The following is a 144,179-nucleotide window of genomic DNA, read 5'->3' as shown; positions in this document are numbered from 1 at the left end:
AACAAAATCTTTAAGAATCTAATTTCATCATAAATTTAGGGCAAAATGTATTCTGTGACATGTCTTTGCTAAAAAAAATCCCAATACCTGTAAATTAGTTGGTTTACGCGAAAGTTATAGCGTTTACAAATGGCAGTATATATACTGGAATTTTTTTTTTTCTTAGTGGGACTGCAGCGGCATTCTGACATTGGGGAGGGGGGGTAACTGACTGACCAATACAGTGATCAGTGCTAATAAAAAGCACTGACACTGAACTAATGGGACTGGGCAGGAAGGGGTTAACATCTGGGACGATCAAAGGGTTAACTGCGTGCTGTTTCACAGTATGCTGTGTGTGTGCTTTCAACTGCAAGCACACTGCTTTGTATGGCTCTGCTAAACAGAGCCATACAAAGCAGTGTACAGGAGCTGACAGGGAGAGATCTGTATTGTTTGCATACAGGTCTCTCCCCTGTCGGTAATACTCGGAGATCACCAGGTGCCTGCGAGTAATCACTGGCCGGGACCTGGTGATTGACAGCCGAGGCCATGAATGGCGGTGCAGGTAGGGCGCGCGCCCCCTACCTGGAACTGCAAAATCACGTATATATACATGAGTTTGCATACCCGTGCCGCTCTGTAGCAGCATTTCTGCTATAGGGCGGTGGGAAAGCAGTTAACATATTGTACAGGGGTGATTTTAGTTTCTTAGTTTCTGAGGTATATAGTACCCATACTTATTCACCAAAAAAAGTGTAAAAAGTGAGTAAAAATGCAAAACGTTTTTGGCAAGTCCTTTATTAAAAAAGCAACCCCCCCAGTGATGTCACCAGGTGACCCCACCTCCTTGCAACATCATTGACTGGGGGCATCCCAGGGGCCGGGATCTGATAAGTCGCCCCGCACCCTCACAACCACCAGGACAGGGTTGTGGGGAAGAGGTCCTTGTCCTTATCAATATGGGAACAACGTGCTTTATGGGGGTTCCCCCTACCCCAAAGCACCCCCCATGTTGAGGGCATGCAGCCTGGTATGGTTCAGTAGGGGGGGCACTTGCCATTTGGCCTGGTATGGATTTTGGGGGGAACACCACACCATTTTTTTTTAAATGTTGGCATGGGGTTTACCTTAAAATCCATGTCAGATCTGAAGGGCCTGGTATGGAGTGGAGTGTCCCATCATTGGTATTAGTGAAAGGAATAGGGCATGTTGTTGGTTTCAGTGGGAGGAGTAGTGTTCTATAGTTGGTGTCTGTGGGAAAAGTAGCGGCACATCAATAGTTTTAGTGAGAGGAATATTGCTCCATCAGTGGTGTCAGGGAAAGGAATAGTGCTCCATTTTTGGTGCCAGTGGGAGGAATAGTGCCCCATGGTTGACGTCAGTGGAAGGAATAGTGCCCCATAATTTATTTCAATCAAAGGAATAGTGCCTCATTTCTGTGGGAGGGGTTGGAAAAGTGTCCCAGGGGCCAGATAAAGGCAAGCAATGGGCTGCATCTGGCTCACTGGCAACAGTTTGGAGACTTCGGGGTGAGAGATACACAATCTTAATCTCAATAACAGGGACACAGATAGAAAAATAGACCAGAGGCCTAGATCCCTCTTCATCAGAAAGTATCTAAGCAGGAAAGATCTGTCCAGACATTGGTTTAAGATTGTCCCTAGAAACAGGGAACCTTTTGAAAAAAATATTCTGCTTCTTTCAATAGTGCTACTAAAATTGCCTGAAATTAATTAATAGGCATAGCAATTGATATCTAAACAGATGGAACAAATGGTTCCTTAGAGAATAAGCTACACAAGTAGAATGTAGCTGCAATCAGTTTTGCATGATCGTACAAAGCTCCAATCTCATGTGATTGATCCCTAGGTAATACCCCTGCATGTCCTTGACCTAGCTCACTCCTTAGGGAGCCATTTGTTTCACCCATTTAGTAGTCAGTGCTATGCCTAGTGATTAAAACAAAGCCTAATGAGATGACTGCCAGCAAGTGATTAAATCTTTAATGGCCCATTTGGACCTATGAGTTCCATTGTAGTGCATTAGCTTTCATTATGTCGCATGCTAATGCCCATTGTGTTAAATTCCTTTGAGTGGGCTACCAATGCACCAAAACAGACCAGAAAGACATTTAAGCCTGGTACACATGGACCGAATATCAGTCAATATTATTATTATTATTATTATACAGTATTTATAAAGCGCCAATGGTTCACTAAGCGCTGTACATTACAAAGGGTGACACCCTGGAGAAGTCCTGGAGGCGGGCATGGGAGGAGGAGACCAGGGAACTAGAGAGAAGGAGGTCTTGTGAGGAGCGGAGTGTACGTGCTTGGCGGTACTTGGATATTAGGTCAGTGATGTAGTTCGGGGCAGTATGGTGGACGGCTTTGTACATCAGTGTTAGGATTTTGAATTTGATTCATTGCGCAATCGGAAGCCAGTGGAGGGATTGGCAGAGGGGGGTGGCGGAAATGGAGCGGTTGGAAAGGTGAATGAGTCTGGCAGCCGTATTCAGGATCGACTGAAGCGGGGATAGCCAGCGGCGAGGCAGGCCAGTGAGGTGGGAGTTGCAGTAGCCGAGTCATGATATGATGAGGGAGTGGATGAGCTGTTTAGTGGTTTCTGGGGTTAGGAACGTGCGTATTTTTGCGATGTTGCGGAGGTGGAGAAACCAGCTGACATTATGTCCATGTGTACAGCAGCCTGTTCAACAGATGCCGGACGTTCGGGAATGCTGGAAAAAAGAGCAGCCGATCATCATCTGATCAGTGCTTGCAGCCATTGTCTGCAAGTGCTGAATGGTGTGTTTTGGCGGGGGGCAGTCCACCTGTCAGTACACAATTGTTCAATTGGGAGATTGCTGTACTAACATCATATGTTAGTACAGCGAGCTCCCCGCTGGTTTAGATGGGAAAAAAACTGCCTGTGTGTACCAGGCTTTACAGTGTGCTTCTGTCTTCAATATTCAAACTTCATGTGAAAAAAACACACAAATCACCGTGCACAAATCCACCACCAGATAGATTGGGTAAACTCACCAGAGCAATATGCTGGTCAGATTATAAACCAGCACAAATGCTTCTGCTCTGGGAGCAACCATTTGCAAATGGATAGCCAGCATATGTGGGATAATTCAAATGCCACTAAATTCTTCTCAGTCTCGGAATGAACTCAGAATATAAGAGAGGAAAGACTCATAGCGTAATACTGTATCAAACATTTATTTGTAAAAACACACTTTATTCCACTCACATTTACTAGTGTCCGAGCCGACTCTAGCATAAATAGCATGCACAGCAAAAATCAAACAGCCTGCTCCAGTATACACAGATGCTGAACGCGGTGACATCACTTCCAAAAGCCCCATCCTACGCGTTTCGTCACTTGATGTCCTCACAGAGCGGAAACTCCACACACGCTGTTTATCCATCTGCAGATCATTGCTCCCAGAGCAGAAGTGTTTGTGCTGGTTTATAATCTGACCAGCATATTGTTCTGCTGAGTTTACCCAATCTATCTGGTGGTGGATTTGTGCACGGTGATTTGTGTGTTTTTTTTACATGAAGTTTGAATATTGAAGACAGGAGACACTTATACGCGTTTCGTCACTTGATGTCCTCACAGAGCGGAAACTCCACACACGCTGTTTATCCATCTGCAGATCATTGCTCCCAGAGCAGAAGTGTTTGTGCTGGTTTATAATCTGACCAGCATATTGTTCTGCTGAGTTTACCCAATCTATCTGGTGGTGGATTTGTGCACGGTGATTTGTGTGTTTTTTTTACATGAAGTTTGAATATTGAAGACAGGAGACACTTATACATACATTTTATTTTTATGGTGTTTGGACATTCTATATATATATATTTTTTTCTTTTTCTTTCACATTCTTGGCTTATTGAATAAGTTGTAAAAGGACACTTTTTGCTGCAGAGTATTTATTATTTTTGAGATAGATATGTAATATTGGTTTTTATACACTTTTGTTATAAGGATTAAATTAGATTTGTATCAGCACTTTGAGATTATACTAAGGAGGAGCGCTGCCTTTTTTGCTTTATAATTACCATCTTAAGCAGCCACAGAACCTGTGTCATTAATATGTGTTCGGTTTTAAACGAATAAGGTGGCAACCCTAGCTGCAGTGCACACTGGCCAAATGTCGGCCGGTTTCTGATGAACCAGCTGATAACTGGTCTATATTCAGCAAATGTGTACCAGCTTTTGGTGTACTGGGGTGCCATTTTAAATGCTTACAACCTAAAAGAGCATTTTGGCAGAAAAATAAAATGTGTTCTCTGTCAATAACTCAAAGCAAATGTTTGCTCTGACATTCCTACAGACAGGCATTTTCTACATTCTACAACACATGTACAAAGAGTTCTGATATAACCCATGTACATAGACTTGAATCCAAGTCTACAAAAGCATTTTAAGCCCACAGCTATGGGAGCTTAGCAGAAAAAACAGTCTATCTGTTCATCAGTCACAATGGGGGAAGGGGGGGGATTTATAAAAATTGTCTAAGAATTGTCTGAGATTTTGTACCAGCTGGAGTACAGCCAAACAGTTTTTACATTTTCATTTTCTAAGCTACATGGAATAAATGAAAGATATAAGCTGATAACTATTGGCAATAGCACCAGCTGAGATAGAACACCTTTTATTAATTCCCCATTGTGTCCTTCTATGTCTGTCTATCAATGCCCATCTATCCATCCATCCATCCATACATGCCTTTCTATGTGACCCAACCCTATCTATGTATCGTATCAGAGATCCACCATCTATATCATGTCCTTGTGCCAAATTGGAACTCCTGCAATATTTAAGATCCTTAAAAACTTCCTCAATGATGCATTATCTTCTATATATTTAATATCCCTAAAAACTTCCACAATGATGCATTATCTTCTATATATTTAATATCCCTAAAAACTTCCATAATGATGCATTATCTTCTATATATTTAATATCCATAAAAATGTCCGCAATGATACATTATCTTCTATATATTTAATATCCGTAAAAACTTCCACAATGATGCATTATCTTCTATATATTTAATATCCCTAAAAACTTCCACAATGATGCATCATCTTCTATATATTTAATATCCCTAAAAACTTCCATAATGATGCATTTTCTTCTATATATTTATTATTTAATATCCCTAAAAACTTCCATAATGATGCATTATCTTCTATATATTTAATATCCATAAAAATGTCCGCAATGATACATTATCTTCTATATATTTAATATCCATAAAAACTTCCACAATGATGCATTATCTTCTATATATTTAATATCCGTAAAAACTTCCACAATGATGCATTATCTTCTATATATTTAATATCCCTAAAAACTTCCACAATGATGCATCATCTTCTATATATTTAATATTTAATATCCCTAAAAACTTCCATAATGATGCATTTTCTTCTATATATTTAATATTTAATATCCCTAAAAACTTCCATAATGATGCATTTTCTTCTATATATTTAATATTTAATATCCCTAAAAACTTCCACAATAATGCATTATCTTCTATATATTTATTATCGCTAATAACTTCCACAATGATGCATTATCTTCTATATATTTAATATTTAATATCCGTAAAATCTTCCACAATGATGCATTATCCTCTATATATTTATTATCCGTAAAAACTTCCACAATGATGAATCATCCTCTATATATTTAATATCCCTAAAAACTTCCACAATGATGCATTATCTTCTATATATTTATTATCCCTAAAAACTTCCACAATGATGAATCATCTTCCATATATTTAATATCCCTAAAAACTTCCAGATTGATGCATTATCCTCTATATATTTATTATCCGTAAAAACTTCCACAATGATGCATTATCTTCTATATATTTATTATCCATAAAAACTTCCACAATGATGCATTATCTTCTATATATTTATTATCCCTAAAAACTTCCACAATGATGCATCATCTTCCATATATTTAATATCCCTAAAAACTTCCACAATGATGCATTATCTTCTATATATTTAATATCCCTAAAAACTTCCACAATGATGCATCATCTTCTATATATTTAATATCCGTAAAAACTTCCACAATGATGCATTATCTTCTATATATTTAATATCCCTAAAAACTTCCACAATGATGCATCATCTTCTATATATTTAATATCCGTAAAAACTTCCACAATGATGCATTATCTTCTATATATTTAATATCCATGAAAACTTCCACAATGATGCATTATCTTCTATATATTTAATATTTAATATCCGTAAAATCTTCCACAATGATGCATTATCCTCTATATATTTATTATCTGTAAAAACTTCCACAATGATGCATTATCTTCTATATATTTATTATCCATAAAAACTTCCACAGTGATGCATCATCTTCCATATATTTAATATCCCTAAAAACTTCCACAATGATGAATCATCTTCCATATATTTAATATCCCTAAAAACTTCCACAATGATGCATCATCTTCTATATATTTAATATCCCTAAAAACTTCCACAATGATGCATTATCTTCTGTATATTTAATATCCGTAAAATCTTCCATAATGATGCATTATCTTCTATATATTTAATATCCCTAAAAACGTCCACAATGATGCATTATCTTCTATATATTTAATATTTAATATCCGCAAAAACTTCCTCAATGATGCATTATCTCCTATATATTTAATATTTAATATCCGCAAAAACTTCCTCAATGATGCATTATCTCCTATATATTTAATATCCCTAAAAACTTCCACAATGATGCATTATCTTCTATATATTTAATATTTAATATCCGCAAAAACTTCCACAATGATGCATTATCTTCTATATATTTAATATCCGCAAAAACTTCCACAATGATGCATTATCCTCTATATATTTAATATCCCTAAAAACTTCCTCAATGATGCATTATCTTCTATATATTTAATATCCCTAAAAACTTCCACAATGATGCATTATCTTTTATATATTTCATATTGTGGGATTTATCACCGCTCCAAAGAAATTTTTTTTTTTAGTAATAGCTGGTTAATAGCACAGATCTTGTCAAATATGCAGAAGAGTGTCCCGTCTTTTGCAAATGGAAAAATAAATAATAGAAAGAAAGAAATAATAGAAATAAATAAATAATATTGTCTTCCTCCCTATGATGTTGATTTGCTAATAGTGGAGAGTGCAAAATCTGATGCAGCTGTGCATAGAAACCAATCAGCTTCCAGTTTTTTTTGTTTTTTTTTGCCAAAGCTTAATTGAACAAGCTGAAGTTAGAAGATGCATACCTGCACCAGATTTTGCACTCTCCAGTTTTAGTAAATCAACCTCGATGTGTTCTAGTGGAATGTCTTACCTGCTCATAAAAAGTAGTTTCCATTCTTGCTACTTGTCGGTTGTAAGTGGCCACTTCTCAAGGCATTCTCATATTTATAGGTGGACAATAAAAACTTTTTTTTTCCTGTACTCCATTTATTTACACAGGAAAATGGAATAATGGAGCCACAGTTCACTGACATTGATGTGGCTGTAAATGAATCTTAATGGACTGTTAAGAATGTGGTTATATAATAGGTCTTTTATAATTCATGCCATGCTAATTTACTAGAGTACCCCAAGAACTACAAATATTTCTGAAGGAAATGAATAAGGCAATGTAGTAAAATCAGAAATTTCTTACTTTTACAGCAATTCTTCCTCATCTTAATATTTTAGCTAATGATGCCTTTAGCTGTCCTGGTTCTTCTATGTCCCAGTGCTGATATTCATTGCCCTTTAAAAAGGCACCATTGATTTATTTAGTCAGGGCAAAGTGAGTGTGCCCCCTTATAGACTGCTCCTCCCCAGCAATGTGTAGTTACCGACCTGGGCTCCCTCGCTCTCACATGTCATCAGAGTTCTGTATTCCTTATTCCATAGTTTTACCACAGTGGTCTCCAAACTGTGACCTGGAGCTGGACGTGGCCCATTGCTAGCCTTTATCCAGCCCTTGGGGCAATATTACTGTCACTGGTGCCAACAATGAGGCATCCTCTCTCCCACTGACACCAACAGTGGGGCATAATGCCTTCCACTGACACCAAGGATGGAACATTATTCCTTCCACTGACACCAACAATGTGGCATAATTCCTCCCACAGATAAAAACAATGGAACACTATTCCTCCTACTGATACCAACAATATTGCACCATTCCTTCCACTGACACCAACAATGTGGCATAATTCCTCCCACAGATAAAAACAATTGAACACTATTCCTCCCACTGATACCAACAATAGGGCACCATTCCTTCCACTGCCACCAATCATGGGCCACTATTTCTCCCACTGACACCAACAATGTGGTGTAATTCCCCCCACAGATTTAAATGATGGAACACTATTCCTCCCAATTACACCAAAGATAGGGCACTATTCCTTCCATTGGCACCAGAGATACATTGTCTGTTTATAAACAAGAAGGACTTTAAGTGGTCAATACAAGCTAATCACTGCAGATCACTTAACTGCACTGTAACGATATGAATCATTTTTTGCGTGTTTTGTCACACTATTTTTGCACGTTCATGTGCATTTTCATACAGCATTTTCAGATGTTTTTGAGCTTGAGAAAAATATCATCTGTTGCATCATCCGTTGCTAGGTTTTTTACCATTTTTTAGCTTGTCCATCAGCTTTTATTTCTTTCTTTAGTTTTATTCACTTATTATCTTTTTTTTGTTGGGGTAAGGGGCTGGTTTTCGGGATTAATATTTTATTTATTGTCTTCTTATTTTTTTTTGTTAGGGTGTTAATAATAATACTAATACATTAATAAATAAATGTAAAATAAATACACAAATACATAAAAATAATCATAAATAAATAAAATAAACAAATAATATATAATAATAAATAATATTTTCCCCCAACCTTAACCCCCTAACCCTTAAATAATAATAATAATAATATTAATAATTAATTAATAACATTAACAGATTAACACAAAATAAATAGATTGTTGTTGTTATTATTATTATTATTATTATTATTATTAATAATAATAATCATAATTAAAAATGTGTCGGGTTTGGGTGTTTGTTATTATTATTATTATTAATAATAATAATAACAATAATTTTTTAGGGTTAAGGGGTTAAAGCTAGGGGCTAATTATTATTTATTTATTACATATTATTCATTTATTTTATTTAATTATAAAGTATTTATAATTATTTTTATTTATTTGTGTACTTATTTTGAATTTATTTATTTATATATTATTGCAAATTTTTTGTTACATTTTTTCATTTGAGCAGAAAAAAAAATCAAAAAGATGCGCAAATTGCATGTTTCCATTCATTTCTATGGAACTAAAAACATTCAAAAACTTGCATATCTGTCCGATTTGACTGACAAAATAAGCTCTGGAACTTGTGTGAGCTTCAGGCGTTTGGCTTCAGGCGACTTGGAGTGAAGATATGAACCATCTCTGTTGAAAATAATTTTTTCTTTCTCCTCAAGCGTATTGGAGCTTCGAGCTACAAATCGCTCAAGTGTGAATGGGGCCTCAAGGATAAAGAGCCACCACTCCCACAAGCAGTGGGAGAGGACGTTCCCGCTGCCTCTCGCCTGCTGACGGCTGAATAAAGCCAAAATTGTCCAAAATCACTTCCGGTTTACTCAGAAACTTTGGCGCAATTTTTAAAAATCTGAAAGCATTCAAAAACACAGATTATATTTTTTTTTTGTTTACAAACTTTTATTAAGTATAAATTGGTGGTACAAAGAAAGCACAGTTGAACAAATATATTAAATATGGTATTCCAATAAGAAAAAAAAACAAAGAGGTTCATTACATGTGAAGGCATATAACCAGGGAAAACAAGACAATATCAGTATATAAACAGAAAAGGCAAACATAGATAAATGATCCATTTAGGAAAGGATAACAATGGATCAATAAATATTCAGTAATTATAAAAAGAGATTTGAGTGTTCAAAACAAGGATCCCATTTATTGTTATAAAAACTCATAGAATGATATAACGTGTGAAATATTTTTTCCATATGGCAACTTGAGTCTACTCTCGTTTTTAATTGTGGAATGGGAGCTGAGGGGGACTTCCAGTTTCTAGCTGTAAGCCAGTATATAGAAACACAAATGGTATGAACGAGTCTCATCTGAGGGATAGAAAGTCCTGGGATAGTAGTGAAAAGTAAACAATTGGCTAGGGTAATGTGAATGGGAGTGCCAGATATAGCTGTAGAGAAAGCTTCAAATTTGCGCCAAACAGGGGCAATTTTCTCCCAATCCACAAAAATATGGGTAAATGAGCCTGGGGATTGACATCCTCTAAAACAATCCGGGGGCACTAATGGAAAGATAGAATGCAATTTTATATCTCTAAAATATCGTCTAGTTTAATTGCAGTTACATAAATTGTAAGTGATCTAGTGCATTTACGAAGGTTCACAATGCATTCTTCCCAATCATCTATAGAGTTACGTTACAGTCTGATTCCCATTTTTGCACATAAAGAAATTTAATTTGTGGGTCCATATTCACCAACCTGTTTTCACAGATAAGACCTCTTCCTCTTGTTTTTTTTAAAGTGAGTCATATAAAAGTGTCTGATTTGAAAAAACCTGAAGCGTTCAGTGTGGGGAATATGGTAGGAGGTTAGAAGGATATGAATGTTAAAAAACAGTAGGCTACTGTTAGTCCACCAGGTGAAATTTAATGGTTCTTGATACGCAGGAGGAAACGCTGGGTCTCCTAAGTATGACACTTGAGGTGGTGTTGCAGAAAAGAGTAAAAATTTGTGTTTGTATGTTTGCCAGAGTTGCAAGGATTGGGAAACTAAATTATTTAACCTCCTTGGCGGTATGATTTATTTCCGATTTTTTTTGTGCTGAAAGCGGTACAATTTTTTTGCATGGAAATATGTAGTTTTTTATTGTAGGCTGTAATTTTTAGGAATAACTCACTGAAATCTGTACGAACAAGAGTCTAGTAAACATTCCGGATATGATAAAACTTGAAACACGAAATCATAAATTATAATTTAATAAATAATCATAAAAAATAATAATAAGATATTTCATTCAATAATATAATCAAACCAAAAACACTGAAATTTGAAATACAGAGGCAAATTCGCACATCGCTGAGCAAATTCGCAAAATCGTTTTCAGTGTCTGATGACGAATTTCCCCACAAATCATTATCACTCAATTCTGCAAATGGTTCTGATTTACTATCGCTGTTCTCTAGCCGATCTAAAACCGCTTTTGACATAAAGGGACGCTTTTTGGACGCCATGGACTTTTCCAAGTTTCCAGGCAGAAAGAACAGTCAAAATGCAGGCAGGGCACAGGACAAAGCAGTAGGGACAAAATGTATGTGAAATGCATTGAAACAGCAATGTTTTACTATATAATAATCATTTTAAAAAAAATGACATTTTTAAAAAATTTCGAATTTCCCGCTGACGGTTCCGGCGCCCGTACGTCCCGATGTCAAAGGGACCGAAACACGGAAGCCGGATGCCGGCATCGGCCGGAGGAGATGGCCGGGGACACTGCAGGGGACACATCGCAGGACAAGGTAAGTGCTGCAGGGACTCCCTGAGCAACGCCGCAGGGTAAGCCCGAGTGTAGCTCGGGGTTACCGCTCTTGGAACTGAAATTTTACCCTGAGCTGCACTCGGAAATACCGCTAAGGAGGTTAAAGGTTTAAGCTTGTGTGGAGAGAACCCTGTGTCCCATAGTAATCCTGGGAAAAAATCCTGGGAAGAAAAATGCAATCACTTTCAAATTTAACCCAAGGGACTTTCGATTTGTAAATATGCCACTGAGCAAAGTGTAAAACGAAAAGCCAATTAGTAGAGCCAGAAGTTAGGTAAACCTAAACCTCCCTCGTGTTGTGATCTATACAGAATCTTTTTAGAAAAACGAGGACAGGAGTAGGCCCATATCAAGTTATCCACTTATCCACTTCCATTTGGAATTTAATGATATATTCTTTGGTCAATCTAATGGGAAGAGCTCTAAAAAGATACAACAATTTAGGGAGAATTGTCATTTTAATAGCCGTAACTCTTCCTAGAAAAGAAATATGATAAGAACTCCACAATTGAAGCATCTTTCGGAATTTTGATATCAACGGGAGAGACTCTTTAGACTAGGTAAAGTCAAACGAATCACGTAGGACTTTAAATTGGGATTCTGGAATATTTATTGGCATCCCTATTGATTTGGAAATATTGACAGATAGTCCGGAAAGTGATGAAAATTGTTGTAGGGTTTGAAATAAGTTAGGTAGTGAGACAGTAGGTTGAGTGAGGAATAAAAGTATGTCATCTGCATACATACTAAGCTTTATAGTGTATGGCACCAATCTGTTGTCTTCTATCAATAGGAGAAGGATGGGGAGTGTATATTTATAAAATGTGTTTTCCCGCAGCAACTAGTCCAACAGTTCTTTTCCAGAGAGATGCATTTAATCAGTTCAGGGACAGTTCATAAAACTTACTACTGTAAGGGAATTCCCGTGAGATGGCTGGTGAATAGACGTGCGCATGTGCACAGAAATGCATGATCACGCACACGCACGTGCACACGCACGGTGGAGATTGGCGCCAGACGGACTATTTAAAAGGTGCCTCTGCCAGTGCTGAGTGCTGACTGGTCTTCAGCTGTTCCCCGTTTCCTGCTCGTTCCTGTGTGATTTCCTTGTTGCTGACCCGGCTTGTTCCTGACCAGACTCTGATTACTCTCCTGCTTGATACTGGTTCCTGACTTCGGCTCTGCTCCTGACTTTGGCTTGCTTCTGATTTGGTACCTCGCTGTCCGCCCGTTGATGACCCCGGCTATTCCTATGACATTGCTCCTGTCTCCCATCCCAGCTTCCTGCCTTGCTCTGGTGCACACCTGGCGACCTACCATACCAGCTCTGCATATCACTACTGATCCTGAATTGGAGGTTCATCAGTCTTCCAAAGTCTCCAACAACAAGAGCTGCAAACAACATCTTGTCCCCCTGGTCCTTAGACACCCTCTGTTCCACTTCCAGTGGGGACAGGTCTAGTGACACAAGTGAGGCCGACCTCATCGTTTCAGTCTCCAGTCAGGTACATGACAGGTACAGACAAGGCAGATGACAGGATACTTACCCTAGGTTCACATGTATGTGGCCATGCGGGCCGCATTTTGCACGGGCACGAGAGCCCATTCATTTGAAAGGACTCTCGTGCCCGTGACACGCAGGAAAGAAGTCCCTGCACTTCTTTGGAAAACGCAACCCGCACGGGAACCTCGGTTCCCAGTATGGTTGCGTTTTCCTGTGCGAGCGGGTGCCATTAGAACTAATGGCACATGCCCGCAGGTCCGCAATTCTCTGTGTGGGTGGTACGGCTGCACGGATTTTCATGCGGATCTGCAGCGGCACCACCCGCACAGATGTGAACCTAGGGTGAGAGTATTCATGCAACCATCAGAAGCCCTAAGAGGACTCACTTTCTCCTGTCACACTTAACCAAAATAAAACTTCCCTAATATACACATTCTCCCAATTCAGTATAATGATAAGCACTCTGACTGGCCACTTTTAGGAGCCCCTTTAATCTTCTTGTTGACAGGTAATGCCTTTTGGGCTTGGACACTTGCAGTCATAATTATAATCAAAGTTGTCCAGATATTTCCTAAACTACATTCTTTTGCTATTAATTAGATAAACAAGTTACCCTTTGAAGAATGCATGTTATCAGATAGTAGATGTTGACCAAGTTCTTTTAAGTCTGACTGGGCTATCTGCATTTTATCACCCTTGCAAGTTTGCAAATTACCTCCTTTGAAATGTAACAAGTTGGCCTCCAAGTGCCAAGGTGATATTGCATAAAATTAACATAGCAAAGAATCCTTGCCTATGCTTTTTGTTGTGTAAAATACATCTAGCTCAGTGCTATGCTGGCCTGCTCAATAATGTGAGAATACACAACATACAGTATCTATATATCCCTACATATAGGAGGAGTTAGAGGAGGTATAACCTTTGATATCTGGGTGACTTAAATGGCTGTGTCCAGGGGTTCCATGTCTAATGTGAATAAGAGGTGACAGCCCTGACAAGTTCCCCTGTCCGCTCTGAAGAAGTCCGAGTTACACCTTGGTAAATGGATTCTCGTTCTAGGGGTAGTATAAAGAGCTTGAAAAGCATGGAGAAAGTCACCATGGAATCCATATCTTTTGCAGAAGGATGGATAAATATTCCCAGGTAACAGGATTACGTATCGCACAGAGTTCAGGGATCAGTGTTAGGTAATACAGAGAATTTAGGGGTCAGGATTAATTAACAAATTCAGTGGGTCAGGATTAAGTAACACACAGAGTTCAAGGGTCAGGATTAAGAGTTCAGGGTTCAGGTCAGCAGCAAGTTACTCACAGATTGCAGCTTGTGTCTGTCATTCCCATGGCCCAGCATTGTCCCAGGGAGTTGGGTAGTGTATTGTAAGATTGTTATTCTGCAGGCTTCAACTCATCACACTGTACACTCCAAAATAGCACAGCTGGAGCAGACTGCAGATGTGTGACAACATGAATCTCTGCACACATGCAGGGCGCTCCAGCAGTATCACTTGTGTAATATAATGAGTTAGAACCTGTATACTGAAAGCTTTATGATGCTTGGCTCCTGGAGACAAATCTTGGGACTCTTGGCCAAGGACAGATTCCTCATAAGAGGGACTGTCCCTGGGAAACGGAGGATTTTCAACCTTATAGTACATCCCCCTCCCTCCATGTACATTATAACCCTTTCCTCTTCTGAGAGTGTATAATTATTCTTTGTGCTGGTCTAACTCCTCCCCTCAAATTCCTCTTATGTAGCTACACAGGAGAGACTTTTACAGGTGAATACTATACACTTCCAATGGGTTAACAAAAGTTCAGCGAAAAAATATATCACCAATTAGAAACGGTGCACTATACAAATGTCAGGATAATTGACACCAACACATTGTATAAATAAATGGCACTTGCTGGCACTTGTTCGTAAGACGTCTATACATTTCTGGTTGAAGCAGACTCTTCACACACTTTAAAGTTTGCATATCATTTATTACACATATAGTCTGTTATAGTTGAGTTTGATGTTCTTTAAAGTTACAGTGGTCCCCCTTTTTTTTTTTACAAATACCATACAGTTGTGCTCAAAAAATTGCATACCTTTGGAGAATTGGTAATATATGGTATGAAAAGAGTGAGCAGGCAAAACACATTTCTGTTATTTCTTATGGGATTCATATTCAACTGCAGGTCATAACAAAATGGCACAATCATAAAACAAAACATGGCAACAAGTAAACAAATGAAATGCCCCCTGTTCAAAAGTCTGCATACTCTTAGTTCTTAGTACTGTGTTTAGCATCAATGACAGCATGCAGTTTCTTGTAACAGTTGTCTATGATGCCCTGAATTCTGGCTGATGGTATAGCTGCCAATTCGTCTTGGCAAAATGCCTCCAGATCATGCAAAGTTTTCGGTCGTCTTCCATGAACCCCACGTTTGAGATCTCCCCAGACTGGCTCGATGATATTAAGGTCAGGAGACTGTGATGGACACTCCAGAACCTTCACCTTTTTCTGCTGCAACCATTGGGTCAACTTGGCCTTGTGCATAGGGTCATTGTCGTGCTGGAAAGTCCAAGAGCATCCCATGTGCAGCTCTTGTGCAGAAGAAAGCAAATTGTCTGCCAATATTTTCTGTTAACGTGCTGCATTCATCTTGCCATCAATCTTCACAAGATTTCCTGTACTTTTAGAGCTCACAAACTCCCAAAATGTCAGTGAGCTGCAACCATGCTTCACAGGGGATGATATTCTTGTCACTGTAGGTCTTGTTGACCCCTCCAAACATAGCACTCATGGTTGTGACCATAAAGCTCTATTTTGGTCTCATTACTCCAGATTACAGTGTGCCAGAAGCTGTGAAGCATGTCAAGGTGTTGTGGGGCATATTGTAACCGGGCTTTTTTGTGGGATTAACACAGTAAAGGCTTTTTCTGGAAACTCAACCATGCAGCTCATTTTTGTTCAAGTATTATATTGTGCTTCTTAAAATAACCACACCGTCTTTTTTCCAGAGTAGCCTGTATTTCTTCTAATGTTGCCTGTGGGTTTTTCTTTGAATTCCAAACAATTCTTTTGGCAGTTTTCACTGCAATCTTTCTTGGTCTACCTAACCTTGGCTTGGTATCAAGAGATCCCCAAATTTTCCACTTCTTAATATGTGATTGAACAGTACTGGCTAGCATATTCAAGGCTTTGGATCTCTTTTAATATCCGTTTTCATCTGTTTTAAAGTTTCATTAGCTTGTTAAGCAAGATTTTTGACAGTTCTTTTCTGCTCCCCATGGCTTAGTATCTAGACTGCTCAGTGCATCCACATGAGAGCTAACAAACGCATTTACTATTTATACACAGGCACTAATTGCAGTTTAACCACTTCCATATACAGTGGGGATCGAAAGTTTGGGCACCCCAGCTACAAATTTGTATTAATGTGCATAAAGAAGCCAAGGAAAGATGGGAAAATCTCCAAAAGGCATCAAATTACAGATTAGACATTCTTATAATATGTCAACAAAAGTTAGATTTTATTTCCATCATTTACACTTTCAAAATAACAGAAAACAAAAAAATGGCATCTGCAAAAGTTTGGGCACCCTGCAGAATTTATAGCATGCACTGCCCCCTTTGCCAAGCGGAGACCTGCCAGTGTCATGGATTGTTCTCAATCATCGTCTGGGAAGACCGGGTGATGTCAATCTCAAAGGTTTTAAATGCCCAGACTCATCTGACCTTGCCCCAACAATCAGCACCATGGGTTCTTCTAAGCAGTTGTCTAGAAAACTGAAACTGAAAATAGTTGACGCTCACAAAGCTGGAGAAGGCTATAAGAAGATAGCAAAGCGTTTTCAGATGTCAATATCCTGTGTTCGGAATGTAATTAAGAAATGGCAGTCATCAGGAACAGTGGAAGTTAAAGCAAGATCTGGAAGACCAAGAAAAATATCAGACAGAACAGCTCGCAGGATTGTGAGAAAAACAATTCAAAACCCACGTTTGACTGCACGATCCCTCCAGAAAGATCTGGCAGACACTGGAGTTGTGGTACACTATTCCACTATAAAGAGATACTTGTACAAATATGGTCTTCATGGAAGAGTCCTCAGAAGAAAACCTCTTCTACGTCCTCACCACAAAAATCATCGTTTGAACTTTGCAAATAAACATATATACAAGCCTGATGCATTTTGGAAACAAGTTCTGTGGACCGATGAGGTTAAAATTGAACTTTTTGGCAGGAATGAGCAAAGGTACGTTTGGAGAAGAAGGGGCACAGAATTTAATGAAAAGAACCTCTGTCCAACTGTTAAGCATGGGGTTGGATCAATCATGCTTTGGGGTTGTGTTGCAGCCAGTGGCACAGAGAACATCCCACGAGTAGAAGGACAAATGGATTCAATAAAATTTCAGCAAATTTTGGATGGTAACTTGATGCCATCTGTGAAAAAGCTGAAGTTAAAGAGAGGATGGCTTCTACAAATGGATAATGATCCTAAACACTCCTCGAAATCCACGAGGGATTACATCAAGAGGCGTAAACTGAAGGTTTTGCCATGGCCTTCACAATCTCCTGACCTCAACATAATTGAAAATCTATGGATAGACCTTAAAAGAGCAGTGCGTGACAGACAGCCCAGAAATCTCAAAGAACTGGAAGACTTTTGTAAGGAAGAATGGGCAAAGATACCTCAAACAAGAATTGAAAGACTCTTGGCTGGCTACAAAAAGCATTTACAAGCTGTGATACTTGCCAAAGGGGGCAGTACAAGATATTAACTCTGCAGGGTGCCCAAACTTTTGCAGACGCCATTTTTTTGTTTTCTGTTATTTTGAAAGTGTAAATGATGGAAATAAAATCTAACTTTTGTTGACATATTATAAGAATGTCTAATCTGTAATTTGATGCCTTTTGGAGATTTTTCCATCTTTCCTTGGCTTCTTTATGCACATTAATACAAATTTTTAGCTGGGGTGCCCAAACTTTCGATCCCCACTGTATATATGTGATTTTGTATTTCCGGGTAGGGGGCGTGCGCCATTGGCAGCTACAGCTGCCGATCGGAGCTTCCCCACCAGCGATCGCTGAGGAACACTGTAAACAATACAGATCTCTCCTCTGTAAGCTCCAGCGTGCTGCTTTGTATTGCTCTGCATAGCAGAGCAATTCAAAACAGCATGCCTCACTAGTAAATCACAGCAGACAGTAAAACACACACATCACACAGCACACAATGTAAAACAGCAAACAGTTAACCCTTTGATTGCCTTAGATGTTAACCCCTTCCTGCCCAGTGTCATTAGTACAGTGTCAGTGCTTGCTATTAGCACTGATCACTGTATCAGTGTCACTTGGGATGCCAGTGACATTCAGTTCCCCCCAGTGTCAGAATGCCCACTGCAGTCCCGCTATAAGTCGCTGATCGCCACCATTGCTAGTATAAAGAATAAAATTCCAGTATATATACCACCATTTGTAAACACTCTAACCTTCACGTGAACCAATTAATTTACACGTATTGGGATTTTTTTAAGCAAAGACATGGAGCAGAATACACTTTGGCCTAAATTTATGAGGAAATTAGATTTTTTAAAAATTGTTACTGGATATATGTTTTATAGCAAAAAAGTCAAAAATATTGTTTTGGTTTTTTTTCTAAATTGTCGGTCTTTTTTTGTTTATAGCGCAAAAAATTAAACACACAGGCGATCAAATACCACCAAAAGAAAGCACCATTTGTGGGAAAAAAAGGAGATACATTTCATTTGGGTGCAGCATTGCATGACTGCACAATTGTCAGTTAAAGTAACGCAGCAAAAAAATTCGCAAAAAATGGCCTGGTCAGGAACGGGGTAAATCCTCTGGAGGGCAAGTGGTTTAAAAGCCACAGATGTGGGACATTAACCTTTAATTGCCATTTTAACCCGTGTGTGTGTCATCTTGTGTGTCTGTACCAAGGTATGTAAAGTTTTGATCGGGGCCATTTGGGTGGTTTCTGATATCATCATAATTAAAAAAGGAGCAAAAATAGTATGTGATATTAAATGGCTTCATATGGTCACTATCCTTACATTAAAATTTCACGATTTCTGCCAGGGTAGGCAAACTTTTGAGCACAACTGTACATACAATATAACAAATTCACATACTGTATAAATTTATGGGAAAATTTTTGTTGCAATTAAAGTTTTGTGCTATCCAGACTTAGTGATCTTCAGCTGAATTGTCAACTATATCATGAATATAAGGGTTACAGGAAAAAGTTGCGGTCTGTAAAAGGCTCTTTGCAAAGGAAGCAGCTGAAGAGCCACAATATAAAAGAGCAAGGAGGCTGGAGCCATGCCTTCTAATCTTGTGGTAGAAAGTAGCATCCAAGTATTCAACCACCAAATAAAACCTAATGAGGAGGTTAGAACGAACTTTGAGTGCTTCTCCGGTTTAGAGGACCAGTTCACCCAAACGTGATGTGTTAGTTATCAGTGGAGCCTGTTAGGCTGAGTTTAGCTTTTTTATGTGTCTTGAAAACTTCATCAGTAAGAACATTCTGCCTTAATTGCTGACTCCTGTTTGCCTCCAATTTTTGTGTGCTCCACCGACCTTCCTCAAGGTGATCTTTTCTTATGCATTTTCTGTTGTATGGAACTTAACCACTTCAAGTCCGGACACATTCACCCCCTTCCAGTCCAGGCCAATTTTCAGCTTTCAGTGCTATCACACTTTGAATGACAATTGCGCAGTCATGCAACACTGTACCCATATGAATTTGTTTTAGCATTTTTTTTGAGACAGATAAAACTTTATTTTGGTGGTATTTATTCGCCACTGGGATATTTATTTTTTTGCTATATAAATGAAAAAGTCCAAACATTTTGAAAAAAAAGGGTTTTTCTTATAAAATTTTGCAAATAGATAATATTTCTTCATAAATCTTGGCTAAAATGTATTCAGCTATATTTTAAGTAAAAAAAAAATAACCCAAATTAGTTTATAACCAAAAAATTATAATTTTTCAAAAACATTTTTTAAATTTTTTTTTTTATATTATTATTTATGGTTTTTTTTTTTTTTTTTTTTTAACATACTGTCACCCTAGCAGTACAGTGTCACAATAGTGATACTGTACTACTTGTAGGCGGTGATAAAACATTTTTTTTTTTTGTTACACTGATTGCTTTTACACTCATAAATCATCTCTCCTCTCTGGCTGCACTCTTGCAGCCATTAAGAAATACTGTGCGAGCTGTGATTGGTCGCAGCTTGTCACATGGTACAAGGCTGTTGTGAATAGCCTTGTACCATGTGACCTCTGTGATCATTCACAGATTTCACTAGTAGTAAGCAATGATGTCAGAAGTGACATCTTGCTTACTACTATTCATGTGATCACTGATTGGCTAATCAGCGATCACATGATTGGGACTTCACACAGAGGTCCCACATACCAGTGCCCATCAGTGCACATCAATGCCACATACCAGTGCCCATCAGTGCACATCAATGTCACCTACCAGTGCCCATCAGTGCACATCAATGCCACATATCAGTGCCCATCAGTGCACATCAATGCCACATATCAGTGCCTGATGCCTGTCAGTGCCCATCAGTGATGCCTGTCAATGCCCACCATTCATGCCTATCAATGTCCATTAGTGCCACCTACCTGTGCCTCCTCATCAGTGCTGCCTATCAGTGCCGCCTATCAGTGCCGTCTATCACTGTAGTCTCAGTCTCATTACTTACTCTCATTACTCTCATTACTTATTTACAAAATGTTATAACAGAAACTAAGTTAAAAAGTTTTTGTTCAAAATTTTCAGGCTTTTTTTAGTTTGTTTCCAAAAAATAGAAAAAAAAACAGCGGTAATTAAATACCATCAAAAGAAAGCTCTGTATGTTTAAAAAAAAAATTTAAAATGTTGTTTGGGTACAGTGTTGCATGACCGCGCAATTGTCATTCAAAGTGCGACAGCGCTGAAATCTGAAAATTGGCCTGGGCAGGAAGGAGGTAAAAGTGTTGGGTAGGCAAGTGGTTAATTTACTTCCTACCAAACTGACCTTTTGGGCTTATTTACACTCACAGTTGCAGGGTGGCAAAACTAGGCGGTCGAGCCACATTTTTCCTGCCCCTTACTCCCCCCTTAATGCGGAGTTCCACCCAAAAGGGAAAGGTCTGCTTTAAAGATTGGTCCCCCGCTCCCCATTAAGGATTGGCACCTTTGGGGAGCGGAGGGGGGGATGGGAACCCAAATTTGACTTGACAGATACCCGCTCCCGATTCCTCTGTGATCGCCTAGGCGATCGGAAACGGAAGTTGTCCCCCCCCTCCCTCCTCAAAGTCTTGTGGGACACATGTCAGGTCCCATCCCAGAAGACGACGGGGCCATTCAGGAAGCGCAGCACTACTCATGCATATGGGTAACAGGGTCCTTACAACAAAGGAAGTCATGAATAGGTGGCTGGTAGGCTCAGGTAGAGACTGCAGCACTGGATTACCAGTCATCACTCCCAGAAGTGGTACCAGCAAGGGACAATAATGATGGTGAATAAAAAAGGAGCTTGTGAAGTTCATTTTGTTTTAAAATGGTGAATGATAGGGTGAGATTTGCACAGACAACTGAATTTTACATTTCATTATCAATTTAAAGTAACGAAAACAGTGAAAAATGAAACTTGTGAAAGACACAAAGACAGTGAATGATGAACTTGTACTGGTTGGTTGCTATTATCACACTCTTCAATTATACTCCATGTGTAATCAGTTACTGTCTACAAAAATAAAATATAAAAAGGAAGTCATTTACAGCTCTTTTGTATTGTCAGTTATGCTTCAAATTAATCAGCAGGACTTCCCGCGAAATCTTTGACCACTTCCCCATACCATCTTCGAGTTTGAGAATTACATTCTAAGCTACCATGTCCATGGCAGTTGTTTGCGAAGAATTTAGAGAAGTTCCCACATGACATCTACAGAAGTTCCCAAAATGGTACACTATTAACAAACGATACCAGCCTTTTTGGAGTTGCTCAATAAAAACTATGTCGAAGGAGATTTTCCATTTCATTTTTCAGTGAACTGGTCACCTTATCTTTATGTATTGGGTGCACTCAGGGCCTGATTTCTGTATAGCCCATATAGGTCTTAGCCTAGGATGACAAAGTTGTCACCAACACACCGTATTGCTAATTGAGTCTAAACACCTAGAATCAAACATCCAAAGCAGCAAGATAACAATCTTCCTTATTTTCCTTCTTGGGTACTGCTCAAAAGTGTGCAAACTCTCTTTTTCAGTCCCTCCATTCCGGTATGCTTAGTGTGGATGGTATGACTCTTAGGGATATTCTTCCTCTAGCTTTGGGAGTGGAGATATGAGCTCCCTGCAGTCATTTTAAAATGGTTCTTAGAGATTATAGTGTCTCCACTCCAGCCCACCTCTAAATCTAAAAAGACCAATGACTCAAGATCCGCTACATGCGTGGAAGGAAAGCCCTAATTCATTGTCATTACAATGCATGACAAATGGTATAATCAAGGAAGAAGGGCCATGCCAAATGATCACTATGTCATCTATATGATGGCCAGAATAAACAATATGGGCTAAAAAGGAGTTCCAAATACTGTGGGACTCCCAATTTGCACGAAATTTGCACCCATAGCTGTGCCCTTTACCTGGACTAAAAATGGTCAGGGAATTCCAGTGAGACGTTCCTAAGGAATTCCATTATGGCAACTGGTGCATAGATATGCGCATGCACATAGGATCGCTCATAGAAATGAGTATTGGCACATCACTAACAGAAATGAGCATAGGCTCACGTATGCATGTAGGAATGAGCGTACACGTGTGCATGCACGCTGGAGCGTGCCCATAATTTCTTAATTTAAGGTATGCTCTTGCTTACTGTCAGTGCTGACTGGCCTTCAGCTGTTCCCTGTGTCCTGCGTTCTTCCAGTGTGTTCCCTTGTTATTGACCAGGCTTGTTCCTGACCTGATTTCGAATTCTGCCCTTGACTTGTCGCCAGTTCCTGACCCGGCTTGTTCCGACTTTGGCTCTGCTTATGATTTGGTACCTCGTTGCCCTCCTGTTGATGACTTTGGCTCTACTTATGATTTGGTACCTCGCTGCCCTCCTGTTGATGACCCTGGCTAATCCTGTGACCTTGCTTCTGTCTCCGATCTTGGCTCCCCAACCTGTTTGAGTGCCTGCCCGGCTGTCTGCTGTTGCAGCTCTGCACCTCGCTGAGTGTTCTGGCCGCCAGTCTGCTGAAAGCTCTGACAAGCAGCACAAGTGGAGTGGCTCTTTAACGTCCACTGGACTACTGAGAGTGGCTGCTGTTCCTGACCTGATTGCTCACCAGTCTCCGTGAGACTACATCTCCTGCTGCAGGATCTCCTATCAACATCTGCTGGCACTCGTGTTCCTCCTGTTCCTCTCAGTGGGGCCTGGGCTGGAGATACAAGAGAGGCCGACCTCATCATTCCAGTCTTCTCTCAGGTACATGACACCACCATAAAGAAGATAGTTGTGATGTAAACAGAATTTAATACAACCCAATATAAAGTTGGGTTGCCTGTGGTGTAAATTTGAATTGCTACTCAAGAAGTAGTTTAGTGCTTTCAACCCTATCTCATAGGGGATAGAAATGTATGATGAGCACACATCTAATAATAGTTATGTATAAGATGACTCCCATTTGTATTTACTCAAGATATCCAAAAGATTAGTGGAATTGTGAACATAAGACGGCAAAGCCTTCACAATGGGTTGTAAAAAGTGATCTATATACCACAAGAGCCAGGATTTGAAACAGATGTTAGTATTAAAAACCAAATTCTTTCTTGCTAATCACTCCCTTGGCAAGAGCCTTGTCTGTCAGCTGTTTAAGTTTAGCTTTGTACTCTGGCAATGGGTCAGTCTCTAGTCAATTTAACATAAGTTGATCTATCAGAAAATAGCCAATAGGAATCTTTCATATAATCCGTCCTGTCCTGCACCACCAAACTGCCTCCCTTATCAGCCTGTCTGATAATCAAGTTATGATTGCTACTAAGGGCTTGAAGTACCTTTTTGATTTGCTGAGATTTGTATTTTTAATCCTATTGGAATTGTTTGGAGTGCACATTTTTAATAATTCTGCATATGTGATGTGTTAAAAAGTGTCCACAAATGACCCTTTTCCATTTGTGAGCTAGAATGTTGAATTGTGGCCTGAACATGATATGTTGAATATTAGAAGTGTTCTCTAATAAAGAATCTAATGGCCCAACCTCTCCTATTGATAATTCTTCCAAACTGTCTAGTCCCACGGAAATTAATAAACCACATGACTATCAGTGGTATCAGTAGACTGAGTGGTGGGTAAAGGATTAATAGCATAAAACCTCTTGACAGTTAAATTCCGTATGAACCAGTGAAGGTCTTTAAAAATGGTGAAGGGCACGCAGGAAAGAGAAAAGTTTAAACCTTTATTAACAGTTCATATTGTATAGTGAAAGATTTAAAAAAATGTTTAACAGTCTCTAATGGACATTTGTCCACTCTTTTTTGTGAATTCTTAAATTTTCCTCCTCTCCTTCCTTTATGCTTAGCTTTCATTTTGCATTTTTGAGGCAGAAGTGGGGGACCTCTAAAAAAAAAGTCTCACCTTCCTCTAAGCATACATTGGTGTCTAATGAGGGCATAATGGTGCTAGAGGGATTATTACTATTGTCCTGTTCAATGGTTCAAACCTATTTGAAACTAGGATAGTATTGGATAAGGTTGGCTTAATTTTTTCCTGGGCATCTATAGAAGAAATAGAAGAGGGTGATGAGTTGGACAATACTATGTCCTTTGGGGGACTTATTATCAATGGTTGGATTGCTTGGGGTATTAAAATCCACAGAAACAATAGTAGCTTAGGTAGTATTGCAATCTGACCAAGCATGGTATTTTGAGATTGGTTTAGTACTATATTGAAACTGCCAACAGTTGTCCAAGGAGGGCCTAAATGATCATGTTTTGCCCCTATGCCCGGCACCTTTTTTCATCCAATGATCCATATGTGTATTACCTTATATGTCCAATTTCAAAATTGGAAATTGGCTTTGAACTCAATATTAAGTGCAGATGGCCTAGGGCATATGTTAGAATTAAACTGGGACTGTTTCCATGAGAAGACTCTCCCTTTTTGATAATCATCCAGATCTCTCCTTAGTTTCCCCTGGAATGCTCAAACCTTTTATCTACCTTTATTTTCCCTGTTTAAAATATGGAGCCATTTGTAAAAACAAATGAGCTGTTGCAAAGCTCTCTAAATCCTTTACAAGGGAGGAAAGTTTTATGTGGTGGAATTCTAATTTTTCCCCCTCTGCTGGATTATACATTGATTCCATTTTAAGGTACAGAACTCAGAGTTACTCCCATTACTTGTTAGGACTAGAATCTAAAAAATCACAATGTTTAGTTATTTTCAGATATTGAGGTATAAGTTCTACATATTGTGTTAAGAAAACAATGTCCCACCACTGCGTATTGGCAGCATTAGCATGATATTCTGTTTGGCCTAACAGTTTACATATATGTTGCACATAATCTTATTGTGTGGGGATATATCTGTAGCCAAGGCCGACTCATTGTGGTCAGCATTGGGATTATGATGTAATATTGGAAATGTAGAAAATGTATATCTTGTAAGGCAACTGTCATCAATATTTTGAAACAAATCCATATAGAATACTGCATGAAAAATGTATACAAATGCATTCTTGGTATTTTGGACAAATGAAGAACAGATACTTATACCAGCTAAACAAATGAAATTAAGTGCAGCAACACGTAAGTCCCAATCATAGGACGCACAATGAAGCAAAGGCAAAAAGTTTGGCGTTACTAATCTATAATCTGTAGCCGATCAATAGAGCATGATGGGGCTATTGATAAAAGGACAGTCATACAGTCTGTGTGAAAAGGCAATGGTAAGTCCAAAAGTAATAATGAATGCAAAAAAGTCCAAAAACATTATAGAGCTAGAAAAGTTTTCAGCAAGGATGCCACTGGTGTCTTGAGCTCAGGGGGTTAAATGTATTTTGCTGCTCCTTGAAAGTGATCAGGGAAGATCCCACTAAAACAGGCAATATGTAGATAGAAAAACAGGGTGCAGAGATGCATCAATAAAAAGGAACGTTAGAAGAGAAATAAAACAATATAGCCACTTACATGTGTAAACGGATGGTACGGCATGGAGCTGTTTGTAACACAGCACATTCCGCAGATCGAGTAAAAAAGCAAGCTGCCTGTTCAGTCCAAGCTGGCTCTGAGATGACAGGAGAGGAGAGCTGCACGGCATGCAGACTGAGCTGAAGCACTTGCAACACACACAGCTGTTAGTGAATGAGCAGGAAGGACAGCAGATGACACGTTTTTGGGCACACAGCCACTTTCTCCAGTTCAAATCTAATGGGAACTGTATACATAAACTATATATACACTACTGTATATAAAGCATAAAATGGTAATGTGGATGTCTAACTCAAATAGACCAGCACACTGTGGCAACATATATAAATAAATATTAAAAAATGAAAGTAAAGAACTACAAATACCAGTAATGAACCTTAATAAAAACCTGAAAATATACCAATATATGGGTAAAGGGCACAGCTATGGGCACAGATTTCACGCTAAATTATGCCAACCTCACAATGGGGTATTGGGAGTTCCACAGCATTTGGAATAACAACCCATTTTTAGCCCGTGTTGTTTATTTTGACCACTATATAGGTGACCTACTGATCACTTGGGATGCCCCAAACTACCTCACTGACCTGATACCCAAATACCACCCAACCCGTAATCTTCGCTCCTCACAAGACCTCCTACTTTCTAGCTCCCTGGTCTCCACCTCCCACGCCCGACTGCAGGACTTCTCCAGGACTTCCCCCATCCTCTGGAACTCACTACCCCAATCCATCAGACTGGCACCTACCCTCCTCACCTTTAGGCACACCCTGAAAACCCATCTCTTCAGGGAAGCCTACCCCACCCTCACCTAACTGCCGATCTCCTCCACTCCTCCTACCACTCCATCCCCCACAACCACTTCCTCCTGTGCCACTATCCCCTCCCTCCTAGATTGTAAGCTCAAAAGAGCAGGGCCCACGAACCCCTTGTGTATTGTTTTTTTACTGTATATAGATAAATATTGTGCTGCGCTCCTCTATTATTATCATCAAAGACACATTGATTACGTGTAAAAAATAAACTAAAATAAAATCTAATATAAATAAAGTGTGAAAAAAACAAAACAAAATGAGAAAAAAACAAATGTCCACTGTGCGTATACAATCCCTTTATACTATGGAAATAAATGTATCATTGTATATCCAGAGACTGATACATAAGAGTCCTCTTTCTTTTTTGAGAAATCTGTGCTAATTAGATGAATACACTCCAGGTTCCAAAAACGTTTGCAGCATAAATACAGCTCTATCATGCGCTCACCTCCGTCTCCAGCCTCAACAGGCTAAGTCACGCAGTTTATCCTATAAAAGGATGAAGTATGCTTGGCTGCTTATCACCTTCAAACAATCTCTCCAAACTTCAGTTTTCCTGGTTAACCTGGTGTCACTCCTCTCCTCATTATCTTGTATGGATATATGGGTGTGTGGATGGTTGGATGAATCTTCCCTCCTTCTCCCCTCCAGGGGAACAATCCTCCAGAATTACTCCAGCAAACTCCACATATATAATTGCAAAGAAAAACAGAAGATAGTGCTTTATCCTTATAAAACTCCTTTTATTGCCAAACTCTGTCTGTCACACTCACATTTTCATTAAAATAAACAAGCCTTTAAGAAGAAAAGGTAGCAATGTGTTAACACACACTGTGTCTGTACTCGCCAGAAAAGCCGACTGCACGCGGTGACGTCAGAGCCCCTCCCCTACGCGTTACGCCACCGGTCACGTGGCTTCATCAGGGGGAAATGATTGATCACCGCTAGTTCTATGGGCTTTTATATAGGACTCTCAGGTTCCATTTTCTCGAGGTCCGCATGTGCGCGGCCATTTTCCCAGGGTCTATTTGCAGCCATACAGGACTACACTCATGACTGTTCATCACGCTCCGTCGGCTTCACTGTACGATCACCGCTATACAAACAAACATTTCTATTATATTACAAATGTATATAAAACCCCAATACTTGCTTACAGCAACACAAGGAGTTATTTAAAGGCCCCTAAATACACTGGGAATCAAAAAGTAAATTTAAAATACACATTAAACATAACAAATAATAAAATATAAAATATAAAATACCAATGTCATACATCCATTATTATTATTATTATTATCACTACGAGTTTATATAGCGCCAAAGGGTTTGCTCAGCGCTGTACAATAGGGGGGGACAATACATGGCACAGTACAACAAAGACAGACAGCGTACGAGGGGTAAGAGGGCCCTACTCTTACGAGCTTACAATCTAGGAATGTGTCTTTGAATCCATCAACTAATGTGTATCAGTGTCCCTATATATGCATAAATAAGATGTCCCCCTACATTCTCTACACATCAAATACACAAGGACATCCCTATGTTATGTATCCATGGGTATAACAATTCTCTAAACACACTATAAAAATATAAAAGTGGTGCTAATATTTGCACCAATATACTACCCTTAAAAACGATCTCCTCCTCTTCCTCCTACCACTCCACCCCCCACAACCACTTCCTCCTGTGCCACTATCCCCTCCCTCCTAGATTGTAAGCTCGAAAGAGCAGGGCCCTCGAACCCCTCGTGTATTGTTTTGTTACTGTATTGTCTCATGTACTGTCCCCCACTATAATGTACAGCGCTGAGCAAACCTTTTGGCGCTATATAAATACTGTATATTAATAATAATACCATTTGCTTACATTGTAATGACAATGATTTATGGCTTTCCTTCACACACATAGCGGATCCTGAGTCATTGGTGTTTTTGGATTTTGAGCTGGGCAGATATGGAGACACTATAATCTCTAAGAACCATTTTAAACCAACTGCAGGGAACTTTTATCTCCAGAGTATCTGCAGAGTAATCACCCCCCCCCCCCCCCCAATGGAAGAGGAATATCTCGAAGGGCTTATTTACACTTGCTTGGACTGTAACACAAATTAAAGTGCCTATTGCTTCAACATGCTCTTAAGTTATGTAATGCCCTCCAGGTTTAGCTAGATAAGCTTTGTTGTTTTTTTAGATAGAGGCTGAGTAGCAGCCTGGGATGAGACATCCTGGGCTCCGTGTGGTGAGCTTTTCCCAATAGAGTATAGTTTCTGGTTAACGATCCTGCCCAGGCTGAGGAGTGCCCAGGGGATGCCCATGTTAACTGGAGTATCTATTTGGCTCCATACCTTTGTTTTTCCAGAGAGTGCATAATGGTAGAGGAGTTTCACTGAAGATTGATCACCAATATCGAATCACATTACTGCATTGCACTTACACTGGAGATTGCTGATCATTGGGAATTTTTATGAACTGTTATATATTGTTGCACTAGCACTTTTTTTACTTTAACGGTACAATATCTGAATGGTTATATATGATTACACTAGTACTTGTTCACTTTTAAAATATATACCATATTTTTCACTCCATAAGACGCACCTGACCATAAGACGCACCTAGGTTTTAGAGGCGGAAAACAAGAAAAAAAATATTCTGAACCAATGGACTGCAGACATAGTACAGGAGATGACCAGAGACTGCAGACACAGTACAGGAGATGACCAGAGACTGCAGACATAGTACAGGAGATGACCAGAGACTGCAGACATAGTACAGGAGATGACCAGAGACTGCGGACACAGTACAGGAGATGACCAGAGACTGCGGACATAGTACAGGAGATGACCAGAGACTGCAGACACAGTACAGGAGATGACCAGAGACTGCAGACATAGTACAGGAGATGACCAGAGACTGCAGACATAGTACAAGAGATGACCAGAGACTGCAGACACAGTACAGGAGATGACCGGAGACTGCAGACAGTACAGGAGATCAGGGGCGGACTGACAACTCATGGGGCCTCCGGGCAATAGGGGATCATGGGGCCACTCAAAGCACACCCAAAAAAGCCTATAAAAAAGGTACCAGGGGCATTTCATGGGGCCCCCTACTGACTCCGGGTCCTTGGGCAGCGCCGGAGTGCTCGAATGGTCAGTCCACCCCTGCAGGAGATGACCAGAGACTGCGGACTGTACAGGGGATGACCAAGAGACTGCCGACAGTATAGGGGATGACCAAGAGACTGCGGATAGTATAGGGGATGACCAGAGACTGCGAACAGTACAGGGGATGACCAGAGACTGCGAACAGTACAGGGGATGACCAAGAGACTGCGGACAGTGCAGGGGATGACCAAGAGGCTGCGGACAGTGCAGGGGATGACCAGAGACTGCGGACATGGTGCAGGAAATGACCAGAGACTGTGTACAGTGTAGGGGATGACTAGAGACTGCAGACAGTACAGGAAATAACCAGAGACTGCAGACAGTACAGGAGATGACAAGAGACTGCAAACAGTACAAGGGGTAACTAAAAGACTGCGGACCTTTGGGGAGGGAGGGGGAGTGATTACCTGAATTTGACAGGTACCCGCTCCTACTTCCGCGGAGTTATCCTCCCTTTACTGTGGGCACCCGGTTGACAGCCGGGTGCCCAGTGCGCATGCATGAGAAGCGCTGTGCTTTGTGATTGGTCCAGCGTCTTCTGGGACCTGTCATGTGTCTCAGAAGACGCCGTACCATTCACAAAGCGCAGCACTTCTCGCGCATGCGCACTGGGCACCCGGCTGTCACACTAAAGAAACTGGTGCGGGAAGACTGCACAGCGCTGGACCGAGGAACAAGTAAGGTCCTGCTGCAGAGAAGAGACAAGCGGCCGGCCCGGTATTCTGACACGGCGGCGGTGGAAATATCAGACCGGCCGCTCCATATTCGCTCCATAAGACGCACTGACTTTTCCCCCCTTTTTTGGGGGGAAAAAAGTGTGTCTTATGGAGCGAAAAATACGGTAATTAGAGATCTATTCATTTTTGGTTGATTCTTATGCTCTTTCATTACACGAGTTGCACTATTTATGGGCTTATCGATGTAATTTAATTTTAATTTGGCTTATATCTACAGATACATTATTAATGCTTCTGTAATGCTTCAGTGATGCTTTTTTGAAGCTTTAATGAAGCTTGGTAAATGCCCTGTGTGTGGTGATTTTAGATTTGTTTTAAAGGGGAATAGTAGAACACCAGCTCAGTAGTCCCCCCCACTCAGCAGATCCCCAACTCATTAGCACCCCTGTTCAGCAGATCCCCAGCTCATTGGTACCATCGTTCAGCAGATCCCCAGCTTATTAGTACCCTTGTACAGCATATACTGTATTCTGCTCAGCAGTACCCCCAGCTCTAGTGATACCCCACTCAGTAGTAACCCCCACCTCTACTGATCCCTCACTCAGTAGTAGCCCCCAGCTCTACTGATCCCTCACTCAGTAGTAGACCCCAGCTCTGCTGATCCCCCACTCAGTAGTAACCCCCAGCTCTGCGGATCACCTTCTCAGTAGTAAACACCAGCTTTGCTGATCCTCTGGTTTGCTGATCCTCCTATCTCTCTGATCCCCACTCACCTTCTGATGTATTGCTCCCATGCTGCGTACCATTGTGACATTGCTAGTTTCTGCTCCAGTCCCTCAGCTCTGCTGATCCTCTATCACTCAGTCCTCTCTCTCTCCTATACCTGCTCACCTTCCGCTGTAGTGTTCCCATGTTGCGCACCATGTGTGCCATCTGCTAGTTGCTACATTCCAGACTCTGCTCACCTTCCTGCTGCTCATCACTTCACACCAGATGTGACCTCTGCATCAGAAAATTCCAGAATATATACACATCAACTGAAAGTGACTGCTGATGACATCTTTCACTTGTTGGTTTCCCAGTGCATCCTGGGATGTTTTATACTTGCAATACTTCCAAAACAAAGTGAAGCTAAAGCTGAATAAAAGCTGTTAGCGAGCTTTGTCATATACTTCAATGGAGATTTTGGAGTTGCTTTGAAGCACCAAGAAAGCAATATGGAGTATAACTTTTGAAGTGAAGCGAAGCAAACACAACGTATAAACAGGACAGTCAGCCTACCATTTTATTTAGTGACGGGTGCTTTGATTAGAAAAGAGAGACAGCAGCGCCACTCTAAGTGTAGATGGTTAAAATCAGGCAGATTTAATGGTAAAATTGCACTCACATAGGTAGGTAACAGGTAGGCATTTCAAGTAATGGAGGTCCAGTGGCCGCATCAGGTCCTTGGGCCACGCTCTGGGTATTTTCCCACCACTCCGGTGGTGTCCAGGACTCGGGGAGTAGCAGACGGGCGCAGGGAGGCTCACAGGGATGATGTCACCGCATGGACTGGGTTTCCAAGATGGCGCGCGTTCAGAGCATGCTCACTCCTTCGTAAGGCTGGTTGCTTTGATTGTCTTACTGGAGTGTTTGTACAGCACAGACAGAAAACATTCTCCCATGGTACCACACCATATAACAGCTCCAGGTTCTATAACTGTTCAACATAATTTGTGGTATATTGTCTACGGTGCCCCTGTGATTTGCTTTATGTGGGTAGTACTACCTGGACACTAAGTGCCCTTTTTGGTGAACACTGTAGATTTATCAAGCAGGGCAACATAGAACATAGCATACCAAGAGGGTCCCAAAACTTGGTTCATTGTGGTGATTCCAGCAAATTTTTTTTCCTGCTGAGAGATTGAAAAGGTCATGTGAGAAAGAAACGTATTGAATCTTTACCCCTAATTCCTTATCACCTTTTGGTCTAAATGAGGAAATCGAAATTAATACCATAATATACCATTAGGATTACTAGAACCTGTATAGTCAATTCTTGGTACAGTTTACAGTTTTAATGGCTCATGATTTTATGGTGATTTTTTTTAAATTAAAGTTTTGTTTGTTTTTGCTTTAATTTAACCACTATATTCTTAAAAATAATTAATTACTTTTAAACTGTTTATATAAAATACAAAAATTTTTTTTAGTAGTTTCATAACTTGAAATTATATATTTCATGCAAATATGTCTTTATATATGTATTTTTTCAAGCTTTTATTAAGGTACATTATGATTGCTGATGTTTGTAGTTCTGTACTTTAATTTTGTATATTTATTTATACTATATATGTTGTATATGTTGTCACAGAGTGCTGGGCTATTCCAGTTATACATTGTTACCGCTTTTTACTTTTGTATGTGTCTGTACAGTAGGATATATATATATATATATATATATATATATATATATATATATATAATTTAGTGTATGGAGCTCCCATTAGACTTGAGAAAGGGGCTGTGTACCCAGAAATGCATCGTCTGCTGTCCCTCCAGCTAATCCACTGATAGCTGAGTAGGTGCTTCAGCTCAATGTGTACGCTGTGCGGCTCTCCTCTCCTGTTATCTCAGGGCTGGATTGTACTGCAAAGGCACCTTGCTGATTCAGTCAATCTGTGGAATACATTGTTTTATTGCTCTTTTAAGCCCTGGTTCACACTGATGCAGTGTGGCTTGGTATCAAGAGAACTTTCCACTTCTTAATAGGTGATTTAACAGTACTGATTGACACATTCAAGGCTTTAGACATCTTTTTTTATGGCCTTTTCCATCTTTATAATGTTCCATTACCTTGTTACGCAGGACTTTTGACAGTTCTTTTCTGATCGCCATGGCTCAGTATGTAGCCTAGTTAGTGATTCCACATAAGAGCTAACAAACTCATTAACTATTTATATACTGATACTAATTGCAATTTAAAAAGCCACAGATGTGGGACATTAACCTCTAATTGGCATTTTAACCTGTGTGTGTCACCTTGTGTGTCTGTACCAAGGCCAAACATTCCAGGGTATGTAAACTTTTGATCATGACTATTTGGGTGATTTCTGTTATCATTATGATTTAAAATGGAACCAAACAACTATTTGATAATAAATGGCTTCATATGATTATAATCCTTCAATAAAAGAGCATTTTGTGGCATGATCAGTCATATTTACAATATCAATGCCAAAATGTCACAATTTCTGCCAGGGTATGCAAACTTTTGAGAACAACTGTATTGCTTGTGTTTGTGAGATCTTCCGTGTTTGCTTATAAGGAGCAGCAGGATGCACTTTGTTACAAATAACTACATGCCATACCATCTGTTTACATTCTAGACATACTAAATAGAGGAAATGAAATCTGGAAGCTTTGCCAGAAAAAAAGACAGGCAGAGGGCAAAGGACTGGTCACCCGTATTGTCTGTGGTCTCCTGACAGCTGATCATTTCCCTATAACTGCTTTAAAGTATGTATGTAAACCCTCACCTTGTAAAACAACCCATTCCATTTAAAATAGAAATGAAAGGCAAATAATTTGTGTATAGATATAAAAACATTATAAATACCTTTTTCTCTTTTTATAACTGATCACATATCCTCTGTCCTCAGCTGCATAAGAGCTAGAGTAGGATAAACAGTAGCACACTGATCTTCCCAGTGAATGGCTCTGCAGGGAGGAGGCATGTCAGGACAAGTCGGATCATTGGAGAAGAGCAGCTTAGCTGTAGAGAACAGCATAGCTAGAGAACTGACCACGCTGTGCTCTCCAGCTCAGTGTGGTCAGTTTTTGATAGGAAAGCAGAGGGACTAGCAGAAACACCAGGGATTTCACACAAATGAAGCAATACAAAGAGAGCAGGATAGTTTTTCATACAAATACATGGTACAGCAGGCACATATCAAATATTTGAAACGTTTGGTTTACATTTTATTATTATTATTATTTTATTTATTTATTACAGGTATGTATATAGCACAGTCAATTTACGCAGCGCTTTACATTTATATTGTACATTCACATCAGTGAATTATTATTATTATTATTATACAGGATTTATATAGCGCCAACAGTTTCTCAGCATTGTACCACATGAGGGCAGACAGTACAATTACAATACAATTCACTACAGGAGGAATCAGACGGCTCTACTCATTAGAGCTTACAATTAGAGGTGAGCGAATTATTCAAAAATTGGATTCGGCTGATTCGCCGAATTCGCGGAATAAATTTGATTCGAGTCGAATATATTCGCCGCGAATTTAACTTATAAAAAGGGTGTTTCTAGGCTTCAGAGAGCCTTTATATTAGTGCAGAACACTGTACCTTTAATTTAAATGCCCTTGGAGTCTGCTGGGGAAGAGAAATAATACTGTCAGTCAGTATGACATGCAGATGAGTGCCGTCGATCTTAGAATCACCGCACACTTCACTCATTTGGGCAGTCACGGGGCCAAAACCAGAGTGTGGAGCCACAGTGTGGCGGTGGAGGCAGCAGCAATGGGAGGCCATACAGCACCCTATGACAAAATGGAACCCACCAGCAGTGTGAGGAGACCGGAAAGTGGCACATGGCAGAGTGTGGCGATGGAGACAGCAGCAATGGGAGGCCGTACAGGGACCCATGACACACTCTGGACCTGGCAGCAGCATGAGGAGGCGGTACAGGGGCCCATGACAGATTACGGGCCTGGCAGCAGCATGAGGAGTCGGTACGGGGGCCCATGGCAGATTACGGGCCTGGCAGCAGCATGAGGAGGCGGTACAGGGGCCCATGGCAGAGTGGCGGAGCGTAAGCAGCTAAAATTGAAGGCCATACAGAGGCCTATGTTAAAAAGTCCCCCCAGCAGCAGCGTGGGGAGACGACTAATAGCCTCCCATTGCTGCTGATTTCATCGCCAGACTCTGCCATGTGCCACTTTCAGGTCTCCTTACACTGTTGGTGGGTTCCATTTTGTGATAGGGTGCTGTATGGCCTTCCATTGCTGCTGCCTCCACCGCCACCCTGCGCCATGTGCCTCTGTCGTCTGCTCACGCTGCTGACGGCTTCCGCTTTTTAACCGAGGCCTGTGTTTGGCTTCCGAATACTGCTGCATCCACCGCCACCCTGCGCCATGTGTCTCTGTCGTCTGCTCACGCTGCTGAAGGCTTCCGCTTTTTAACCTAGGCCTGTGTATGGCTTCAGAATAATGCTGCCTACACCGCCACCCTGCGCCATGTGCCTCTGTCGTCTGCTCACGCTGCTGCCAGGTCCATACTGATTCATGGCCCCCTGTACCGGCTCCTCATGAACGTGGTTCAGCGGGTTTGCATCACTTAACGGCAAATCGTTGACAAACGCTGGGACGTTCAGTGTTGTGCGCATTAAGCCAGACACCAAAGGGCAGCACAGACCTGTTATTACTCGCTCAAGCATGGCTGAACAAAACCAGTCTCTACCACAAATTGGACCCAGACCTGCCCAGGGTCTCGTAAGTAGATTGCACGGAGGAGTAGAGTTCGTTATTGGAATTAACTGTGAGGGACTTTTAAACCTAGGCCTGTGTATGGCCTTCAATTGAAGCTGCTTCTGCTCCGCCACTCTGCCATTGGACTCTTGATAGTCGACGACGCCATGCTTGAGCGAGTAATAACAGGTGGTCTGTGCTGCCCTTTGGTGTCTGGCTTAATGCGCACAACACTGAACGTCCCAGCGTTTGTCAACGATTTGCCGTTAAGTGATGCAAACCCGCTGAACCACGTTCATGAGGAGCCGGTACAGGGGGCCATGAATCAGTATGGACCTGGCAGCAGCGTGAGCAGACGACAGAGGCACATGGCGCAGGGTGGCGGTGTAGGCAGCATTATTCTGTGTAAAATAAAGAAAAGTGAGCGCACTTCAGTGAGCGGCAAATGCACAAAAGGAACCACAAGCCCTTCCAACCAGAATAGAAACAATAAAGTGCAGCGCTACAAAAATAATATCCAAGTGACAATTATATATGCGGTCATCAAATATAGGAATATTGAAGATGATAAACAGTTCAGTGATGGGGGTTCTCAGGGAGTATAGGTGCAATCCAATCCCAGGAATAGATAAATTGCCTGCTTACCAGAAGCGCAATATCAATACGCATGTACAGGTTATATGTAGCCGGGGTCCCATGTAGGCGCTGCTTTATAGTACCCAGATGGTCCGTCGGTGGTAAGACGATGCTGGCCTGGTCGGATCACACTGCTCCTTGGATCCACGCAGAGAACCTGAAAATGCTGGGGCTGAGGTATGGGAACTCAGTGCCAGATGTAAGGAGTAAAAATACTCATAGTGTAGTGTTTTAAAATTATTTATTAAATCCAATAACGTAAGCCATAAAAGTTACAAAACGCATGCCTGCAGCCTGTAGCCAGTATAAGCAGCTTGAAAAAAAGATTCTATACACTGACCAGTGAATACCAAAGGTGGGCCGCCGGACCTCCTGACCCGGCGGCGTAACGTCAAGGCGTGCGAAGGCTCCTCCTAGACGCGTTTCGTGTCAATACACGTCTACCGTAGGGGTGATGCCATTATTCTGAAGCCATACACAGGCCTAGGTTAAAAAGCGGAAGCCGTCAGCAGCGTGAGCAGACGACAGAGACACATGGCGCAGGGTGGCGGTGGATGCAGCAGTATTCGGAAGCCAAACACAGGCCTCGGTTAAAAAGCGGAAGCCGTCAGCAGCGTGAGCAGACGACAGAGGCACATGGCGCAGGGTGGCGGTGGAGGCAGCAGCAATGGAAGGCCATACAGCACGCTATCACAAAATGGAACCCACCAACAGTGTAAGGAGACCTGAAAGTGGCACATGGCAGAGTCTGGCGATGAAGTCAGCAGCAATGGGAGGCCGTACAGGGACCCATGACACACTCTGGACCTGGCAGCAGCAAGAGGAGGCGGTACAGGGGCCCATGGCAGAGTGGCGGAGCGGAAGCAGCTTCAATTGAAGGCCATACGAGCGCACAGGGCCCACAGTGTCTGAGGATGGACGTTGGCGCAGAAAGGCAGAGACCAACTGACTACATAGGTGGTTTTTATAGTACTTTATTTTGGCCTCCCTCTCAGCAGGTGTGAAAAAGGCCACCATTTTTGAACGGTAGCGAGGGTCCAACAAGGTGGACAGCCAAAAGTCATCCCTCTGTCTGATGGTTATTATTCGGCTGTCGCTACGCAAGCAACCGAGCATGCTATGGGCCATTTGTGCCAAGGAATGCGAGGGACTCCCTGCCTCCATCTCCACAGCATACTGCCACGGTGCGTCTGGGTCCTCTGTCTCCTCCTCCTCCTCTACCAGATGCTCCTGCTCCTCCACTCCTGTCCGCTGAGTGGAAAAACCACCCATTTCACTCAATAATTCCTGAGCACCAATGTCCTCCTCTACCTCCTCCTCTTCTTCCTGTCCTGCCCCCACAGGGGTCATGTGGCGTTGAGATCTGTGCGCCACGTCTACCGCACCCTGACCAGCCATTGTTAACAGCATTTGTTCCAGGACGTGCAACAGAGGAATGACGTCGTTCATCCCATAGTCCTGCCGACTCACGAATAGCGTGGCCTCCTCAAAGGGCCTGAGCAAGCGGCAGGTGTCACGCATGAGCTGCCAATGGCTGACATCTAAGTTACACAGGGGAGTACCTTTATCCGCTTGTAACATCAGGAAATCGGTGATGGCCTTTCGCTGTTCGTAAAGGCGGTCTAACATATGTAGGGTTGAATTCCACCTTGTTGCAACGTCGCAGATCAGGCGATGCTGTGGAATTCCGTTCTGCCGCTGCAGCTCAAGGAGGGTGTGCTTTGCGGTGTAGGAATGGCTGAAATGCATGCAAAGTTTACGTGACATTTTAAGGATGTCTTGCAGTGGGATAGTGGATTTTAGGAACCGCTTGACAACCAGATTGAACACGTGAGCCATGCATGGCGCATGGCACAACCTTCCTTGACGCAGAGCAGACACCATGTTCTTTCCGTTGTCGGTCAACATGGTTCCGATTTTCAGTTTGCGCGGAGACAGCCATCTGTCGATTTCTCTGTTCATTACACTCAGAAGTTCCTCCCCTGTGTGACTACGTTCGCCAAGGCATACCAGGTGCAGCACAGCGTGACACCGTTGCGCCCTGCACATGTGATATGCCGGTCGGGTAATGGGACTTGGCACGGGGGTGGCGGCTGAGGACACGGCGGAAGAAGAGGTGGTAGAGGCGGACATCTTTGCTGGACCAAGGACGTGCAAACGTGGAGGCAAAAGCGGCGTGACCTGTCCAAGTTGCTGGTGCGGCTGTGCCGGCACCACGTTCACCCAGTGGGCCGTAAATGACATGTACTGTCCCTGACCGTAGTTACAGCTCCACACGTCGGCGCTGCCGTGCACTTTGGCAGAGACCGACATGCTCAAAGACTGGCCCACCATCTCTTCTACATGTGAATGCAGGGCTGGCACTGCCTTTTTGGCGAAGAAATGCCGGCTTGGCACTCTCCACCGCGGCTCGGCACAAGCCATCATTTCTCGGAAAGGTGCTGAGTCCACCACTTGGAAAGGGAGGGACTGCAGCACCAGCAACTTGGACAGGAGGACGTTCAGCTTCTGCACCGTCGGGTGCGTGCTCGCAAACTGTTGTCTCTTGGAAACGGATTCCAAGAAAGACTGCTGACGGAATCTGTGAAGAGGAGTAGCAGGAGAAGGAGCATCTGAACGAGCGGAAGATGCCAACGAGCGACAACTCCCCTCAGCAGAGGTGTTGGAGCCTTGACTGGCTGATAGAGGGCGATTGACGTCGGGTGACGGAGCAAGTAAAAGTAACGGAGCGGGTGATGGAGCGGGGGCTGGGGCAGGCAGAACCGCCGTATCTTTATCACGGTTTTCCCAGGCCACCGAATGGCAACGCTGCATATGCTGACGCAACGCTGTAGTCCCAACATGGGCCCCCTGGCCACGCTTGACTTTCTGGCCACATAGTCGACATACGGCTACGTTTACTTCCTCGGGCGGCTTGACGAAAAATTGCCACACCGCCGAGTAGGAAACTTTGCCCCCGCTACTCCTCACTGGCTGACTGCTACTTCCTCCGTGCACACCGGCACCACTACTGGCCGTGGTGGTAGGCTGCAGTGGAGCTGGTGCTCTACTCCGTGGCCGTTTGGCTCCACTGACACTGCTGCGACCCTGCTGCCTCCTGGGCAACCCACCGACTGTTTTGCTCACTGGCAAGCTGGCACCCTCTTCTCCTGATGATGCGGAAGCAATAGCCTGATGACGACGAGGCTGGCAAGTGCGATCAGCCTCTTCATCATCAATTAGGGTCTGCGCGTCACTACTAGCCCCCTCTAATGCGTGTGGGTCAGGAGACAGACCTGTCTCTAGACCGGCTACCGAGCCACTCTCCTCGCCAGTACTTCTTCGCCTGGCTGCTGAAGAGGAGGATGTCTCGCCCCGTTCCTGACCGCCCTCTGTTAGCTCTTCCTCACTGTACAGTGGGGCTGAGCCCACAGCATGCGATACTTCGCTTGGTGAGGGAACACCAAAGGACAGGGGCAGGTCGAGGACACGTGATTTCAGTGGGCTTGCTCCCGGGCCATGCCAACTAACGGTTGTGTCTGACGTACCCACCGACCGTTGGCTGTAGGTGTCAGAGGTGACCTGGGAAGAGGAAGACGACTGAGTCAACCAATCGATGACGGCAGGGTTGTCGGTGGAGACACGACCGCTGGATGACACCGGGAGCACTGGCCTCTGGCTGCGACTAGTGCTGCCTCGACCCCTTCCTCTGCTGCCACGTCTGCTCGCTCCTGAAACATTGCCTCCTCTGCCACTCCTCTGCGTGTTGTCTGACATACTCTTTAATTCAATAAGCACCCCAAAAATAAAACCGGATTTAACTCTTTGAACGTACAATAGTGGTTGTGAAGCAGAAAGTCAGTTTATTTAGCACAATCGGTCAATTGCAGCTTGCCGTTGGCTGTAAACTGTACGTTTATGTCACTGGAATGCACTAATCACCCAAAAAATATTACCGCCACCCGGCGTGTAAATGGATCTAACTCTTTGAACGTACAATAGTGGTTGTGAAGCAGAAAGTCAGTTTATTTAGCACAATCGGTCAATTGCAGCTTGCCGTTGGCTGGAAACTGTACATTTGTGTCACTGGAATGCACTAATCACCCAAAAAATATTACCGCCAGCCGGCGTGTAAATGGATTTAACTCTTTGAACGTACAATAGTGGTTGTGAAGCAGAAAGTCAGTTTATTTTGCACAATCGGCAAACTGCAGCACCAACTGTGCACGACAGCCACCAAAAAAAAAAAGGGTGTATGTCACTTTAAATTTTTGATTCTTTGATAGCTGTGGCCCTAAGTAACGATTCTGTGTCCCTGAGTAACGATTCTGTGTCCCTGAGTAATGATTCTGTGTCCCTGAGTAACGATTCTGTGTCCCTGAGTAACAATTCTGTGTCCCTGAGTAACAATTCTGTGTCCCTGAGTAACAATTCTGTGTCCCTGAGTAACGATTCTGTGTCCCTGAGTAACGATTCTGTGTCCCTGAGTAACGATTCTGTGGCCCTAAAGTCTCTGTGGCCCTAACTCTGTCCCTTCATACACACAGGTCTGTCTCTCTTGAATGACCGGAGGCTAATGGAGAATTCTAAGATGGCCGCGATTTATAGCTCCACCATTACACAGTGCTGGCTGGCTGGCTGCTGATTGGCTAATGCGATCACATGTCATGAATGAATGCATTATGGGTCAGCGCGCCTTGTCTGCGCGCCTTCCCAGAGATCCCCGCTCCGTCGCCACACATGTCGCCGCCATTTTTGGGAAAATTCGATTCGTGCATCCGAAGTTTGCTAATCTTCGGATTCGTCGCGAATCGAATTTTTCCCAATCTTTGAAACGAATTCCACTTCATCATGTTCGATTCGCTCATCTCTACTTACAATCTAAGAGGGATGGTCATGAGATGCAAAAGGAAATAACTGCAGGGGATGCGCTGATGGAGGAAATAAGCCTTATGGTGTCATGGTTTAGTAAGGGATGTATTTTGGAGATGTTACAAGCTTTGGACAGCAATTGGATATGAGGCTGAAAGGATAGTTCAGAATTACACCTAGCACCTTGGTATGTAGGGACAGGTTGATAGTTGTGCCATTGATCTTGACAGAGATCATGTCAGGGAAAAGTGCACGTGAGGGAGGAAATATTATGAGCTCAGTTGTTGGTAGATTGAGTTTGAGGAAGTGGTGTGACATCCAGACTGATATGTCTGTTAGTGAAATTAGTGATGTGTGTGGAGACTAATGGAGTGAGCTGAGGTGTAGAAAGATAGATTTGGGTGTTATTAGCATAGAAATGTTGTTGGAAACCATGGGAGGCTATCAACTGACCCAGGGAAAAGGTGTAGATCAAGCGGTCCAAGAACAGAACCTTGGGGGGTAGATGAGGAAATAGAATTGTAAGTGACGCTTTCAGGGTGCAATGGGAGAGGTAGGATGAGAACCAGAGAAGAGTCCTGGAGACCGAAGACAGAAAGGTCCAGGAGTACAAAATAGTGTCCATTGGTTTTATCTGTAAGTAGATTTTTTTTGAGAGTTTTAGGAGAGCAGTTTGTGTGGAGTGTTGAGGGCAAAATCCAGACTGAAATGGATCAAGAAGGTTGTTCTCAATGAGATGGTCACTCAGTTGGTTGTAGACCAGACTTTCAAAGTGTTTGAAGGAAAAACGAGAAAGGAGATGAGGGAGCAGGTTAAGACTGGTGGGGTCCAGTGAGGGCTTTTTAAGTATGGGGGTGACTAGTGCATGTTTTAGAGAGTTGGGGAAGTTGCCAGAAGAGATGGAGAGATTGAAGATGTTAGTTAGAGAATGTAGGATGGAGCCAGAGGGTGACCGTAGCATTTTCTTTAACCTGACTTGTGTTTATGTGTGGAGGTGACCATTTTGGTGAAAGCAAGGCGTTTACTTCCTCATGTCAACTATCCTGATATTGATTAGGCAAACAAAATTGCACACTCAGCTAAGTCTAGTCACTTCTTGAACATATTGCAGAACAATTTTATAGATTAAATGGTGGAAGCCCCAACTAGAAATAGTGCTCTGTTGGACCTTTTAATTTCATATAACACAGAGCTGATTGCAGATGTGGAAGTTAAGGATAATGTTGGTGATTACAGAGCAATCATGTGTGCTACGAATTAAAGGAAAGAAAGACATTAGATTAAGACAAGAGCAGTGCCAGGACAAGAACATTCAGCACCCAGGGTAAAACTGCCAAACTGCACCCCCCATCATCTAACCACCACTGCCATGTGTGAGCTAAGGGGATCCCTCGTCTAGCAGCCACCTGCTTGTCTCACCATCACTGCACAGCTTCAGACCTGCCATTCAGCTTTCATGTGGACCCAGTTGCATTGTGGGACCTTCCTACTGTGTGATCTTTGTATCTGCTTGTCTCTTTGCACTAATTATGAATAGCACTGGACCAGCCAGAGGCAAAAACAAAAGACAGAGTATGCATGTCAGTCAATGTGGGGTATGTAGATGCACAGTTTAGGGAGAGGTGACAGTTTGTTTAATTGAAATCCCCTGGCTTTGATTTAATTTTGTAGTGATCTGCTGCCCTCAACTGCTAGTTGCTGATATCACCATGTTATGTATAAAAATATATTAATGCTTGATGTCCCAGGGAGGGGCTTTGAAACCCCAGAAGGAGGAAGTGAAGAGAGGAAGAGATCTGAGCCACATACTTATACACACATGCTGCTGTAGGCTGATTCTGTGTACCAGTACCACTTCCAGGGCTTGGCTGTGCAGACTGTTTTTTCTCTCTCTCTCCCTTCAGCTCCTGCATCCTACAAGTAGAGTGCACTGGCAGGAGTAAGGAGGGAGACAACACAACCCACACAACTGAGTGCTAGAAGTGGGAAGAGAGAAGGAGAGAGTCTGTAGGAGGTGCAGGCTGTGCTCTCTCTTCCCAGCTTTTTAATCCTCACTGTGATAGAGCTGTCACTATTCTTGTCAGCCTGTAGCAGAAGGAACTCACCACTTTGAACTCCCCTCACCCCCACAATAAACTGCTGCACCTGCCCAACCACCCCCATCTTGTCTTCGCTATGGAGAAGAACACTAAATTTGAAAAGAGACAACTTTACTAAGCTTGGCTCTATACTACATGAGACTTAATCGGATCAAATGCTTGCTACAAACACAACTGAAGAAAGGTGGGAGTGTATTAAGGAAATATGGCAATTGTTGAAAAAATATGGTTTCGATGAGTCACAGAATACAATAGATGTCCTCAGTTAGGTGGGAGATGGTAATATTTAACATAGTTCAGACTTTGAGACTTTCTGTACAGAATTTATTAGAGAAGAAGATAACAATACAAGCAAAGTATATTGACGGAATACAAACAGAAAATCAAAACACACTGGTATAAGTTAAGGTTATGATTTATGCTACTGCACACCATAGTTCAGGCCTCATTGTTTATTTCTGAGTTCATAGATCCATTCATGTTAAAATCTTCTATTGTCCTCCATTTTCCATCAGAGGTACCATTCAAAGAACGGTGAATGAGGGTTAGATAGATGTAGCTACAGTATATCTATTGTACTACACATGCACTAATTGGAGTGTTTCCACAATACTATGTATATAGACTATGTTACTGTGAGATGGCAATCCGTTCATCATTGTTCTCTATTGACTTATGTGTTTGGATATATATACCACAATAAAAACCTTTAAAAAGGCATTGGACAGCGCATTCCAATGATGAAAAAATATAAACAAACAAATGTTAATGTAATGTAAAACTACATATAAACAGCAGAAAAAAAATAAACTGGTCAACCACTTGCCCTCCTGAGGATTTACCCCCCTTTCTGACCAGGCCATTTTTTTGGTTACGGCTTAATTTAACTGGCAATTGCGCAGTCATAAAACGCTGCACCCAAATAAATTTACTTCCTTTTTTTTCCCCATGAATTGAGCTTTCTTTCAGTGGTATTTGATCACCTGTGTGTTTTAAATTTTTTGTGCTATAAAAAAAGACCGGCAATTTTGAAAACAAAAAAACAATATTTTTGACATTTTGCTATTAAACATGTCCAGTAAAAAAAATTTAAAATATCAAATTTCATCATAAATTTAGGCCAAAATGTATTCTGCTACATATCTTTGCTAAAGAAAAATCCAAATACATGTAAATTAATTGGTTTATGTTAAAGTTATGGCGTTTACAAACGGCTGTATATATACTGGGATTTTTAATTTTTTTTTACTAGTAATGGCGATGATCAGCGACTTATAGCGGGACTGCGGTGGGCATTCTGACACTGGGGGGAACTGACTTGGTGTCACTGACATCCCCAGTGACACCAATACAGTGATCAGTGCTAATAAAAAGCACTGACACTGTACTAATGGCACTGGGGAGGAAGGGGTTAACATGTGGGGCAATCAAAGGGTTAACTGTGTGCCATTTATAACTGTGTGCTGTGTTTGTGCTTTACTGTAAGCACACTGCTTTGCATGGCTGTGCCAAGCACAGCCATGCAAAGCAGTGTGCTGGAGCTGACATGGGAGAGAACTGTAATTACCAGTCGGGACCCGGTGATTGACAGCCACGGCTATGAATGGCCACGCGGGTAGGGCGCGTGTGCCCCCTGCCCGGAAATATAAAATCACGCATATATACGTGATTTTGCGCACCTGTGCTGCCTTGTAGTAATACTTCTGCTATAGGGCGGACTGGAAGCAGTTAAAAAATATAATGCCTAATGCACACTGGCCATAAACAATTGACACTTTTAAGGGTGTTTCATTGTTTTGTTTTGTTTTTTTTGGGGGGGGGTTGTCACTAAATGTGCCCATGACCACATAGGCCTTTATAGGCATTTAGAGGCAGGAGAGGCAGAAAAAAAAAACAAGATCAGCATGTTCGGGAGTGGAGTGTTTTGTCCAAAAAAACGCCCAGCACACCTAAGCATGTGTAAACCCATCCAAACCTGCCTAAGAGCTAGTGCTTGAGCATTCATTCATTTCAATAGCTAGAATAAGTAATTAAACACTTGATGCATCTAAACACATTTGCAAAACACAGCTAATTGCATTTTTTACGCTGTTTTTCTCCTGATACGAGAAAAGCCATTCAGAAGAGCTGGGCAAATACCAGTAAGCATGAGGTCTAAGACCAAAGGGTTACCATCAGCATTCCAAACGTACCAAGAATACAGTAAGACATGCAAGAGACCCAACAGGGCAGTTAAAATAGATTATGAGAAACATTGCTTAAAAAAGTTAAAAAAAAAAACTTTTGAAATTGAAAGCGAGCCGTAAAGTGATTAGAATTTTGTTAGAAGTTAGAGGAAGGCCCTCCATTGAACTTTCTGGTGGAGGAGAGGGAAGGAGGGGGCATGTCATTGTTGGATCACCAGCTGAGCCTGAAAACCAAAAGCTATTAACCCCAACAGCACTGGAAGTTTAGCAGCAGGAAGAGGACAGGGCAATATTGCAGTGAAGATTTCTACAGAATCCACAAGCTTGAACTTTGTGGGACATACTTCATTACAGTTGAATCTGTAGAGAAAAATTTTTTTTTTTAAGCTACACAGAGACAACCTTTAGATTAGATTCGTAGGAGAGGAGGAGTGGTGAAAAAACAATCCCAGTGTCAGTGAAACTGAATGAATGGATCTGCACCTGTTGATTCATTCATTCGTTTCTCCATTTACAAACTGCTATGGTCCTTCTATGACAAAGGAAGGGGAGAGACCAAACATTTAAACAAAAAGCATGTGATCCCTGTGATCAGCCCCTCAGATCAGCTTGGTACACTGTCTCTGTGTATAGAGAAGTCTAATTAAGGATTGTTACTCAGTGATTAGCAGAACAGCCACATATCCCTCATTTATGCAATGCAGTTTATAAATGACACTGGGTAAATAATGGTCCACCAATCTGCTCTTTTAAAATGAACGCTCATCGAAGGGGGGATAAACAATTTATGTGTTTTTGAGAGAATTTATATGTTTGCTGATGTTCTGAAAACCTGTTGAAACTGTTTTCTTTATGCTGGACAGAGAAGGAGATAATGTAGCTCTGGCATTACTACCTACTAGCACATACAATACTGGATTAAGGCAACTACATAGATTTGTTATTACAAACAAAATGACCATTAAGCCACGCATCCATAACATACGTGAGAAATTCAATTTTCGTAGCTCTTCCAGGTAAACAATATTAGCTACAGCAAATGGGGTTTTAGTTAGCACAAAAACCCCAATAAGTATAGCAATAATCCTATATATTTTTTGGGAATTTACATGTTGCGATTTTCTTACTTGCAGAACAATAATTAAATTGGAAAAGGTCATGACAAAAAGCGGTATAAAATACCCAATAACTATTATTGGAATATAAAGTATTATACAAAAATGATGTCCTTCTTTATATATGGCTAGTGATGTGTCATCAGCACAACACATACTGTCTTTACATCCTTGTCTGTGATATGGAAACTTCACAAATCCTGGTGACTCCCATGTGTCATTTACTTGGGTAGCCATTTTCAAGGCGTTCAAAACAAGACTTAGAAAATATATTTTGTGACCTAAGCTATCATTTCCAGTAGTATGGTAGCGAAAGGGAACATATGTACAATGAGTTGTTACTCCATCCTTGTGTGCATCGTTAAAATACATTGCTGGTGTGCCAAGAGGCAATACCACGGCCCAAACTGCAATACAGACGAAGGAACAAATGCGCTGGGAGAAGATCTTACGGTGCCACAATGGTTTGGCCACTGACAAGACACGATCGATGGATAAAGCTGTGATAAAGAAAGAACTAGAGTACATATAACATACAAATGCAGACTGAATCAGCTTACATACAATAGATCCGAATGACCAGTACTTTCCAAGTACTATATTTACTCTCATAGGAGTGGTCAGCAGGAATAAAAAATCTGACACTGCCAAGTTCAGGAACCAGAGTCTTGACTTTTGTTCCTTCATTTTGAATCCAGTGATGTAGATGACTATAGCGTTGGTCAAAACCCCAAGTACACAGGTAATAGCCGACAGCGCTATCACCAGCTGGCTGGCTTCTGTTGATAAGTAATTAAACTTGTTTGTCGTAGTCTGATTTCTCAAGTCCCAGTAGTAGAAGCATATATTTTCAGAAAGTATCTCTGTCTCTGTTCTTGAAACCTTAAAGTAATCACAAGGGTTTAATTGAGCTATCTTCTTTAACACACAAGTGACAAATACAAACAGAACCTGGATGGAATAGAGTGCACCTTTCTTTTTTAATATAAAGAACTATCATTATTTTTTTCCTGCTCTGTTCCTTATGGTATTACTTTGTCCCATGTTGCTAGTAACTTTCTAACCCTAGCTAAGAGGTCCAAATGGCACCTCCTCTGTTTCTGCCACAGTGAATATGACAACAGCTAGGAAGGAGAAGGATGCTTTATAATATATAAAGCATCCATCTCCTTTCTAGCTGTTGTCAGATCTGCCATGAACCTCATAGCTAGGTTAAGAAAGTACTTAGCAATATGAGACAAAGTACATTGTTCCATAGGGGACAAAACAGTAAAAAATAATGATAGTTCTTTAAAGTGTATGTACACCACAACGTTGGACCTCTCTTATTTATTCCCTTTTTATTCTGTTAAATATACCATTTAAAGCATTTTGTTGTATCTGTTCAGTAAGGGCAAACAAATACCTCTTGATCATGTCAGAAATTCATAGCTACCTCCTATTTTAGCTCAAGGAGTCTAGCCCTCCTAGTTGTTATCTTGGGACTACAGAATGATTGGTCTCTGCTGTGGAGAATAGGATGGAGTGGCTTTGAGTAGTGCAGCGTTACCCCCGCAGGAGTCGCTTGTATTTTTGCCTGGGTCTTCTCTTACTTCGCCCCACAGCCAGACACAAGGTATTTTCTATAGCCAGGTGCATACACACTTTCGCTCTCTGTCTTCAATGACCAGTCCACGGGATGTTGTTTTTGTAGTTTTATTGTAGAACTGGGGATAGGGATGGTGATCTTTAGTAGGATACTCCAAGATTAGGACTATTCACATCAGAAAACATCTAACTCATCTCTTAGTTATGCACAGTTGAAGTCCTTGCTGAAAGCAGATAGCAGACTTCCCTTTAGACTGTAGTAACAAGCAGGTTAGTGTTGAGCAAAGTCTCTTAGCAGTAGTAACAACTGGACAATCTCATCAGAACACTAGCCAGTGTTCCCTTTTCTCAGACTCACACTATCAAGCACCAAAGGGGTAGCAAAGCACACAGAGTCCCCAAGATCTGTACTCACAATGCCCAAGGACAGAACGGTAGCCTCCTTTCAATCTTCCCAGCGACACCCTTCTGTGATACTAGACAGATCCTTGGCAGACAGTTCCCCCAGTCAGCTTACTGAAGAACCAGGGTCATTCCTTCTAGCTTCCGGCCCTCAGGTTGCCCACCTGAGGCCACATGGCAGCAAGTACCAGGTGAGGCAAGCCTGCCTCCAGCCTGGCTTGGTGCAATCCTCTCCATGGAGAGACGCTGAATCCATGTGCTCATAGAACATAAATAGCTCTCCCAGCATGCAATGGGGCCACACTTCCCTGAAATTGGCCAGGGCTGCAACCATATTCATGCTGCCTGTTTGCCTAGCTCCCAGGTTCTGGAAGGCTCTAACTGCTTTCAGAAAGCGGGGAGAACTCAAGACAAACTGGAACAGCACCAGAGTATCATGAGCAGACCTTACTAATCCATCTCAGCTCTCTGTTAAGCAGAGAGTCCAATTAGGTTTTCCTGACAGCTTATCTGATAAGCATAGAAACAGCTCTACTATCCTAACTGTACAAAGCCTAGCACCTATCTAGGAGGGCGCTACAGTAGTTAAACAAAAAATAACTGGGCAGGGTTTACACCATTCAGTCCAAAATAATGCTGTGTGTTGTAGGGTATACAAATGATCAGAACTACACGATTGAATACATCCTGTATAAGGTTTCTTTATTACTCTTGCAGAGTAAATGTATGGCTGCTGCATTGGCCTCTGATCTGTATGGTGTTAGCGTAAGTCTGTACTTTACCTCTGTTTACAGAGAAGAGTATCCCAGTCACTCTACTTTTTTGTGTCCAGTATATCCCTGTAATATTCTCTAAATAAAGGCCAGAGGTAATGAGAGATCTGAGCCCCCAAACTGCATTGGGTACCCACTTTTGTATTGTGTTTAGTAAACCTTCTACTGGATGTATTCAATTGTTGTGGTGTTATGCCTATACCTTATAGACGTCTTACACAGTTTCACAGAAATATCCCCAGTGGAGGATTTTCCTTCAACTTTAAGCTACATAGTTACATTTATTCTGGCTGAAAAAAGACAAAAGTCCATCCAGTTCAACCATTAAAAAAAAAAGTTATAATCCTATACCCACAGTTTGGATTTTCCCTTATTTTCTGTCTCAGTAACAATGATCACCAAGTCAAACAGGGGGTGGAATCCCCCCAGTGGTGAAACAGACCTCATTAAAACCTGGCAGATGGTTTAGCCCTATCACACTCTATTCAAAACTAAAAATGTTGTGCTTTCAATTACACTTTAACTCTCCAGCATCTCCTAAATGGGAAATATCAGGTTCTTTACTAGCACAGGCCCTGTCAAATATGTAGAACCATATGTCCAATTTATAGATTTCAGGAGTGGGAGGATAGCGAGCTGGCCTCCAAGCTAGGTGGTGGTTCCAACTTAATCAAATAATTGTTCAAAATGTGGCAGCTCTCTTTTGTCCCATGGAGTTCCTGTGTGAAGTCACCTTGTACGAAGTAAACAGATAAGTGTGCCAAGCCATAGGGATTGTTCCAGGTACAAATTTTTAATTGTCATTTTATTTCAAATAAACTTTCACATCTGGAACAATCGCTATGACTTGGTTTTTCCATCCTTTAACTCTAATTCATACATTTTACAGACGCTACAAAGAGTATAACCATACAGGTTATAGTGAGAAGGGGCTAAAAGATTCAAAAAGCCTATGCACTGGCTGGAGGGTACTCTAATTCCATTAGTCACTTCTCACCATAACCTGTATGGTTATATTCTTTCATTGGATCCAAAGCCCTTCTCCACAGAAGCAATGGTTTCCATACACTGTACTGATGATAGCCAAAAAGCCCAAAACAGCTGTAATCAATCTAGACTAAATAGCTCTATAATACTAATACTCATTTTTACACTATACCCCAGCAATTCTGACTGTTCATTTGGCTGTTTGGGGAATAAAGAAAATTATTGGAATGGCTGCACCCACTATCCTAAAATGAGAAATATTCCTCTTATTTTCAGGATATGTGATGGAATGAGACAGATGCTACATATACACTGCTTAAAAAATTAAAGGAATACTTTGAAAACACATCAGATCTCAATGGGGAAAAATATCATGCTGGATATCTATAAAAAATCACAGTGAAAAATTGATGCAGCATGCTAGTACATTTTGCTGAAATTTCATTGCAGCAACTCAAAATGGTACTCAGTAGTTTGTATGGCCCCCATGTGCTTGTATGCATGCATGACAACGTCAGTGCATGCTCCTAATGAGACAACGGATGATGTCCTGGGGTATTTCCTCCCAGATCTGGACCAGTTCATCACTGAGCTCCTGGACAGTGCAACCTGGCAGCGCGGATGGACCAAAACATGATATCCCAGAGACGTTCTATTGCATTTAGGTCAGGCGAGAGTGGGGGCCATTCAGTGGTATCGATTCCTTCATCCTCCAGGATTGTCATGCGCCAGGAGGAACCAAGGACCCACTGCACCAGCGTAGGGTCTGACAATGGATCCAATGATTTCATTCTGATACCTAAAGGCAGTCAGGGTTCTATTGTCTAGCCTGTAGATGTCTGTGCGTCCCTCCATGGATATGCCTCCCCAGACCATCACTGACCCACCACCAAAACAATCATGATGAATGATGTTACAGGCACCATAACGTTCTTCATGGCTTCTCCAGACCCTTTCTTTATTTTCACTTGTGCTCAGGGTGAACCTGCTCTCATCTGTGAAAAGCACAGGGCACCAGTGGTGGACCTGCCAATTATGGTGTTCAATGGCAAATGCCAATCAAGCTCTATGTTGCCAGGCAGTGAGCACAGGGCCCACTAAAGAATGCCGGGGCCTCAGGCTCAGGCCACCCTCATGAAGTCTGTTTCTGACTGTTTGGTCAGAGACACTCTCACCAGTGGCCTGTTGGAAGTAATTTTGTAGGGCTCTGGCAGTGCTCATCCTGTTCCTCCTTGCACAAACGAGCAGATACTAGTCCTGCTGATGGGTTAAGGACCTTCTATGGCCCTGTCCAGCTCTCCTAGAGTAACTGCCTGTCTCCTGGAATCTCCTCCATGCTCTTGAGACTGTGCTGGGAGACACAGCAAACCTTCTGGCAATGGCACATATTGATGTGCCATCCTGAAGGAGTTGGACTGCCTGTGCAACCACTGTAGGGTCCAGGTATCGCCTCATGCTACCAGTAGTGACACTAGCCCTAGCCAAACGCAAAACTAGTGAAAAACAGTCAGAAAAGATGAGTAGGGAAAAATTGTCAGTGGCCTCCACCTGTAAAACCATTCCTGTTTTGGGGGTTGTCTCATTGCTGCCCATCTAGTGCACCTGTTGTTCATTTCATTAATACTAAAGCAGCTGAAACTGATTAACAACCTCCTCTGCTACTTAACAGACAAGATCAATATCCCAGGAGTTTAATTGACTTGATGCTATACTCTGATTAAAAAGTGTTCTTTTAATTGTTTTTGAGTAGTGTATTATTATATCTATTTTGCCAATAATGAAATGTCTTACCTGTGTCTGAACAGCAGTGTCCATGCTTTCTCATCTGCCACTGTAAATAACTATTTCTCTAGATTCTCATATTTATAAGAAAATCATTACCCCGTCCATTTGTATGCATCTGAATAATAGATAAAGGAATCTCACTTCAATTACCCTTGTCTTGGTAAAAATCAGGCCTAAACACTATTAAATTTATGCTTGATATGTTAGGTATTATATCGTTAAGGTTTTCACATTCTGCTAAAGTGCTTCGTGATTACAGAATAATTTATTTGAAATGGAGAAATAAACATTATAAGACTGATAAAGTAAACTTGCATTATACAACTGTTCATTAATAGAAAAGAGGGAAACAAATTCACTTTGCCTGTGATTTGAGTGGATTCAGACCTAATTGTATACCCAAAAAAAGGTGGGATGTACAGTAAATACAGAAAGCACCAACCTAGCTCCCGACTGTCCCTAATTTTGAGGGACTGTCACCCATTTAAATTAAATCCTTCTGTCCCTCTGTCCTCATTTGTCCCCCTTTTGTGGTCTAGAGCAGTGGTTCTCAAGCTTCCTAATGCCGTGACCCTTTAATACAGTTCCTCATGTTGTGGTGACCCCCAACCATAACATTATTTACCCAGTAATTATAATTCATGAGTGTCGTTTTACCTCCAATACTGCTGCTTTCAGCACAGTAGCTGCTTTTAACAGAGTAGCTGCTTTCAACACAGCAGCTGCTTTCTACACAGTAGCTGCTCTTTACACATCAGAAATATGTTTTTTCCAATGGTCTTAGGCGACCCCTGTGAAAGGGTCGTTCGACCCCCAAAGGGGTCGCGACCCACAGGTTGAGAACCACTGGTCTAGAGGTAAAGACCTCATTAAATTTATAACTGAACTAATAAAAATATTCTACAGTGCTAAACCTTTTACCATCCCCAAATTCTTACATTTATTGTTCTGAACAGCCAGTAGGAAGGAAAATTATAGGTAAAAAGAACTTGTGGGTTTACTCAATAATTTCCTGTGTTTCCTTATGATCTGCATAATTAGGGGCATGGCAGGGGTTTGTACACTGCATACAAAAGTGTCCCTCTTTCCCATTTCAGAAAGTTGGGAGCTATGCTATGAGCTAAATAATGATTCATGGCTCTGTCTTTCTAGCAGTTCATCAGACATTGAGCAAAGCTCGGCAGAAACAGTTCCTCAATCTTGCTGAAGTCAACCAATGCTCATGGGGACTATGGTACATGAGAATCTCACTTGTAATTGGAATGACACCCATGCCAATTTTTTAAAGGTTTGGGATCCATGGATCACTAACAACGATAGCTTGAACCTTAACAGCACCCTGCTTTTAACCTGATGGATTCTTCCGTAGCCCCCGTTAATTTGTATTTGGCTGAACCCTAGCGGAATCACCCCTGCCTCTTCCTCCTGCCTCCCCTTCCTTACCAATCCCCCTCTTCTTCTTTTCTCTCCATTCTTTTTGTTTCCTTGGCTCCCCCACCTTTTTTTTGCTTTTCCTCTTTTGTGATTGTTTAACCGGTGGCATTGAGGCCACTTCTCCCACTTTGTTAAAGGTCACAGATGTCGCTCAAAAAGAGCAGGCCCTGATGAGAAGAGCTACTATCTTACTGTTGGAAAATCTGATGGTTTGTTTTACCATATATCCCTGTTGCTGCCATTGTACTGACCTCTTCCCTTTACTTGTTTAGTGTGAGCATTTGGCCCGCTTGTTCATCCTTTGACAAAGTCTTTATACCTTGTGTTATGCTATTTTGCTGTATAAAAAACAAAATGAATTAATAAATTTCTTTGTAAAACAAAATTGTTTCATGGAGTTTATATATATATACTTTCCTTCCTCTAATCTTTCCACTAGAACCAAAGAGATGAATTCTTGTGTAAGGTCCAAGTGGCTCTATTGACATTTACACATGGCTAGGGGCTCTTTCCCCCAACCCAATATGACAGCCCTGGTGACTGGTGATTTGTCACTCAGGTAGCCAGCTCTGCAGTGTTGGAAAAAGGGAGTTAGTCGCATGCTTTCAATATTCAACCTTCCTTACACTACACCATTGCTCCATTCGGCTACCATACGTAAGAATAAGGAGATTATGTAACTCACTTCCCTTCCTCCCACAATTCAGCACTGGGCACCTTGGCAACCAATCACAAGCCACTGTTATTATCACATGGAGATAAGGAAAAGAGCCCCTAACCCTGTGTAGGCTGTGACCACAGTAACTTGGGGCTAATGCAGAGTTTTCTGTTGTTACTCCTGGTGGCTGAATAGAGCAACAGGAGAGCAAAATAAAAAGCTGGCTATACATCAGTAGAGTTTTGTTAAAAAAATTGTCTTCAAAATATTCATTTGATTCTCTAATAATTAGAAGGACAAAATCAACATTTGTTTTCAACCAAAGTGACAAGAAAATTCAGGATAAAAAATGTTTGCAAAAGAATGTAACATGGTTTTTATCCCTGTGAAATCAAACCTGTTTAATAATGCCTGGGATTTCATTTTGGGGCTTTTGAATGAAATTGGTTGATTCAATGATAGCAAGAAAGAATTATCAAACCATACTTCCCTATTGTGCACATGGCACTGATGCATTTCACCTTGTAAAGGGCTTAGTCATAAAGAAAATTACAAATTAAACTCAGCCCAAGAACTATATTACAAGTCTGATCAGTCATTTGGAGAAAGGGATAAGAATAAGGATAATGTTTTTTAGTGATACTGAGGAACATAGAAGAGGAAAAAAGGCTCATGCCAGGGTCCAGAACTCAGCATCCATAAACATAATCCAAGGCAGCCACTTGTTTCAAAACTATTTTGAATGTATCATGATAGTGAATGCTTAGTTCTTCCATTCTCAACAATCAACAAATGTCATCAACCTATCTGAGATGGTTGAGAATCAATGTAGTATTCCAATGTCTTGGAGAAACAAATGTGGAGTAGTAATTTTTTTTTAGCTGAAGACAGTGGCAACAATAACAGCTTTAATCAGCTGAACTCTAGGCTGGAGAGAAAGTTACCCCTGAAGTTACTCCCCTGTTCACTTCAAGAGTTTACTACTCACTGAGTCTATAGGATGATATCTTGTTCCTTGGGCTACAAGCAGCCAGTACTCTCTTCCACTGACCGATGTGCCTATGATGTAGACAGGCCCTCGGGTTCCTCACATAAAATGCAGGACCACTGTTCCTGCATTGTATGTGATGATGTCAGAGAGCTGCAACATGTTGGGCAGCAAAAACAAAATGGCAATAGGGAACCAGGCATGAAGGAAGCCTTCAAGAGCAAGATATAAGGTAAGTATAGCACCTTATTTAAGTCCCCCTACAAGCAGTTGATTCCAGTGCCAAGAAGGACCCATTACAAGGTTAACATTTTTCCACCAGCCCAGACTTTAATTTATCAGTTTACACCAGCATCCAAGGTTCTATGGATAGCTAGGGTTCTTCCAGAGGTTGCTAGGAATTCCTTGGGCTGTGGCTGATTGTCTTCCCATCTAATGATGCCTGCATGATTCCAGGTCCAACATCACTAGGCAGAGCCAGCAGCATGGCAATAATGATCTTTTTAGCTGTCTGTAAGAAGAGCATTTTCCAACTGAACATCATTGTAGGAGACATTTTTTTCTGCTGATTCCAAATAAACAATCTTAGCTGGGGTTTCCCAAGACCAGTAAATTATTCCAAGGGTTCCTCTGTGAAAAAGACTGAGAAAGGCTGGCATACACGAACAGAACAATGAAAGAACTTTGATTAGTTACTACAGATTACTGCATTCTTCATTCAGATCAATTAATCAAAGATCAGTCTTTGTATAAAAAATAAGACAAAACAAAGAACTGAACACTTAGGTAAAGTATGTAAAATGCACACATATTGTATAACTAGTTAGTCTTCAGAATTCTCCATGGGAAAGCCCATGTAAATCTGACACTATTTCCTCATACTGTCTTCCTTTTCAGTTTCACATTGTCAGGGCTTAAAAACCTTTAGCTGACAAAGTTGTCTTTGTAACAGCACCAAGCTCTGTCAAGATGACCTTTTCCTGCACATTAATCCTGGTGTCCTGTCTGGTTGTGTTAGGAAGAACGGACACTGGGAACCCAGGAGCAGTAGTGAGAATCACACAAAAGGGACTGGATTATGGTATGTTGTCTTGATGGCTTACGTATTTGTACTGGAAGTTCTTTCACTCTGTACCTAGATTTTCATTATGGGGGTTGGGAGGAATATGGCTTCCCTAGTTGATTTTCCTCTAAAAATTGGTTGTCTTTCTGATCCTCTGGCTTCAGTGTATTTTGCAATGGCACTTGAAGACTTCAACAATTCTTACTATACTTTGGCTTGGCTTTATTTACTGTATGTTTGTTATGGGTGACTCACAACATGCTGAAGTCAGAAACAGACAGGAAACTGGCATTTTCAGAAGGAGATTAGCAATGCCAAATCACTTATTTGTCTAATAACAGGTTTCCTTTAAAGCTAAAGCTGAAATCTTCTCCCCTGAATTCTCCAGGGTGCCAGGTTTCTGGCTTTTCCTTCAACCCAGCATGCTGGCACTGTATTGAGAATGTATGCTGAGCTACACATGCCCAGCTCGGTGTGCATTAATAGAAGATTGTAAACAGGCAGATTGTATTAAGTCAGTTTTATATATATATATCTGCGCTAATGGAAGTAAATGTTCAATAATTAAAAATAAAGTGTATAATATATAGCAGCTGAACACAAAACCCTGATACTAGGCAATAAACAATAAATACATAAAAATGCAGTGCTTAAAGTGACAAATAGTCATAGGAAAACCGGGAAAGAATGTGTAAAAAAATAGTCCATCTAAAATTAAATAAACCCACAAGCCACTAAGAGCAAGAATAGATTGTAAGCTCGAAAGAGCAGGGCCCTCAGACCCCTCGTGTAGTGTATTGTTACTGTCTTGTCTCATGTTATGTCCCCCTGCTACTGTACAGCGCTGAGCATACCCTTTGGCGCTATATAAATACTGTATAATAATAATAATAATAGAAAACCCTGGGCACATTTTGTTTAGTTCACCACCTGGACTGACTGACTGAACCAGGATTGACTGACTCCATGGCAGCACTAGCCATTCACCAAACCAAAGTACCACCACATTGAGTCATTCACACGTTCCTCCCTAGTAGTAGAAGTAGCAGATATTTTTTTTTTACTCTCAGTGGCAGAATGGAGCAAAAAAACAGTATGTGCTTGCTTTATCCTTCATAGGACAAGCACAAGTTAGTTTTTAAAACTATTTATTAAGATGTGATTTCAAAACCCACATGCATTAGAACCATAGGAAGTGGGCTTTAGACATGCAGCATTCAAATAAATCTAAAGGCTTGAAGAAATTATCAATATAATAACCTAAATGTGCATAAACAACAGCATTCCACTAATTGGCTGGCGTTTATCCAGTCAAGCATTCACACTTACACAATTATTATACAGCATACATAGCATAACCTAAAGTGGACCTGAACTTAAAAAAGTGCAGATTTGCTGTGTTATAGGAAACAGACAGTTAATTGCTCTAAAGCAGTACCCTGAGTGCACTTTCAGGTATGTGAGTGCACCTAGGCACTCCTGCATCTACAGCATCATAGCTGTATATCCACAGTGTGATATCTAAGGTACTGCTGCCAGATCTGAGTGAAATTTGGTGACTTCACTACCATGATGCTCACTGTTCTCCTTGCTACAGACTGACATGAGGAAGCAAAGCCCTGCCTCTACCAAGATGGTCACCTCCACACAGAGACTCACAGAACAGTAATGAGGACAGCTTCAGAAAGACCACAGGCGATACTGGTGATGTGATTGGGTCTTTGCCCTCTGCCTGCCTTTTTTAAAGCACAGCTTCCGTAGCTTATTTTCTCTTTAATATATTGGTAATCTTAGGTCTCCCATCAAGCACTTTCACCAACTCTTCATATGTGACATTACGTAAGGGGACTGGACCTACACTTGCTCTTGCCTGCTGTCTCAGTTGCTGTTTCATTTTACCTAGTTGGTGACTGAGAGCTGGCTTGTGCCAGTCCTCCAAGAGTTTATCATTATTGTCTTGCCAACCTAGTATTGCTGGATGTAACCTAGGTTATTTTGATATAGTTTATGATTCATTCTGTCGTATGATGATGATGCTTTATGCACATTTTTGCTGTAGTGCCACAAAACTAATATACATTGATTCTAAAATATACTTGGAATTTTAAGCTGTCACATTCGTAGGTGTCCACAATTGATCATTCTTCTAGTTAAGACTTACCTATTACCAGGGGCGGACTGACAACTCATGGGGCCCCTGGGCAATAGGGGATCACGGGGCCCCTGTGTCCTTGCCCAAACTCAAAAAAGCCTATAAAAAATGTACCAGGGGCATCTCATGGGGCCCCCTACTGACCCCGTGCCCTCGGCAGTGCCCTAGTTTCCAAATGGTCAGTCCGCCCCTGCCTATTACAATAGTACTCCACCAAAACCAGAAATACAATATAAAATATAGCAGCAGACAGAATCTATAACTACAGTACCTTTACAAGGAAATCCTCTACTGATCTTTGCTGCTCTCAGAGTTCTCTCTTCCTATCACAAAGTGGAGTCTGTTCCCACTAGAGGGTGAAATGGCTAACCTGAAACTAGCTACTGTACCTAGGGCTAGGCAGTGGTGATGGCCACGTAGGTGACACAGAGAAATGCAAGAATTCTTGGAGAAGCAGGACACCTATTGGAACCAGAGGGTAAGCCTAGTGTGCCCGACCATACAGCGATGGTGAGAGCCCTTAGTGGGGCCAAAGCGCAGAATCTAAGGAACCTTCATTTCATCTCCAGAGCTCCTAAAGGTGGTTATGGGTTCTGCAGGCAACATCCAGGTTGCGGCTCTCTGACCAAGTAGACAGCTGCTGAGGACTGAGAACAGATACTCAGGGAAGAGTACTTGCGTCTCTGAAATGCAGTTATTTTCCATTATTTATTAAGAACAAGAAAGGTGGTTAGTATGAACTATTGCATATGAATATTAATATCTCCATTTCCAGCCAACAAGTGGAGACCTAGGTGTCTTTTAATGTTTAAGTTTAACTGCTATGCAGAAATATGTTGTTTACAGAGTTCAGTTGCTCAAACTCACATTTGCACACAAAGCTGAAAGAGTCAGAGGACTAAAGTAACCTCCTCGCTCCCCCCCCCCCCCCCCCCCACCTGTTCTGTACAGCTCCAAACAGAATTTGTTTTACAGAGGTAACACTCCTGTGTGCTATCCCTTTAAAAACTCCTAATGCTTGGTTCTGCCAGTGTCATGGGTAAAACAACCACAGGTTGATTTACTACTTGCAAATAGACTGTTCACTTTGCAAGAGAGAAACTGTATAGCACAAGAAGGAACTGAAACCTACAGGTTTTGTGCTGATTTCCCCTTTCATATTTCTTTCTGTTTTGCACTTTGTAAAGCTGCACCCAGGGAGATAATAAAAGACACAGATAATGCAGCTCTGTCTACATTACTACATAATTGAATCTAAGGATTTATCTGAACGATGCCAAAATATTTAAAAAAATAACAGAAAGATGAAAATCTGATAAAAACTATTTGGCTGATAAATAGCTTGATATTTCTCAATAAATAAGGACCACCCTTTATTTATTAATTCACATAGGCTCTTATAGTCACCACAATTTTGTATATAGGCCACAACACATTTCAGTATTAACAAATCTTCATCAGGGACAGTTGGTGGTCAGTCTGAAATATAACTCTTACATCTTTACAGTATCATCACATATACATACAAAACATATAAAATAATATGATACATACAAAACCTATATAATTACATACATAATTAAATTTATTTTAAGCAGTGTTCTTTTCTGAATTTATCTTGGTGTAGCACCCTCCTAGGTAGCTAGGGGGAACTCTAGTTCAAAATGTTAGCTAGGAGAGCTGAGTAGCAGCCTGGGTGTGAAAGCTAGCAGGGTCAAATTCAGGCCAGAGCTGAGAGGCTCTGCAGACTAGCTCTCTGGTATTTTCCCCTGCTCTATTTGTTTGAGAAAGATCTAGAAGCAGTGGGCAGAGATGAGGAGTGGTTGGTCTGTACTCTTGGAGGATCCTGGCCAATCCCCAACAGGAGGCTTGGCAAGGGGGCCAGGACAGCCTTTAAGAGTAACTGAGCCTGCACAGTAGCAGGAGAGTGGAAGAGGAGTTTGGGTGAAATAGGAGGATGTGAGGCAGAGGAGCAGGAGCCTGGGAAGGAGCCCAGATAGAGAGGGGCTCACCTACAGGCAGAAGACCTTGGCAGGAGGAAAACTCAGGACTTCACCATTCCCCTGAGAGCGGACCACCTGTGAGGCAGGGAAGGAGCAGCCCAGCTAAAAGACCTGGTAGCAGCCACCGACCCACCAGCAGCACAGGAGAAGGACTGAGTGAATAGACCTGCACCCCCTGGGCCAGATAGGGGAAGGAGGCACTCTAGTGGGAAACTGGATTAGCCTGCCACCCTGGACTGTTTCACAAATTATATGGCAGACACTGGATCCCCTGCTCAGGGATTCACCCAGAACAACTGGATAAGGAGTATCTGGGATCTGGGATGGCACTACAGGAGATGCTGGCTAGTTCTTCGAAAGAGACTGTTTGCTGTAAACACTTGTACCTAGTTCAGGGAGTTGTCCTCGGTTTTTCAGTTCCATTGGGCATCCCATACCCTCCTTACCCTCTCCAACTTACAATCCCCTAATAAAATCACCAAAACAAAGCTCAAGGACTGGTTACTGACTCCTGGATGCAAGTCTATGTGAAATTCGTGTTGCCTGACTGTGAAAAACTATAGGGTAACACAAGACTTCAGCAACTCCTAAGGGGGTACTGCTACATTGCTTTCATCCCTTTGCCACCCCTGTAAACCAATGCTCAGATTGGGATAGGGAGAAGGAGCAAAATTAGCTGTAATGCAGTGCTCATGTACTAACAAGGAATATGCTGCTATACGACGAGAGGATAAGGACAGAGAGGTGAGTTCATCTGTCTGCTGCTTCTCCTTTCACTGTCCAGTCACAGGGTGTGTGGGGGACAAAACCTTAGTGTTACTTAACTACAGCAGATCAAAATCAGGCCTCCCCCCTGCCAGACAGGGTTGTGTTGTATGACAGAGCTGTAGTAATCTCAGAAATGGATAGCCAGAAATGCATCCTTTGGCAGATAAAAACAACTCCTTTTACATATTTCATATTTATTTAGTTGTTTGTCTGGAGGTCAGCTGTAAAAGATATAAATTGATCAAAAAAGTTTTACTTTCATTTACAGCCCGCCAGATAGGAATCAATGTCCTGCAACAGAAGTTGTCAAGTATTCGACTACCAAATTATTCAGGGTCCTATGATGTGGGAATCCTGGGAAGTGTGGATTATCAAATCTCTGGGTGAATATTAACTTTTTGTGATCAGTGTAAATAAAGAATTGCTGTTGAGCTATGTTGAAAGGTTGTACATGCCCAGTGAATAGCACATTGCTCCACATGCTCACACTAGTTATGCTGGACTGTGTTGATCAATGCAGGTTCAGCACAAGGACACAGAGGGAACAATTGTTTTTTATGTGCCCTCTTCACACCATACAGGTACATTGCAAAAAATGTAGCATGTCTGCTTTTTTATGCACCACAATGTACAACAACACGTTAAAACACATGGCAGTCACTCGACATAGGTATTGCTATGAATTATGGCTGCCATAACCTTGACCTAACCAAACTAAACTGTAATCCATCAAATATAGACAACTACAGACTTCCTTTTTGGAGTTTAAAGTCCATAGCAGCCATTTATTCAATACCTATAATCTACGACTTTATAACAAACAATATCAGTACAGTAACAGACCTCCTTAAAAGTCTAGGGCCTTTGAAGGCACCTGTATTCAATCGACCTGCTTTATCTGCCACCAAAATCCACTTCAAGGCCCCCAGCCTCAAGTACACCAACTTGGGGACAATTTACCATCAAGATACTCTTGATACAGCCAAATAACTCTTAATTTATTACAGCCTTAACATAAATCAGAAAGATACACCCATACCTGAGATGGGCCCAACCCATCATTCTCAAAAATTGTTAACCATCACTGCTTAAGACTCCTGAAAGTTGCTACGACACACCCCAGAGCAAAACTTGACAATCCTCAGGAATACATAGCAATGCCTACTAATTTGCCCAACCCCTGAAGTAACTGCTCAAGCAAAAGTAAGAGAATAAAATACAAACCAAAAGACAAAGTAACCATGGTAAAAATTCTAGGGGAAAGAGGGGGGTGGAGAAGCTTGTTCTTCGTTGTACCAGCAACAACTGACTTTGAGGAAAAGGCACCACCCAACATCACCACACCAAGGTCAAACCCTGCCCCATCCTTGTTCCCTCCAATCAGGTAAGATCGTTTATTTTTTAAACAAAAGTAAAATTTTTCACCCTGTTTTAACCCCAGCCTGTCCTGCAAACCTAGTCATGTCAGGTCTTCCACCTCTGCTGCCCATCTAGCTCCAGCCAAATAAGGCCTCATGCACACAGGACTTTTGCTTTGCTCCTCTGAATGCCTTTTCTCCTGGCAAGAAAAAAACTGCTTTAAAATGCACCTAATGCCGTGTTTTTAAACTGTCTGCATAAGGCTTAAAGTTTGAAAAAGGCAAAAAAATGTAAACACTGCAATCTGTTGTAACAACACATTGCAGGGAGAGTGCACAGCAGCACGTGTGCATTATTCACACCCTAAAACAGGACTGCTGGTGTGAACACTCAATTGCTATATGCCCAGCACACCTCCATTCATCCCTTAATGCATAGGACCCTAACCATGTAAACAGCCACGTCCAGCTGCAGCCTTCCATAGACTTTGATGGGATGCAGGCAGCAGGACTGGACTCTGCACCTGTACCTCCCAGGTGCACTAAAATGCCAGGAGGGATGCACAGCAGCTAGATGCCCCTATTAAGGGGCCTAAAATTCTCATAAATGTGAACGCTTGTCCATAAAACTCCCTGGCGGTAAACCTTGGGGTTCATTTTCAGTACCAAAAACGGGAATCCTAAACCACACTCGGGATTACAGTATAGTGCTTCTCCAGCGATCCCCCGATCCTTACCTTGTCCTGTGATCCTGCGATGTCCTCCCGCTGTGTCCTCCGGCCATGTCCTCCAGGCCGATACCGGCATCCGTCTTCCGGGTTCCGTTCCCTGCTCGCAGGGGGGCGGAACTGGCGGAAGATTCAAAAAAGTAAAAAACATGACATACACACAATACATTGTAATCTGTTAGTATTACATTACTGTACAGGGGTGGACTGAGAACTCATGGGGCCCTCGGGCAATAGGGGATCATGATGCCCCTGTGTCCTTGCCAAAACTCAAAAATGCCTATCAAAAAGGTACCAGGGGCATCTCATGGGGCCCCCTACTGACCCCGGGCCCTCAGGCAGTGCCCGAGTTTCCAAATGGTCAGTCCGCCCCTGTTACTGTATCAAACCATTTCACCTAAATTATATCCCAAGTGCTTTGTCCTGTGCCCTGCCTGCACTTTTACTGTTCTTTCTGCTTGGAAACTTGAGAACGTCCATGGCATCCAAAAAGCGTCCCTTTAGGTCAAAAGCGGTTTTAGACCAGCTAGAAGACAGAGATAGTGATTTCGAATCACTTGCAGAATTGAGTGATAATGATTCGTGGGGAAATTCGTCATCAGACACTGAAAACGATTTTGCGACTTTGCTCAGTGATGTGAGAACTTGGTGCTATATTTCAAATTTCAGTGTTTTCGGTTTGATTACATTATTGAATTCAATTTATTATTATATTATTATAATTATTTATTATATTATAAGTTATGATTTCGTGTTTCAAACTTTATAATACCCGGGATGTTTATTAGACACTTGCTTGGACAGATTTAGGTGAGTTATTCCTAAGAATTACAGGCCTACAATATAAAACAACAAATTTCCATGCAAAACAATGTACCGCTTTGACATTCAAAAATATTGATTAGTTAGGCCACCAGGGAGGTTAAAGATTTATATCTGTTATTTATTTAGCTTTACTTTCTCATTATAAGGATGAATCTACATCCCAGAAGTTAGAGGTAACCTTCACTGACAACTGCTAGACCCCAAACAGATCATGAATGCTGCTGCAAGACCAATCCACCTAACCAACCATTCGGTGACTGCTGCTCTTGTCTGCCAATACCTTAGCTGACTTCTGCTCAACCAATGAAAAATATTCAAAATTCTAACAAAAGTTTATAAAACCATCCACAACTTTGCCCCCAGCTATATAACCAATCTTGTCTCAAAATACCAACCAAATCGTTCTTTTCGCTCCTCCAATGACATTCTGCTTATAAGCTCCCTTGTCACCTCCTCCCATTTCAAGATGTCATTTGTTATATTACAAATATTATATATTTCCTTCAGAAGGAAGGTCTTTTCAAGGTTGAGTATATGCCTGTATTAACTGTCTGTATTATTTTTCAGCATGGTTATAACCAACGTCCAGCTGTCCAGCTCACAAATTGTGTGTGTTCCTAATGTGGGCCTGAAGGTTTCGATTATTCAGGCTTTTATCGAAATACACGGATATTGGGGAGTAGAGTACCTGTTCGTGTAAGAAATGATACTATTAATTATAAATGTTTTATCTTTTCTGAGTTACAGCATTAGATTTAAGAGCAATGTTAGATAAAGCAATTCACTGTTTGAAAAAAAAATGCACATTTTCTTTATAGGTTAAAAATATGTGCATTTATTATTTTCTTCCAAAGGAGCCTGCAGAGATCAGCAGACCATTGGTGCAATGCAAGGCTCCTGCAGACTCTCAGGATAGCTGTCTGCCTATGCCTCCGATAAGGGCAGGCAGTTACCTGAAAGCAGGATAATCAATGAACTACTAGAGCACTCACCAGCAACTTCATAGTTAAGTGAGAACTTCAAGCTGTCAGTTGCAATGGCTAGTGGTACTTGTAGTCTATTCATTCACAAAAAACTGAATAAATAATGTGGATGTGTGGAGCCCACATTATGACAGTGGGTGCGGGGAGAAGAATTGCGGCTCACTGTCACAGAATGGGGAGCACTGGTAGCAGGAGGTGGGTACATAGGAGCATGTTACATGTTATACCCTAAATATATATGTATCATGCAACATGCTCCTAAAGGAGAACTTATCATTCAAAGCAACTAAAATATAAAGTTTAAAAAACATGTCTCCTACAAAGAAAGTGTTTAAAACTCCCCAATCCTGCAATTCATACCACCAATTACTCCTGTATTGCCAAGAAATCTTTTCTTGAAGAATCAACTAAATCTGACACTTCTGGGAGTGTCAAATTTTTGGTCCCCCTGCTGCCCACAGTGGTTCTTGTCACTGGCACTGGCAAACCATAGCTCATGATCGAGGACCAGGAAGATTCAGGATGTTCTTTCAGTGGCTTCTCCACAATACTGAAGCTTGCAGGGACAATGTTTTAAAATTTTTTCATTTCAGTAATAGAGTCACTATAACACCCCCTTAATATAACATAGCTAATTTTTTGGGGGGTTTTTTTTTCTTCAGTTGAAAATATGTCTTCCTTTATCCCTATTAAAGTGGAACTCATTACAACAACCTTTTCTCTTTTTCTTCTTACCCCCTCCCTCTTACAAAAATTGAATTATGATTTGTACCCTTTTCTGCTGGAAGGCACCACTTCCTACTTTTTGGCCTAGTACAGGCATTTGGGATTGCTATGTCACAGCCATTACTAGACGCAGTGGGGTTTATTTACTAAAGCTGGAGAGTCCAAAATCAGACTCCCTTCTGCATAGAAACCAATCAGCTTCTAACCTCAGCTTGTTCATTGAAGCTTTGGCAATGAAACCTGGAAGCTGATTGGTTTCTATGCAGAAGGGAGTCTGATTTTGGACTCTCCAGCTTTAGTAAATAAATCCCAGTGTGTCACCAAGGGCGCATTCTCAGACTCGCCGCAACTGTGCTGTGCATGTGCACAAAATTTACAGGCCAATATACTGCATATATACCAAAAACTGGTGAGGTTTGTGCACATGCGCAGGAACACCCTCCCCCCCCCCACACACACACACACACACTTTGTTCATAGATGCTCCACCATTTTTTGCCAGGTCCCAATTATTATTAATATTATTTTTCTAGTTTTGTACAGAGTGAGAGTTAAACTTTTTTTATGTTTCTCCTTCACTTCCAGTAAGCTGCCAAAACAGGAAATGAGGGCAAATCTCCCCAATGTGAATTCTCAGCTTTGACAATTGTCAGTGAAAGTGATGTGTTGATGGGGGATTTGGGGATTTCCATATTCCTGACAATGGGTAAAATTTGGATTCCCCTCATTGTGGGCAGACAGAAAGTGAGGAGAAACCTCGGGGACACAGAGATTAGTAAAAGTTTTAGACTAAGTTCAAAACTATGCAGTTTGCGGTTGCTCTGTTTCTGCAGTGCATTTTGCATTTTTGCACATGTGTTTTTGATGAGTTTTTGATACTTTTGAGGTTTTTTTCAGAGGCAGATTTAAAACGCAGCACTACATGCTTTTCTGCAGCATTTTCATTGAAGTCTATTGAGTACTGTCCGTGATACTTTTTTTATTTGCACTAACATACAATTTTGAGGACAAGCTTTCAGGGAATGTCCCCTTCTTCAAAGTCCAAACAGTACTATTACAAATCACAAAGTTTAAGCAGAATGTTAAACTGAGGAAAAAAAAAAAAAAGGCTACAGATAAGATACATCAAAAGCAAGGGGGGGGGGGATACTACACTCACTCAGAGGGGGTCAAGCTTCTGTGTGAGTGTAGTATCCCCCCCCCTCGCTTTTGATGTATCTTATCTGTAGCCTTTTTTTTTTTTTTTTTTCAATCCCTTCTAACATTCTGCTTAAACTTTGTGATTTGTATAGTACTGCTTGGACCTTGAAGAAGGGGACATACCCCGAAAGCTTGTCCTCAAAATTGTATGTTAGTGCAAATAAAAAAAGTATCACGGACAGTACTCAATTGTTTCTGTCGCAAATGCACTAATACGGCTACAATCACCTCATTGAAGTCTATAGAACCAAAAACACAACTTTTTGCATTTAAAAAAGTCCCTGACCCTTTCCAAAAAACGCACTGGGTGAAAATCTGATGTGAACGTGTCCCATAGGAAATGATGTTAAATGAACTGTAGTGCGTGTCTGCAAAACGCTACAAAAAACGCTTAGGTGTGAACCTAGGGTAACAGGTTTTTATTGCTATCTACCCATGACTAATAAAAAAAAAAAAAGGTTGGCTGGAAATTCACTTCTGTATTAGAATCATGAGAAAATGTTAATTACAGATATACAAAGATATATCTAATACCAATGGTGGGGCAGATTTTAGCATTTTCCCATCCCTACCATACAAATCTATTATGTAGAAGAGATTAGTTTACTGTAATTGCAATTCAAGCCCACTAACCTAACAGGAATATCCAGTTTTAGTGTAAATTCCTGCCCTAGTTCTGAACTGAAACTGAACTGTATAGTAACACCAAGCACACTACTCTCATAAACAAGGGGAGTTCAGCTTGTCATCTGATATGATCAATTACAGCGGTCATATCAGTGCGGTTCCGACTTGGTTGGCGCCACACCAATTTCTAAAGTAGTACATGCACTACTTTTGGTGCGATTTGCATAGACATCTATGTCAGATGTCTTGCAAATCACACCTCAAATCGGCATATCATCCGACTTTGAAATCGAGCGACTTCACTGTAAGTCGCATGCAGGGGCGGACTGACCATTTGGAAACTTGGGCACTGCCTGAGGGCCTGGGGTCAATAGGGGGCCCCATGAGATGCCTCTGGTACCTTTTTCATAGGCTTTTTTGAGTTTGGGCAAGGACACAGGGGCCCCATGATCCCCTATTGCCCGAGGGCCCCATGAGTTGTCAGTCCGCCCCTCGTCTCATGATTTCAAAGTCGGGATCTGTGTGACCAGGGTGTAAGTTTGCAGTCCCTCACTGCTCTGCCTAACAGTTGTTTAGGAATATTTAAACCCAAAGGCACAAATGTAATATATACAGTAGCTACTTACAAGTCCTTAGATGTCGTGCCATAATCCCAGTGTCCTTAAAACTTCTTGTGCACTGAACTGAAATCTCAAACAAATCTCAAACTACAGAATGCCACCCCTATTGTAATGGAGGTAAGGAGAGGGGAGGTGTTCAGATGTTCTGTAAGGACTTTGTAAGAAAGAGCAGTAAAGCACAACCCTTGTGTAGCAGTGCACATATAATGAATATATATGTCCATTCCCATGTAGATAGATAATTATTACAAACTACATACAGAAACAAAATTTTTAGAAAATTAACAAATGATAATATTATTTATAACAAGCTGCTCTTCTTTACATTTATAACTAACCGGATCAACTGTGGGTATAGGATTATAATTTTTTTTTTTTTTAATAGTTGAACTGGATGGACTTTTGTCTTTTTTCAGCCAGACTAACTATGTAACTAGAAATGATTGAATAAAGACTATGCATTTTCTTTAAACAGAAGGTTTATCCATATCTTACTGTTTTCTTCCAATAGATCAGACAGTGGTGACTTCACTTTACAGGTCCTGGGAATATCCATTTCTGTTGGGCTGAGTTTAGGAACTGATGGATCTGGTAGACCAACAGTGTCCACCTCCGACTGTAGTGCAAACATTGGAGACATGAATGTACACTTCACAGACACCTTTGAGTAAGTTAATTCTCTGTATTTCCAATAAAAGCTTGTTCTAATGTAGAGCACACAGCAAGGATTACTGTAGTACATCTTGAAATGGATATGCATTGCAGTTTCAAAGGATCACATTCAAAACATTTAGATGGGTCCTGTAATATGGGGGAATCCAGGATCACCAAACCAAAACAGTCGTTTTATTTTATCCTCGGCATGGAAAAAATAAAATAATTCATCAACTTCTGATGCCCAAAATAAAGCTTTCAACTCACCACCATCATATGCTTGTCCCACCACTGGGTTTTAAAGTCCCCAACTTTTCAGAGGTTCGGAAATGTCACACGAATTTAGACCTCCTTCCTCCTGATGGCGACCACTCTAGTGACGCATTCCAGAATTTTATTCGCTATTCCCACCGCCAGGCCGAACTACTTGCTAATTTTGTAATCATCTGAAATAAGTACCCCAAATCTTTTTCCTCTGTAGTGCTGGACAACACTGTACCCCCAATGTTGTGTATTTTTTTCCCCTAGGTCCGTTATTTTACCTTTTTAAACACTGAACTGAAAAACCGCACATTTGGCTGCAGTTGGTGTGTGTTCTTTGAAAAGGTATGGATGTGAGACCAACTCCAACCCTGGGCCAATCACTTTGGGTACCGTATTTTTCGCCGTATAAGACGCACCTGACCATAAGACGCACCTAGGTTTTAGAGGCAGAAAACAGGAAAAAAAAAATTCTGAACTAATGGACTGCAGACACAGTACAGGAGATGACCAAAGACTGCGGACAGCACAGGGATGACCAGAGACTGCGGACAGCACAGGGATGACCAGAGACTGCGGCAGCACAGGGATGACCAGAGACTGCGGACAGTACAGATGACTGCTGACCTTTGGGGAGGTGGGGAGCAGGTACCTGAATTTGACAGGTACCCGCTCTTACTTCCGCAGAGTTTTTGTTTGAGCTTACCTGTTCCTCGATCCAGCCGCGCGCTGTCTTCCCAGCTTCTGTAATGGCGCTCGGCATGACAGCCGGGTGCCCAGTGCGCATGAGCAAGAAGCACTTGCGCTTTGTGATTGGTCCGGTGGCTTCTGGGATCTGTCATGTGTCCCAGGTACCGCCTTACCATTCACAAAAAGCACCGCTTCTTGCGCATGCGCACTTGGCACCCGGCTGTCATGCCCAGTGCCCACACTACAGAAGCCGGGAAGACAGCACGCCGCTGGATAGAGGAACAGGTAAGGTCCCGCTGCAGAGCTGAGCGGCCGGCCCGGTATTCTGACACGGCCGCGGTGGAAATACCGGACAGGCCGCTCCATATTCGCTCTATAAGACGCACTGACATTTCCCCCCCAGTTTTGAGGAAGAAAAAGTGCGTCTTATACGGCGAAAAATACGGTATATGGCTGCACCAAGCAGGCCCTATATAACTGTCTTGTTGGTCCATGGGTGGTTTTGTACAACCTGGACATATAAATTGGCAACTGTACATTGTTAAAAACATGTACTATCAGAAGGCATCAGTTTCAGCTCCTTCCAACTTTACAGTCTTTTCACTAAGAATTAAATAGACGGAGCTCTTCAGGACACCTGGCACAATCACCCACTTACACACACCTAACTCTATAGCACCGAGATGTGGCAACAGGACACAGTCTAAGGATCTCTCATACCAGTCTGTACTCACTAATGTCTTCAGATAATGAGTTTCCTCCTACCTATGCCTTCCAGATATTTTCTCCCAGTGATACCAGACTAGATCCTCATACAAAAAGCCCCTCAGTCAGCTCCAACAACTTTTAGCAAACTAGGCCCTCTAGCTAGCCCAACTGAGACTTCAATGAGCCGGAAGCACATGGCAGAATTTCCTAGGGGCAATCAGCCCCTGAGGCTGTGATGTCCTCCTAAGGAACAAGACACTAAGCCCTCATGCACATTTGATGTTTTTACAGCTGCTGTTTTTGGCTTTTGACATTTTTTTCTACAGCTAGTAAACCCCCCAGCATGTTATCCTATGTGTCCATACACACATAGACTGTTATCAACGTTTTTTGGCTGGAAAAAAACCCAGGACTAGTGGGTTTCTAGAGGAGTTTTTTTAGCTGTAAAAACGCTCTAATACTGAAAAACACGCTAAAACGCCGCAAACCGGCATTTTTGGACTTTTTTTGACCAAAGGTAAAAAAAAAAAAGCAAATAAAATGAAAACGTGGAAAATCGCCGCTAAACGCTAATGCAAAAATGCTAAAAAAGCTGAAAAACTCACGTTTTTAATGTGACTTTACACAGTACCTTTACCAGCGTTATCAAAACGCCCAGTGTGCATGGAGCCTTTTGTTCCAGGTCTCACAGTATGTATACACGCTCTCAACTACCATCTGGGCAAATTTTCCCAGGGACCGGTCAGGGCTGCATAAATATTCAGCTGCCAATTTTCCAGCCCACTATCTTTTTAGAACAATCCAGCCAGACAGGGGGAAACGGTCAACTCTGCAGCCAGTGTAACACAAAACAGACCTAACTAATCAAACACAGCTGTTCTGATAACAGTGAGCCAAGAACTAAATTTGCCTAGCCTATCACCTGACTAGGAGGGTGCTATGCTAGCTCTGAATTAAGAAAATATCTGTGCTATCATCTTACCCCTATAGATATCCCCTGCAGAAACTAAACTATATGATGGTTAAGTAGTAGTTTGTTTGTGCTTTGCCCAAATGATGTAAGCTTTCAAGCTGCACCAAGGATCTTTGTGTGTATTAAAAATGTGCACGACGGAAACATTTCTTTCAATTTGGATTTGTTTGTTAAGTTAATAATTTAGTTTCATCATATTTGTTGTGTTAGAATGAATTATTTTCGGAATTCATTTTGTATGTTCGGATTCGTTTTGTATATCCGTTATTTTAAAATCGATTTGAATTTCAAAATTAAAATTTCGGAAAACGGTTATATTCATTCTAGTTTATTCTATTCTAATCTATTCTTCTGTTTTTCTATGCTATTCTATATTCTTCTCTATTCTATTCTAATCTATTCTATTCAATTATTTGGTATTCTATTCTTTTATTTTCTATTCTGTTTTATTGTATTTTATTTTTTTTCTATTTCGTTCTTTTCTGTTCTATTCTATAAAGCAGCCTAAGTAGGAATCATCATCTTATTTCACTTTTATATCTTACTGCAATATTGCAATATGTTTCCATTTAGAATTCAAATTCACGTTCTAATTTGAATTAATCTTCCAATTTAGATAGTTGGTTTTGTTATAATTTATTTTGGATTTGTTGAAATGCATTACTTTTGGGATTTGGAAAATTCAGATACAGCCGAATCTCCAAAAACCAAAAATTTAGTCTGAATTTCAATTCTTAATGAAACAAATCAAACAAGTCTAATGTGTATTGGGTCCTAAACTAGTCTCCAGACAAGTTGCAGCAAAATGATAATGTCACTGGCTCCATTCACACTGGTCGAGTGCTTTTTTTCCCGCAACGGTTTGCGTGTGGGTCACCTGACTTTGCCATAGACTTCTATTGGATTGGTCATCTTTGGTGTGCTTTCAGAAAATGCACCAAAAACTCCAGATCTGGTAGAAGTTTACGGCAAGGTGTAGATAGCCTGCACAAAACACTGCGTTGTACCTGAGCTGCGGGAAAACCGCACCAGATCAGTATGAAGGGCCTGAAATGTCATTACCTACTACTGGTTCCACATCACACCGATATATGCTAAATCAAATTGTTATCAATGGAAGAAAAAGACTATATATTACTTCTATATTTACATACACTTTGTTCATTGAAGCCCAACTCTAGGCACAAATTATTATTATTATCTTATTATTTAAATGTATTCCTCAATAGCAACACAGGCTATAAATCCACTTTTGTACACCAAATGCCTTTGCGTAGAGAGATGTAACCCTGTAGAAGTAGCAGCGACACCATCAATGTGCTGTGAGATAGCTGAGCTGTGGGAGGGAGGGACCCACCCGGGAGGGACCCACCCACTACAGGCTGCCTGCAGAACACTACAGGAGGGGGTGGAGATAAGACCAGTCACTGCACATAGAGGGTGAGCAGCAGTGACGGGTCTTTACAGGAAACTGGCAGAGATAAAGTGCAGGATTTGATTACTGCTGGATTAGTGCACAAATCTGGAGGAAATACACAAAGTACACCATGATTCAAGAATACACGTTTCTTCCCACATGGAATAAAAATATATCTGAAATATATTTAAAACATATTCTTTCCAAATATATTGCCATATACTTGAAATACTACAATTCTGGCCATATTCAATATATTTCAAAATATATTTCAATAAATATATATATATATATATATATATATATATATATACTGCATTTTGAAACGCGTTTTTATTACAAAATATATGACTGTATGTCTTTAAAAATACAAATCTACATTTTTGGAATGCATTTACAAATGTATGTAAAATATATGTTAAAATTACTTTTTTATATGTTAAAAATCTGAAGAATATATTTTAAAAATATATTTTTTACAAATATATTTTTCAGATTTTTTGTATAAATACTTATCTGGATTTGACCTTAATGTATGAAATCTATCTGCCTTCAGCTGGTTATAGAAATAACTCACATAACAGTCCTTTTCACTTTTGTTTTTTCTGTGATATTCTAGCTGGCTTGTTAACCTCTTTGATGACTCCATTGAATCATCTCTAAGGAATACTATGCAAAATCAGGTATTTAAATCATTGCCACTTACAGCCTTTTCTGCTTCTAAGATATGCAGTATGTAAGTTTATTATTTGGATCTACAAATCATCTTAACAAGTGGTCTCTTCTTTTTTTTTTACATAATTTGAATTTTGTGACAGATTCACTTTACAGGTTTAAATTCAGTTGTTCTGACATGTATCTTCTTTTAGCTATGTCCACAGGTTGTTGATGCAGTAAATCAATATCTGAAGCCTGTTTTGCAGAGCCTTCCAGGTGGGTAGACTGTCACTTGAAGTCATTGTTATTAAAGAGTATGTAAGGTAAAATAAGATGTACAGAAGTGCTGCAACCAGGAGCATATTTACTGCGAGGCAAACAAGGCACTTGCCTAGGGTGGCTTTTTTCAGGAGGGCAGCGCTGCCCCCCGAAAAAGTGACACAGGACGTGGCAGTGCACACAGGAGCCGTTGTCTGCAGGGTACACACAGTCAGGTCAGAGGCGATAGAGAGGAGGAGCGGAGTGGCCGGAAGAGGAAGGAGCAGGGGCGGACTGACCATTCGAGCACTCGGGCACTGCCCGAGGGCCGGGGGTCATTATGGGGCCCCATGAAATGCCTCTGGTACTTTTTATAGGCTTTTTAAGTGTGCTTTGAGGGTGGGCAAGGACACAGGGCTCCATGATCCCCTATTGCCTGGGGGCCCCATGAGTTGTCAGTCCGCCCCTGGGAAGGAGCCTCCACTGATCAGAGTGATCTGAGTGCTGGGACTGGGTGCGGGTGGTGCTCAGCTCTGCTCATTGTCTGTGTGTGCAGTGACATTGCTATGGGGTGGGCGGACTGAAGTAGGGTCCATCAGCAGGGGCATCAGAGCCGACACCGCACCAGCGACACTGATCCGCAGCTCTGTCCCCGGCTGGCTCCCAGCAGAGCACACCGAAGCCACCTCCTTCTCCTCCACTGTCTACATGTACACAGGAGGAGGAGAGACACCGCTGTGCATGTCTGTGCTGACCTGAGGTCTTATATTGGTCCTGGGCAGAGGAGTGGGACAGAGTGACCAGGAAGAGGGGAGGGGTTAAAAAAATTAGTGATTGGGGGGGTTAAGAGGATATGTGCTGGGTGGGGCACCTTTGGAGGAGAGAGGATCTATGCTAGAAGATGGTTTTTGATTTGAAATCTGACCCGACACAAGAGCACAAGCCTTCCCCCCCCCCCCTGCACATATCCGACAACCCCACCTCCCTACTAGCACAAGTGGAAGGGGGGGTCTGTACTGAGAGAGGGGGGTCTATAATGATGGAGAAGGGTCTATATTTAGTGGGAATGGGGTCTATACTGAGGGAGGGGGATCTATATTTAGTGGGGAATGAGGTCTGTACTCAGGGAGGGGGGGTCTGTACTGAGTGGGGACTATACTTGGTTGAGAGGGGTCTGTACTGAGGGAAGGAGGGTCTATACTTGGTGGAGAGCAGGGGCGTATTTACCGCAAGGCAGCATTTTTCAGCGGCGGTACCACTGGGGCAGGGAAGTGTAGGGGGGGGGAGTTGGCACCAGTCGATTTTGTTGTTGCTTAGGGCAGCACAAAACCTAAATACATCACTGGCTGCAAATGCAGTAAAATACTAGTTGATCTGTCGGAAATCCAGTGAACATCTAACGTACTGTTTTGGATTGACAACACAGTGCTTTTGTTGTACTAAAATCCCAGTCCGTATCAGCCCTGCCTGCTGGACTACAAATATCCATTTATATCTCTACATACAGTATGTTTATTTATTTATTGTGCCATCAATTTACACAGCACTTTACAGATGTTGTACATTTACACCAGTCCCCACCCTCAAGGAGCTTACAATCTAAGGTCCATAGCTCACATTCATATATACTAGGGTCAATTTGCCTACCAGCATGTCTTTGGAGTGTGGGAGGAAACCCACACAAGTACAGGGACATGCAAACTCCAGGCAGGTAGTGCTGTGGTTGGGATTCGGACCGACAACCCTAATGCTGCTAGGCAGAAGTGCTAACCACTTAGCCACTGTGCTGCCTGTACATTGATTGCTTTACCAGACAAGTGGTGCTGCTGCCTCGATTTTGAAAAACCTGCCCATACACTATGTATAGGGAAAAGACTTTTGGGAGATGTAGTTCTGGGGGAATGTCTACATCAGTAAGAACTTACCTTCCAGCATCCCCTGCAAGATTTCTACAAGTCTGATGATGGCATCACAGGAAGTAATAAAAGCTGTTTCTACATGCTCTAGATCAGCGTTTTTCAACCACTGTGCCGCGGCACACTAGTGTGCCGTGAGATATTGTCTGGTGTGCCGTGGGAAAAATTCCAATTTCATCTGTAACATGTGGCTTCGGCTCACAAATAGACCAATCATTAGAATCTAATGATTGGTCTATTTGTGAGCCGAAGCACATGTTACGGACTATAAATAGCTCCGGTGTCACTGTTACACTGACAGGAGAAGACATCGCAGTAGATCGCCGATGCGCAGAAGAGCACCGAAGGATCTGGACTCTGGAGGATTATCGCGGACGCAGCACAGAAGAGCGCTGAGTGATGGATCTGGAGGAGACAGGAGAAGAAGAGCACTGACTGATGGATCTGGATGGAGTGCTGAGTGTGACGGACAGCGGCTATCTGGAGGAGACAAGCGCAGTAAGTACTGAGTGACAGTGAGACAGGAACAGATACTGCAGTGATGGACAAATTTTTGAAAAGGAAAGAACTGGACTCTGAACAAAATTCGGAGCCAGATAAGAGCCCAAGTATGAGTGGGGATCAAAAGAAAGCAAAGATGGTTAGCTCAAGGAAATTCTTTGGCACAAGGCAATATAGCGAAAGCTATATTTCATTTGGATTTACTTTCACCGGAGATGCAAAGAAACCAACTCCACTGTGTGTGGTGTGTGGTGAAAAGCTATCTAACAGTGCTATGGTCCCAAGTAAACTTAAACGCCATCTCCAAACGAAACACCCTTCGCTTCAAAACAAGAATGCGGACTTTTTTGTTCACCTGCGTGAAAACACGGAGAAACAGGCAACTTTCATGAGAAAAACCACAAAGGTAAATGAAAGAGCTCTTAAAGCTAGCTATCAAGTTGCTGAACTTATAGCCAAGTCAAAAAAGTCGCACACTGTGGCAGAGACATTAATACTTCCCGCCTGCAAAGCTATTGTAGAGGAGATGCTCGGACCTGAAGCAGCTAAGGAAATAGACAAAGTCCCTCTCTCAGACAACACAATTTCCAGACGTATTAATGACATGTCTGCAGACATAGAAAGTGTGGTTTTGGAAAAGATCCGTATCAGTGAGAAATTTGCATTGCAACTTGACGAGTCTACTGATATCAGTGGACATGCTCAACTCTTGGCCAATGTGCGTTTTGTGGATGGTGATGCAATTAGAGAAAACTTCTTTTTTTGCAAGGCATTGCCAGAAAAAACAACAGGAGAAGAAATTTTTAGGGTCACATCAGAATACCTTGAACAAGGAGGACTTAAGTGGGAAAACTGCACAAGTGTCTGCACCGATGGAGCTGCAGCCATGGTCGGGCGCACCAAAGGCTTTGTAAGCAGAGTGAAGGAAAGAAATCCAGATGTGATTCTTACGCATTGTTTTTTACACCGTGAGGCCCTCGTAGCCAAGACTTTACCAGCAGACCTAGTTCCTGTGTTGGATGATGTTGTGCGCATGGTAAACTTTGTAAAGTCACGACCCGTGAAAAGTCGCATGTTTGCAGCTTTGTGTGAGGAGATGGGAGCGAAGCATAAAACCTTGCTGTTTCATACGGAGGTCCGGTGGTTGTCGCGTGGCAAGGTCTTGGTTCGTGTGTATGAGCTGCGGGAGGAACTTAAAGTGTTTCTGACAAATGAGAGGTCAGATTACGCAAAGCTGCTTGCAAGTGATGAGTGGTGTGCAAGGCTGGCATACCTGGCAGATATTTTTCATCATCTGAATGAGCTGAACACACGAATGCAAGGCCGAAATGAAAATCTGCTTACAAGTACAGATAAAATAAATGGATTCCGTTCAAAGGTGCAACTCTGGCATCAACACGTGGAAAGTGGCAATCTTGAAATGTTCACACTCACCAAGCAATGGCAAGGTGTTCACACTGCTGCACTGGGTGAGATAATAGTTAAACATTTAAAAACTCTCGAGGAGAAGTTGTCATTTTATTTCTCTTCAGTCTCCACTGAATGCCTTGACTGGGTTAGGGACCCTTATAGCTCAGCATCAGTTGGTGGAAAGGACATGACTTTACAGGAGCAGGAGGAACTAACTGAACTGAGACAAAATCGTAGTTTCAAGCTAAGATTTGCTGATCTACCTTTGGACAGTTTTTGGTTGGATACTGCCAAGGAGTTCCCCGTTCTGGCAAACAAAGCTATTTTGACATTGCTCCCATTTTCCACTACATATCTGTGTGAGATGAGCTTTTCAAGCCTGATTGCTATAAAAACTAAAGACAGAGAGAGACTGAGAGCTGTTGACGAAGAGCTACGTGTGTGTCTTTCTTCGATTCCTGCCAGAATATCAGCTTTGTGTTCAGCCAAACAGGCCCAGGTTTCGCACTGAGTAAGTCAACAGAAATATGAACAATTATGAGAATACTTTATTATTTCATAATAAAGTAATTATAAAATAATTTCTTTGTGTTTGATTACTATTCAAGAGAATTACTTTATATATAGTCAATATAGGCACAGAGGTAATTTTTTTTAACATTTTCTAATGGTGGTGTGCCTCGTGATTTTTTTCATGAAAAAAGTGTGCCTTTGCACAAAAAAGGTTGAAAAACACTGCTCTAGATCACAGGTGTCAAACTGGTGACCCTCCAGCTGTTGCCAAAGTCCCATGAGGCATTGCAAGATTGACAGTTACAAGCATGACTCCCAAGATGGGACTTGTAGTTTTGCAGCAGCTGGAGGGCCACGAGTTTGACACCTCTACTTTAGAGGGTAAGAGGGAGGTTTGGGAGTAAATGTGGGTACTGTTTGGACATACGCTTCAGATGCCATAATTAATTGATTTACCTTGCATTCACTGCCTGGTGGATTATTCTTGAAATAATAGTAATGAGCCCTAATTTGTTTTCTTTTGTAAACTTTCCCAGAAAACTCCCACGGTGTCCAGTATACTTCAACTAAAGGCCGCTACACTCTATATGGAGAAATGGCGGGGATGGACCTTTAATTCATCTGTCCATCCTCCATTCGTAGATCTCTTTTAATTCATGGAAACTATAGTACAGCTTCTATGAATGGAGGAGAGGGGTGGAAAGGCTAGGCATGCTCAGCACTCTTGTATTAACCCCCACAGCACTGGCAGATTACTGCTGTAGGTTTATGGGGGGCAGAGGACTTTGGATTTCAAGTGCCATCCCTTGTGCTGATTTATTTTTTTAAATCACCTCAACTTAGATTTTAAAGCAGGGGTGTCCAACCAAGACAGCTATGAATGCGGCCCAACACAAAATCCTAAATTTACTTGTTAAAATGTTCATTTTTTTTAGGGAATTTTTAGGGAATTTGTAAGTTAAAAATGTGTTTACACTTGCAGCAGAAGAAAAATTTGACAGTGTCTCTTTTCCGGACTTTTATAAGTTTTATCCCACTCTTCACAATCACTCCTTATTCTTGTCATCAGTTTTCGGCAGCACCTATATTTCTGAGCGACTAATTTGAAGGATGAAGCACACGAAGGGCAAAGTTAGAACCAAAATATCTTGAAAATTAAAAATTGCTACTACAGCCATCAAACCAGATATTGATGTTTATCAAAAACAGTGTCAAATATTGCACTTTTATGTTGCCCTTTTTAACATTTATAAAAAAAAATATTACAGAAAATGAAGTTTTACTGCTCAGATAGGTACATTATACATATCAGTGACCATTAACTTGTGTTCTACCCAACTTTTTCTGTTCATCAGCTATCTTTATGGTTAGTGCATTTTATGTGACAATTCCTCTTCTTCCAATGTGGCCCAGGAAAGTTGAAAGGTTGGACACCCCTGGTTTAAAGTTAGAATCAGCATCTACTGACACTTGTGGCTGATCCTTGAGTTCAGATGCTTGTGTTTACAGTAAAGTTGTTTGATTGTCTGTTGAGAAATATGTTCACAAGGTACTATAATGGAATATCAGGAATGGAATGTTTTAGTGGCTTAGGGAATACAGCCCCTGGAGCACTAAGAAAAGCCCCAGCAGAGACAAAGACATCAGTTAAAACATAAGTGTAATAGGTCAAAGAGAGCACCAAAGGAAAAATCCTTAGGGGTCCAAAGTCTTTATTGTCCAACTGGTTACAACAAGCAGACCAAGGGACAGTTCACACATTTTGGGGGGCCACATAATCCCTTTCATCAAGGTTGGGTGAAATGGCAGAATGTTAAACGGACTCAAAACTACTCCTAAGCAGACTGGAAGAGGATGTTATAAACAACAGTCAGTGCTGGTATTTACAGTAAATGTAGCACACTTTAGGTTCCTCATTCTCATCTGTTACACCCATCCCCACTGCATCCACTTTAAAAATTCTGGTGTTTCCAGGTATCCGTGATCTGTACTTGGATGGCCACTTACCAGGCCCAGGAACTGTCACAATGATGAGTAGAGGGCTTGCATAGCTGTGTGTAGTCCTTAACCATCAGAGATTAATAGTTACTTGCTTGGTATCTTTGTGAAGATTGTAGTGAAGATCATAGTGGTGGATAGTATTTGTAATGTTAAGCCAAGACACTGGAAAATGTCTTCTTTATACTAGTGGGATTCATCGGGGTTTGTCTAAAATAGCTTCAGTTTAGGCCCTTTGTAGAAATATGGTGCTCAATTGAAGTACCAAGGGATGGGTTCTCTAAAGTGTGCTCTTATACAATAACAAAAATAAAGATGAAAAGTAATGGCGCCTAAGGAAAGAGTATGAATGAAATATAACCTAATCTACCAGCTGCAAAATCCACCCTAACAATAGTGTGTAACCCAAAAAAAAAGAATATAAATTTGCGCTAGTAAATAAAACAACATTTAACCAAAATAAACAACTCAAATAAACAAATAAATGACTACAAATAACAATAAAAATATATGAAAGAAAATATATATTAAAATGTCCCAAAAAAAATTAAAATGTCCAAAAATAGTGTCCTAAAATTCAAAAAATATATATATGTGATAGTCCACCACCAATTTTGATATGAACAAACTCACCAAAATGTAAAAAATAAATAAGCAAAAAAACACACTATCTTCCCTGGGAGTAATAATCTGCAGGATGATAAGCCGTTTCCAGAGAGTGATATTCAGCAGAAGCCACCAGCAATGATCTGTGCTGAAAGGTAGGGAAATTCACTTCTCTCAAAATCCACCGATATTCATATCCAAAGGGTATCAGACCAGACACTCGAAAAAGAACAATGACAACTTCATAGTGCAGTACCTTAAAAACAACTTCATTTAGTGTGCTCATTGCACTTAACTCAAAGGGTGTCCCAGCCGACACCAGCGTTATCAGCATGTAAAACGATACAAAAAACAAACCCAGCCACTTGGCATATGCGCAGTAGGTCTCTGGGAAACGTAATGACGTCGCATCAATCTGACTCCGCCCTACGCGTTTCGTCATCGACGTCCTCACGGAGCGGATTATACAATAACAACTTGCTTATCTATGAGACAATTATCACTTAGATGTAATAGAAGAATCACATCCATGTATATAGATTTTGACAAGTATCGAGGATAGTAGGACTTTTGAGGCACTGCATAGCGACAGGTATTTTTAAAAACCTTATTACTTTTTTTTACAATCCCTTCTTTAAAACCAGTACTTATTAAAATAAAAATAAAATGATAACCGCATAATGGTTTAGTGCTCCATTGTCTGTTTCAAGTAACTTAATAATGATATATTAAGGGCAATGCCCAATGCACAATTTCTACAGTTCCTTTTGGCGGTTTGCGATACACAATTTAAGGCTGAAGGAGTCTCTGAGACTTCAATATCCTCTTCATCAGGAGAAACAAGGGTCAATTACTTTAAGAACATCAAAAAGATCTATATAGCTATAATACCATATCAGCCATACCAGCCACAGTTTTCTGTAACGGACTACAGAGGGGTCAATACTTAATCTTTCTTTTAATCTGAACTATTTCTAATGAAGGAATTGTAATAATAAAAGTAGAGTGGTAAAAGTAGAGTGGTTTTAAAAATAGCTGTTGCTGTATAGAACTTAAAAGTTCTACCATCCTTGTACTTGTCTGATAGACTATTTCTTTCTTTTTTAATTATGCTAGATATTATATACATTATATAGGAGACTTCCCAGGCATCCCAATTATGGAGCAAGCAAACTTTTCCATGGACACTACTGCCTGAAATTACTTAGCTAAGGTTCAGATGTTTTGGTACCTTTGTACTAAGACCGAGCCTTTAGTTTCTTCACATTTCACACTGGACCAGTACCCTTCTGATCCACTCAGGATATATTGATATTCTAAAGCAAAGTTTTACCTTCACTTGTGTTACTGTTTACTTATTTGGATGTGCAAGATCAAAAACTGAACTCTATTACTGACTTGTTTGTCCGTGATCTATATTAAATTTCTAGTCGTTTATCTTTTATATGGCTTTTGATGGAATTTTGTATTTTCTGGCTATTCATCATTGACTGGTTTCAAATAGATATTATTCTGCTGACAATTTTGAAGTCTCTCATACTTATATAGAAACATTTTTGTTTTTAGTTTCAGTAAAAATTGACAATGTGGCGGCTATTGATTCCTCACTGATGGGGCCTCCAACTGTGATGCCTGGAAATTTGGATGTGCATATGAAGGTACAGTATCATTTGACACTTATGTTTATATTACCATCTGAGATCGGCTCATAATTAACTACTGATGAGCAGTAATCCTCCTGGAAACGCTAGACAGATCCCTTCCTGAGATTCTCCTACAGGCTTGAAGTTGAAGGTTTCTTCAACCTATTCTTGCCTCAGCTTAGTTTATTTTCCTAGACTCACTTGGATACCATTGACACGGGAACCCCAAGGTACTGAACCTCACCACTCTAAAGTCAAAGCCTGGAAGATTCAAGGCTTAGCTTCACTGCTATTCTCTGCTGTACACATACCTGCTTTAGATCTTATGACAAATGATCCCAGTTGCACCCTCAACCAGTACAGTCCATTCCCAGGGGACGTTACCACCTTAAGATTAAGAGAGGAAGAGTCCACTGAAAAAACTTTTAATTATTCACTAGAACAATGAAGAATGACATATATACAGCTGCAATCGGGTGATGGCACATTCCTTGTTGTTGCAAATGATACAGACATTTTATCGAGAGCAGAGTCAAAAAGTATCCCATATCTGTAGGAAGGGTTGCTCTGAATCCAGCATCCCATGTAAAGGGATACTAGTAGTCCCAAAAAAGCCTGCATCTTCCTTCCTTATTAAAATGGAACTAAAGTCTCTCAATCAACATTAACCATTTTTAATCCTTATGCAAATAGCATTAGTAAATAGTTACTAAGGCATATTAGATTCACTTGTGTCAAACTTTTTTTTTTACAATTCTTCAGTTGCTTTATGGTTTCTGGCTTCAGCCAAAACGATGTCATACATCCCAGGATTCATCATGGGCATTTTTTTTCTTTCATCTGAAGACAGGGAGCAGGGGTTTTCTCAGCTAAGCGCGCCCTCCTTCCTAAATGCCTGAGCTAAGGACAGATAGATTCCAGGAAATAGATTTTGCATAAATTATCTGCCTTTACTCAAGATGGCTGCAGCTAGCAATGCTGGGGGGTGTTTTTCAAAGTAATTTCTCAATTAAAAAAAGTATTGTGACATAGATGGATGGGTAAGTTTGCTTTGAAAATTGAAAATAAATTAAACAGCGTTTTCAGTTTGTGGTGCTCAGTTTAAGGGGAAAGTGAATGGATAAGCCTTTCTGACTACTGGCTTAGTACTCCATTACTTCCCACCAAGACCCTGCACCTGGCAGAGCCTAGATGGCATTAACCTCTGATGACATCTAAAGTAATCATTCACTCCCAGGCTGGGGACCTTCACTGGCCATCTCAGTAACCACATCAGCCACACAACCAAAGCCAACCCCAGAATTTCTTTCACTCTCAGCTAAGAGCTAATGGCTAAACCTGGGAATTAAACTGGGGATATCCATGCCTTTCCCTACAGTATCATCTTACCAGAGATGATAAATAAATATGAAAATTATCCTACCATAGGCAAAGACAACCTTTAAACCAGTGCTAAAAACCTCTGTTCTGATACAGCTTCCTAGCAGCATGCAAGTTCTGGATAACTAGTAGTCTACCTGCGCTGCCGTTCCATTGAGGGAGGACTGATGTCATTAAGCAGAAACTGGTGCAGTGGATACAAGTTCTGACCACCCAGCACTCCGGTCTGCATAACTCCACCCTCTGTGATGCTTCTCTGTAAAAGGTCTTCCCTCCCACCTCTGTGCCTGTGGACCCCAGGCTGCCAAAATGGGGGTACAGCCAGTCCTCCCATACTGGGCACCAGCCTCCATCAGTTCAGCAGGAGAGCCTGGCAATGGCCACACTGGAGGTGGGGGATTATGCTCTGGTTTATGGCATAAAGAGACATTTTGCTTATCTTTGGTCTGTAGGCTAATCCCTCTGATCCTGACAATTAAAATATAGCTCTGTACTGCTGGCACAGGGCTGTCCCTGGTATATTGATATAGCGAAACAGAGTGAGTTGCTCCTCTTTCTCTATATCAGTCTGCTGGGAACAGCCCTGGCAGAATTATATTTTAAATTGTTGGGAGCTTTGGGACTACTCCATTGACAGAAGATAATCAATTTCACTGCCATATGCCAATGCATACACTCTGGAATGAGCGGCCTGCTGGTGGTTGGCACGCTGACCCTGCTGAATATAGAACAGGAGTTGATTTGCACAGAGTAAGTAATGTGGCCCTAACTGCTACTCTTTCAGTTAAGGCCCTATTCATACTTGAAAATGGGGCCATATGTGAACTTGTGCGTGAACCCCAGATGCGTGCTTGTAATCGATAAAGCAGTGTTTACCTGTAAATGATTGGCCCTGGACGCAAACTGGTCAGGAAATTGCTCCATGACTGATTACATGTGACCGACTATGATTAGCTGCAGGAGCTGTCAGTCTCCCATTGCTTTCAATGGGGCTTCCTCCCATGGATAATACCCAGGAACCCCCACTGGGTTCCCGCACATGATTGCACATGGCCACATTTGCTAGTGTCAGGACAGTACTGTATATTACTGTTTTAAAGCTCATAGCTGCACTGTCTACAGTTACAAGGAAAGCTGTGAGAATTTCCTTTTTAATAAAAGAAAAGTGAAAAACCCGAGTCTCTGCACATGGAGAGAAATATGAATGTTTCATTTTCCAAAGCATAAAAGATTACATCTAATTGGTGACTATGGGTAACAACTCTTTGTAGTGATATCTTTTAGTTATCTTTTTTTTGGTAAAAATAACATATAGAGCAGTCTCTCTTTTTAGTATGACCTAGCTCTTTGTTTTTTATTTGATATTTGATGAAAAGAAGCAGTACAAAACAGAAAGTCTTATGTATTATAGTGTAATTAGCCTTCGAATCCTATTGCCGTAAGCCTATCCATAAACCTATCCATCTCCGTTGCAAAAAAACTTGTGCAACCTATTCATTTCACTACTCAGTTCCACGCACAATATAAGAAAATGGAAAACATCTTGCGAAAGCATTGGTCTATGCTTTTAGAAGACCCTTTCCTCCAAACATCCCTTACCCAAAACCCAAAAGTCTGATACCAGAAAGCCAAAAGCAAAAGTGATAAAAAAAACTTTATAAAGATGGAACTGCAACCATCAAACAGAGACGTACTGTCAAAGTTAGAACTTCAACAGGAGCATCTTCTGATGAGAAGGGCTGAAGAAAATCGCCATGCAAGTTCACTGTAGTTAGCTAAAGAAGTAGAAAGCCAAACTGGGTTGATTGTTTCCCGTGACACAATACAGCCTACACTGCAGAGGAATGGCATGCATAGGTGTTGTCCATGAAGGAAGCCTCTCCTAAAACCCATGCACAAAAAAGCCTGCCTAGAATTTGCCAGGGCCCATGCTGAAAAAGAAGAAGACTACTGGGACTCTACTCTGGAGTGATGAGACCAAGATAAATGTTTTCAAAACTGTCGCAAAGGTGAGGAGTACAAAGAAAAATGCTTGGTGCCTACTGTCACGTACCTGGATAGTGAGTCTGACGTGAAAAGGCAGGCCTCCCGTACAACTCCGGCTCAAGGACCGCTGATGGTGAGACAGCGGTCGCAGGGGCACAGTGGGGTATGAGTGCCTAAGATCAGTCCGATAATAGCTGGTGGGCTGATGAGTTGCAGGCCAGAGCAGGGTGCAGATGTAGCCGTGCGGGATGGATGGATGCTGGAGCACAGCGTGCTGAGGATGCAGAGTCAGACAAGCCGGGTTCAATATTGGCGAGGCAGATCAGGCTTATAGCGGCAGGAGGAAGAGTAGTCGGGTCACAGGCCAGGTTCAGTAACAGAAGATCAATCAGACAGGAGCAGGCAGAAGAATAATCCGAGGACAAGCCAGAGGTCAGGGCAGGAGGCAATCAAGCAGAAGTCAGGAACAGGCTGGTTTGGCAACAGGAATCAATCACGGAAGCCAGGAACACAAGCAGGGTAAAATACCATAGGGCAATGAGATAACCACAGCAGACAGTTTAAATAGCCCTCTTGGCGCCAGCATTAGTGACAGGTGCGTGCCCGCATGCACGAGTGTGCATGCGTGCGCACAAGTGCGTGCGGCTATGCCCAAGTGCCTGCACATCTGCTCGGCTTGCAAGGACTCTGCACATGCGCATATTTATGCGCCGCGGAGCTTTACCTGCACTATGGGCAGGCCTTTCCTGACACCTACATTGAAAATGTGGTGGTGGCAGTGTCCTTCTGTGGGGCTGCATGAGTGCTGCTGGTGTCAGGGAGCTGCGTTTCATCAATGGTATCATGATTTCACAATTGTACTGCTCTATATTGAAAGAGGAGATGCTACCATCACTCCGTGCCCTTGGTCATTATGCACTTTTCCAACATGACAATGATCCAAAACACACATCTAAGGCCACTTGCATTTCTGAAGAACAGGGTGAAAGTGATTCAGTGGCCAAGTATGTCTCCTGATCTGAACCCAATCGAACACCTATGGGGAATTCTGAAGAGGCAAGTTGAGCATTACTCTCCATCCAGCATTCAGGCTCTAAAAGAGGTCGTTCTTGAAGGATGGAAAAAGATAGATGTTGCAATATGTCGCCAAAGTGTTCATTCCGTGCCTAGAAGACTTGGTACTGTCCTTACAAATCATGGAGGTCATACAAAATACTAGATGTAGTAGTTTTTGTTGTGGGGTGTATTCATTCTTACATCAACTAATTTGACTAAAACTGAAGATTTTGTAACTTATATTATTAACCTTACTTTCATGTAATGAGCTAAACAAATATTCTAAAAAACACAGTTTTGTCCAAATTTTGGAAATTGTTCTTTTGTTCACTGAGATTTTGATTAAAATCTTACTTTTCAAAAGGGTGTAATCATTTATGCTGAGCACTGTATAACAGCTCCAGGAGTGTCCTGTAGAAGGAGCAAGAGGCTCTGAGCGCGTAGCCAGTAATCTCTACAATCCTCTTCCAGTCCTCCTTGTTCCTCCGGTGACGTCATATCTGTCCGTCCGGAGGGTGCTGGGGTGGGCTATCCCCCAAAGCCAACCCTAACCTGCCACTACACTACTCTAAGCTGCCGCAATGCTGCCCTAAATTGACACAATATCACCCTAATCTGATACTTTACCGCCCTAGCTTGACACTATACTGTCATTGACTGACACTATACTTATCTCCGTTATGCATTGGGTGAGGTGGAGGAGCTGTGCCCCTGTTCTCTGCCCTGCTGACCTCCCATCCTTTGCCCCCCTGATATTTTTTACTGCACCCCCACATTGGACAAGCTCGATCCGGCCCTGTCGTGTGTTCCATGTTCTGCATTAGACATTCTGCCTTGCTTCCGTCTCTAGCACTACCATCGGAAACTGGGGACGGAGATGAGAGATCCCTCATGGACATGCAGATGTTCTTGTTATCTACTTATCTCTGTGAGTGCTTTTAATCATGTGATAATAAGGTTTACAAAATACTGCACTTAGTGGTGCCTCCTTTTCTCTCTCATACAACACCCATATATCGATGGAATGACTGTAATATGGTCCGATATTACCAACCACTGAACATGTTTATATGTGGCAAACACTTTTTCAAGTTTAAGACCAGGACTGTCAACGGTAAAGCATGGTGGTGGCGCAATCATGGTTTGGGCAGCCACATCTTGATGTTCTGCAGGCCCCATCATCACCTTGAAAAATAGAGTCCCTGCCAGCAACTATATACAAATATGGAAACCCTTAGGATCAGTAGTTACATTTTATATATATATATATATATATATATATACATATACATATACATACATACACACACTTTAAGGGCACCCCAGTCTTAATCCGTACGGTTCAATATTGAGTTGGCCCACCCTTTGCAGCTATAACAGATTCACCTCTTCTGGGAAGGCCATCCACAAGGTTTAGGAGTGTGTCTATGGGAATATTTGACCATTCTTCCAGAAGCACATTTGTGAGGCCAGGCACTGATGTCGGATGAGAAGTCCTGGCTCGCAGTCTCCGCTCTAATTCATCCCAAAGGTGTTCTATTGGGTTGAGGTCAGGACTCTGTGCAGGCCAGTCAAGTTCCTCCACCCCAAACTGGCTCATTCATGTCTTTATGGACCTTGCTTTGTGCACTGGTGTGCAGTCTTGTTGTAACAGGAAGTGGCCATCCCCAAACTGTTCCCACAAAACTGGGAGAATGAAATTGTCCAAAATGTCTTGGTATGCTGGTGCCTTAAAAGCTCCCTTCACTGGAACTAAGGGGCCAAGCCCAACCCCTGAAAAACAACCCCACACTATAATCCCCCCTCCACCAAACTTTACACTTGGCACAATGCAGTAAGGCAAGTACCGTTCTCCTGGCAACCGTCAAGCCCAGATACATCCATCGGATTGCCAGACAGAGAAGCGTGATTCATCACTCCAGAGAACACATCTCCACTGCTCCAGAGTCCAGTGGCGGCGTGCTTTACACCTTGGCATCCGACGCTTTGCATTGCACTTGGTGATGTAAGACTTGGATGCAGCTGCTCCGCCATGGAAACCCATTCCATGAAGCTCTCTATGCAGTGTTGTGCTAATCTGAAGGCCACACGAAGTTTGGAGCTCTTTAGCTACTGACTCTGCAGACATTTGGCGACTTCTGCACACTGTAGGCTTCAGCGTGCGCTGACCCCGCTCTGTCATTTTACATGGCCTACCATGTAGCTGAGTTGCTGTTGTTCCCAGTTGCTTCCACTTTGTTATAATAACACTAACAGTTGACCGTGGAATATTTAGTAGCAAGAAAATTTCATGGATGGACTTATTGCACAGATGGCAGCCTATAACAGTAGCATGCTTGAATTCACTGAGCTTCTGAGAGCGATCCATTCTTTCACAAATGTTTACAGTCTGCATGCCGAGGGGCTTGATTTTATACATCTGTGGCCATGGGGGTGATTGGAACACCCAAATCCAATACTTTTGGCAATATGGTGTTGTCAAATTGTGATTTGATGAGTATGCAGACAAAGCCTTGCACCTTCCCTGGGTCCTGCAGTCACCAGACCTGAATATCATAGAGCAACTATGGTCAATTTTGGAGAACAAGCTTTGGGCTAGTTTTCTGCCTCTGGTATCTCTGTGAGAACTGGAATGATTTTTGCATGAAGTGATATCAGATGCCATTATCCACCACTCAAGACTTATATTCGTCAATTCCCTGGAGAATTTAGGCCTCCAAAGGCAGTCCAACACTATGTTTGGTAACGATTTTGTTCTTTTATCTGGTGTTTCCATAATTCCATATATTATGTCTACAGCTCAAGGCACATTGGCATGAGTGGGCCCCATGGGGTCCACAGGGAAGCCCAGGCCCAGCGGTGGATGCCTGTAGGTGGCCCCAGTGCAGCATTACTCCAGCAGAGTGCAAGAGCACATAGCTCTGCCTCTCTCCATGATCAACTGGGGGGAGGGCCCTAGAGTTGCAACCTCATCCCTTTAAAACCGAACATGTATTAATTACACAGGTTCTGTGGCTGATTAAGGTGGTAATTAAACTCACTTAGTGCCTTATCTGCATTAAATTAGCCTCATAACCTGTGTAATTAATATGTATTTGGTTTTAAAAGGATGAGGTGGCAACCCTAGAGGGACCTGTCAAGTAGGATGTACTGGGCCCCATGATTTTTAATGGCAGCCCTGTGTGGACCCCTCCTTCCAAATATGGCAGCTGAAATATCGATTATGCCCCTGTGATGACCTCACGGGGGCTAAGAAGGGGAATAAAACAACGTTGGAACAAGGTAGGTCAAACATTTTAAAAGAAGGATGCTAAGCAAGCATTTTTTTTTTACTGTTGTCCCAAGATGGCATTTAAATTAGTGAGGAACGTATGAAATTGTGATTGTCTTTTTGCAGATGTCTTTGTCACTAACATATTTGTTCAAAACTTGTATCCACAGGGTGAAGTTTTTGAAACTGCACACCGTGCTACACCACCATTTTCCCCACCATCACTGTCTCTACCAGATGATCACAACCTGATGGTCTACATTGCTGTCTCTGATTACTTATTTAATACAGCTGGGTTTGTGTATCAGTCAGCTGGAAAGCTTGTCTTCAATGTGACTGATGACATGGTAAGAAAGCCAATTATAAAAATACTGCATACACCATTTACCGAACAGTGATTTTGTGTAATAGGCCAGTAAAATCAGCAAGAGTATTTTATGCCTGAATCAACCTGTTCTGAAATCTGGAAAATGTATTGTTACACCATGCTTTCAGTAATTACTTGGATCGTGGAAACACATTATGATCGTAAAGGATTACTGGTAGCCATTGTTCAATGCATAAAATAGAAAGCCACATGTGTTTAAAGCCCAATAGCATTTTTTTTCTATAAACGAGACAACATAAAAAATAAACGTAACCACTTCAAGTCTGGGCACTTTCACCCCCTATCTGTCCAGGCCAATTTTCAGCTTTCAGTGCTGTCACACTTTGAATGACAATTGCACGGTCATGCAACACTGTACCCATATGACTTTTTTTAGCATTTTTTTAGACAGATAAAACTGTATTTTGTTGGTACTTATTCACCACGGGGATTTTTATTTTTTTGCTATATAAATGAAAAAGTCCAAACATTTTGAAAAAAAAGTGTTTTTCCTATAAACTTTTGCAAATAAATAATCTTTCTTCATAAATCTTGGCCAAAATGTATTCAGCTATCTTTTTAGAAAAAAAAAATAACCCAAATTAGTTTATAACCAAAAAGTATAATTTTTAAAACATTTTTTTTTACATTTTTATTTTATTTTTGTATATTATTATTTATGTTTTTTTTTAACATACTGTCACCCTAGCAGTACAGTGTCACCATAGTGACACTGTACTACTTGTGGAGGGTGATGATGATTTTTTTTATTTTTTACACTGATTGCTTTTACACACATAAAGGCTGTAAAAGCAATCATTTCTCCTTCTCTCTGGCTGCATTCTTGCAGCCATTGAGAAATACTGTGAGAGCTGTGATTGGTCACAGCTTATCACATGGTACAATGCTGTTGTGAATAGCCTTGTACCATGTGACCTCTGTGATCATTCACAGATTTTACTAGGAGTAAGCACAGGGGCGGACTGACAACTCATGGGGCCCCCGGGCAACAGTGGATCATGGGGCTCCTGTGTCCTTGCCCAAACTCAAAAAAGCCTATGAAAAAGGTACCAGAGGCATCTCATGGGGCCCCCTACTGACCCCGGGCCCTCGGGCAGTGCCCGAGTTTCCAAATGGTCAGTCCGCCCCTGAGTAAGCAATGATATCAGAAAGTGACATCTTGCTTACTACTATTCATGTGATCAGTGATTGGCCAATCAGTGATCACATGATCAAGACCTCACATGGATCACGGTGCCACGCGTTCCCAGGGAGCAGGCAGGGAAGCGGGAGGACATTTACAAACGACCACCCGCTCCTGCACTGCTCCCGTCCAGCTGTTTATGTACATGGGCCAGAGGGGAAGTGGTTAAATAAATGTAATATTGCTCCAAACTAATACCTAGCAGCTGCTGCAGTGGTAGCATGCTGAATATCCAGAACATAATTAAAGCAGTCTGGATCTAAGAAGTCCCATGTACCCCTGCAGAGTCATAACTGCTGTGCTCCAATCAACAGCAATCATAGGGGTTGATTTATTAAAGGCAAATAGACTGTGCACTTTGCAAAGTGCAGTTGCCCTATGCAAGTGCAGTTGCTCCAGAGCTTAGTAAATGAGGTAAAGCTTCAAAGAATAAATAAATATGCAAAGAATACCCAATCATGTGCAAGGAACAAAAAACCATTTTGCTTGCACATGATTGGATGATGGACCTCAGAAGAGCTTCTGCTCATTTACTAGACTCTGGAGCAACTGCACTTGCAAAGTGCACAGTCTATTTGCCTTTAGTAAATGAACCCCTTGCTGTCTGAGAAGTGTTGTTGATTGGAGCACTGTGCGGGAAGACGTGTCTGACTACTGAAATCAGAAGCGCTGCTCTCACATTTCTCTCTCTGCTTTCATCACAGATTGCATCAATCCATGTATCTAGCATGCTGCCAGGGGAGGGCTGCTAAGCATTAGTTATGAGCATTTTTGCATTTATTAAAAGAAAGAAGAAAAAAAACACAACAAATAGTTTATTTATATACAGCCTCATTTCATAGGTACATTAAAAAATACAGCTTCAACTAGGCTTTAAAGTGGTTGTAAAGGCTCAAGGCCTTCATGCCATCTATGCATGAAGGTAAAAAACCTTCTCTGTGCAGCAGCCCCCCCAATCACCTCAGCCCCTTCTTGATGCAGCAAAATGCACTGGAGTTTCGGCTATCCCAGGACTCCCTCTCCTCATTGGCTGAGACAAAGTGGGAGCCAATGACTCCCACTGCTGTCAATCACAGCAATAAACCAATGAGAAGAGAGAGAGGGCAGGGCCGAGCCACGGCTGTGTGTGTGAATGGACACACGGAGCAGCGGGTGCCCCCATAGCAAGCTGCTTGCTGTGGGGGCACCTGACAGGAGGGAGGGGCCAGGGCCACCGGCGGGGGACCTGAGAAGAGGAGGATCTGGGCTGCTCTGTGTAAAACCACTGCACACATCAGGCAAGTATGACATGTTTGTTATTAAAAAATAAATAAAAAATAAGCCTTTAGAATCACTTTAAGGCACAGAGTTGCAAATTAACCCAGAATATATGTTAAAAATATGTGGATTACCTTTTATAAAGATAGAGAACAATCATAAACAATGTGTTGTTTATTCTTTTATTAAGAATAAAAGAAAAGGCATCTCAACCTATATTTGTAAATGCAAGAATAGGCAAAATCAACTTAAAGCTAGGTTCACACCTATGCAGTTTGCGTTTGATCCGTTTCTGCAGTACGTTTTGCGTTGTGTTTTGCATTTTTGCACTTGCGTTTTTGCTGCGCTTTGCTTTTTTTTTATTTTTCTTGCTAGGCAGATTTAAAATTCAAAACACATCAAAAACTCAGCAAAAATGCACTACATGCATTTCTGCAGCATTTCCATTGAAGTCTATAGAACCAAAAATGCAACTTTGTGCGTTCAAAAAAGTCCCTGACCCTTTCCAAAACACACCGGGTGAAAACAGGGAGATGTGAACATGTCCCATTGGAAATCATGTTAAATGGACTGTACTGCGTTTCTTCAAAACGCTGCGGAAAACGCTTAGGTGTGAACCTGGGGTAAAGCTGAACTCCAAGAATTAGTTAAACTCTGTCCTTGACGTTGACTTATGTGTTGTTATTTCTTCATATACTGTAGGTTCCAAAAAGTTCTCCAATGAGACTGAACACCTCGGCTATTGGAGTATTTATACCACAGGTAACGTATGATAGCCTGATTTGGGGCATAGTGGAATTTTAGCTCCTTGTGATGGCTAAAAATGTGTAATATATTTGGGTAGATATTTGGAACTATTGGTGACCTTTTCTTTTAATTTGAGGATCACAGTAGCATCTGTATTTGTCCTATTCTATTGGTCACAGCTATGTGGTACCTCTTAGCCCTCATGCACACGGGGCGTTTTGATAATGCTGGTAATGTTAGCTGTGTAAAGTCATGTTAAAAACAAGTTTTTCAGCTTTTTTTAGCAATTTTGCATTAGCGTATAGCTGCGTTTTGCTGCAATTAGCGGCGTTTTCCCGCATTTGCTTTTTTAGCTATTTTTACCAAAAAAAATATTTTTTTTTGGTCAAAAAAACTCCGAAAAGCTGGTTTTCGGTGTTTTGGTGTTTTGCTGCATTTTTCAGCGTTAGAGCATTTTTACAGCTAAAAAACACCTCTAGAAACCCACTAGTCCTGGGGTTTTTTTCCAGCCAAAAAAGATTGATTAGTCTATCTGTGAATGGACACATAGGATAACATGCCGAGGGGTTTACTAGCTGTAGAAAAAAATGTCAAAGCCCAAAACAGCAGTTGTAAAAAGATCAAGTCTGCATGAGGACTTAGGCTAGGTCAGTGTTTCTCAACTCCAGTCCTCATGGACCCCCAACAGGTCATGTTTTCAGGATTTCCATTATTTTGCACAGGTGATTTGATCAGTTTCACTGCCTTATTAATTACCACAGCTGTTTCATCTGAGGGAAATCCTGAAAACATGACCTGTTGGGGGTCCATGAGGACTGGAGTTGAGAAACACTGGGCTAGGTTCACATATGTGTGGGTGGTGCCGCTGCGGATACACACAAAGATCCGTGCAGCTGCACCACCCACACAGAAGAATGCGGACCTGCGGGCGGGTGCCATTATTTCTAATGGCACGCCGCCCGCAATGGATATCGCAACCCGACTGGGAACTGAGGTTCCTGTGTGGGCTGCATTTTCAGAAGAAGTGCAGGGACTTCTTCCCTGCGTGTCCAGGGCGCGGGAGTCCATTCAAATGAATGGGCTCTCATGCCCGCACAAAACGCGGCCCGCAGGAACGCGGATATGTGTACCAGGGCTAATAGTCTAATCTACTTCAGAGATCTGGCAACCACTCTTATTGTAGGCCCCAGTATTCTCCGAAAGGCACATGGGAACTTTACATAGCACAGCTGAAATGCTCCCTTGCATTATGAACAGCTATGCCTTTCTGATAAGTACCTTCTTCAAATTCAGATAGCAGGCATGGTGTTAAAGTAGAACTATGCTCTCCCATTAAATAAATGCAACACTTAAAATGTATCTGCACTTACAATTTTCTTTTGGTCCCCCTGCAAAGTCCCACAGATACCTGATAACTTTACCAGTGCAAGTCCACCTGTGGCTCCATTCACATTTGTGCAACCAGTCATATGACTCTAAACACTAAAGTTGCATGATAAGTCGTTCCCCATGTTTTCAATGACAACCATTCAAATATGTACGACTTAAAGTTGCAGCGACTTCAAAGTAGTCCATGCACTACTTTGGCGTGACTTTCATGCAACTTGAGTGCCATAGGCTGCAATGTAAACCCTCAAAGGTCCTATGAAAGTTGTGGCTGAATGTTGTACATGCAACAGTTGTCCATTATCATTAATGAAAGCCAAAGTCGTATCCAAGTTGCACCCATCCAAGGTTGCATCAAACTTGCATCAAAGCCGTAAGTCGTACGAATTTGGAGTCGTACAAGTGTCAATGGAACCTAATACAGATTCATGTTATGGTGTGACAACATTGCTGCACTGTCCCTGAGATGGGGGTGGGGGGTAAAGAAAATGTTGCAGGGGGTGTGGCTATCAACATTGTCACTGCAGTCAATAACTAGCCACACCTAGTCCACATTAAACCAACCTGCAATTTTTTACATGTATCAGGGGCTGTATTTATTAAAGTGTTACTAAACCCACAATAGCAAAATCAGTCTGTATATGCAGTAAAGCATGCTTGTTATACTCACTGTGGAACCTAAGGGGTTAATCCTCTGTATTGTGTAAAAATGCTGTTTGATCCCGACTCTGATCCTCACCTTCTTCCAGTAACCCCCTCTTATCTCCTGATAAGACATTTCGTGTGGAGTCACTCTGCACATGCATAGTTTGGTGTGTATTGCTAGAGAGGTTTTTTTTTTTTTTCTTGTGATCAGCACAGGGCCAATCAGCACTGTCCAGACAGAGGTCAGGGCTCCTGCAGCCTCCTAGAGAAGAAAAAAACTCCTCCTACAAGCTTTACCATGTGCTCTGCTGGACAATGAGAGCAGCCATAAGACTGCTCTAACTGCTGAAAAGATATTTAACAGTTTATATTTACTAAAATACTGGAGTGTGGGGTCTTGTGAGGTACTATGGTTTATACAAAGTGCTAGTGAATATTTAAATAATTAAATATTTGAAATATTAAATAATACTAAACTTAATGTGAAACCAAAGCAATCGTGAAAATAAAATAAAATTGTGTGTAAAAATTGTGAAGAAATGTGGTTCGCTTATACTCTACACATACTCATACCATTGTGTTATAGAGAATACAGTCAAAAATACCACTACCAATTGCAATAATAAAATTTTGAATTAATATAAAGTAAAAAATAAATAAATAAAAGTCCAGCATCAAAAAATATATATCAATATCACTGCAATTATATTACTGCTGCAAACATGTCCTTATTAAGTCCATGACTTTGATACTTCTGTGATACAAAAAAAATAACCCTCCCCTACATGTTACGTCATCAGGTCACGTGGCTTCATCAGGGGGTAGTGGAGCGCGACACTATTTTTGGCTATATTATATTTACTAAAATAATTGCACTTCCATGTCCTGTGTACTGTGGGAGACCAGATATTGTGAACACAGGGTCCTGGGTTAGTAACACTTTAAATGTCTGCCTTGATGCATCTTTTTGCAAAATTCTATTTAAAAAGACAGTGTTATTTATCTTTCAGTCACACTCATGAAGAACTTTCTTATGTTTTTTTTCCAGTTGGCAAAGATGTACCCAGATATGCTCATGAAGCTTATGATTACCTCACATTCTGCCCCATCTCTGAATATCAACCCAGGAAGTGTGAGCATGGCACCACTGCTGGACATTCAGGCCTATGCAATACTGCCAAATTCTTCCCTGGCTCCTCTGTTCCTTTTAAGCCTGGTCAGTAATTTCCTTTATGAATATTAATTCATGCTAAGGTGATGTTAATATGTTTTCCCCTGTTCTTTCCATACTCTTGGATATAGCAGGAAATAGTTGAAACTCCAGATATAACTATTTTTTGTGTCTTTGTCCCAACTGGGGGGTGGTCCTTTTAGAGGAAATTTCTCCAAAATTCCCACTTTCACACCATTTATTTGCAATAACATGCATGCTACTGTGCTTGCTACCGCAGTGGATGGCGATGCACATTCAGTGCACTGGTGTGATGCATTGTTAATAACTGTGAATGGCACCCTACACCTGCCAATGGGCATGCACTGGGCACAGCCACCAGCAAGGCTGCTTTTAGAAATCACGGGGCCCCATACAGCCTACCTGACAGGGTCCCCTCCAAACATTTTCAAATTATTTTTTCGCTAAAATACCATGACGTTATGCTTCACAGCCATGGTAGAAATTATACCTCCATCAAACAAGGCCCATTCCGGTGAATGGCACTGCCCTTCAAGCGACCCGTTGCACTAGTGCGCGGTTAAAGTAGGCGGTGAGGAGGTAATATGGGTCGGGGAACAGATACTGATCTCCCTTGCAGCAAAACTGGAAGGAGAAGAAGGAGGTGAAGCCGGCAGTGCTGCAGGGGGAACCACAAGAGTCAGCAGTACAGCTGGCCCTCCACCTTGGTAGGTGCCCGGACCTCCCTTTGAGAACTGAGGGGGCCCAGTCCCCATACAGGAGGGCCAGCTGTACTGCCTTATTAACTGCCGGATTGCTTCCATCTGACAGCCAGCAATCAGCTTGTCAGATTTACACAAACTTCCGGAAGCTGCTGCTGCCAAGAGTGTATGTAAAACTCTCTGCTGGCACTGACATACAATACACTGGTTGCAGTAATTTAGTCCCAGAGATCAACAGAAAAAATAGAAATGTTGACTCTCCCTAACGGGGAATGGGGACGCAGACAGCAGACCCCAAAGGACTAATTTACACCAGATACAGCTGAATACGGTTTTAAATGTAGAACAAACGCATATGCATGAAATATTAATGTATTTCAATGAGCCTACTTTACAACATTGTGGTCCTTTCATATGCATTTAAAAATGTACGCCATGCTGTGTATTTTTGCTTGTAGACACTGCAATGTATGTTATCGCACTGCAAATGCATGGAAATTCAACTCAAATGTCACTCAGGTGCAAAATGTAAATGTGTATGTGGAACTGCACGCTGCAGGTGGGGATTGTGGACTAACACCCCGGTCACACTGGATGTGAATTGGCATGCGAATTGCATGCCATGAGATTTGCAAACAGAATGCCAAGTCACACGCTATTGTCCACATTTCCAGAGGTCATATCGGTGCGGTTCCGACTTCGTCGGAGCCGCACCAATTTCAAAAGTAGTACATGCACTACTTTTGGTGCGATTTGCATAGACATCTGTATCAGATGTCTTGCAAATCACACTTGAAATCGGCAGGTCCCCCGACTTTGAAATTGTGTGACTTCAATGTAAGTCGCACAATTTCAAAGTCGGGTTTGATGTGACCGGGGTGTAAGTGTAGTTCCCACCACTTCCCACTCTATTAAAAAAAAAAAATACTTTGGCTTTAACTAAACTTTTAGCTGTCTTGGCTGAGTGCATTTTCACATGTCACTTTACCAGAAAAAAAACCTGTGCTGAAAGGAATATCTTTTGTTAATTGAGTGGGCACCGAGCCATGTAATTAGAGCCATTAAGGAAATGTGCTGAGAAAAATACATTGCTATAATTGCTGACATTGCTAACCGTTTTTTTCTGAAAATGCAAGTTGACTGACTACAATGCTGTTCCAAGGGCTTCCTAGAACAAAAACATACTGATGATTGATATTATCACTGAACATCACTGGCTGCATTCTTGTTCCCAGTTAGCAACAAAAGGTAAAAAAAAACCCCAAAAACACCCAGATATTAGCATTTCCAAAAAGTGGTCAGCAATGACAGCCACCAGCTTAGCATAGGTTTCTTTACATTGCTTTTTTTGATTTGCTATTACCTTGTTTGCTGACATGTAAATCTCATTAACAGAAAACCGATGTGTTGGCAAATGTTGCAGTAAACTCTAGCAGGATTGTGGGAAAACTGAAACTTAGCAGGTAAATAGTAAATATATTATTAACAAAAAATGAGCTGCGCTTCACTCAATAATACTAAATTCAAATAATAAATACATCCATGTACTTCTATTAATAATAAGTGTCAAAATAATATATTAAATAAATAAACCAATATTAGTAAACAAAAGCAATGTCCATATACATGTCAAAAAAAGTCCATATATACTTCTTCAGAAATACGTGTTCCCTTAAAATGAAATGAATATCCAGTGTTTCTTAATTGATCTCCTGTGTGAAAATAACAAATTTGTGTGCTCCTCCACCAGTTGTGCTGTCACCTCATAAATATGACCAAACTGTTAAGTGAGGTCATATAATTATTATTATACAGGATTTATATAGCGCCAAGAGTTTGCTCAGCGCTTTACAATATAAATATGCTTGTGTCCCTTTAAATGGGCCAAATTGTGGATGGGATGGTACCCTGCTGTTTGGGATCCCACTTCACTCGATCGATAGGCTCTCCTTCCATGGTGGTTTATTTAGAGGAATAATCAAATCATAGTGTTTTATCCTTTTATAAACATTTTATTATTAAAAGTGATGCACTCACATAATATCTGTATATAAACCACTTTGTGCACAAAATGTATCCTCCAGAGTTTTTGGTAGTAGTGAAAATCCTAAAATTACCAGCTGGTGTCAGTATGGAACCATCGAGCATAGTGAGATCAAAGTCCTTCCCCTACGCGTTACGCCACCGGTCATGTTGCTTTAGTAGGGGGAATCAAATAAGCACTCTGGGCTATTCATTACTTATATAGCAGCTCACAAACCTTCACTTTTATACTTTTTTTAAATAGTAAATATATACTGTATATGTATGTGTGTGTGTGTACATATATACAGTATATATATATATATATATATATATATATTTGTATTTACATATGTAAATATATTAAATATATATATATTATACAAAATATATAAATGTATCAATACATTTTAAAAATGTGATACATTTATACATTTACAAATAGTTTTTCTTATACTGCAAGAAAAGAATATTAAAAAAAAAAAACGTGCCTCTCCATCTTTCAGAACTAGTCAGCTAACCAACCCATCCTGCCAAACATGTAAGCTGTTTTCCCCATAATAAGGAAGTGGCGCGCATGCAGCCCCCCTGCTATTTGGATACCACTTTAGCTTTGAGAAGGTCTTTGAGAAAGGTTTCCCTAAAACTTATGTCTCATGCTGCAATGGGAGATTAAATAAACAGGGGAGAAAAGGAATACAGCTTTTGACTTTATACCATATTCCAAATGGTGGGAATTTACTAAAACTGGATCAAGAATCTGGAACAACTGTACATAGCAACCAATGAGCTTCTAACTTCAGCATGTTCATTTAAGCTTTGAAAATGAAAGCTAGAAGCTGATTGGTTGCCATGCACAGCTGCTCCAGGTTCTGACTGCTCTAGTCTTAGGAAATTCCCCCTAATGTGCTCAGCAGAACCAATTAAAAAAGATATCTTGTAATTGAGAACACTGCAGAAAAGTCAGGCTGCATCTTATGTGCATTGTCCTATATTTTGCCATTAACGTCAATCCATATGGAGTGTTTATAAAATGCCAGGCAGCTAACACCCTTTCTGTCTGCTCAAATTTGCAATAGCTCTTGGTAACTGAGGTTTGAGATAGGGTTACCCAAAAGACCTGAACATTAGTCTCAAAATGTTCCCTGTGAGATTAGGTACTTATATTCACATTCCATAGGGCCTTATAGTTAACACCTGCAGTTCGGGATGTATCACTTTATACACACTGCCTATAGTATCCTCACCCTTAAATAAAATAAATATGGATGGGAGACTGAATACTCTATACCTAGATAATACTCTACAGTATATCTATAATGCAGGAATAACCAAGTACGTATATAAGGTAATGTGTTTCTTTTATTATCAGACAAGGGGACATTATTTATAAAGCTTCCAGATCATGCTGTTTTTTTTTGTTTTTTTTTTAATTTAGGGTAGTTATTGAGCTGAAACAATCTGATGTAGGACCTTTCCCGGTGAGTATACATTGACCAGGTGGTATAACTTGAGTCAATAAATTGGTATCATTGTGTTTAACCAAAAAAAGCTCTTCTCACCAGTTAGGATACTTATTTTTACCAGCAAATTCAGCTGTTTCAAAGTGAGGTTATGTGCAGGTACATGTAATGCTGGCCATATTTGAATTACTGTTGCCTTTCTATGCAAAGTTTTACCAGATTTTGCATGCTCCAGTTTTAGTAAATCTCTACCATTAGCTTGTTGCATTGATTATTTGTTCTGATAAAATAAACATCTGAATAATTTATGCCTCGCACTTGTTACTTTAAACCTCTGGATCTCTCTCACCACGCTCTCCATGTTTAAGAGCAATTTAACCATTAGCATTGTTTCTAGAACATAAACCCATCTCCGCTCTATATAAATGAACCAACATTGGACTCAGTGCCTCTTAGACGCTTTACTGACCAAGAGGAATGTTTGGGAGAAGGGAGGGGGCAGGCAACTCCAGAAACACTTGGCATTTGCCTTAGAAAGCTGCTGCAGGTATGCGCTTAGTACCTTCACTTTATACCTGGGTAGTGCTACTCCTGAAGGGGCCACTGGAAATAACCCAGGTCTCCCTTACTGGTTCAGAGACTGCCATCCCAGGGAACTAGTTCCAGAGCACACCAACAAAATTCAGGTTCAGTCTATAGGTATCTTTTTCAAGATTTACTGCAGTACTTGAACACAAGCAGGTAGAAGATGAGGTTGCAGGGTGCTCCAAAACATGCATGTGCAGGAGGACAAATTCTCAGGCAAAGTCCTTCAGTAGCAGCCTTAGGTAATATTGGAGGTAAAGAAGACAGCCAGCTAGTCTGAGAATGTGTAAGAACAGTCACAGTCCTTGTAGCAACCTCTTGCATCTATCCCTCAAAGAACAATCATTCCTGAAGCTCTAGACAGAAGGTCCTATTCACAATGTCCAGAGACAGCTCCCCAACCAGTTTCCCTGTGATACTCTTCAGTGAAACTTCAGTGGAATTTTTCTCCAGCCCAGCTTCCTAAAGCATTGTCCTCCAGAAGATTTCTTTCAGGCCCTCAGCCAAGCACATGTTGAGTCCTAACAGCAATAGCTCCTCCCAGGAGGCCCTAGGAAAACAGACCTCTGAATATACCCTCCCAAACATTTATCTTCTCCCCAGCCATACCTTGTGGGTGCTCCTTCCCAGGGATTGGCTGAGGTCAGATAAATATTCATAATCCAGTGGCTGATCTTCCTACTCTATCTCTGGAAGCTTCTTCCAGAGGCAGCCAGGATCAATCAACCACCAGGATTAAGGATAGACCTGACCAGACCTAAAATATAAATTTGCTGCTCAACTGAGAACAGTAGAGCCAAAAACTAAATTTTTTGAAGGTTAGAGGTCATGGCTCCATGTTGAACACCATGAGCGTTGGCTTCACCATTCCATAGATTAATCTACCACTAATAACGAGTCTGTGTCTGAAAAATTATATTGCAGGTGCTGCTTATAGAGACTGCTGTGAATATTTACCTCTCGAACTTCCTTCTTCCTAAAGTCAATGGTATGTACAAGAGCATTACATATCTTTGGAATGTTTCTGTGTGTTAGCATGCCACTGTGCACTTTGTTTTTTTTCCCAGAAAATATAGAATGACAATCTTTCTTCTTCCTGATCATTTAGAAATGCTTAATAAGGGCTATCCCTTACCTTTACTGGACCATGTGCAGTTTGAAAACATTATTCTGAAGCAAAATGAAGTAAGTTAATACAATTTTACTACTTGAAGTACACATGACTCCAGTGTTTATAATTTTAAATAATATTGTACAGGGTGTCCCTAAAGTCTGGAAAAAACATATAGTTACTGATATATTCTGTGTCCAGACTTTACATTATAAAGACTTTGTGCCCACCCTGTACATTACAAGCTAATGTTGATTGCAAGTATATAGATTTTTTATTTTATTCTGTCTGTTATGCTTTTAATCCACTGTATCATGTATTGACTGAAAGTTGAAATTAAGCATGGTTTTACAAGCTGTAAGGCCATCAAGTTGAGGTTGAGCTCAATAACTGCTATTCTATTTACTACATACACTCCACAACAGTGTATTAATTTGACTTAAAATGTAAGTTCTCCTTCTGGAAGATTTTAAAAATCCCCCTATGCAGTTCTTTTGTATATCCAATTATTAGTACATACCCAATAAACAGTACATACCAGGGCTTCTATTTTAAATGCTGAAGGTCCTCCATTACATGGGGAGCCCATTAGTGAAAAAAGAGGCCAGAGTTTTTTCCTGAGAGGCCCCAAGACCTGCATTTGTAATGGAGGACCTTCACCATTTACAACAGAAGGAGCTCTGGTATGTACTATTCTTTGGATATAGAACTGCATTGGAGGATTTTTGGGGACTTGTTCTGAAGGTGCATTTACACTTCAAACGCTTTTTTATGTATGTCGTATTCTTCACCATATCCTCAGCCTAAATTGCTCAACTTTGTGATAGGTTTACACAAAAGTCTTGTTCATGGAAATAACAGAGAAAAAACACCACAAAAGACATATGGTGTAGTATATTTTAAAACAAAGACTTTATTGTAAAAACAATTAAAATGTACTCTCAAACTGTCAGAGGGCAAGGCTTATAATAACTGAGACAGAGGGACAACACAGGTGTAGCTGGAGCTGGTCTTCAGAAGTTCTCGCACGGATGGAGCAGGATGGACACTCTGCAAGTGCCAGGCCTGCCGGACCGCACAAGGAAGGAAGCCCGCCTAGGAGAGGCGCTTGTGGAGTGATGTCGTGGATAGAGACGCATCTCTAAGTGATTTCCTCTTTCTTCAGCCACCTGTGTGGCTCCTCTGCCTCATTGAAGATGATGACATTGCCAATGAATCCTTAGAGCAGTGACCTCATTCCACTGATGTCCACAGGTCTTTGGCTCTAAAAGAGTTAACGCCCACCAGCTGTGCAGAGAGAAGCACATGCTGCACCTTTGTGGTCACATGACTGCTTGCAATAAGATTATGTAGCACTGCCCTCTTAGGATTCTCCAGGTTTTTGGGTCCCCCTATAGTCCTGCACAGCCAGGCAACTCGCATTTTCTTCAGACCTTGCACACAGGAGACAGTAAACAGTCCTTGAGCTTGTTTTTTTGGATTTTATTAAGAGATATTGACCTTGGATAGGGTTGAGGGGTGTATGGGATGCCCAGGGAAACTGGCAACTGAGGACAAACTCCTTAGCAACTATGCAACTAAGTCCAATAGACAACAAAGTCTCTTGGTTAGAGGAGCTCTCTAGCCCCCCAGGTGTACCACCTCAGACCCCAGATGAAATCTCCTTTTCACCCAGCTGCCTGAGGGAATCCTTGGGCAAGAGGGCCCAGAATCTGCCACTTTTGAGTCAGCAGTCCCAGATGGGGGTTAGTCAGGTTTCCCAACAGAATGCCCTCTTCGCTTATCCAGCCCAGGGGGTGTTGGATTGCTCACTCAGTCCTCTCCTGCAAACGTGGGTTGGTGGCTGCCTTCAGGCCTTACGCTGGGATGGCTCCTTCCCTGCTTCCCCGGCTGTCCTCTTGCAAGGGACGGTTGAGGCTGAGCTCCTGCCTGCAGGTGGACCCCTCTCCTGGGCCCCCTCCCAGGCTCCACACTCCAGCCTTCTCCCTAATCTTCCACCTGAACTCTCCTGCCACTGGAGGCTCTATCACTTGTAAGGGCTGTCCTGACCCCATGCCAAGCCTCCTGCTTGGGGATTGGTCAGGATCCCTCAAGAGTGCAGACCAGCTCCTCCTCACCCCCGCCCCCTGAGTTCTAGAGACTTTTGCAATATTTCTAGATCAGGGAGAGGTATCAGTGAGATGATCTGCAGAGCCTCTCAACCCTAACCCAAATGTGACCCTCTGACTGTCACTCAGGCTGCTCCCCCTAGGTATCTTGGAGGGTGCTACGACTGAAAAAGGTTTTAATATTTCAAAATGTAAAATTCCCATTTCATTAATTTAAAATTTACACTTAATTTTATTAGAAACTGTATGCAGCAAATACTGTATACGAACCACATGGGGCAACATTTAAAAAGTGGGTGCTATAAAAACCTCATGGGTGGCTATGGCAATAGCTTAGCCCAGCCTTTCTCAACCTTTTCAACGCAGAGGAACCCTTGATGTAACTTTACGGTCTCAGGGAACCTGTGGTAAAAATGGCTTTATCTACAATTCATGATACATTAGTGTGATAGTGAGAGGTAAGAATGCTCCTTACACTTGTGGTCATTGGGAAGAATTACCAGCTTACAGATTGCTAAGTAAGAACTTACCTGAGAGGTAAAAATTGCTAATTTCTCAAGGAACCCCTGGCAATCTCCTGGAGGAACCTAATTGAGAAACCCTGGTTTAGCCACTTGGCCCCATGTTACCTCCTACAGTGCATTCTAGCATTAGTTTTTACTAAAATAATCACATGACACAAGGGTCAGAGCTTATACAATAGGGTGTCATCATTCATATGTTCCTAGAGCTGTTTCCTAGATACAGTCATGTGCATCAGGTTGGTTTTGTTCACCCTGAAGCAAATGGCAGCTAAGAAACTAGAATGCACTGAAAAAACACCCATGTACACAATGTCCTGTTGGTTCACTTTAACAAATGACTGCATTTTTTTAATTTCTATTTTTGCAGCACTACCTGTTGTTGGGAGCTGATGTTCTCTATGGATGATCGATGGGTAATGACCAGTTTATCCAGAGAGTGTTATCAAGGTCCCATGAGTTCATCTATTTTTCTTCTATGGTCTGATGCTACAACACAAGACTGCTACATTTCTTGATCAAATTACCATGTGTGTCATTATACTATATGTGTATAGCATTATTCTTTTTCTAAAAGGAGGCAACGCAGAGAAATTGAGATCCACCATAAAAACACTGAAGAAACCAAAGATCCCTGGTGAGGGCACATTTTAAAGCTGGTGTGGCCAAATGAAAGTGGGTGTAGAAAGTGCATCGTGCATCCCCAGTAACATTCCCTCTTACACTGGTAGTCATGGGCCCCCCTCCACCTTATTATTATAGTGCCCAATTAACCTGCTTCCCGTTATAGTTCTTCTCATTATTATAGAATAAGTACTCCCAGCACCACCAATATGTCCCCAGAGTTCCACCTTGTCACCCCACCATGTCACCCCAGGGCCACCATTAAGTCCATCCCAGTGCCACCACATATATCCAGTAACAGCATTAAGTCCCCCCAGTGAAACCATGATGTCCCACATCAGAATTGCTTTCCTCCTGTTCCTCCCCCTCATATGCCGTGCAGTACAGGAAAGCGAAAGAGTGACACACATAGTTACCTGTTCTGCCACACTGGTCCCTTCTGATTTACCGCTCACATCCATCCTAAGAAGCTCATATATGACATCACATACAAGCCTCTAGGATAGGCACAAGAGAAAGATTTCTGGAACCAACATGGAACAACTAAAAACTCTTGAAACTGCTTCTTTGCTCAGCTCTGCATGTAGGATAGAAAGCAAATCTAAGAGAAGGTCATAAGGGTGGCAGTGAGATCACATGGCTGTGTTGAACGGGTAGATCGAGACCAGGGGCGGACTGACCATTTGGAAACTCAGGCACTGCCCTAGGGCCCGGGGTCAGTAGGGGGCCCCATGAGATGCCCCTGGTACCTTTTTCATAGGCTTTTTGAGTTTGGGCAAGAACACAAGGGCCCCATGATCCCCTATTTCCTGGAGGCCCCATGAGTTGTCAGTCCGCCCCTGATCGAGATCAACCTGTTGCCTACCACTATGCTGAACATTCTTGACTACAATGCCTTTATTGCTGTTTGTGTCTCCATTGTAGAAATCACCCCTTACATCCTATTCTTTCTGGCACCTGTCAAATGGAAACTATGTCTACCAAACAGGAACATATTTATGTATGACAGGTACTTATATAGCGCTGTCAATTTACATATATATTGTACATTCACATCAGTCCCTAACCCTCAAGGAGCGTACAATTTAATGTCCCTAACTCACATTCATACATATAAATGAAATGGCCAATTTAGACAGAAGCCAGTTAACCTACCGTCATGTCTTTGGAGTGTGGGAGAAAACCCGCACAGGCACAAACTCCAGGCTTATCCTAGTGTTGCCAGGTGGCAATGCTAACCACTTAGCCACGGAAAAACTGACCCTTCCCCACTCTATCCAAAACTAAAAAGAAATTAGTACTAAATACTGGTTTGTTTGTACAGACATTCTTTGGTTCTTCTACAAATAACTTCATACATTGATTATTTCTTATTGGATTAGAAAGCCATTGCAAAGTTGGTTTAGGTTTATTTCATACATTATAGTAGTATGCTACAATAAAGTGAGGACATTTTTCTTTATCCAAAACTGCTGACATTGCTTGAGTTTAACTTTATGTAAATCCAATTAAAAATCTTATTAAATCTTTAACATACTAAAGCCTACATTTTTGTACAGTTTTTTTTTTTACATTTTAACACAAGGGAAAATACATACATTTAACGAGGAGCGACCCTTATGCTGATGCCAGCTTTCTTGGTTGAAATCAGAAGTTCTCTGCCCTCCCATACCCCTGCAACCATACTCTTCTGGTGCTGTAAGACTAAGTCCTTATGCACACTGGACGTTTTTACCCCCCATTCAAATATATGCGGCCATGCGGGCCGCATTTTGCGCGGGCACGAGAGCCCATTCATTTGAATGGACTCCCGTGCCCCGGGACACGCAGGGAAGAAATCCCTGCACTTCTTTGGAAACTGCAGCCCTCACGGTAACCTCGGTTCCCAGTACGGTTGCGATTTCCAGTGCGGGTGGCGTGCCATTAGAATTAATGGCACCCACCCATGGGTCCGCATTCTTCTGTGCGGGTGGTGCGGCTGCTCGGATTATTGTGCGGATCCGCAGCAGCACCACCCGCACAGATGTGAACCAAGCCTTACAGCTGCTGTTTTTGGCTTTTGACGTTTTTTTCTACAGCTAGCAAACCCCCCCAGCATGTTATCCTATGTGTCCATGCAAACATAGACTGTAATCAACGTTTTTAGGCAGGGATGTTTTTTGGCTGGAAAAAAACACAGGACTAGTGTGTTTCTATAGGAGTTTTTAGCTGTAAAAATGCTCTAAAGCTGTAAAACGCTGCAAACCAGAGTTTTTGGATGTTTTGTTTAACCAAAAAAATAATTTTTAGGTAAAAAAAAATGCTAAAAACGCAAATGCGGAAAAACGTGGGAAAACGCAGCTAAACGTGGCAAAATGCCGCTAAATGCTAATGCAAAAACGCTAAAAAAAGCTCAAAAACATTTTTAACGTGACTTTATACAGCTAATGTTACCAGCGTTATCAAAACACCCCGTGTGCATGGAGACTAATACAACAGCTGGCCTGTCACAGGCACTCATCAAGAGTGCCAATTAGGTCCGACCTTTCCGCCCCCCCTCCTCTGCTCATAGAAGCTGTTCTATTGCTACTATTAATGAAAATGTTCCATGAATGGACATTGGGCAGAGGAATGAAAGGTCCATTTCCTCCATTCAAGATTACTTTTTCTTCATGGAAGCTATAGCAGAATTTAATTTGAAAAAGTTGTTTTCAGAATGTTAATTTGAATTTCCAGTGTTTATTGGGGTCAAAGCAATCAAATTTTTCTCGAACAAAATAAATTCTATTTGTGAATGTGGTTTTTGTATGGAAAAACTTATACTTATTGTGATCCGCATGTGCATTCCAAAATCGATTACACATATTACACCTTAGCCATGACAAGCAAATTACATTTTTTAGGGTTTTCATGCGAAATTTGTCAAATCCTTAATGATACTATTGAATGCCCCGATAAATTATTTTCATTTAAACAAACCACTACTGGTGTATGGTCAGTTTTGCAGTTGGTCTGTTAATAGTTAACTATAGATGCCGTATCCAGGTAGGGATAAGTTTAGGGGTTACAAAAAAAGAGCACTCCAGTCAAAATAAAATATTAAGCTTTAGAATGTATGCATGGAACCAGGGCCGGACTGACCATTTGGAAACTCGGGCACTGCCTGAGGGCCCGGGGTCAGTAGGGGGCCCCATGAGATGCCCCTGGTACCTTTTTCATAGACTTTTTTGAGTTTGGGTAAGGACATAGGGGTCCCATGATCCCCTATTGCCCAGGGGCCCCATGAGTTGTCAGTCCGTCCCTGCATGGAACACAGCCTACATATATTGGTTTGTTCATTTTTCATCCAGACGTGACTGCAATGTGTCAGACGACCCCACCTATTCTGTCCTTAAAGGATAACTAAACGCAAGAACAGAAATACAATCTATTGCAGTTTACACTCTGTAAATGTGGTGGCTGCATTAGTTTTCTTTTTTTTTTTCAAGCTAAGAACATTTTCAGCAAATGCTGAAAATACCTATTGATTCTGCCAGAAATGCCTTGTCCTTGTAGCGTCCTGTGAGCTGCACCAAAAAATATCTTCCTTCCTAGCTATCTTCTCTACACTACCTATTGCCCTGCCTCCCATGTAATGAAGTTGAAGAGAATACAGACATAGTTGTAGTCCATATCAGGGAAGCAGCCTGGGGTGACAACCATGGCTCCCTCCATAGATACAGTGGAGGTGTGACATAGCCACCCAGGGACAGGAGTGCGGAATTTGCAGGATTACCAGGTGAAAATAAAGCAAAAGAAGCTTGAAAAAGAAAAATGAATGCTTCCACCACACCATGGACAACTATGCTGCAATATATTACATTATTAGTTTGATTTTAGATCCACTTCAATAAATTTAACTAAACCCCAAAACAAAAATGTAATATATTGCAGCTTACCAGTCCTTTACACATATGGAGGCTGATTTAGTTTTTTTCTTCTATTATTATTTTCCTTTATTTTCACCCAATGATCCAGCCAATTATTTTTCAACTTCCTTTAACAGACCAGGCTGTCCAGCGAAAGTGGCAATTAGAGGGTTGAGACAAACCATTTACCACTGACAGCTTACAATGATTTGGTTTTGTTCATTTATGTTAAACCTCTACCCCAAAATAAAAAAAACCTGTTGCTGTAACTGCTTATAAAGTGTAGAGAGTGTTAGTGTTAAAGATTTCAGCTTTAATTTGGCAGTTGAGTTCATCTAAATTTGCTAGTCTAACACTACCCTCTACCCAAATTGACAATGCTGCTGTCCAAAAGTGACTCCTTCGTTCCTCCATCCAGAGTGCAGAAACCCTAAACAAGGAAGGGTGTTACTAAGCAGATCATCAGGTGAAAATAAAGGGAGAAAAAGCCAAAATAAAAGAAAACTAATGCAGCCACCACATTAAAGGATTGGTAAACTGCAATATTTAAAAAAAATTGTTCTTGGTTTTAATAACACTTTAATCTGGTGATCTGGGAACCCTGACAAAAGCGGAATTCTCAAACACACCCACTGCAGGTTTCTCATTATCTGACACATACAATAAACCCAATGTGAAAAAAAAATCGAATGTGAAGATTTTTTTTCACAGCCACCAAGAAGATTCAGCTTTGCCTTTGAAATCTTGAATCTGGTGATCCAGAAAGCAGAGGCAGATAGTGGCTGTGCTGATCTCCTCATATTTGTTATTTAACTGTGCATTGTATCACCAATTCTTATTCCACCATGTTTGTTTCTATGTCTTGATCTGTTGCTGCCATCTGCTGGCCAGAATTTGCATGCTGCATGCCTTTGTTATAGCTAGTAAGTGTTTTCTCTGCTGGGCGTGGTTTTAGGCAAGCCTTGGTTCTGGTCACTTCCTGCAGCCATTTTATCTGCTTTATAGCTGTGTGACAGGACATTCAATACCCTGGGCTTGTGAAGGCATCAGTTTTTGACCAGCAGTTAGCCTCAGGAAAGATATCGCAGGACAGCATCAATACCTCTACTACCTTACAGTATTGTATCACTGTTTGTCGCTGTATTTTGGACCAAATAAACCCACGCTGATTTCATTCCCGTGTATACGTTTGGATCCATCTAACCTGAACATCTGCCGGTCCGGTCTGCTCCACTGCTTGGATACGAAGGTAGGACGTTACACAGCCATTATCAGATATACCTTCATTCGCCTTCATGTGGGGACAGAACAGTCAAAAACTGCCTTAAAGTCCATACCCTGCTACAGATTCCCTCAGAGTCCAGTACCACACTCAGGAATCTCCCTAGCAACAGGCCCACTTGCAGCAAATCTGCCCGGCTACAGTGCACGTTCCACAAGCCTATGCGGAAGCACTGCGCATACGCAGTATCTATAGTCTCGCCTGGAAGTCCTCCACAACTCGCCAAGCCATTCCTAAAGTCCTATATTAACTTTTCCTCGCATAATAGAAGTACTGTTTATGCACGCTCCTTACATTGCTGTGGCCCGCAAAACCCCGCAATTCACTCTAAACATCTTAGAAATTTTATCAAAGTGCCCTATCGGAGCCGTGCTGCGATTTTCAGCGCCCAATTCAAAACTTCATTTTCTTAAAGGGACAGCGCACCTTAAGTCAAAATGGCCGAAAAGGACTTTGCACAGTTCCCCAGTGATGAACTAAAGCAAATACAACCTGATACTGATCGGTATGAAGGGCAGGGAACAGAATCCACACTTCCAGCAGAACAAGTCGTACGACCAAGACGCTCTCTGAAACCGACAGTAAAAGTCATTGAAAATTATCACACCACGAAAGATGAGCTATGTGATAACCTGGAGGAACAATGGGAACGAGTTTCCTCCCTCATGTCCGGACTTAAATCCTCCTCAGGTGATGCCACAAGCTTACAAGTTGCCATCGGGCGGCTGGACACAGCTCATGAAAGATACAAGAGACTGTCCACAAGGTATATAACCTTTCTAAAAGACTCTAATATCGATGAAGCCCTATCAGAACTGAGCAAGGCAGAATCAATAGCCAGACAAAGAGACGTCATGGTGCTGGATGTTAAAGGTAAAGCGGAACTCCGTATCTCGCATTTGCAAGAAACTAAGTCACACAGATCAAATTCATCTAAACATTCCTCTCGGTCATACAGATCATCGTGCTCAAGAAGCTCAGCCTTGAGCGACAGATTACTAGAGGCCCGCATAAACGCAGAGCAATCCAAAGCGAGACGCTCCTTCACAGAAAAAGAAGCTCTTGCAAGGGCAGAGGCCAAGAGGGCAGAAGCAGAGGCAGAGGCCAAGAGGGCAGAAGCAGAGGCAGAGGCCAAGAGGGCAGAAGCAGAGTCAGAGGCCAAGAGGGCAGAAGCAGAGGCCAAGAGGGCAGAAGCAGAGGCAGAGGCCAAGAGGGCAGAGGCAGAAGCAGAGGCCAAGAGGGCAGAAGCAGAGGCCAAGAGGGCAGAGGCAGAAGCAGAGGCCAAGAGGGCAGAAGCAGAGGCTCGAATAAAGATTTTCGAATCAGAGATGCAGGAGGAAATTGCATTAGCTAAAGTAAGACTACTTGAGCAAGCATTGAGCCAAGGTCTTGATCCAGTCTGCTCGCTACCACAGGAGATAGATGATCCAGTTGATCGCACCAGTGACTATGTACTGAATCAGTTATCTGCGCCACCCCCAGTTTGCAGTACCGTCCAAGCCGAGAACACTGAAACCTCCAAGTCAGCTCTACCTGCGGTACCAGTGCCACCCACAGCACCCGAGCAACCTAATAACCGTTACCTGGAAGTGCCCTCTCAAGGACGATTGTTACAGAAAGATCGCTATCAGGCGTTTTCTGGCCTACCTCCACAGCTCAAGCAGCAGTCATCACAATATACAGAGGCTAAACGAAAGCTTAACCCTGCAGCTACATCATTCTACCCGGAAGCATCTCACCCCTTCACACCAGGCAGCCAATACGCCCCAGGGGCATCACAAGTCATCATGGCAACAAGCAGTGAGAAATCAGATATGTCTGAGTTTGCCAGGTTTATGGTGAGCAGAGAGCTAACCAACACCAGTCTCTCAAAATTTGATGACCGTGCAGAGAGCTACAGAGCTTGGAAGGCAACCTTCAAGGCCGCCATCGCTAACCTCAACCTAACCGCAGAGCAGGAGTTTGACCTCTTGATCAAATGGCTGGGCCCAGGCTCCACAAATCGTGTCAAGAGCCTCAGAACTGTCTATGTGGGACAAGCAGAAGCAGGTCTTGCTGTCGCCTGGCAGAGACTCGAACGTACCTTCGGCAGTGCAGAAGCAATAGAGAAGGCCCTATTCAAGAGACTGCAGAACGTTCCAAGGATCAATCTCAAGGATGTCCAGAAGCTTCAGGATTTAAGTGATCTGCTCATGGAACTGGAGCTTGCCAAGGGTGACCCTCGTCTGTCTGGGCTTTGCTACCTGGATACAGCTCATGGAGTGAACCCAATTGTCGTGAAGCTACCATACAGTCTGCAAGAAAAGTGGGCGGCATCAGTCTCAAGGTACAAAAGAGAGCATGACATCACCTTTCCCCCATTTATTCACTTCTGTAGATTTATCGATGAACAGTCCCAGATGAGGAATGACCCCAGCCTCGACTTCCTGGGGTTCAACACTACAGCTTCAGCAACATCATCGTCAAGGTATGAAAGCATCATGCATAAACACAGAGACTTCAAGAGCAGCGTGAGTGTTAGAAAGACTAACCTACCATCTCCTGCAGTACCCACGGGTAAACAGTACACCACCTCATCAGGAGATAAGACCTTCAATCGTGAATGTCCCATTCATAAAAAACCACACTCTCTGAACAAATGTAAAGGGTTTAGATTCAAAACCATACTGGAGCGCAAGAAAATCCTCACCGAGCTCGGGGTATGTTTCAGATGCTGCGCTTCATTGGAGCACATGGCTAAGGACTGTAAATCTGTCATCAAGTGTGAGGAGTGTCATAGTGAAAGACATGCCTCAGCTATGCACCCAATCCCACTCTCCAGAGATTCACCACCAGTCCTGCTCCAAGTCATGGCGGGGAGCCCCAAAATTACGCTAATGCAGCGACTGCTGTTTCCTGCTCATGCTTGGATGTATGTGGGGAGGGCCAGTGTGAGAAATGTTGTGCCCGAATATGCCTAATCAAGGTCTACCCAGAGGGACTACCAGAAAAGGCAGTAAAAATGTATGCCATCATCGACGACCAAAGCAACCGGTCCCTAGCAGGTCCTAAATTCTTTGAAGCCTTTGGAATAAAGGGACCATTCGAACCCTATACCTTAAACACCTGCTCGGGCCGCATAGAGACTAGCGGCAGAAGGGCACAAGGATTCATCGCTTCTCCAGTCAGTGGGGATACGGAAATACCCTTACCGACGCTGATCGAATGCGATCAAATACCCAACCATAGGGATGAGATTCCTACCCCAGAAGCTGCAGTTCACCAACCTCACCTAAGGCACCTAGCCAACGTTATCCCACCTATAAACATCAACGCCGAGATTCTACTCCTGCTCGGCAGAGACAATCTAAGGGTACACAAGGTGCGTCAACAGTGTAATGGTCCTGACTATGCACCATACGCCCAGAGACTGGACTTGGGATGGGTAATCATAGGAAATGTATGCTTAGATCAACCAGGAATTGACTCTTTCAAAACGTACGTGCGTGCAGATGGACGCACAACTTGCATTAAGCCGTGTCCTCATCACTATGAGGTGAAGGAGAAGTCTCCAGGCCTCATACAACCACCTGACGTCATTACTCCCCTCTTTGCCGACAACTTGGGGAGATCAGTCTTTCATACAACCAAGGACGACGATAAAGTAGCCTTGTCAGTAGAGGACAGAGAATTTGTCAAGATAATGGACAGTGAGTTCTTTAAAGACGAAACCAATCACTGGGTTTCTCCATTACCCTTCCGAGCTACCAGGGTAAGACTCCCGAACAACCGGGAACAAGCTCTGTCTAGATTTAACTCTCTTCAGCGTACCATGAACAGCAAGCCTGAAATGAGAGAACACATCGCTGCCTTTATGGATAAAATATTCCGTAACAACCATGCAGAACCAGCTCCATCCTTAAGGAAGAACGACGAGTGCTGGTACTTGCCTTCATTCGGAGTATATCATCCACGAAAACCTAATCAAATTAGGGTTGTCTTTGATTCAAGCGCCAAACATCAAGGTGTATCTCTTAACGATATTCTTCTCACAGGTCCTAATCTGACTAATAACCTAGTCGGAGTGCTGATGAGATTCAGGAAAGAGCTTGTCGCCATCACTGCTGACATTGAACATATGTTCCATTGTTTTGTAGTCCGAGAGGACCACCGGAATTTCCTCAGGTTTCTGTGGTACAAGGACAATGACACCAACGCAGAGATGATGGAGTATCGTATGAGGGTACATGTGTTTGGAAACAGCCCTTCACCAGCCGTAGCGACTTACGGGCTTCGGAGAACTGCAATAGAGGGGGAATCTGAGTATGGTACAGATGCCAAAGACTTTGTGGAAAAAGACTTCTACGTGGATGATGGGCTCAAATCGCTACCAACTGAAGAAGCGGCTATCGATCTGCTCAAAAGGACTCAAAATATGTTGTACCAAGCTAACCTTAGACTACACAAAATTGCTTCAAACAGCCTAACCGTAATGAGAGCCTTCGAGCGAGGTGATCATGCACCTGGATTCAAAGACATTAACCTGGGACTGGACAGTCCACCTGTGCAGAGGAGCTTGGGCCTCAGATGGGATCTCTCGGCTGACTCCTTTGGTTTTCAAATAAGTTGTGCAGACAAGCCATTCACAAAACGTGGTGTCCTATCAGTGGTAAACAGCCTATTTGATCCGCTGGGATTTGTAGCGCCCATCGTCATACAAGGTAAATCCCTACTGAGACAACTTTCTGAAACCATCAAGGATTGGGATACCCCACTTCCCTCTGATAAAGAGCAAAAATGGGAAGCCTGGAAGCAATCTTTGTGTGCTTTGGATGAGATCCACATCCCAAGATGCTATATTAAAACCTCACTTACTTCTAGCGTAAAGAAGGAACTCCACGTGTTCTCGGACGCCTCCACAGAGGCCATAGCAGCGGTCGCCTATCTGAAGGTCACAGAACCCAAAAGCAAAATCACGTTGGATTCGTCTTTGGTAAGGCTAAGTTAGCTCCCAAGCCTGATCATACTATTCCCAGACTTGAACTCTGTGGGACTGTATTAGCAGTGGAGATTGCAGACTTCATACAAGAAGAACTAGGTGTCAACATAGATGAAGTTCAGTATTACACGGACAGTAAGGTCGTATTAGGTTACATCTACAATCAGACGAGACGATTTTATGTTTACGTCAGTAACCGCATAGAGAGAATCAGGAGGTCCTCCAAACCTGAACAATGGTACTATGTACCATCCGAACTTAATCCAGCAGATCATGCCACTAGACCTATGTCTGTAGGTTCCTTTACTAACTCTACTTGGCTTACAGGTCCGGAGTTTCTGCTAAAACAGGCGGACGATTGTGTACAGGAAGTTTTCAGCATCCAGGATCCGGATAATGATCCAGAAATCCGCGCTGAAGTCAGTGTATTGGTCACTGGAACAAAGCAAATCTCCAGCCTCGGTAGCCAGCGCTTTGAACATTTCTCCAGTTGGATGAGACTCGTCAGGACTATCGCAAGGTTAGTGCACATTGCGGAATGTTATCACAATACTCACAAAGATAAGGATTGTCACGGTTGGCACGTCTGCCATAAACCCTTCTCTGCGGAGAACATCTCTCATAGTGAGTCCCTCATAATACGTCACGTCCAACAAGAGGAATTCAATGTAGAATGGAAGTGCTTATACAACAAACAGCAGATTCCAATAAAAAGCCCTCTTGCCAACTTAAATCCAGTTATTGACAGTTTTGGCTTGCTCAGAGTTGGTGGTCGTTTGAATCAAGCCCACCTAAGAGTTGCAGAACAAAATCCTCTCATCATTCCCAGCAAACACCATATCACCGTCTTGCTGATCCGACACTACCACAAAAAGACTGAACACCAGGGCAGGCAAATCACTGAGGGCAAGTTACGGTCTGCTGGCCTTTGGATTATAGGTATGAAAAGACGTCTGGCCCAAGTACTGCATGACTGTGTTCACTGTCGCAAAGCTAGAGGAAAACAACTACACCAACAAATGGCTGATTTGCCTGCGGACAGACTATGTACAGAGCCGCCTTTCACCTACGTTGGCCTAGACGTCTTCGGGCCATGGATGGTGTCCGCACGCAGGACCCGTGGCGGTCACGTAAACAGTAAGCGTTGGGCTGTACTATTTACTTGCATGAGTGTGCGAGCCGTTCACTTAGAGGTCATAGAATCCATGGACACATCCAGCCTTATTAATGCCTTAAGACGGTTCTTTGCAATCAGAGGACCAGTGAAACAGTTGAGGTCTGACCGTGGAAGCAACTTCATTGGAGCCTGTAGAGAACTGAACATAGACACCAAATCCATTCAAGATCACTTGGCGGAAAAGGGTTGCACCTGGATTTTCAATCCTCCTCATAGTTCCCACATGGGGGGCTCCTGGGAGAGAATGATCGGCATCTCACGCAACATCTTGAATTCTATGTTGATGGATGTAAACTCTTCAAGACTCACACATGAGACTCTAGTCACCCTTCTCGCTGAAGTTTCAGCCATCATCAATTCTAGACCCCTCGTGCCAGTATCTATGGATCCTGAAACACCAGCCGTACTGACTCCAGCTATCCTACTTACCCAAAAAACTGAGATTACGCTAATGCCTAGTGGAGAATTTACTCATGCGAATATCTACCAAAAACACTGGAAACGTGTACAATACCTAGCTGATTACTTCTGGAACAGGTGGCGAAAGGAGTATCTCAATATTCTTCAAGGAAGAAGAAAGTGGCAACACCACAAACCGAACCTAAAAGAAGGTGACCTCGTGTTAATGAAGGAGCAACATACCGTACGGATTGACTGGCCTATGGGACTAATTACAAAGGTTCTTCCTAGCAAGGATGGCAAGGTCCGTAAAGTGGAGTTGAAGATCTTCAGAAAGGGTGAGCTTAAAATATTCGCAAGGCCAATTAATGAACTCATTTTGATACTACCCATCGAGAACATTCCTGCTGGGTGAACTCTACTGAACTTGAACTTTGTGGTTCTTCTCTATTCCAACTCGGAATCTACTATATTATTATGTTTATTGCATTCTAACATGTTCTTTGTTACAGGTTGTTTTATATTTTATGGACATTCGTCATAGTGAAATCCCTTATGGAATTTCAGACGGGGAGTGTGCTGTTCTCCTCATATTTGTTATTTAACTGTGCATTGTATCACCAATTCTTATTTCACCATGTTTGTTTCTATGTCTTGATCTGTTGCTGCCATCTGCTGGCCAGAATTTGCATGCTGCATGCCTTTGTTATAGCTAGTAAGTGTTTTCTCTGCTGGGCGTGGTTTTAGGCAAGCCTTGGTTCTGGTCACTTCCTGCAGCCATTTTATCTGCTTTATAGCTGTGTGACAGGACATTCAATACCCTGGGCTTGTGAAGGCATCAGTTTTTGACCAGCAGTTAGCCTCAGGAAAGATATCGCAGGACAGCATCAATACCTCTACTACCTTACAGTATTGTATCACTGTTTGTCGCTGTATTTTGGACCAAATAAACCCACGCTGATTTCATTCCCGTGTATACGTTTGGATCCATCTAACCTGAACATCTGCCGGTCCGGTCTGCTCCACTGCTTGGATACGAAGGTAGGAAGTTACACAGCCATTATCAGATATACCTTCATTCGCCTTCATGTGGGGACAGAACAGTGGCAGTTACCCAACATAGGTTACATTCCCAATGACCTTGAGATGTGTTCTGTTGAATTTGGCTGCAGTGGACTACACAAAACTCTGATGGATTTAAATGGAGAGAACTTCCTAAGGCTGGCCATACACTATACAATTTTCTGCCCAATTTCCTTTAGATTTACCTTCAACTATGTAGTGAAAGGGCCTGCTTAATTGGATACAATTGAAAGTGTTTAGGTTTGCCCTAATATTATATCATTTTATCATTATATTATTTTTGGTAAATCAACAGAAAAATTCTCAAGAAAATTGTATAATGTATGGCCAGCCTAAAGGTGGGAATACACGATTAGAAAATCGACCAATCGGTCATCCGACGATCGAGAGGCGTTCGTTTGTTGGTTGAAATCATGGCCCACATTAACCAATCTGAAAAAATTGTTCGTCAGGCAATACATAGTGTTGAAGTCTTCCGTACAAGTGGAAGTGATGCAGTGTGTGTGTGACCTTGTAGCCACGCCCTTCCGGCCAGAACGAGCGATATACACAACGATTACCAGCAATGAGTATAATATCGTTTATTACATGACCTATATACATAAATAGTGATACATAAAATATAATCTGCAGAATTCTGGTTCCATGATCTCATTAGGCCAATCTTCTTTTAACATTTGGATTTTTCGTTCGTGTTTACGAAGATTCCTTGGACATAAACATCCGGGTCATCTTCTGTTTTTGCTCATGTGTGATAGCGCTTGATAGATTTTTTTTGTACGAAAATCAGTCGTTCGTATGCGAAACGACAACATTTTTCACTATTGTTCAACCGGATTTTTTTTCGTTCGCAATATCGTTATCGGTTAAAAGATTTTGCTCATCGACAAAGAGAAAATCGTTCAATCAGTGGGTCCACAAAATTTTTCATATGATTTTCTTATCGTGTGCACGGGGCATAACTTTAGTAAGAAGCCGGGTTTTCTGGATCTCTTTTGTAGCTCACTGATTGCTTTCAGCCTGAAATTGCTTTTTAAGGTTCAGTAAATGACTATTACAACTTGAAGTGTGATTAATTTAATTGTTCGGGTGTGATGAGTGGATGACACAGAAGGTAATCATGCCCAACATTTGTGATGTTGAATCTTCAGCACCAGAAAGAACCAAACCAACGATGAGAAGCCAAAGGTGAACATACCAGATCTGACAGTGGATATAGATCAGATATTATTCAATAACCCCAGTTCCCATGTTTTGATATGCCTCCTTATTAATTGCTTCATAATATTCAGATTTCTCTGGATACAAGTTCTATATTAGTTCTTCCTGCTTATAATGACTTTTATCACACAGTCATGGAATGCTTTTGTTTTGTGTCTTAAAGGATAAGTTCACCTTTTGAACAAACATAATAAATGGTAAAATAAGTGCGGTGTTTCAAATATTTGAAGACAATATGGGGTTTATTTACTAAAGCTGGAGAGTGCAAAATCAGACTCCCTTCTGCATAGAAACCAATCAGCTTCCAGGTTTCATTGCCAAAGCTTCATTGAACAAGCTGAGGTTAGAAGCTGATTGGTTTCTATGCAGAAGGGAGTCTGATTTTGGACTCTCCAGCTTTAGTAAATAAACCCCTATATGTCTGGGGAGCAGACAGGAGGGATCTGCTAGAGCTGAGGGGAGCAGAGGCGTCCCTAGGGTTGGTGTCACCCGGTGCAGTAACACTTGGTGACACCCCCTCCAACGATCCCCGCAGAATGGATCAGATCTGCGGATTGAGCATAATGGATCGGATTTCGATCCATTATGCTCAGTCCGCAGATCCGATCCATCCTGCGGGGATCGTCAGCTTTCTTTACAACTTACCTTTTCTTGGAGCGGGTCCGGTGTCACCCCGTATAGGTTGTATGCCGACGATCCCCACAGGTTCGTCGGCATGCAACCTATACGGGGTGACACCGGACCCGCTCCAAGAAAAGGTAAGTTGTAAAGAAAGCCGACGATCCCCGCAAGATGGATCGGATCCATCCTGCAGGGATTGTCGGCTTGCTTTACAACTTACCTTTTTGTGGAGTGGGTCCAGTGTCACCCCGTGTGGTCAGTGTCACCCGGTGCGGACCACACCCCGCACCTGCCTCGGGATGCCACTGGAGGGGAGACACCGGAGAGCACAGCAGTCCGTGGAGAGAGACCCAGGAGAGGTGAGATGCAGTGCCGAGGTTCTGCTGTGACAGACAGGTACTTCTTGTCCCTGCTAGCTGGGTCAGAAACCCCAAATGGAGGACTGGGAGATCTTACAAAGGGGTGTTTCCAGGAAGTAGTAACAGAATTGAATCACATGACCTTTCATGCAGGATCTGCTGGATTTCATCCAGAGCAGAAGCAGAGACTATTAGGTTTGCCCTCAAGCTCATTTTGATGTGAAGATTTGGAATCAAAGAGTACTCAGATCCACAGCTTTCTTTTTGGGTTTCATACAGTGCATTTTGACCCATCCGTAACTGGGGGTCAACATGATCCGGTAAGAGGCAGTGTGTTTGGTGATGGTGAAGGACTTTTTCTATCTTCTCCTTCCGGCCATTTGAGACATCTATAGCAGTGCTGTGGATCCAGGGGAGAGGGGCTTATTGCAAAAAGAGTAGTAGTTGCCAGAAGCAAACTACCAAAGTAGGTAATGAACACCCAAGCAATGTAGCTCATATGTAAAATCATATATTTTTCAGTGAATACCACTAAAATATATTTATGTTGCAATCCGGATTGCTTTTCTTTCATTGTTTTTAATGTGTATTCAGTAATTGTATGTGTCACTATCCACGGATATTATTCTTTTTCCCTACATAGGATTAATAAAAATATGTGATTTTACATATGAGCTAAATTGCTTGGGTGTTCATTACCTACTTTGGTAGTTTGCTTCTGGCAACTACTACTCTTTTTGCTATATATTATTTTTTGTTTTACGCCCACACCATTAAAAGGTGCGTTCTTTGAGCTCACTATTAGATTACCCCGCCTTTATATTTTGTGGTATATTTATATTTTTGAATACGAGAGGGGCTTATTCCTAATATTTCTTTCCTTTTAAGTTTATTTAATGAATATTTGAAGCGCTGCACTCATTTTACCAATTTTATGTTTATATTGTTGCCTGCAGTATTGTGGTGGCTGCTTGTGTGGGTTATATTTTTCTAATTGCATATACCATAGCACAGAATTGTAAAGATTTTTTTGAAACATAGTGAATGCACATTTTTTTTGCAGGTAAAAAAAATGTGCATTTATTATTTTTGTCCGAAGAAGCCTCTAAAGTATTGCAGCAGCGATCAGTAGATCGCCGATGCCATGCAGGTCTCCTGCAGACCTGTCAGAATATCTGCTTGCTGTATGGAATGTACGGCCAAGCACATATTCTGACAGGTAACTACCACAGCACCAAGAAAGTTCATTGAGAACTACAAGCCGACAACTGCCGGGACTTGTAGGCACACATTCACAGATCTCTGTGAATGAGTGACAGGGGCTGTGTGGGAGGAGCCCTGCACAGCCACACTGTTTTCAAATCTGATAGATAGTACAGGGAAACTTTTCCTCATATAATGTCAGACAGCAGGAGGGTGGCAGCTGCAGTTTTGGCTATGTGAACATTTATTTATTTATCTCAGGTACTTATATAGTGCTGTCACTTTATGCAGCACTTTACATATATATATTGTACATTCACATCAGTCCCTGACCCTCAAGGGGTGTACAATCTAAGGTCCCTAACTCACATTCATACATACACATGATAGGGCCCCATTAGACAGGAGCCAATTAACCTACCAGCATATCTTTGGATTGTTGGAGGAAACTGGAGTACCCAGAGGAAACCCACACAGGCACAGAGAGAACATGCAAACTCCAGGCAGGTGATGCTGTGGTTGGGATTCGAACCAATGATCCTAGTACTGCCAGGTGGAAGTGCTAACCATTTAGCCACTGTGCTGCCCATGTTACATGCTCCACCCTAAAACGGTAAAAAAGTGAACTTATCCTTACATTCTTGATCTAAAATGTAATGAACTTGTAAAGAAACTGTATTATATACATTAAATATGAGTGTTGCATCATACATTATATATTACAATCACCACACCTCTGATCTAATGGCTTCACTATTTTCTAAGTCTAGACTTACTTGTAGCACTTCCCCCTTAGGAGTCGCTGAAGTTTTGGGTCCCCCTATAGTCCTGCACAGCCAGGCAACATGCATTTTCACATAGACTTGCATCCAGGAGTCAGTAAGCAGTCCTCGAGCTTTATTTTTGTGATTTATTAGGGGATTGTAACTTTGATAGAGTATGTCTGGGTCAGGGTCCTCATCAGACAGACAGGAATCTGTATATTTGTAGGTATGACAGGTTCACTTTAAGTCTCCTATTCTTTTACAGTACAACACTCACCCTGGAAATGGGCTGAATGCTGGTGGCTGATATCACGTATACTTGATGCCTCTACACTTCTTAAATTCATCACTAATTGCTTTACTTATCTGGATTACACCGAGCTGTGGTTAATGACATTCATACTATCTATTGTGCATATTTAAAGGCTACATAAATGTCACATCTTACGTGGCTAATCATGTGGATGTAATGTATGTTCTTTATCTTCCAGCATTTAAATGTCTCCAAATACACTCTCAAGGGAGGATCGTTTATGGGGTAACTCCAACCAAACAGCTAAATATACATTAGTAACACACAAATACTTTAAATGCCAATAGACTAAGAATGATAATATATCCATCTCACTTTGGTCCCATACATGGATTGTTAGCAGCTATTACTGGATAGTATAACTGCTAATACTGCATGTCCAATGTCTACCCCCTCAGCCAACTATCTCATGCCATCCCTTCCTGACTGATGGATAAAGTCACACTTGAGATCCTGTGGCAAAACTTTGCCTTAGAACAGGGGTCTCCAAACTTTCTATAAAAAGGGCCAGTTTACTGTCCTTCAAGCTTTTTTTTTTGGGGGGGGGGGGGGGGACTGTGCTCAGTGGGAGTAAACAATGCCCGATCTTTTGTATTAAGGGGATAAATAGTTGGTGTCAGTGGGAAGAATGGTGCTCCATTTTTTTGCTGTCAGTGGAAGGAATTATGCCCCATCGTTGGTGTCAGTGGAAGGAATTATGCCCCATCGTTGGTGTCAGTGGAAGGAATTATGCCCCATCATTGGTGTCAGTGGAAGGAATTATGCCCCATTTTTTTGCTGTCAGTGGAAGGAATTATGCCCCATCGTTGGTGTCAGTGGAAGGAATTATGCCCCATCGTTGGTGTCAGTGAAATGAATTATGCCCCATCCTTGGTGTCAGTGGAAGGAATTATGCCCCATTTTTTTGCTGTCAGTGGAAGGAATTATGCCCCATCGCTGGTGTCAGTGGAAGGAATTATGCCCCATCATTGGTGTCAGTGGAAGGAATTATGCCCCATCGTTGGTGTCAGTGGAAGGAATTATACCCCATCATTGGTGTCAGTGGAAGGAATTTTGCACCATCGTTGGTGTCAGTGGAAGGAATTTTGCACCATCGTTGGTGTCAGTGGAAGGAATTTTGCACCATCGTTGGTGTCAGTGATAGGAATTATACCCCATCGTTGGTGTCAGTGGAAGGAATTATACCCCATTGTTGGTGTCAGTGGAAGGAATTATGCCCCATCATTGGTGTCAGTGGAACGAATTATGCAAGATCGTTGGTGTCAGTGGAAGGAATTATAACCCATTGTTGGTGTCAGTGGAAGGAATTATGCACCATCGTTGGTGTCAGTGGAAGGAATTATGCCCCATCGTTGGTGTCAGTTGAAGGAATTATGCCCCATCATTGGTGTCAGTGGAAGGAATTATGCCCCATCATTGGTGTCAGTGGAAGGAATTATGCCCCATCATTGGTGTCAGTGGAAGGAATTATGCCCCATCATTGGTGTCTGTGGAAGGAATTATGCCCCATCATTGGTGTCAGTGGAAGGAATTATGCCCATCGCTGGTGTCAGTGGAAGGAATTATGCCCCATCGCTGGTGTCAGTGGAAGGAATTATGCCCCATCATTGGTGTCAGTGGAAGGAATTATGCCCCATCATTGGTGTCAGTGGAAGGAATTATACCCCATCGTTGGTGTCAGTGGAAGGAATAGTACCCCATTGTTGGTGTCTTGGCTGACACTGTTTGTGTCAGTGGCAGGAACAATGCCTCAAGGACCAGACAAAAGCAAGTAAAGGGTCACATTTGGCCCCAGGGCTGCAGTTTGGAGGTTTGGAGACTAGTGCCTTAGAAGGTCTATTGAGCCATAAGGCCTGGTTCACATCTAAGCATTTTCTAGTGCTTTTTGCAGAAACGCACTACAGTCTACTAAACATGCTTTCCTCTGAGACATGTTCACATCCATGTGTTTTCAGCCGCTGCATTTTTGGTAAGAGTCAGGGATGGTTTTTTTCCCACAGCAGATTACAACATGCATAGGTGTGAACCAGTCCTAAATGATTATCAGTATACTGCACTGCACTCATGTCATCACTGGAGACCACTCTCTCCCTGCCCCCATCTGACAGCATTTAATATCTGATCAGCCAATCGCTAGGCACTTGCACTGGGATGATAACAAATGAGTCTGTTGCTTTGCCCTGCTCTCGTACATATAAGCAGGGCTTTTTTTTCAGCGGGAATGCGGGGGAACGCAATACGCAGCACCTCCAGACCTGAATGTACTGTATGTAATGGCAAGGGGTGCTGGGGTGTTCTGGAAGGTCTATTGATGCCGGGCGATCTATTGTCACTGGAGGGGATCATTTTTTTGTATGGGGGTATATTGTTGCTGGTGGGGGGGGGGGTTCCATGTTGCTGGGGATCAATTGTTGAAAGGGATCTATTGAAAGGTCTTCTGTTGCTGGCTGCTGGAGGATCTATTAATGATGGCTGCTGGGAGATCTGTTCTTGCTGGGGTGGTATTTTATTGCAGAGTCCATTGTTGAGGGGGGGGGTCTAAACTGGGTGGTACTAGGAAGTGAATAGGGGTGAAACCAAGGGATGGTTCTCAGAGGTGCGTAAGGGACAAAGGCTCAGTTAGAGGGGAGAGTGCCGGCACCTATTCTCTGAGAAAAAAAAGCCCTGAATATAAGGAAGCTGCCTTACCTGCCAAAAGGATTGATATTTCTGTCAGTCCAGTCCTGAGATTTACACAGCCCTGCCAGACAGCACGATCAATTTGGACTATTTCTCTGCTGCATTTGTGGAATAAAGCTTGGTCAACATCAAGCTCTGAAGGAGCAGCATTCCAAAAGTACACTCACTCCTCTTCTCATTCCTCCCATCAGCATGTTCCATGCCAACACACCTGATTGGCCATTATTACTTCCTATATTTCAGTTCTTCCGCACAGAGGAATACATGAAGGTTGAAGACAAATTCAGGTATGCTTACTATTTGCATAAAAATGGATTTAGGGCTAGTTCACACTAGATGCAATTCAGTGCACTTTTTTTCTGCATCAAAAATGCTTGCATATTGTTTTCCATGTATTCCAATGGCCCTGGTTCACACTAGTGCAGTCAGTTTCTGGTGCAGAAAAAAAAAGTAGAACATGCTGCATTTTTTCTGCACAGAACCATACTGGAACATAGAAAACTGCATCAAAACTGCACTGGAACTGCATGTGGTGTAAACTGTAAGCAAAAACGTATCCAGAATGCATCCAGAGCAGGGGCGGACTGACAACTCATGAGCCCCCAGGCAATAGGGGATCATGGGGCCCCTGTGTCCTTGCCCAAACTCAAAAAAGCCTATGAAAAAGGTACCAGGGGCATCTCATGGGGCCCCCTACTGACCCCGGGTCCTCGGGCAGTGCCCGAGTTTCCAAATGGTCAGTCCACCCCTGATCCAGAGTGCATTTTTGTAGTGTGAACTGGCCCTTAACCACTTTCTCTCCAGAGGATTAATGCCCTTTTCTGACCAGGCCATTTTTTTGCAATATGGCGCTGCGTTATTTTAACTGAAAATTGCACGGTCATGCAACACTGCACCCAAATTACATTTACGTCCTTTTTTTCGTACAAATTGAGCTTCCTTTCAGTGCGTTTTTTATTTTTTGCAAATGGCGGTATATATACTGGATTTTTTTCTTTTTTACTAGTAATGGCGGCAAACAGTGACTTAAACCGAGAGTGCGGGACTGGGAGGGGATCGCCCCTCATGTTAACCCTTCCTGCCCAGTGCCATTAGTAGTGTCAGTGCTTTTTTTAGCACTGATCACTGTATTGGTGTCACTGGGGATGTCAGGGACACCAAATCAGTTCCCCTCCAGTGTCAGAATGCCTGCTGCAGTCCCGCTATAAGTTGCTGATCGCCACCATTACTAGTAAAAATATTTAACAAAAAAAAAGCCAAGTATACACCACTTTCCAAATTATTATGCAAATTCTATTTAGGTGTCACAAAGATGAAATAATTTGTTTTTCAGTGTAACTCATGGATGGCATTGTGTGTCAGGGCTCTTTTGATCACTGAAAACAATCTCGGACACCTGTGATGATTAGATTGGCCGGTGAACCCAATTTAAGGAAAAACTACTAAAGGAGGGTGTTCCACATTATTAAGCAGAGCACCATTTTCAAGCAATATGGGGAAGAAAAAGGATCTCTCTGCTGCCGAAAAGAGTGAAATAGTTCAATGCCTTGGACGAGGTATGAAAACATTAGATATTTCACGAAAACGTAAGCGTGATCATCGCACTATTAAGAAATTTGTGGCTGATTCAGAGCACAGACGGGTTTGTGCAGATAAAGGCACATTGAGGAAGATTTCTGCCAGATCCTGCATTGGATCAAGAGAGCAGCTGCTAAAATACCATTACATAGCAGCAAACAGATATTTGAAGCTGCTGGTGCCTCTGGAGTCCCACGGACATCAAGGTGTAGAGTCCTCCAGAGTCTTGCAGCTGTGCATAAACCTTCTATTCAGCCACCAATAACCAATGCTCACAAGCAGAAATGGCTGCATTGGGCAGAAAAATACATGAAGACTGAGTTTCAAACAGTCCTGTTCACTGATGAGTGCCGTGCAACCCTAGATGGTCCAGATGGATGGAGTAGTGGATGGTTGGTGGACAGCCACCCTGTTCCAACAAGGCTGCGACATCAGCAAGGCGGTGGTGGAGTCATGTTTTGGGCCGGAATCATGGGAACAGAGCTGGTCGGCCCCTTTAGGGTCCCCGAAGGTGTAAAGATGACCTCTGCAAAGTATGTGGAGTTTATGACTGACCACTTTCTTCCCTGGTACAGAAGGAAGAACTATGCTTTCCGTAATAAAATCATCTTCATGCATGACAATGCACCATCTCATGCTGCAAAGAATACCTCTGCATCAATGGCTGTTATGGGGATAAAAGGAGAGAAAGTCATGGTGTGGCCTCCATCCTCCCCTGACCTCAATCCTATTGAGAACCTTTGGAGCATCCTCAAGCAAAAGATCTATGAGGCTGGGAGGAAGTTTACATCCAAACAGCAGCTCTGGGAGGCTATTCTGACATCTTGCAAACAAATTCAAGCAGAAACTGTCCAAAAACTCACAAGTTCAATGGATGCAAGACTTGTGATGCTGCTATCAAATAAGGGGTCCTATGTTAAAATGTAACGTGACCTGTTAAAATGTTGTTAAAAGTTAAAATGTTGTTAAAAGTTTGATTGAAATAGCTTTTGATTTCAGTAAATATGCTGCAAACACAACAAATGACAATTTTCAGTTCTTTACAACCTATAAAGTGTTTTGAAACTTACTGTGCAGAATAATTTGGAACAGAGCATTGGAAGTGTTTTTATGTTTAAAAAAAATCCTGTTATCATTAGGAGGTTTGTTCAATAAAATGTGAATTGTACTCTTAATAGTTGATAACATGAGAATTATGCTGACTGTTATTTACATCAATTATTTAGGTAAATGAGAAAAATATAATTTGCATAATAATTTGGAACAGGGTGTATATACCATATGTAAACGCTATAACGTTCACATAAACCAATTAATTTACATGTATTGGGATTTTTTAGCAGACATGTAGCAGAATACATTTTGGCCTAAATTTATGATGAAATTAGATTTTTAACATTTCTTTACTGGAGATGTTTAATAGCAAAAAGTAAAAAATATAGTTTTTTTCTCAAAATTATCACTTTTTTTTTTAGTGCAAAAGATAAAAACCGCACAGGTGATCAAATTCGTGGGGGGAAAAAAGGACGTAAATTTAATTTGGATGCAGCGTTGCATGATCGCGCAATTGTTAGTTAAAGTAACGCTGTGCCCTATCGCAAAAAATGGCCTGGTCAGGAAGGGGGTAAATCCTCAGGAGGGCAAGTGGTTAAGGAAGTGATACTACTACCTCTGAATTACTTTTTTTTTACTTTGTTTTTTTTTTTACATTAAAATAACAAGCTAAACCACATCTTCAATGGAGGACCTCCTGCCAAACACAACATGCTCTATAAAATTTGCAGCATCATGACATGATTGAACCATGTGTATGAACTTGAGCACCTGTCATGTGAGCTTGTAGGTAGGCGGTCAGAGGGGGCAGTAAAAACACAGATCAGCTACCTGTCTATTAGGGGTGGACTGACCATTTGGAAACTCAGGCACTGCCCGAGGGCCCGGGGTCAGTAGGGGGCCCCATGAGATGCCCCTGGTACTTTTTTCATAGGCTTTTTTGAGTTTGGGCAAGGACACAGGGGCCCCATGATCCCCTATTGCCCGGGGGCCCCATGAGTTGTCAGTCGGGCCCTTCTGTCTATACAGCTCCTTTGCTGCATGTGTATATAAAGTCTTAGGCAGGCCATAGAAGGGCCATTTATCGGCCGAATTGTCGGCCGATAAACGAAAAATCGTTTGGCGCCGTTGCTGATACTACCACCATCGTACACAAAAAACGGAGGTTTTTCGTGGATTTTCCAGCATGACCGATAAAAGTAAACGAGACAATCCACGAAGAACGGCTGATGGGTGGGCCCCACTAACGGAATGAGTATCGGCCAATTTTTCGCGTGGACGAAAAATCGGCCAATAAATGACCTGTCTATGACCTGCATTAGGCCTGGTTCACACCTATGTGTTTGATGACTTTTGCAGAAAACAAAAGCATAAAAGCATAAAAATTCAAAATGCATAGAAAACGCGTTGCAAAAACACACCGCTGCAGCGAAGGATCAAAGGCAAACTGCATAGATGTGAACCAGGCCTTAGCATCGGTTCACACTACTGCGACCTGAAAGTCAGGTGACTTAAAATGCGACTTTGCCAGGCAACTTCCTGGTAGGGCTGCCACCTCATCCCTTTAAACCTGAACATGTATTAATTACGTAGGTTCTGTGGCTGATTAAGGTGGTGATTAAGCTCACTTAGTGCCTTATCTGCATTAATTCAGCCTCAGAACCTGTGTTATTAATATGTGTGCGGATTAAAGCAGATGAGGAGGCAACCCTAGTTCCTGGAAATTTGCTGGTGACTTCAGTATGACTGATGCGACTTGATGTACGACTTTCCATGCCATGCGACTTTCCCTGGGTAAACTTCCTGTAATGCCGGATCCAAAACACATCAACATAGATGAGGATCCAACTTGGAGGCGACTTCCATTAAAGTCCATGGGCACAAATCAGATAGACGTCGCCTTGAAGTAGTACAGGAACCTTTTCTAAAGTCAGAGCGACTTCAGTAATGCTAATTAAGACTAACATGGGATTTCACATGTCATGCGACTCGGGAGGCTCACAAGTCGGATCCCAAGTTGAGACAGTGTGAACTGAGCCTAGTGTCATATGAGTCTTTACAAACAACTGGGCTGTATCACTTTGTCTTTAAATTAATTTGTCTTTCAAGTAATATATATATATAAAATAATACTTTGTAACTAAATTTTGAGGGTTTTTTTCAGTTTGCTACATTGCAGAATTTGTTAGCCTGGCTCTCCTTTTAGGTTGAAAACTGATAGGGCATTGGCGCCACCATGTGGGCTGTTCTAAAACTGTATTCTGTATTTTATTTAACATTTGTTTCTATCTATTTATTTATTTCAGGTACTTATATAGCGCCGTCAATTTACGCAGCACTTTACATATATATTGTACATTCACATCAGTCCCTAACCCTCAAGGAGTGTACAATCTAAGGTCCCTAACTCATACATACATACACATACTAGGAACAATTTAGACAGGAGCCAATTAACCTACCAGCATGTCTTTGGAGTGTGGGAGGAAACCGGAGTACCCAGATGAAACCCACACAGGCACAGGGAGAACATGTAAACTCCAGGCAGATGGTGCCATGGTTGGGATTTGAAACAATGACTCTAGAACTGCCAGGCGGAAGTGCTAACCATTTAGCCACTGTGCTGCCCTATTCAGTCGTATCCGACCCTTGGCGATTGCATGGACCGTCACTCATAAGCGACTTTTTCCATGAATTCTCTTAGCAATTATTTTACAGGGTAGGTTGCCAGGTCTTTCCCCAACCCCTACCATGCAGGAGATCCCGCGTGGCCAGGGATGAAACTAGGACAATTTAGACAAGAGCCAATTAACCTACCAGCATGTCTTTGGAGTGTGGGAGGAAACCGGAGTACTCGGAGGAAACCTGCGTGAACACAGGGAGAACATGCAAACTCAATGCAGGAGGCACCATGGTTGGGAATTGAACCCATGACCCAATTACTGCAAGGCAAAAGTGCTAACCACTAAGCCACTGTGCCACCCTAACATTTGTTTACTTATGGATTTATTATTATTTTTTATTTGGATTGCTACTTCTACTTCTTGTTTATTTACGGTATCTGTTTGTTTATTTATTTGTTTATTTTCTTTTAATTAGACTGTTTAATTAGTTAATTCTAAAAGGGCCAGTTCACACTATATGTGTTTCAGTTGCTTTTTTTCTGCATCCAAAAGGCCCTTCAGGCATGGTAGGACTTTTAAGGGGAACCCCACCAAAAATATCCCTTCATCAGGGCTTAGACAATTGGGTTGATTTACTAAAACTGGAGAGTGCAAAATCTGATGCAGCTCTGCATAGAAACCAATCAGATTCCAGGATTTATTACCAAAGCTTAATTGACCCAGCTGAAGTTAGAAGCTGATTGGCTCCCATGCACAGCTGTACAAGATTCTGAGTGCTGCAGTTTTAGTAAATCTACCCCTAATATGTCAAAATGTATAAAGGACTTAAAATAATCATTTATAGAATCTTTTGGATTTTTCTGATCAATCAGAATTCATTGACAAGTGCATTTGACCTGCAGTTGATCTCCCTCTGACCTGCTCTTGACCTGCTTCAAGCAAGTTTTGAATTCCCATAGATCTGTATAGGAGTGCAAACACCATCAGAAGCAGGGGCAGACTGACAACTCATGGGGCCCCCGGACAATAGGGGATTCATGGGGCCCCTGTGTCCTTGCCCAAACTCACAAAAGCCTATGAAAAAGGTACCAGGGGCGCATCTCATTGGGCCCCCTACTGACCCCGGGCTCTCGGACAGTGCCCGAGTTTCCAAATGGTCAGTCCGCCCCTGATCAGAAGCAAACAAAAGACCTTTAACATAGACCTTAATAGGGCTCATTCACACCTGCAGCAAGCTTTTCACCCCTCTGAAAAGCCATCTGTGGTGAATGCTTTTCAACGGGTGGTTAACAGGTGGCTGGTAGGCGATATGTTGTTTTCCCACTTCCTGTTTTAAAGCCCACTTCACTACCCCTCAACTGTGTGCATTGCAGTTGGTTGCAGGGAGGTTGTGGCCCCATTCACATAAATAGGTTGTTTGTTTACTGCCTTCTGATTGCAATATGGGATATAATTTTAGACGTAATCCACAGAGCATAGCATCACTGTTGCATCATGTGTACCTCCCTGTCTGGCTGCCCTTGTAGCTTGAGGTGGGCAGTTGGGAGGGGCGGGGGTCCAGTGTTAAACCCATGGCTCAACCATCTTTTTTTTTCTTAATTTTTTTTTATTAAACAGTAGAGAACCACCAGTGTCCCCCTGGCACAATTGTGAACAAGGTCTGATTCAATTTCTTCAGATGTGTGATGAAGTTACTTTGGAGGTTAGATTGCATGGATCTATGATATTATGGATTATGGATAATATTGATGGATATAATATGGATATTTTTGTATCCCTATGGATATAGGGAAAATATTATTGATATTATTGTATTCACAATGAGATTGCATTGTACGTAGGAAGAGGTTAAATGGCACATTGGGTTAAATTGGGGTCTCCAAACTTACTAAACAAAGGGCCAGTTTACTGTACTTCAGACTTTAGGGGGGCCAGAGTGTGGTCAGCCTGAGTAGAAAATGCCCTGGTGCCAATGGGAGTAAATAATGCCCCATCATTGGTGTCAATGGGAGGAATACCTCCCCATTGTTGGTATCAATGGAAGGAATAGTGTCAGTGGTGGGAATCCTTCCCCATTGGTGTAAGTGGGAGGAATACTTCCCCATTGTTGGTGTCAAGGGAAGGAGTAGTGCCCCCTCATTGGTGTCAGTGGGAGGAATACTTCCCCATTGTTGGTATCAAGGGAAGGAGTAGTGCCCCCTCATTGGTGTCATTGGGAGGAATACTTCCCCATTGTTGGTATCAAGGGAAGGAATAGTGCCCCCTCATTGGTGTCAGTGGGAGGAATACTTCCCCATTGTTGGTATCAAGGGAAGGAGTAGTGCCCCCTCATTGGTGTCAGTGGGAGGAATACTTCCCCATTGCTGGTATCAAGGGAAGGAATAGTGCCCCCTCATTGGTGTCAGTGGGAGGAATACTTCCCCATTGTTGGTATCAAGGGAAGGACTAGTTCTCCATCATTGGTGTCAGTGGGAGGAATACCTCCCCATTGTTGGTATCAAGGGAAGGAATAGTGCCCCATCATTGGTGTCAGTGGGAGGAATACCTCCCCATTGTTGGTATCAAGGGAAGGAACAGTGCCCCATCATTGGTGTCAGTGGGAGGAATACGTCCCCATTGTTGGTATCAAGGGAAGGAATAGTTCTCCATCATTGGTGTCAGTATGAGGAATACTTCCCCATTGTTGGTATTAAGGGAACGAATAGTGCCCCCTCATTGGTGTCAGTGGAAGGAATACTTCCCCATTTTTGGTATCAAGGGAAGGAATAGTGCCCCATCATTGGTGTCAGTGGGAGGAATATTTATTTATTTATTTCAGGTACTTATATAGCATCATCAATTTACGCAGCGCTTTACATACATATATTGTGCATTCACATCAGTCCCTAACCCTCAAGGGGTGTACAATCTAAGGTCCCTAACTCACATTCATACATACACATACTAGGGACAATTTAGACAGGAGCCAATTCACCTACCAGCATGTCTTTGGAGTGTGGGAGGAAACCGGAGTACCCGGAGGAAACCCACGCAGGCACAGGGATACTTCCCCATTGTTGGTATCAAGGGAAGTAATTTTGCCCCCTCATTGGTGTCAGTGGGAGGAATACTTCCCCATTATTTGTATCAAGGGAAGGAATAGTGCCCCCTCATTGGTGTCAGTGGAAGGAATACTTCCCCATTGTTGGTATCAAGGGAAGGAATAGTGCCCCCTCATTGGTGTCAGTGGAAGGAATACTTCCCCATTGTTGGTATCAAGGGAAGGAATAGTGCCCCCTCATTGGTGTCAGTGGAAGGAATACTTCCCCATTGTTGGTATCAAGGGAAGGAATAGTGCCCCATCATTGGTGTCAGTGGGAGGAATACCTCCCCATTGTTGGTATCAAGGGAAGGAACAGTGCCCCATCATTGGTGTCAGTGGGAGGAATACCTCCCCATTGTTGGTATCAAGGGAAGGAACAGTGCCCCATCATTGGTGTCAGTGGGAGGAATACCTCCCCATTGTTGGTATCAAGGGAAGGAACAGTGCCCCATCATTGGTGTCAGTGGGAGGAATACTTCCCCATTGTTGGTATCAAGGGAAGGAATAGTTCTCCATCATTGGTGTCAGTGGGAGGAATATTTATTTATTTCAGGTACTTATATAGCGTCATCAATTTACGCAGCACTTTACATCTATATTGTACATTCACATCAGTCCCTAAGCCTCAAGGGACGTACAATCTAAGGTCCCTAACTCACATTCATACATACACATACTAGGGCCAATTTAGACAGGATCCAATTAATCTACCAGCATGTCTTTGGAGTGTGGGAGGAAACTGGAGTACCCAGAGGAAACCCACGCAGGCACAGGGATACTTCCCCATTGTTGGTATCAAGGGAAGTAATTATGCCCCCTCATTGGTGTCAGTGGGAGGAATACTTCCCCATTATTGGTATCAAGGGAAGGAATAGTGCCCCCTCATTGGTGTCAGTGGAAGGAATACTTCCCCATTGTTGGTATCAAGGGAAGGAATAGTGCCCCCTCATTGGTGTCAGTGGGAGGAATACTTCCCCATTGTTGGTATCAAGGGAAGGACTAGTTCCCCATCATTGGTGTCAGTGGGAGGAATACCTCCCCATTGTTGGTATCAAGGGAAGGAATAGTGCCCCATCATTGGTGTCAGTGGGAGGAATACTTCCCCATTGTTGGTATCAAGGGAAGGACTAGTTCCCCATCATTGGTGTTAGTGGTAATAATAGTGCCATATTGTTAGTATCAGTGACAGGAATTATTCCCCATTGTTGGTGTCAGTAGAAAGAATAGTGCCTTGTATCAGTGGGAGGAATGGTGCCTGATAAAGGCAAGAAAAAGGGCCGCATCCGGTCCCTGAAATACAGTTTGGGGACCACTGGGTTAGATTATCTCTGATGTTAGATAAACGATAATGTCCTACAATGAACTTGTATAGGCATACATCCATCTTTCCTGAAATGAAAGAAAGAGGTACATCTTTTGGCACAAACTATGTAGGCAAAGGACACATCACCAGTTACATTGACCAGGGAAAATGGATATTTAAAACAAAAAAGGGTTAAAATCTCTATGCCTATTAAAATAATAAATGCAAACATTTAGAGGATGGATGAAGTTTAATGTATTATAAAACGTTTTGGTAATAAATAATACATTTATTGATAGAGGTGTACACATCAGACCAAAAAGGGGGACAACTGAGAGAGAAAAGAGTGACAGAATGACAATCCCTTTAACCGCTTCCCGACCACCTTATAGCAGAAGTACTACTACAGGGTGGCAGGGCTGCGCAAAATCATGTATATATACGTGGTTTCACATTTCCTGGCACGCCCCACCCTATCCGCGTTGCCACTGGTGGCTACAGCTGTCGATCACCGAGTCCTGGCTGGAGATTCCCCGCCGGCACCCGGCGATCACCGAGCAACACTGACATGTAAACACAGATTTCTCCCCTGTCAGAACCAGCATGCTGCTTTGTATTGCTTTGCATAGCAGAGCAATACACAGCAGCATGCTTACACAGTAAAACAGCACACAGCGCATAATGTGAAACACACACAGCACACAGTTAACCCTTTGATTGCCCCATATGTTAACCCCTTCCTGCCCAGTGTCATTAGTACAGTGTCAGTCCTTTTTATTAGCTCTGATCACTGTATTAGTGTCACTGGGGATGTCAGTGGCAGTTAGTCAGTTCCCACCCAGTGTCAAAATGCCAGCCGTAGTCACGCTATAAGTTGCTGATCGCCGACATTACTAGTATTAAAAAAAAAATTTAAATTCCTGTATATATACCGTCATTTGTAGGCGCTATAACTTTCATGCAAACCAATTACTTTACATGTATTGAGATTTTATTTTAGCAAAAACATGTAGCAGAATACATTTTAGCCTAAATTTATGAATAATTTTTTTTTTATTTTTTGGATATGTTTTATAGCAAAAAGTCAAATATATATATATATATTTAAAATTGTCCTTTTTTTATTGGATATGTTTTATAGCAAAAAGTCATATATATTTTTATATATATATATATATATATATATATATATATATATATATATTTAAAATTGTCCTTTTTTTTCTTTAAAAAAAATAAAAAAATTTTCTTGATAGATATATATATATACAGGGGAAGACTGACAACTCGTGGGGCCCCCGGGCAATAGGGGATCATGGGGCCCCTGTGTCCTTGCCCACATTCAAAGCACACCCAAAAAAGCCTATAAAAGGTACCAGGGGCATTTCATGGGGCCCCCTACTGACCCCGGGCCCTCGGGCAGTGCCGAATGCTCGAATGGTCAGTCCGCCCCTGTATGTGTATATATATATATATATATATATATATATATATATATATATAATTAATTTTATTTATTTTTTTTTTTAATAAAAACCGCAAAGGCGATCAAATACCACCAAAAAAAAGCTCTATTTGTGGGCAAAAAAAGGCTACTTTTAGATTGTAAGCTCCCAGGATCAGGCCCTCCTATCCCTCTTGTATTGATCTGTATTGTTGCTGTATTGTCTCCCTTTATATTGTAAAGCGCTGAGCAAACTGTTGGCGCTATATAAATCCTGTATAATAATAATAATAATAATACATTTCATTTGGGTGCAGCGTTGCATGACTGTGCAGTTGTCAGTTAAAGTAACAAAGCGCTGTAACGCAAAAAATGGCCTGGTCAGGAAGGGGGGTAAATCCTCAGGAGGGCAAGTGGTGGATTATTGAATAACACATCTCAAGTCAGGAAGTAATAGGCTGTACTTCATTTTTAAAACACACCACGCAAAAGTAATCACATCTGTGCAATGCGGCTTGATATAGCGCAGTGGGGCTACAGTGCACTGCATCCCAATTAACAATAATTGGCAATACACATACAGTGCGCCTCCATAGGTCACCATTACACACATTATTGCTCGTTGTGGCGTGGACGTGCCCTAACTAACCTTTGCTTATGTTTGCAGTCTTTACTATGCCAATCCCTCATGTGGTCAGCAGAGGTCAGAGTTGTCTTACCAATATTAGTCTACTACTTGTGCTGGAGGCACTGAATTGAGTTATTAAGAGCTGACAGACGTGACTAACGGCTCATTCACACCACAACACACAGAGAAACACACAGAAAAACCATGCACATTAATGTGCATTGACGTGCTTTTTTTTAATGTGTTGCACTTCTTTTTCTGCACAGTGAACTGCATTTTTAAATGCATTTTTTTTTATAACAGACTATATCAAGTGTCAAAATGATCACTTTTGTTTTTTTTTTTGTAGTATGAAAGGCACGTTGCGTTGTAATATCTTGCACTTACAGTGGGGCAAAAAAGTATTTAGTCAGCCACCAATTGTGCAAGTTCTCCCACTTAAAAAGATGAGAGAGGTCTGTAATTGGCATCATAGGTAGACCTCAACTATGAGAGACAAAATGAGGAAAAAAATCCAGACAATCACATTGGCTGATTTGGAAAGAATTTATTTGAAAATTACGGTGGAAAATAAGTATTTGGTCAATATCAAAAGTTCATCTCAATACTTTGTTATATATCCTTTGTTGGCAATGACAGAGGTCAAACGTTTCCTGTTAGTCTTCACAAGGTTGGCACACACTGTTGCTGGTACATTGGCCCATTCCTCCATTCAGATCTCCTCTAGAGCAGTGATGTTTTGGGGCTGTCGCTGAGCAACACAGACTTTCAACTCCCTCCAAAGGTTTTCTATGGGGTTGAGATCTGGAGACTGGCTAGGCCACTCCAGGACCTTGAAATGCTTCTTATGAAGCCACTCCTTCGTTGCCTGGGTGGTATGTTTGGGATCATTGTCATGTTGGAAGACCCAGCCACGTTTCATCTTCAATGTCCTTCCTAATGGAAGGAGGTTTGCACTCAAAATCTCACGATACGTGGCCCCATTCATTCTGTCCTGTACATGGATCAGTCGTTGCAGTGTAATGTTGAAGTACGCCCATTGGGACAGGCCAAGAGTAGGCCTCCAATGAGAGACCATCTTGGGCAGGGGCAGACTGAGTACTCATGGGGCCCCTGGGCAATAGGGGATCATGGGGCCCCTGTGTCCTTGCCCAAACTCAAAAAAGCCTATGAAAAAGGTACCAGGGGCATCTCTTGGGGCCCCCTACTGACCCCAGGCCCTCGGGCAGTGCCCGAGTTTCCAAATGGCCAGTCCGCCCCTGATCTTGGGGAACCTACAGCAGAAGAAGGTGGAAGTGCTGTTGGCATCCCTGTGGTAAGCTTGAACTTGAACATAACATGTTTGCAGATGACTGGTGGAAAGATGAGGTGCTGTACTTCTGTACTATGGAGAACCTTGGCACTCTGTTTATATTACAGTACAAGAATAAAAAGTTCCCCATGCTAATCTCCAAACACGGAAAGGTTTCTTCACAGTGAGCGCTGTGAAAATGTGGAATAGACTCCCTCAAGAGTTGGTTCTGGCCAGCTCAGTGGATTGCTTTAAAAATGTCCTGGATTCTTTCTTAGATACACAGAATATAACTGGATACTAACATTTATAGGTAAAGTTGATCCAGGGAATATCCGATTGCCTTCCTCTAGATCAACTGTGGGTATAGGATTATAACTTTTTTTAATGGTTGAACTGGATGGACTTTTGTCTTTTTTCAGCCAGACTAACTATGTAACTATGTACAGGTGCATGGTATCTCAGCTCATTCCTGTAACAGTAGCACAGTTAGAGGGACCCTTGGCCAGCATGACCAATACTAGTAGAGAATCAGGGCCTTGGTTACACTTGGCGCAGTCAGCAGGATGGGGCACATCACTGCATGATGAGGATATGTTGGCCTTGTCCTTTGAATCTGTGCCGGAAGGTTTAGTCAAGGAGGGAGTGCAGAATAGCTAAAGTGCGTGACATTCTATCGGACTGTGTGAAGATAGTGGCTATATGTTTAGGTTTCCCTGGAAAAGAGTGGGGTTAGGCCCTGGATATCAGTATTCGTGAGTAGGGGAACAATGGTGGACATGTGCCTGCGGGTGATGCAACAGGAGTGGTGTGCCATGTGCCACTGTGGTGTGAGCAAAACACTTGCACCCATCTGCCCAAGCTGTAAAAGCCATGGGCACATTGTGGAAAGTGTCACACCTCCTTGTTTTGAGGTCCTCCTGGATTGTGAGGTCCTGGATCAGTGATCTGATCATTGGAGGAGAGCACACTGAGTTCCCAGCACAGCCAGAAAACTGGCCACCCTGGGCACTTATGACTAGTGTGGTCAGTTGCTAAAAGGAAAGCAAAGGTACTGGCAGGAACACCAGGGATTTAATCCAAAGGAAGCAATACAAGGAAAACAGATTACTTTTTCAGGTAAGTACATGCCACAGCAGGCACATATCAGGAATATGAAATGTTGGGTTTACATATTTTATAAGCTGGGTTTTCTACTTGTAAATATGCAACTGTTTATATCTTCTATCACAGGGGTGTCAAACTGGCGGCCCTCCAGCTGTTGTGAAACTACAAGTCCCATCATGCCTCTGCCTTTGGGAGTCATGCTTGTAACTGTCAATTTTGCAATTCCCCATGGGACTTGTTGTTTGGCAACAGCTGGAGGGCTGCCAGTTTGACACCTGTGTTCTGTGTTAATACATTTAGCATTTTTATATGACCACTAACTAGGGATGCACCAATACCAATACCAGTATCGGTGCCAGTATTGAGTATTTTCATGAGTACTCATGAAAATGCTCCCAATACCGGAAACCAATACTTTGGGGTGCAAATTGCACCACAAAGAACTGTGATTCCTCTCCAAATTGCATGTGATTTCCCCACGGCTCCTTTGTCAACCCAGGTTTTTCATAGCCTGAGTTCACACAGGAGCAGTGTGGGAAACCTTCCTGCACCGATCCCATGCTGAGCAGAGAGTGGACATGTGGGGATGTATACTATGGAGGCAGATGCTCCAGATTCTCAGCTGTAAAGAGGAGAGAAAACTGTGGGGATTTGAAATCCCCGCAGCTTTCTCTCTTCTCCTTGCAGGGTTGACAGTTCGGGCTAGAGGGCTTTTGATTGGTCAGCACCATCAAATGGATGGTTCTGACCAGGGGCACACTGACCATTTGGAAACTCGGGCACTCGGGTCCGGGATCAGTAGGGGGCCCCATTAGATGCCCCTGGTACCTTTTTCATAGGCTTTTTTGAGTTTGGGCAAAGACACAGGGGCCCCATGATCCCCTATTGCCCAGGGGCCCCATGGGTTGTCTGTCTGCCCCTGGTTCTGACCAATCAAAAGCCATCTAACCCAAACTATCATCTCTGCAAAGAGAGAAGAGAAAGCCATGGGGTTTTCAAATCCCCAGACCCGTCAAGCAGCTTTCTCTCCTCTCCTTGCAGGGATGACAATATAAGCTAAACATCTTCTGATTGGTCAGTACCATCCATGTGACGGTTCTGACCAATCAAAAGCCCTCTAGCCAGAAATGTCATCCCTTCAAGGAGAGGAGAGAAAGCTGTGGGGATTTCAAATCCCCACAGCTTTCTCTTCTCTCCTACAGCTGAGAATACAAAGCACCTGCCTCCATGGTATATATCCCCACATGCCCTTCTCTCCTACTCTCCGCTGTGGGAAACCTCCCTGCACCGCTCCCGTGTGAACTCAGGCTATGACAAGGCTGGGTACACACAAGAGCAGTGAGGAAACCGCATGTGATTTGGACAGGAATCGCATTCCTGCTCATATTGCATGCTAATCTTAGGGCTCATGTACACTGCAGCTGATAAACTCACGTTTGTTTATACAACTAACCTTGTTTATAAGCGTTTGAAAATTTTAACTCTTCCATTTCCAGATGCTGTCCAGAGCCTTTTTTTCATCATGAAAAATGCATGCAAAGCATTTTCCCGGTACTCAAATGGACCTGGTAAACCATACTTTGAGGTTTTGCATGAAAGAAAATATGTTAGACACTGCTGCAATAGTTTCTGCATAGAAATGAGCTGGAACACATCCAAACACCACCGAAAAAAAAAAAACAGCTAATCTCAACAAATACTGCTCTTCCTGCTTCTGCTCTATTTCTCTCAAAATGTCTGAAATAGTTATTTTTTTACTATTTTTCAGTGCATTCTGGGCATTTTGGAAGCTCTCCTGAGGTCATCTTTAAAAAACGCTTCTAAACGCAAACGCTCATAAACGCGGTATACAAACGTGGCTAAACAGACGGTTTTCAACCTACGTTTTCCAGCAGTCAGTTTCCACCATTCAGAAGTGTCCCATGTACATGGAGCCTTAGTGGATCAATTTGTGTCTATACATTTTGTATTGATGCAAATCGCACTGCAAAGCATCAGTACTCGTACTCGCAGATCCAAAAAATTGGTGCATTCCTACGATTGCTGGTGATTAATCAGGGCCCTGCTTACGAGCAGCACACATAGAAAACAATTGTTGTCGATAGCCCCTGGCTATCAGTCCTTACCAGGGGCGGACTGACCATTTAGAAACCTGGGCTCTGCCGAGGGCTCGGGGTCAGTAGGGGGCCCCATGAGATGCCCCTGGTTTCTATTTCATAGGCTAATTTGAGTTTGTGCAAGGACACAGGGGCCCCATGATCCCCTATTGCCCGGGGGCCCCATGAGTTGTCAGTCCACCCCTGGTCCTTACATTTAGCCTGTGTTGATCAACGTAACCCAACACACCTCACTGTACCTGATGTGAACAAGCCCGAAGTATCCCTAAAAACCATTCATCTACATTATAATGTCAGCTTTTTTAGAAATGTTTATTTCTGCACATAAGATGTATGATTTAGTAAAGGGAGGCCTTTCATAGTTATTTGACATGGGCATTGCAAATGGAAGAAATGATGGTAGGCTTACTGTAAAGTCTAAACTATACTCTGAATGCAGGGCTGAACTTCTGATTATCTAAATGGGAGTGTAACTATATTATGGTGCGATTAAGCTTCATAAATACGCAATACGCAGATATTGGTGAAGGCGGAATGAGTGGTGATGGATGATGGAAGGCTATTATGATTACAGTACAGTGTTTCTGTTTAAACTATGTTCTTGCAGCATTGGTATTTCAAGCATTTCTTGATGGAGGCTGGAACTGCTATTATATTCAACAAAGAAGTTGAAATACAAAAGCCCGACCAGTACCACAGATGGGAGGGCAAGTCTGGCGCTGTTGAGTTTGAAGAAAACCAGAAGTAATAAAAAGAAAAATATTTCTAATTTTGTGCTGGCACTGCACAGCAATCACCTCCTGGTGCCTGGATGTCCAGACAGTTTTCTTAGGGGTCAGAAACACTCTATAAGGGAAGGAAACGAAAGGTGCAAGAGCTTACAATCTATTCATGTACAAGGGAAAGATTGAGAAGGCATAAAAGATAATCTGGTAAGGTATTTGCCCACTTCCTGATTTTTTTTTTTTGCATATATGTGACACTTACCAAATTCAGATCATCAAACAAATTTTAATATTACACAAAGATAACCCGAGTAAACACAAAATGCAGTTTTTAAATGATAATTTCATTTATTAAGAGAAAAAGGCTGTCCAAATGTGCCTGGCACTATGTTCAAAAGGA

The 144,179-nt window shown here is 42.1% G+C and overlaps 2 protein-coding genes across 2 annotated transcripts; one reads left to right on the top strand and one right to left on the bottom strand.

Moving 5' to 3' along the window:
- Positions 1 to 46,758: 46,758 nt before the first annotated feature.
- LOC149465836 (C3a anaphylatoxin chemotactic receptor-like) lies at positions 46,759 to 52,927 on the bottom strand. Its single transcript, XM_089673457.1, has 2 exons — positions 52,904 to 52,927; positions 46,759 to 48,245 (listed from the first exon to the last, which is right to left on the bottom strand). Exons 1-2 carry the CDS (start codon positions 52,925 to 52,927, stop codon positions 47,034 to 47,036), a joined length of 1,236 nt encoding a protein of 411 aa, XP_089529583.1. The 3' UTR covers positions 46,759 to 47,033.
- A 3,947-nt stretch (positions 52,928 to 56,874) lies between these two features.
- LOC149465835 (bactericidal permeability-increasing protein-like) lies at positions 56,875 to 108,407 on the top strand. The gene is made up of 15 exons (XM_089673374.1): positions 56,875 to 57,058; positions 62,232 to 62,346; positions 65,442 to 65,570; positions 69,542 to 69,697; positions 74,353 to 74,416; positions 74,603 to 74,666; positions 83,159 to 83,250; positions 91,099 to 91,275; positions 94,459 to 94,518; positions 97,583 to 97,750; positions 99,823 to 99,890; positions 101,888 to 101,930; positions 103,422 to 103,485; positions 103,606 to 103,682; positions 106,608 to 108,407. The coding sequence occupies exons 1-15, from the start codon at positions 56,947 to 56,949 to the stop codon at positions 106,644 to 106,646; spliced, it is 1,428 nt and encodes a 475-aa protein (XP_089529500.1). The 5' UTR covers positions 56,875 to 56,946; the 3' UTR covers positions 106,647 to 108,407.
- Positions 108,408 to 144,179: the final 35,772 nt, after the last annotated feature.

Source organism: Staurois parvus, unplaced genomic scaffold, assembly GCF_062004578.1.
Source record: "Staurois parvus isolate SC_StPar_1 unplaced genomic scaffold, SC_StPar_1.0 ptg000137l, whole genome shotgun sequence".
NCBI lineage: Eukaryota > Metazoa > Chordata > Amphibia > Anura > Ranidae > Staurois > Staurois parvus.
The sequence above is the reverse complement of the archived record's forward strand: the minus strand, read 5'-3'. Positions and strand labels throughout refer to the sequence as shown.

What these genes read in the sequence shown, in the direction of transcription:
- LOC149465835 (XM_089673374.1), top strand. Translation starts at nt 56,947, where the DNA reads ATGACCTTTTCCTGCACATTAATCCTGGTGTCCTGTCTGGTTGTGTTA. An exon ending in TGTTTTGCAGAGCCTTCCAG is followed by an intron (nt 74,667 to 83,158) that starts GTGGGTAGACTG and finishes TTTTGTTTTTAG; the next exon opens with TTTCAGTAAAAATTGACAAT. An exon ending in CTGATGTAGGACCTTTCCCG is followed by an intron (nt 101,931 to 103,421) that starts GTGAGTATACAT and finishes ATTATATTGCAG; the next exon opens with GTGCTGCTTATAGAGACTGC.
- LOC149465836 (XM_089673457.1), bottom strand. Translation starts at nt 52,927, where the DNA reads ATGGACACTGCTGTTCAGACACAG. An exon ending in ACACTGCTGTTCAGACACAG is followed by an intron (nt 48,246 to 52,903) that starts GTAAGACATTTC and finishes GATTACTTTAAG; the next exon opens with GTTTCAAGAACAGAGACAGA.